Source organism: Salvelinus namaycush, chromosome 26 (genome assembly GCF_016432855.1).
Source record: "Salvelinus namaycush isolate Seneca chromosome 26, SaNama_1.0, whole genome shotgun sequence".
Classification (NCBI taxonomy): domain Eukaryota; kingdom Metazoa; phylum Chordata; class Actinopteri; order Salmoniformes; family Salmonidae; genus Salvelinus; species Salvelinus namaycush.
Genome location: NC_052332.1, coordinates 22,170,442 through 22,314,620, shown reverse-complemented (window position 1 = coordinate 22,314,620; position 144,179 = coordinate 22,170,442). Strand labels below are relative to the sequence as shown.

At 43.2% G+C, this 144,179-nt stretch overlaps 3 protein-coding genes across 3 annotated transcripts; 2 read left to right on the top strand and 1 right to left on the bottom strand.

Annotated features, from left to right (window-relative positions):
• Positions 1–4,680: 4,680 nt before the first annotated feature.
• LOC120021819 (LIM/homeobox protein Lhx3-like) lies at positions 4,681–16,641 on the bottom strand. The gene is made up of 6 exons (XM_038965669.1): positions 16,572–16,641; positions 8,759–8,930; positions 8,347–8,549; positions 6,865–7,016; positions 5,489–5,660; positions 4,681–5,111 (listed from the first exon to the last, which is right to left on the bottom strand). Exons 1-6 carry the CDS (start codon positions 16,639–16,641, stop codon positions 4,681–4,683), a joined length of 1,200 nt encoding a protein of 399 aa, XP_038821597.1.
• Positions 16,642–67,140: 50,499 nt separating this feature from the next.
• Positions 67,141–123,255, top strand: LOC120021255 (G-protein-signaling modulator 1-like). Its single transcript, XM_038964926.1, has 14 exons — positions 67,141–67,336; positions 86,283–86,504; positions 87,217–87,352; positions 87,578–87,720; positions 91,351–91,474; positions 93,357–93,472; positions 93,778–93,933; positions 94,253–94,361; positions 95,995–96,109; positions 107,548–107,618; positions 107,739–107,903; positions 121,785–121,947; positions 122,184–122,389; positions 122,612–123,255. Exons 1-14 carry the CDS (start codon positions 67,278–67,280, stop codon positions 122,798–122,800), a joined length of 1,974 nt encoding a protein of 657 aa, XP_038820854.1. The 5' UTR covers positions 67,141–67,277; the 3' UTR covers positions 122,801–123,255.
• A 4,364-nt stretch (positions 123,256–127,619) lies between these two features.
• LOC120021627 (adenylate kinase isoenzyme 1) lies at positions 127,620–141,275 on the top strand. The gene is made up of 7 exons (XM_038965433.1): positions 127,620–127,708; positions 134,222–134,256; positions 137,109–137,144; positions 137,408–137,571; positions 139,343–139,459; positions 139,749–139,940; positions 140,377–141,275. The coding sequence occupies exons 2-7, from the start codon at positions 134,250–134,252 to the stop codon at positions 140,443–140,445; spliced, it is 585 nt and encodes a 194-aa protein (XP_038821361.1). The 5' UTR covers positions 127,620–127,708; positions 134,222–134,249; the 3' UTR covers positions 140,446–141,275.
• The last annotated feature ends 2,904 nt before the right edge of the window (positions 141,276–144,179 follow it).

Below are 144,179 nucleotides of genomic sequence, written 5' to 3'. Positions count from 1 at the left end.
TAAACAAGTGTTAATGCTGTGTTTACAGTTTTCACGCATTTGTGTGTGTCACATGTGGCTGATGTATTTTTCTAAAACTATGATATGCCCTAACATTTAGATGCCTTTCAAATTGTTCAGAAGCAACATTCCTGTCAAACTGTCAAACCACTAACAAACCATTTCTAGAAACCAAAACCACAAGGTATCCTTGTAGCATGTTAGAACATCTCTACCACACACAACGCCACAACACATCTGAGCATTCTCCCCTTCCTCAACCAACCAATGCATATGTGCTGCTAGTGGGCCACAGAAACACCCCCAACACACCACACCACAGACTGCTATTCATTAACAGTTTGAGTTAATTGATTGTTTACTGAAATCAGCGCCTGGGGTAATCCTCTGAGCCCCTCCTCTCCTCCCACTCCCTCTTCCCCCTCACACTCTCCCATCTCCCTCCAAAACTCCTCCTCCCTACCCTCAGCAACATGACTGGTGGCTCTTCCCTCTAAGACTCCCAGGGCTGCTACATTAGGCCTGAATTGTTGCTGTGACGTGAGGGGCCCAGGGGAGGTGTTACTGTCAGGCCTGATTTACTCCCAGCCATCTGACACGAGGCGGACACTCGCTGGGGTCTTAGAGGGAAGGAGGGAGAAGAGAGAGGAGAGAGCCAGCAGCCAGGCTTCAAGCTGCCAAGGGCAGGGACAGCTCAATGCAACAGCCTAAAGCAACAGTACAATGCAACAGCCTATTATAGCAACAGAAAAATACAACAGCCTAAACCAACAGTACAATGCTACAGTGCAATAGTAAATAGCAACAACCTCATGCAAAATACCAATGTTACAGTCAACTAATCTAATAGCCTGTTAATAACAGCTGACATTAAAAGTCAAAATAACGTTATATCCTGAAATCACTGATTGTGACAGTTATATTTTTGTTACTGAATGTCTTGTGATGTGTTGTCTTGTCGATATGAACAATTATTTGTGAAGTGAAAAAGTGTGTGGATGTCAGTTGTATTTAATTAATTTTTTTAAATTGTCAATTTTAATTCATTTTTGCAAATCTGGCTTTGAATGACTTTTCTAAATGCTCCATTGGTGTCACAGTCGTCGTAAGGAGGAGACCAAGGCGCAGCGTAGTAAGCGAACATAACTCTTATAATAAAAGAGAGAACACTGAACAGAACTATACAAAACAACAAAATGAATAGGATCCCCAATCAGAGACAACGATAAACAGCTGCCTCTGATTGGGAACCAATTCAAGCCACCATAGACCTACATATACCTAGACATACTAAAACCCCATAGATATACAAAAACCCTAGACATGACAAAAACACCTAGACAATACAAAACTAAACCAACCACCCATGTCACACCCTGACCTAACCAAAATAATAAAGAAAACAAAGATAACTAAGGTCAGTGCGTGACAATTGGGGATTTATATATCTGGTTGAGTAGCTTTCAATCAAATACTCCTACTTCCAACAACAATGTAGACCTCCTGGGAAGTGGTCTACACACTACAGGATCCAGCTATTGTCTACAGAAGAATATGTGCCAGTCACCTGTCATGTCAAACATGTAACACACACACACACATACACACTGAGGCCTTTCACTAACATTGAACCCATACAATAAATGATTATACCCTAAATACTTACAACTTACACCTGATATCATCACAATGCATTCACACTCAACACATTCCCTGCCCCCATTTGTCTAACACATTTGTCTAATTCCTTTTCCTCCATCCACTGAAAATTACCCAGACACATCCAACCCCCAAAATGACTTACAAAGCCACAGAGGAAACATAAATAAAAACATCACTCTGAAAGAGTGAAGGGGATAATCTCACTTGATCACATTGTACACAGTTCATCCTCAGGTCATCCCCATCTCATGTTTTTTCTCACAGGGTTCCTCATACCTGTTGAGGGAGGGGAGGGAAGGGGTGGGGCAATGTCAAAACAGGAAGCTGGTAGGGCTTAGAAAGGCTGTTGTGGGAGCTTGAGACATCCTGATGTGTCGAGTTCCTCCGTCTCATTGACAAATCCGCCTGGCTCAGCCCAAATGGGAACTGCTCAGTAAACTGACCATGGCAGGGATCGGGGGAGATTAGGGCTGCCTTTGACACTTCACTCTCACCCAGTCTTTGCAGGGCACCCTGGGATATGGTTACTCACCTGTTGCCTTAGCATGGCAATAGTGACAGCCGCCACTCAGGTGGAAGGATTCGATTTTAAGTCGAAGTGTTGTGTTCTTGTTTTTGTAACCTGAGAACAAGAGCCAGCCGTCCAACCCTAAACTGAAGAAGTTACGGGGATGTGTCAAAAAATCTAAAATACCTGTGTCAAAAAGGCTATTATAAGGCCATTTTAATATTGGGAAATATGTGTCTATGTCAAAATAAACAATTCAGTCTGAGAAACTTTCTTCAGCCAGTGTTTCTAAAAGCATCAATCTTCCAACCCCTGGAAATAACATTTAGTTGGAGCAATTATGGTAAGTGCTTAGGTTAAATCTGACAATGCACAGTTATTCAAACACAGCGCCTATTGTTTATCAACATGCTTGGTATTCTATTCTCATATGAAGGTGAGGTGGGGTGAATCCTCATGTTACAGTGCTGCCATAGGCAGATCATTATTATTAGACCAAGGAGGTCGGTCTTTTGGACAAACATCAGTTTGTGCAGAGAGTTTGTGAGATGTTGTTGGTTGAACTTTCCCTCCTAAATCTAAAATGTTACTAATATTTAGGCCGTCTTAGGTTATGAAGCTATACCTAAGTAAAGTCCAGAGTTGTTCATGATCAGGTCTCCTGGAATACGTTGCAAATTGCTGGAAGATGGCGAAAGAGTCCATCTAAAAGATGGTACAGATTGATAGGCTTTGTCAGGGTGAGGATGGTTTTTAATGTGTTGTCTGTGATGCTATGCACAGATAAAACCGCAATGCAAGTCTTTGTCACTGGGAGAAAAAATGTAAGAAATTGACGTCACACAGACGCATGTACGCCGCTCACACACACACACCACACTGTTTAATCTATTTAATTGAACCCGACTTTGAATAAGTAAACAAATGAGGAAATTTACAAGGGCCATTCGATCCCTCCTAAGCTAATGGATTTAAGATTTTTATCCCGTAGGGGCATTTGGGCAAACAAGGCACGGTTATCTCTAAATCGACATGTTGCCTCTCAGTCTGCATCAAATTTCTGCACTAAAGAGCCGTTGAACTCTTGATACGGCTTTGGTAATTTGCCAGACGGCCAATCTGCAGACACAGCCAGATCTCCAGATCTCCTTTTCTCCTGCAGTATCTGTATTCTGATATAAGATCAATGTAATTAATACTCCAGGAAAATTAGGGATGAATATTGGAGATAAGCCACCACCCCAATTACCCTAGCTTCTGTTAGTGTTTTGCAGAATTAAGGTGTGCATAAAACACTTAAAAAAAAAAAAATCTAACATAGAAGAGAACCTAGGATACAGCCCATAGTCAATATAATACAATAAAATAAAGATGTGATACAAGATCCATTGGTCAGTTTGGATTTAGCTGACACATTTATTAAAGACCTGTATCACTTAATCATCATCATCATCATCATCAGAGAGAATAAATAAGACATAAAACATCTTCCACATAAACAAACACGTACACCAGCCTGGGTTTCAGCATGCCCAGGTAGCTCAGAACGAAAAGAACAAGATACATCTGAAAACACACAAATGCATAGAAGTAATTGCACCTCTAGTTATCGGTGGGAGGCGACATCTACAACCTGTCTAGATCCCTGGCTGTCAATGTACAAAGTACTAATATCAGTGTATTCATATTGTCGAAGGGGTTGTATAAAAATAAAATCTCCACAATGATAAACTGTAATATATATATATATAGACATTTGGCAACAACCAGACATGTAAAGACTCTGACTTTAACCAAAACCTGCATCGGTGCAGTACATATAAAAAAACAGAGAGAAGAATAAGGTGGAAAGGATTGGGGGTAGAGTCTATCACAATCCAATTGGGCAAAAGTTGAAATTTGTTATGTTGTCACAACGATAGCAGAGCTGGAAATAGTGTGTATCTGTGAGCTTCCTCTGGTTTAATATTGATGACACCATAGGGATCAAAAGCATGATGGTCCAAAGCCGCTGTACACATAGTTCAATGGTGGAGGACTGTTTGAGCAGTGCTGTTGAGACTTAAGACAGAGATTGAGTAGTCTGTCTGTCTGACAATTAAACGTTCTGATTGTAGAAGTGAGGTGCTTTCCTTTCAGACCCTGCTCTTGATGCTATCGGAGCAATATATCAACACTCCGTCAGTAGCGCTAAATGATCATTCATAACAGGCCAGCACGCCATGATTCTCAGTCTGGTTCTCTATGAGGAATGGAGTGTGTGAGTTCCAAGTGCTGCCATTCATACTTTTTGATGGCCCAATCCTTCCTTCCAGTCCACTCAGATGAGGAGAAATGAAAAAGATTGACAGTTAATTGATAGAGACAGATGGAGTGATCCAAGAAGGGTGGAAGACAGCAACCGTCCGACCCGGTCTCTCTGTTTCACAGGTCATGTGTGACTGTCTCTTTCCAGTTTGTGACACACACCTTTGAGTCCTTAGACCACGTTGACCAATTAACCCAGATAATCAAAACTGGCCGTGGTCCACTTCATCCAACCAGGAAGCCGGGCTCGCTGGGAAGTCTGGGTAGCCCCCACTGCTGCCAGTAGACAGATCCGAGCTGGGGCCGTTAGCGCCACCCAACACTCCTCTCATGCCTGGGTTCAGCCCGGGGGCCCCGCCTTGGGTCATGATGGACAGGCCGGAGTCAGGGTAGACCAGGCTGGAGATGGGGGGCTGGTGCCTGGGCAGGGCCTGAAGCGAGCCTGGAGACTGGGGTAGGCCGTAGGGGCTGCTGGAGCGGATGTTGTGGTACTGGTCCTGGGACTGGAGGACTCCATGCTCTAGGGGGAAGGGGCCGTGGCTGCTCTCCTGGCGGCCCCCCATGGCCAGGGACGACTCGCTCAGGCCACTGTAGATTCCGTTGGAGTGGCTGAGCTCCGACATGGGTGGCTCATCTGGAACATAAGGGAGGACACTTAGTCAGGGTGTGGCATTATGGAAGTGCTTATTCCATTTCCTGCTAATATTAGTTTGATTCTGGTCAACAATTTCCCTCAATGGAATTATTTGGGTAAATATAGGTTTCATTCAAATTTGAATGGGAATAAATCAAAATGTGTGGTTTAGAAATTGGCTATGTCCATTTCCCCCATGCACTTTAGGGGATAATAAATAATTTCAAGAAGACATTTGTAATATAATTGTGATAATAACATTTCTCATAATTCCTCAAATAGGAGCTTAAAGGCTGCCGTCTGTATCCCTTTCACTTTGGTTAGATTCCTGTGAATACATCATCTCAGATGTCTGTCTGTTTGTTTTCCCATCATACCTGTAAAGGAGACCTCAGCGTCACTGTCCATGCCCTCCTCCTGGATACTGTCCTTGTCTGATTTTGAACTGCCTCGCGACCTCTTCATGTTGCGGAAGTACTGTCCCCACCTCTGTCTGCCTGCATCCTTCTTCAGCCTCTTCTCTTTTGCTCGCCTGTTCTGAAACCAGACCTGGAGGACAAAGGAGGTGTTTGGTACATAGGTTTTGTTTTATTTATTTGAGGTATATAATTGGGAAGTTTCCTGTTGAAGGCAGATCCTCCAATAAGCCTTCTCCTACAATACACTTGTGAGTGAAGTGAAATAGATTTCTTAAAATTAGAAATATATAATTTAGTGTTACATTTACAGAAGAGTAGGCTATACACAAGTAGTCCGTTTTATAAAATAAATGTTGTTTCTTTTGAACTGCATTTTTCGTTCATAGACTATAGGACATATCAGTTCTGATGCCAAATTCCAATCTACTTACTGGACCGTTCCGGACATCATTTTTCTTGACTCTTTCTTCAGTGAAACTGCTATGCTTTTAAGTGGTCAGGTACAGCACATTAACATTAAAACAAAATTAATTTTCAAGGACTGTCTGGGAAGCAGGTCGCCTCTTTGTCGCAGAACACTAATGTTGGGACCAACATGCCCTGAGATTTATCACGCTAATTAACTTTGCGATAGCTACAAGTTGTCCTTAACCCTGGGAGCAGACAGGTCGCATGTTACCTTCTCACTGGGATCTACTAACCCGGAGGTGATTCTAATTATTCACATTTCACTATGGCCACGTTCTAAATTTTAGCTGTAAACTTGTGTGATACAATTTGAAAACATTTGTATTTTATTTTTAAGAGACACTTATGATTGATGAACCATTCAATGTTAGCACATATTTTGTTGTTTACAATCCACATCATGCAAAGCCTAATTTAATTCAACCAGGTAAAAATGTTCCTCCTTTCTCTCCTACATATAGGCAAGGCCTATATTCATTAGTGATATGCAGCCGAAGTGAACCCTCTTAACCCCCATTTCCCCTTCCGTGAATAATGAAGCGCGATAGTGGCTTCCGCGTACCTACTTTAAGTGTCCTTGCAAATAAACAATATATATGACTATAGTCAACCACAGTAGGGATCTTTCACGGACAGACAATATGCGAAGCTCTCTCTTAGCATTGTTAACGAGCTTGCGCTTACAGTTCTGACTTTCAAGTGTGTGGACTTCATTTTAATCCATCTTATCGTAAATTCTAACCATTCAAACCCGCTGGGAGGCCATTTCAAGCAGTATTTCAATGGAATCCCATGCATGTCCTGAAATAATAATAAAATAAGGACGCTAATGAAATGGTCTATAGTGGAGGGGAATGGATAGTTACCTGAACAACACGCATATCTAGGCCGGTTTCTGACGATAGCTGTTCTCGGACGTGGCGGGCAGGTTTTGGAGAGTTGTTGTAAGCGTTTTTCAGGGTCTCGAGCTGTTTGGCGGTGATAGTCGTTCGTGGCCTTTTCGCTGTTGAGTCTGCCTCTGAAAATAAAAGACACACATTGTAAGCCAGACCTTACACAAACATGTACCCCATTAGGCCTACTTTATGCTAAAAGACTTAACCTTAGATTCCAAGGGTAAATAGGCTGTTTATAGATATTCAGGTTCAGCCATTGAAAAGTGCAAGTGACATACCAGAACTGAAAAAAAAATATTGTAGAAAACAATGGGAAGACAAGTAAACTTCATAACTTCATTTTCTGACTTATTACTTTCAATAAGCCTAATTAAACCCAGATAAATACTAACTCTTAAACCAAAAGCCTACGAACAAAAACATATGCCAGACCATCCTACAAGTGGGCAAATACCGAAGTAATGAGGCCCTCTCATTAACCAAATAAACGTGTGTGGTTTTCCATGAAAACTCATCTTAACTCAATGGGTAAATCAGTGGTTGGTTTAGTCAGTAAATTCACACAAACAGATGAGGAAGAGAACTTGAGTAACACGAACTATTCACAAAGAAAATTTTGGCCTACCCTTGCTGGATTTCGTTGTGTTAAAACAGATTCTCTGAGGTCAGTTGTACTCAATTTAGCATGCAATAAATAAGTATTTTTATTAAAAAAGTATTAATTTCAAATTCAGTGGAAGAAAAAAAATCTAGTTGTAAACTTCATTTTGTTTTCCCAAAAATACGTTTGTGGTAGAAAACATGCCCATTTTGGTCATTGCATTTGACATTTCATTCCAATTTCAATTATTTTACTTGAAATATGAGGCCTTATTGTAGCCTATGAGATAGTTTAGCAAAACATGGTCACCAGCGCTTTAAACACCTTTGAAACAAACCTCCTAAATAGTCTGTTGTGCAGATGAGGCTGAATATAATCTTCTTAGTCACTGTCGGTCTGCTAATAAAATAAAACAGAAAGAACTACGTTTTCTCTATTTACTGCAATTGGATAGGCTGTATCCATATTGCTATCGATTGGGATGCGGGATACGACGCAATCAGCGCAGGTGGGTCAAGTGTTTATGGGTGACCTCATAGTCTTGTAGATCAAGTTCACAGCTCCAAGCAGTTGCTCAATAAAAGGTCAATGGATCAAATAAGTAAAACATTACATAACTTATTTGGTGATGCGTGCGTGATAGCCTATAATAGGTTAAATCCTTTTTCACGTTATTTAGCAGACATAAATGAAGATGTGGGCATTGTAGGATATACACATTCTTTGATATGGCTGAAATATCAACGACAGTGGATACATGCGTAATTCCGCGTTAGAGTCTAGGCACTCTGATCTTGGGGACCCTAATTAGGTGTGATAAAGGTATGTTCAGGTATACCGTGACCTCTCACCTCTCTGTTTGGCGGTTTCGTAGTCAGCCTTGCACACGAGTCTGCTGTCTTCCATCAAGTAATACTCGTCACCTGTCGCGAGCTGCCTTTTGCACACGATGCACGCGAAGCAGTGCAGGTGGTACACGAAATCCTGCGCTCTCCTCACCACTTGCGTCGGCGGAATACCTTGCTGACACGCGGCGCATTTGGTCCCAAATCTCCTTTTAGGAAATAAGAAGGTTATCATCAATACATTGACAATTGAGTGTTTCATCACATTCACAACCTCAAAATAAGATGCAGACCGTGTGATTCTATCGAATAATTAGGCTTGGTTTACATTAAATATTAGGCTACACACCTGACATATTTTCAATAATTTGTCTTTCATTAAAGAATATATATTTCATGGCGTATTTCTTGCACCCACTTAAAAAAGTCTTCTTTGCAGTAGACTCTATCTTCCCGGCTGAAGCACTTGTCCGCTAGTTGGGATTGGCAGTCGCTGCATTTCAGGCACTTGCTGTGCCAATGACGGTCCAGCACTTTGAGGATGAAGCGGTCCACGATGTGTTGATTACAGCCCGCGCATACAGGAATCTCTGAAGGGGAGAAGACAGGATGACCATGAAGCCATCTTGAATTAAAACACTGCTTAAGAGATCATTTAGCATTTGGTGGTCAAATAGTTTACGACTCAAAAATAGCTAAGCCTATTCATACTATTGTCAAATGTAGACATTTGTTAATGCATTTTATTTAGAATATACTTACTTATGATAATATCTAAATAAAGACACTAATTCGATACAAATAATTTAAATGTTTTGTTGTTGATAAATTATACTTAATATTCTGAGATCCGTGACAAATTACTCTAATTCAATTAATTACATCTGAGTAATGAATTACTAAACCTAATTGTAATAACGTAGTAGTCTAATGATATGCCATGCCCTCACAACGAAACACTCAATAGGCCTACATTATTTTAAATTGCTTAATTGAAAACAAATGTGTACTGGTAAAATAATACATGAAAGTGATCTTAGACCTATTCACATTGCTGCAAAATTGAAAACACATTCATATATTTTTTTAAATTGGCCTATTTTTTCCACGTTAAGCACACATTTACATGACTTGTTTTATAGTTTACACTACTGAAACTTCACATGTATACATTTGCATCAAAAGGGGTGAGTCAATAGAAACTAATGGGAAAATCCCAATGCAGTCTATTTCAGGGCAAATATGAGACCGTTTTGTCACTGATCTAGTATCTATGCTATTGTATATGTTTTATTTTCATCGGTAGCCTATATATTGTCACATAGTTGAGAATTGAAGAGTTTCATTACAAAACGCTCTATATCCATTTTCAGAAATGTTGGTAAATTAGCTTTTATTATTTAAAGAAATTATGAAAGAGATTGGTGTGTTTTTTCACTATCTAATCATGGCATGGAGGTTGTTCAATGACAGACATGTTTTTGTTTCAAATCTATTACTTGATGGTTTAACAATTTCAGAGACAAATAATCATGCTTTTTTTTGCAAAATGCTATATATCCGCCTCATGCTCAGAGAAATGAGTAGTAGTGTTAGATTTTACACAGTCAAATGTAACAAATACCTACATTTTTAATAAAGAAATGTACAAATGATACATTTGTGACATCAATATTGAATATATTTTTTAATTCAATACAGTAATATGTGATCTGTACGTTAAACATTTACATTTGACATTTTTGTCATTTAGCAGATGCTATTATCCAGAGCACGTAGATTCATCTTGAGATAGCTAGGTGAGACAACCGCATACCACAGTCAAATATGCAGGATACGAACATTCCATTCCAGCTAAACAATGGATATATATCGTTTTTCAAAAAATACATTTGCATACACATCTAAACTCTGAATAACACATCGTAGAACAGTATTATTATACATATACATGAAGATGAAGGGACCCATAAGCAATTATTTCTGATGAAAAAACACATATTTGATAAACTGGTGGATATAGCGTTTTGGAAATAAACTCTTCAACTGTTATCTATTCAATAAAAAATATGTAGGCCTAATACAATAATCCGGTTGAATGAAAAGCATAAATGCATTGCCAATGTCACATGTGCTAACTGAGAAACTATCACCAAAAGGCACATTTCGAAGTGGATTTAAGTTGACGAAGGTGTTGTGGACTCATTATTGATGTATAAATGTAGGGACACAATTATTTCAGCAGTATCAGATGTAAGTAAATACACTATGCTGTCTATAAATTACAGCCATTCATTTGTTTTTGTCATCATCGCCATCATCATCATTTTTTTCATAACCCAGAAATGACAGTAAACGCCAATGGTTATTTTGTTCCTCCCATGATTATTGAAACCTGGCAACATACGTTACCCTTTTCCACGTGTGGGTGACAGATGTACAGCAATACAAAAGGACACACACAGCTGAAATCCAACTAGTAAAGCCATCTCACTGAGCACTGACGTAAATTCAGTTGGTTCAACGTAATTTAATGGAAATTACGTGAAAACAACGTTAATTCAACCAGTGTGTGCCCAGTGGAAGAGCATCGAATACCTATTGGCTGATTGAGTTATTATGGGTTTGATCTGTTGAGTTAATGAAGAAGACATCAAAAAGTACCCTCTTACTATCACTCCTCAAAAAAAGCGCATGCCATGAAACAAACACTCTTACTTTGCATGGTAACCCACTGATCCAAGTCCAGACCAGAAACGACAGTGGATCCCGGAAAACTCTCTCTCTCTAATCCTTTCCCTCTCTATCTCTCCCTGTTTCCCTTCTTGCGATCATGGGCTATTCTATTCATATCCCTCTGTTTGAGGTTACAACAGGCGCATGGGTCCCTCTCTCTTTAAAACACTGGTCCATTTGTTCCCACTAAAGAATCACTAGGGATAATAAAAAGGAAAGAAAAAAAACAAGCCCTCTGTAGCGACACTGGTCAAATCCCCTTCTGTATGCTCAGCCGCCCAATCAACGCTGGCCCAAAGGCTGCTCATGAGGTTTTACTTTACATCCGGTTTCCAAATCACGTAGAAGCAGGCCCGCTTCACAGAGTGGGGAAGGATGGTTTCGTTAATGTAAACGAGACCACAGCTAAATTTGATCCACCGTTCGCACACTGAATATGTTGGCAATATTCCCGCATTCGATTAGCAAAACACCATCCAAGCCTTTCCCATCAAACATGTTTTACGCATGAAATTACGCTGAAAATGCACACTTGCAGACAGTGGATCAGGTGAAATGTGTTTTGATGTCAGATTTAGCATGAGTCACAAAGCTAAATGCTACACGTTGTGTGTTAAGTAGGCCTATTTACATGGTTTTATTGACCATTTAGGCATGCTGATGATACCATGCAAATGATCACATTGACACATAATTAATAGAAATTGTTTTAGGTAGGCCTATAAGCTGCAAGAAGCCTATTTGCTCTAGAATTAGCATAAGCAATAAGACACGGCAGGATATGTAGGAATGATGAACCCGGCCTTCCATATGGCCAAATGTGATTACAGCTCGTGTCTTCATCAAGTTCAGGATTAGCTCTAACTCATATAATTAACTGAACATCAATAGACATAATATGACAATTTACAGGCCATTGAACTTTTGGGAATAAGCATGGCCTTCGTCAAGACAACACAATGCACGAAATGAAAATGGCCCTCTTTCAGCAAAGAATGTCATTACAACTCACAACAAGCAACTTATTATTAAACTATCAACAAACGCTTGTCGAGTGAAATTGCATCACTGGCAACTTAAATACGTTTTGAGATGTTATCACTCGGCTTTATTATTTATTCAAAAGTTCAAGCACTTCGTGTTTCATCCGTCTAAGGAATCGCATTCCTATTGTTCGTTTGTGAGCAATTTATGAAAAATTAATGGACAATTTTTTTTCTGCCAAGAGCAAGCAATGCACAACAGCGAGGGAGCCACGTCATGAACAGGTGCATCAAATTCATTATTAATTCAATAGATTCTGTAAAACTAGAATACGCTGCCTTGTCTCACGCAACAATCAAAGGTGTCTTGCTTACCAATAATATAACCTGTAGCCTATATGTCTGCCCATGAAAGCCAATTCAATCCCTAGAAATTGCAGTAATATTTATAAAACTCTCGTTAACAGGTTAACCTCGTATACATATTTGTCACATAATGCACATATATGGGCCCTTTGTTACATAGACATAGTTGGTACAATCTAAACGCAAACATATCTTTAAGCATTTAAGACAATAATGTTCTGATATTTTGTAAAATATCAGACACGTTTTTAAAGTTCAGGTAGGCCTCCGCACTACAGCAAACAAAGAAAGTAGGAGGGATGCTTGACAACAAAAGGTCTTTAATATCTTTAACCCATATGCAATGAATAGAGAAATTGCAACCCGATTAAAACTGTGCGTCCAAATGTAAAAACTTGTTTTGTGGTGTTCAGGAGCAAAAAGATAAGACATATGCCTATGTCATTTCATAGATTCACCGTTTTTAGCCTTAATCCTTCGTCATACAGATTTAGCCCTAATCCATTGTAATACAGGCGACAGGAGCTAAAAGTAGAAAAAAATTAAAGGGATGTAACCACTGTTTCGGCTAACCACTGACTAGTCTAAAAGATATGTTGCATGGAGCGAATTGTGCATGCAAGAATAATGTTAATTTTGTACATATGCATGTAAGAAAAATAATAATTTAATTGCAGTTACTATACAAATATTCAGAAATGTAAAATAGGGAAGTATAACGATCGAAATATTCGAATAACTTTATATTTTGTATTCATCATACCGTACGCGTTATAGAAATAAGCTTGTGCGATACATGAAGGTGTTGGAACGAAATAAAACAACATCCCTTATTCTGAGTTGTATAAACAGCGACAACAAATGATTGATTAAATATCTAGGCCTAACCATTGTAATGTGCAAACCAAAGGCAGATTCGATTAAACACAAATCCCACTGGGCACAGACGTCAATTCAACGTCTATTCCACCCTGGTTCAACGTCATTTAATTGAAATGACGTGAAAACAACGTTGATTCAACCAGTATGTGTCCAATGGGATGGAATCATATGTGGTGCCCTGTTGAATACCTTTCCGTAGTTCTTCGCTCTGGGCTAGCATGGCAAACAGAATCTCCGTGTTATTCGGTGCTCCTTTTGGAGAATTCCGTTCATTATGTCTATCCATTGCTCATGATCTCCTCACACGATAACGAAAAACTAATGTATTTCGCTCACATTGGGATTTTATGCAGTATATCAGGAATGCATGCGCTCGAGTTTGCTTTATCATACAGTGTGTTGTCCGCTGTGGAGGATTACGCAACGCAGTTACCCTAGCGACTGGCCTGTTAAAGCAGGGAGATAGCTGATCATCACCTAGCAGCAACTTGGAAAGGTGTGCGGGTACCAAGTACCCGTCGGAAGAAAAAATTAACTTCATGGCGCAAGATGTCATTTGACTACGGTTTCGACCATGTTGCTGTGTTAAATTGGTGCATGTAGGCTATGCCATTTTAAATATCATTTTATTGCACGAAGCTCTTACTTGACCATTAGGCTATAGCTGGTTCACTTATATATTTTTTTTGCATGATCTTATGAACATATATTTTCACAGCACGAGTAGTAGGTCTAAGAGGCTTTAATTGGAACTTTGCAAAGGCCTTTACGCACGTTTCTCTAAGACCGTGTGTAGGCCTATTTCAAATCAAATCACGGCCATAAAATAGGGCAGGCTACACACATGATCAAATGCAAACGAAAATGGAGCCTGGCACATATTTTAATTTATTTAGCCATGAAACTGTTCTGTTCCAAGTGACATTAGGCCTACGTATGTACCATTACAAATATTTGTCTGTAATAGATACGCAAAACGAGGTCTGCTTTGAGACCAAAGATTAAAATAGGCCTATACATATTTTCAAAGTAGGTAGCCTATTAAAAAAATCATTTTGGCCGTGATTATTGAATTTCTGTAGTTGATGTGTAGTTGACAAGGCAGAATGCACCTCTAATATTTGTACAGCCTTCCATCCTAAACATAATGTAGGCCTAATTGTAGTATAGTTTTCAATATGTTTCATTCGTTTTTTCCCCTTTCTAAAATGCACATAAATAGAACGACATTTCAGGTTACTTGACCGCTATTTAGTAAAATATTGCCACACTGAAATCTGTTTTTACTAGCCTACAGCTGTAGCCTACAGTAATTGCATCATATTTAAGACAAAAGTTTTATATTGGATATAATTGCAATTTTCTATCAACGTAAATGTGTTTTCTAGGCTTATCCTCTCATTTAATCGAATATTTGGAGGCATATGTCTCATGAACCTATTATTAGCCACATTGGAGCATAATATGATACCCATTTCTTCATATAATAACGGGATTAAACGTACACTTTTCATTTGAAAAATCTGGATCAGACGAAAATATTCCTTTACCAAAGTTAATGTTATATTTCAATGGTTTAATTTAATTAGAAGTAATATTTGATATTTGGGATGTTTCTGATATTATATCAGCCATCCCACTCATGGTATCTTATCAACTCAAAAGCAAAAGAGAAAATCTTCCCAAAATGTTATCGTATTGATGGGGTCACGGTAGATAACAATACAATAACAATACAATTAGTTTAAAAATAATATAAACCTGGCTGGCGAATGACACACACACACACACACACACACACACACACACACACACACACACACACACACACACACACACACACACACACACACACACACAGAGCAACACAAACACCATATCTTAGGCCTATAGCCTATGCTGACTTCACAAAGACAGCTGTTTACTTAGGGAAGAGATTGGCCGTTCAATAACATGTTGATCGAAGCAACACTCGAATGCATTTTATTGACACTGATCTCAGCCGCAAAAGGGCGCCTTGGGAAATCACGACTAGTGCCATGGCCGCGTGGACCCCTGATGAATCTAAAATCAATGCCCCATTTGCCTGTATTTTCAGAGTATATGAAACACATTTGGTGAAAGGTGTGGGATGCTTCAGTGCTCCCTCTTACTTGTCAGCTTTATAATATTTTGTATCTCCTATTGATCGCTCACTTTTGAGGGGCTAGACGACAGTAATTGCGTAGCATGAGCGATGCTCTACATCAAAAAAATAGTCCGTGAGAAAGGGGCAGTCATGGCCAAGTGTTTTCGTAAACATATGATTGTTGCTTTTATTTCTAAAACCATTGCTAATCTATTGATTTTGATTTGTTAATGCAATAACCCACACATAAGCCTTATTCGTTTCCCCCTATTACGCACGGTAAAACAAGATATTTGGTGGCATACACCTCCTTTATTTTATTCCTAATTTACAAACAGGAAGTAGGTACCGCACATGTCGAAGGGAACCTGACACTTGTTGAGCATTTTGCCCAGGCTGATGACTAGGGAGGGCGGGGGGCGGCCTGTGTGCAGCCGGGCTGTTGCATTGTCGCGTTACACAGGCACTGCAAACGCGCTCTGGTGGTCTCGTGGTCTCCAGTGACAGCCATGAGCGATGGTGTACAATGACAGCACGCGCATAACATCTGTTGATATGATTCCCAACAATACAGCTCATTACGTATTCATGACGTCTCTCGCTGGCAGGGAAACAGAAACAAAATATTTAATATCCAACCTCGAAACAGTATGAATACTCAGTGAAATGTTGTTAAAATGGATAGTGGACACATTGCCATGCGCCAATATGATGAAATCCATTCGATGTGTGTAGCCGAGCAATTTATCTATTTTCACAACTTCTCGCGTCTCGAAAGGGAAAGCACTAGCCTACTGTACCACTTCTTTCAGCATATAGGTCTAATAATGATTTGTTAAACTCTTATTTGAGAAGTTTAACTGATGATGATAGGATGTGCTGTGAGATACAATGGGCTATTTCATGCCTGTTTGAATCCTGTCAATAAAACTTTGAGCTGCAGGCGGAGCCCCCGCTGTGCTGATTTGTTGTGTAGGCTAACTAGATATTTCGTAGCTAATTAAAACCCATTAACAGATCACAGGTGACTAAACCGCCTCAAATAGACACACCAGTAGCCTGCATTTCCACATTAAGTTGTATAAAAGCTCGATCATAAGTGCAAAAGACTCCAAACAAGAAAGCCGACTGCTTACCTTGACCTGCGCTGTGTCGGGAGAAATTCCCGGGATTTTGACAACTCGATCCAGGATGTTCTAGCAACATTCTGAGCAGTGATGCTTTTCAGCTCAGATGAACATAAAGTCAATGGGCGGTTGAGTGAGATATACAGAGGAAAGGAAAGCAAGAAGGGCGACTGCTGAGCTTAATGATAAGAGCTTATTAGGAAAAAACAAAAACGCAAGATCCTATTTGTTTATCCTTTGAGAGTCACAAAAATAACGCGATTGACGTTTATAAAAGTACATTTTTCTAAGAGGCTAAAGTAGTATATGCCTGTCGACCTTGTCTCTCTTCGTCGGTCCCCGTGCAAGGAAACTTAAAAATGCAGCAACTTGCTGTTTGAGTCCGTGTGTTGGTCGAGAGGAGGTAGAGAGAGGGGTGGGGTGGGTGGCCATTACCAGCGTCAGCTGACCTCACGATTGGACCAGTGTTCGTTTTTAGAACAACAAAAGTACAGCTCGAGTCGAGATGCCGAGCGTCGCGCGTGGAGAAATATGCACTGTCCACGGTGCTGAAAAGGGGAGTTTCTGTATGTGAGCGAGTCCGGAGGCGTGTGTAGTGTATGCCCCCCCTCCCACACACACACTCCGCTGTTCAACACACCTCCTTCTCCTCCCTTCGCTCCTTATACATCTAGAGGTACACGTGTCCTTCTTTCATCCTGCAAAATAGGGCAATTGGCGATTCTTCGATACATTGTTGTCATGAGTTTTCATTCTCGTGCCCCTCTTTAATTCGGCCAAGAATATACCGTAGCCTAACAACAGAGACAAGTGGACGGAGCGTCGTTGTTCCATTTTGCTGTTGTGTTTTTATTCAGAATGGCCATACTATCTGTGGCGAGCTACCAGCATGCATTTTCCTTATTTACTGTATGACCTAAAGAAGATGCCAATGGTATTCGAACACTTGTTAGCAAATGTAGATTTTTTGGCAAGGGCATTTCGTTGCAATCTGATTGTAATGTAGCCTACAGGTCTACATTTTTGTTTTTAGGAGTTCTACAAAATTTCTGAAACATTGTTGGCTACTATAACCAACATATCGGATATCCTGCAATTGTATTTATATTCGAACCTAATAGCAAATTTCAATAACAATTCTAACCAATTTCAATAATGACAAAAACATGTGGGATGTATATTTTGGAATATAGGCTACACGCCTAATAACAATGACTATTGCAACAACAAACAGTAAATACAAACATGCATTTACTTAATATATAGCCTTGATTAAAATACTTGATTAAAAATATTATTATTTTTTGAATAATTTGATGATTCTTTCTTTCTCAGACTCACTGTAACAGTTCATCTGACATAGTGATGACGTCGTCCTACAGCTTTGATTTGATTTCAGCTGCATAGCAGGCTTACTCGCCAGCAGATCTGAGCCAATTACGTCATTACTTCATTCATTATTTTTTCTACAGGGCAATTATAAACGTAAAAACATCACATAATATTCTAAGCCTCCCTTTCACCCAATGTCATAATGTCTATCTAACTATCCATCCATCCATCCATCCATCCATCCATCCATCCATCCTGTAAGCCTGGCTGTAAATATTTATATATATATTTTTACTGTATATCCATTTTTCTATAGGTTAATGGATGGATGGAACAGGTTTTTGTGTTCTACAGTAATCCCCAGTCAACAAATCAGCCTGACCTCTTTATGCAGATGAAAGAAAAACGGCAGTGAATCTGGAAGGAGCCATACACTAACTAGGATCCTATATATAACGTTGCCTCAAAGGAACTTATAGGAAAACAGCATATTAAAAGAAAGGAACCTTTATGCCATACAGACTGTTTTTCTTCTCTTTTTCTCTGCCTGCCTGTTAGATACTTGAATGTGTTTTTCCCTGGGTTTTTCCACTAGGCCTACTGTGGGGTCAAATGTGAAGTTCGAATGAAGCAATAATCGGCTGTATAAAACCAGGATAAAACCATACCCTATTTCTGACACTGCTCCTCCAAGGACCATATCCCGACCAAGGTCTTTGTAGCAATGCATCGCTGCTGGAGGGAAGTATGCATAAACAGAAGAGTACTATGTAGCCGGCTGAATGATGCTGCTGCTGATGAATATAACAATGTAATAATAAAAAAATAAAAAAGTAACAACAATAATAATAATAATAAAGGTTCTAGTTTTCATAATCATGAAATTATCTTTTAATCATAGTCTTTGTGCAGTGTGTACAGTATAACCACGATCTACTCTTTATTTCTGTAAGGTTGCATATAATGTTAGACCACTCTATAGTTTTCTGTTGTAAAAGTAGAAAAACACTGCCAGCAGTCTTGGTCATGGAGATCTTCCTTGGACATAAAGCCCCAGACGTGATTTCATTAAAGGGACCACCTTAAAAAGGCTGATGCTTTTATTCCACCACTCTCTGTGCACTGGGAAGCATCATTACAGGAGATTGGTAAAGTGTTAATGCACCTGGGGCCCACTTGAGAGAGTGTCCACAATCAGATTTGAAGGGTTCTCCACAAAAGGCTCCAGCGTTTACACCCCTATGTACACCTGCCCTCAAAGCCTAAAGGTCCGGCCTCGCTTTCTGTCGGAGAATACATGGAAGATATGGAGACATGACACATGCCCTTCTTCTGAAAGGTGAGAGTCTCTTAAAGCACTCTCTCATCTCCCATCTCAGTGTTTTTGTGATGTTTCTCAAACAGATAAATCCTCTGTATCACCCTTGAGTACAGTAGAGCCAATTGGTTTTGGAGAGTTCGCATTAATGTAGCTTATGTGTGTTGCTAAATATTGCTTGCGTGAATAACTTGAGCAGGGAGAAAAGTTGAATACATTCTGCCAATCTTCCTTTCTCACCCTGTCAGTACCAAGCAGTGAACTTCTTTGGATATGCAACTGGCATATTACGGCATGGTAATATTGAATTTTTGGCTCACTCAAACTTGATATATAACGCAATATACAGTATAGTAACAAAGTCTAAGTGATGGGGAAAATGTCACATTCAGCCAACTGGACTTGCAAAGGCACAAACATGTTAAAAGCATGTACAAATGTTAACATAACACAACATTTCTGCTCTTGACTTTGCAATGATTACTATTACCACAGGAGCTCCAAAGGTCAATCTTGTAGATGCAGCTAGAGAGTAAAAATAAAGTAAAAATAACCTTGCTGGTATCAGCAGAAAAAGTTTAGCTCTAAATAAGAGCACTATTTTTTCAGGTCCAGCAAGTGTATTTTGTGAGTCAGCTTAACAGAGCTATATTGGCAGTCGGGTCCACACACAGTGTCACTAAACGCCTGATGTCAGACTATAGAGTGAATCATCAGTGGAAAAGATAGTCCATTTCACAGCTGCAACACTTTCTAGGGAGACAGTATATTGTATTGCCATGCATCCTGCTTCCCATATGGGGGAATATTGGCCTCTCTCCATGTTGCCAGGTTGGCGTTTTTTAGCCAAGAAAGGGCTTTCTGTGATGTCACAGCATCCATTACCTACAGAGGCAAAGTTCTGTGAAGAAATGTTCCCATCTGAGCAGGTTGAAGTTGTAAAATCAGGAAGTCACATAAAACTCAGTGGAAACGTCAAGTCAGTGCATCTAAACTGGAAGCAAGGAATTTGTGTTTGTGTGTGTAAGTTTGTGTATGTGTAGGCCAGTATGTATCTATGCGTTCTCTGCCCATGTGTGTGTCCATCACCACATATTTACAAGTGTGTCCTCTCATGCATGTTAGTGTATTTGAATATGTGTGCACATGCTGCGCTTGTATAACTGCCCATGCACAGCTGAGTTTGGGGGAGCTCACCCCCGCCGCTTGGCTCGGCGCACCCATGCCACCCCTCTGACACCAGGTCTTCATTGTGTGCCTGTCGTGATCAATCATGTCCTCCAATGACTGACCTTGTGCGCGAGGGAGGGCACCAATCACACGCCTCATTACCCTGGCTTGGTTACTCCGAGCCCTAGTGGTCCCAGGACACTCAGCCTGTTGAGCCTGGTGTATGAGGCGTCAGGCCTTCACAGAAAGAGAGGGAATAGAAAGATGACTGGTGCTCATAGGCGTATACTGGGCTTTGGTCTCATAGACTGCTGAAAGGAAGGAAGAGAAACAACACTGACGTGATATATGATGGACTATAGTTTTTGTTGTAGTGTTGGAGGGAATATGTAAAAGAGTTGTTGGGATGACATGGGGAGGCTCACGAACAGCATCCAGATCTAGACTGGTCTGAAACTGCTGCTGTTGTCTGATAAGAGAGGTGACCCAGGGTAAGGCTGGGAAGGGGTTAATTTAGGCTGTGAAGGGGTTAACTTAGGACAGAGGATTTTAGGCTTAAGGACACTACCTTCCTAAATATCTGGACTTGCTAAACCAGTGTCAAGCCAAAAACGATCACTGCTCAAATCTTAATAGTGAAAATGTTACATCATGGTGTAACAGTCAGTCAGCATAACACTTAATAACTAGACAGAGAATTATCATAACAGATTCTATCACAATCTACAATAAGTTAGCATAGTAGCAAGTGGGTGCTAGAAACCCCTAGCTTTAACCAAAGCAAAAAGCTCTCATTGTTTTGAAATGCCTCCATCTGTCAGGTTTCACTGGCCGGCAACAGTCATGGCTCCCCCAGCAGCTGGCGAAACTGCCCAACCGCTTTTCCGCTTGGCCCTCTGAGTAAACGCCTCGCTCACTCCGGTCGGCCCACACCGCTACGCTAACTGTCCCCCAGCTACTGTCAGTCAGGGGGTCAGCCGGCCAGAGAGGGGGAGAGTGGAGGAGAGGGATTGGAGGGGACGAGTGACACCATTGAGCCCTTTGTTACTCATCCCTGGGTAGGGACAGGATGAAGGGGGGAGTGGAGGGACTAACTGCCTGGTTAATATTTTGGGATTAAGAGAAAAATTGCTGATATATTTTCATATAAGTGAAAAGTTGTAGAACCGTCATTACTACAGTAGAACCGTCAATACTACAGTAGAACCGTCAATACTACAGTACCTTAACAATGCCAACTACAGCTTCAACAACAATGAAAATATTGTATTATCACTGCTAATCATATCATAAATTGTTCTACAAAAAAATGTTTGTTTCCAGAATGAATAATGAACCTTTTCATAAACAAAAAGTTATTGAAGTAAATATGAAAATGGATACAAAATAAAATTATAAACACATATTGAACAAAGCTGAGCAAGTGATTCAGACTTCATCCCATCTTTATGAGTCTGCCATTGCATTTCTACCGTTGTGTCTTATCAATGATCTCCACAAGCGTTTAACTCAACAGCAGGTCCTCAGGGCCTTTGTGTGAGAGAGAGAACTCAGCTCGGGTCTAAAGAGGCTGCCACCTCTACCCGACATCAACCTCTGAAATGAATATTGATATGCTAATGACGTACAACACAGGGGACAAAGGCCCAACGCTACCACTGGACACCAATACAATGGCCCTTAACTCAAGTCCCTGACACTTTTACAACCCAACATGTGTCACTTGTGTCATACGCAGACAATGAAGGGACCAACAACTGTCCTTCCTTTTCGGAATCTCGCATGCTCACTTTCTTTTTGTCTTCTTTCTGTCGACTCTGCATGGCTGGTCAAGACTGACCTTCTGGGGACTCTTGGGTTTTGTGGGGCTTTGTTTCAGTGTGGAATATCTGTCTCTTTAGTGCGATGACAGGCAACCCTGCAGGGCAGACAATGTCATGAGGTTAGGGTTCAAACCTCTAAGGCAGAGTTAAGGCTCTTCCCAGCTGGGTTAGGGGATGCTGACCTGTCGAGGACATGCCTGTCTGGTTTGTAGGTGGTCGTTGTTGGGTCTTCTGAGGAGCAACTACACAGACGGATGGACAGACAGGCAGAAAGATGGACACACGGATGGGCAGACAGCCAGAGGGACGGAAAGACAAACAGACCGACAGAAACAGGGACAGTAAGCTTTAAGACAATTTACGTTTAGATCAATTCATAATGGACTTGGATCAGATTTGAAAATATATTACCCTTACCAAAACCCCCATATTTCCGAGGCTAACTGTACATAAGACTTCAGTTACAAAGGATTAATTGCTAACCTTCATCCTAACCTGAGCAAAGATAATTGCAGATCAGGGGTAGCCACTAATCTACAGCCAATTATATTCCACTTTGGCCTATATTACTCATGGCATTACTCAATGGTGACAGAATAAAGTAATAGGAGAGGCCGATAGAAGACGGGGATGTTGGTCCTTGGTACCAAGAAGATTGAAAAACACTCCAACCTTAAGCATTTTACCCCAAAAAACCCTGAATCCTTCCATATTAAGTAGATGTTATCTGAGGGTCAAGGGGTGTGCAATATTTAATTGTTGTATAAACAATTGTTGGTCAAAGTCATCACTTGTTTTTCCAGTTGATTATAACCCCCCATAACCTATAACTCCTAAACAAACACCTGGATAACTGAGAGTTATGACTTCCTATTGTAATTGAGGAGAGACAGGAGAGGAGAGACACTCAAGGTTGTGCCTCTGCTCAGGGACACTTCAGCAGGCCATCGGTGCCACTGGTGGCTCTTAATTGGATTCTAATTGAAATCTCTGTTCCGTCCTGCTCATCCCCCCCACAGTTAGAGAGGTGAGATGAGACTCCCTACTCCCTTCTGCTTGCCCAAAGATGAGATGAGGGCGATAAGTTATAGCTCTCGGTCTCCAGAATTACAGGGCTCCTATCCCCAAACACAAAGCCTCTTCATGTCCTCACACCTCTTGCTTGTTTTTTAGCTTCTCTCATTGATAAAAACTCTTTCTCCTTGTTTCGTCTCTTTCTTTTGGTCTTTTCCCCAATCTGCTTGACTTCTGTCACTTTTTAATTTCCCTTTCTCTCCTTCTGTTTTCCTTTTGTCGCTTCCATCTCTCTATCTTTCACCCTCGCTCTCTGACCATCAGCAGTCACATCGCAGAGCAGGGCAGGGCAAGGCTCCCCTAATGATGGATGTAATCATTTCACTACAAAATTAATGTATTTATTATTAGTAATTTATTTGCTGATTAATCATACTCGGTGTCAGAGCACGCTGGACAAATGGCCTGCCGCAAGAATCAGAGGGGTCAGGTGTTTAAAAGCTCACATTTATCATGGTGTCACTATTGCTGAGCTGGTCTTGATTCGGCAAATTAGAAAACAATTCATTGGAACACTCTGAAAAATCACACATCAGAGCCTGGGCTAAAAAAGCTAGTTGTCTTAGTGTGGTTGACATTTATATTTTTTCCTCTTTCCTTGAACCTCCTCTAAATTCTATTTTAGTGTTAATTGGACTATGTTTATCCACCTTCCTTGTTATGGTAAGCATCAAGAGGTCTGGAGAAGGAAGTCATCCTAACGGCACAAACAGACTAACCCAAACATGCTAAGCAAAATCAGGATGGTTGTGGAGGGAGGGAGGGGGGCAGTTGTGGTAGTCTGCGGCATGCAAGAGTGTGTGTGTGACAGAGAGGATGGGGATTTAAAAAACACGGATAAGAGACACCCGACAGGACGACACACTACTCCCGGACAGTAATCCCATAGTCTCAGACTCGTGACCCACTTTCTTGGAGGAGCGGGACAGAGCAGCCGCAGCCCCTTGCCCAGCCCAGCCTAGGAGCCTCCAGAAGGCAGGGTGGAGGGGTTGGGGTGGTGGAGGGACCCCCAGACAAAGGGATGGGCAGACTCCTGGTCCTTCGGGGGCATTGCTGCCACGGCTCTGTCCCAGTTCTTTGCCCAACCTCGACGTTTGATATATGTGCTATATTCTAACATCGATCGATAGACAGGCTTTTATGAAGGTGTCCGTCCCTACATGGGCTTTTGTCAACATGCTAAGGAAGAAAGAATATACATAATGCTGGATAGCATCTCTGAGCCCTGCTGATACTGCTATCTAGTTAGCGCTTACATAGCTAAGTGTCACCTTTCACCCATCAAGGAAACTGATATTTGCAGGTGTTTCAGATTTATGATGCATAATGGACAAAGTTTAGTGTTCTGTCATTCGTAAAGCAGACTGACAGGGCTAGCTACTCCAGAATAACCCTTAGAGGCTTGAGGCATCTGGTATGACCATCACCATCCTATCAGAGGCTTGACCCTCGTAGGACTATCCTATCAGACAGCTGAAGATGTCTCTTTGGATGTCCCTTGCACAGTTAGCACTGTACCCCCTACTGCGAGTACCATATAGTACCATACTCCCAGACCAAGGGGAAAGAAAATCGTGGCCGAAAGGGGAATCCAAGCCATTTCCTAATTAAACCAGTGAATAAATCACAGATTATCCACCCATACAAGACAAAAGAAAAGAACAGTTTATCCTTTATTTTATCTTACCTATTGTAAACACAGTGACTTAAGATGGGACGCGTGCCTGATGTAAAATAGGTCAACAATGCAGAGTTGAAATATTAGATCATGTTACCCTCTATATCTTTCTTTTTTTACTCCCTCTTTCTTTTAGAAAACATCTCCCCACTGGCACCACAACACACGCAGGTCTTACTTCTCTCTTTATCTTAATCTCTGGCAGACTTTAAGTGTCTGGCATCGGGGCAAAATCCCAAACTGGAGAGGAGCGCGTTTGGACTTAATCCCCTTACCCCTAGACTTGAGCCGCCCTCAATTCACCTCTTCCAAAGTAGGCCAAGAACCAAGAGCCTCCACAGGGGAGGCAAGCAGCATCCCCACCAACAAGCTCTTAGGCTCAGCATCAACACGATGCCAGCATGGACACATGCATGCACACTCACGCCTCCAGAGTGTACAGTATGACACACACACACCCCTGTGACCCCCTCCACCCACCCCTCTGTGGCAGGCCTTGGCCCACATGGCTGCATGTAGCTGGGCTGACTGACTGGCTCAGTAGGAGGGCATCCGGAAAAGCGCCGCTCCCGCGCCTTTTGCAGGCTCAAGGCCTGCTCCCCCAGATTAGAAAGGGCACTTTCTTCAAGTGTGGCGGGGCCCAACAGAGGGTTAAGACCCAGGGAGGTGGTGGTGAAGGAGTGAGAGGGAGTTATCTGAAGAATCAATGAATAACTGGCATTTGGCGCTTTAGTTATTGTAAAAAGAGTATCAAAGAACCCATACTAGTACTAGATTAATTTTACAGCACAAACCAGCATAAACTCTTGAGGATAAATTAATTGATTATTTATTTTCATGAGATGCCAACTTCACAGGGCTGTGAGTGGGGTACTATGGGCTTGTCTCCAGGGAAACCCGTGTTTGTGAATGGCCACCTTGACGACAGGTGAAACTAAAACCATGACAGGCCTGTGACAGTGTTCCCTCAGCATGTGGTCAATGGCCAGGTCTCCCCACTAAAAGGAAATGTAATGCAAAGTGTGGGGCTGGCTGAATGATGTACATCACCTGAAATAACCTACCTGATATATCCTCAATCAATTGGGAATTTTACATTTTTGTCATTTAGCAGACGCTCTTATCCAGAGTGCATAGTTTTTGTACTTTTTCGTACTGGTTCCCTGTGGGAATCGAACCCACAACCCTGGTTTTGCAAACGCCATGCGCTACCAACTGAATGACTATGAAGGACAATATGCACACACTCTCACACAAACAAACACTCATCATTATGCTTTCTCAGCTATCAAGAGTCTCACAATAATTACATTAAAACTAGAAAGACATGGTCAACAAATTAATAAATATAAACACTGCTGGACAAATATCTAGGAAAATATCAATGTAATGTAATCAATGATAAACTCTTAAATTCATTATCTCAGCCAAACATTTACACTATGAATACATATGCTCTATTCAATCTGTAAAGCTGAAGCGTTACAGATTCCACGATATGTAATGGTACTTTTCGATTAAACTGACAGCATTTACCATGAATGCAGTCTCTGCTAAATCAGGAACATTGCCTCTAAATTTCAATCACGCTGTAAAGTTGGATTTCTGCAATGTGGATTGAATAGAGCCCATAGTGTGCTTGCAATCCTTAGAAAATATATTAGATTCCAGCATCCAATGATTTAGGTTGTAACTATACATTTTTGGAAGCGATTCATGGGATAATGTAGCAGGAAAGGATGACTGAACAACACTTCCACCCCCTGGCAGCTAGGCCAAACTACACTAAGGTTCTGAGAAAATAATGGAATATATGCTACAAAACTGGATCCCATTATATGCACATTATAGTTGTGACGATAGTCGCGACTATAAATAGGGATTGGTTGATGCTCAATGTTTAATTTAAAGCTTTCTACCATCACATCTAAGCCAGTATGACACCAATGTCGATGAAATTTAGCAAATCAACTTGATCGGAGGTTCACAACACACTCCGCGTCTTTCATTATGATCTGTACAGGCTTTACCGAGAACCACATAACATATGTTTTACAGGGTCGTTAGTATTTGAGTTTCAGATCATTTTCTGCCACCACCTAGCTCAAATTCTAGACATCGGATTACAAGGAGAGTATAGCTTCAATAAAGTGACAATAAGACTTAAAATTTGTCGGATTGACTAAATTTGCAGGTGCAACAGTTTGTATTAAAATGATAATTTGTCATGTGCCCATTAAGAACCAACAATGTGCTACATTTTCCAGCCGAATTATCAAGAGTTCTAAAACCGGTCCCAAAGCACTTGGGTTGTCACGCAAAAGCACCAGTAGCAGGCTAACAGCTGGCTGTAGCTAGGTTACACAAGCCAGATGAGAGGCAAGCTAAAAGCAAAGGAAGCTATATTTTCTATGGAAGGTTTTTCAAATGGCTGAAGTCATCTGTGTAAACTGCTGACCTTGACACTTGCGTGTAATCGAGCACAAACACATAAGCACAAATAAACGAACGAACGTTTTTGCCTGCTATTATAGCCAGTTAGCTAGCCAACTAGCCAGCAGCTACAAGTCAACAAGACTAGCTGTATGGACAGATCGTGCACCACACCTCAATGTTGTCAATATATCCTACATTCTTCCACAAAGCATAGTTAGCTAGCTAGTCAACACCAAACTTTGGGAAACTGCCATGCTACTAATTTATAATACATGCAATGGGCATTGCTTATCTAGCTATTCCATACAGTTAAACTGGCCTGATAACTACATGTGCAGCCAGATTTCAGTTTCAGCAAGACATGCTAACTTCTTACCATTACCAATAACAGGAGAGGTTAGCATTTTGGGGGGGGGGGTATAATATTTATGCACCTGTAACTTTCTCATTCATAATTGTTCATGATTTAATCTAGGTCGGATAATTATCCATCATCATGATAGCATCCACAATAATGTAGAAGTGTTCAGAAACATATTATATTCTTATTAACAATAAAAGTGACTCCAAAATGACACAATACATTATTTACCATTCATTTCTACTGGGCACAACATAATCTGAAACACAACCAAAATAAACTGTAATGCATCCAATACGTTTGTAGAGTCACAAGCTTAATGTAGTCATTGCGTGCTTGGAATATGGGACAAAATACTTCACTTTTGGCTACTTTAAAACACATATAAGCAAATTTGTCCAAATATGTATGAAACTTTCAAATGGGGTGACTAGATACACGAAGTGCTGTCATTTCTAAACGGTTAAACAGATATGTATGAAAATACCCTCAAATAAAAGGTGACATTTTGTACTGTCGCCTCATATGAAACATTTGATCTCAAATCCAAAATGCTGGAGTATAGAGCCAAATTAAAAGTTTTAGCTTCACTGTCCAAATAAATATGTAGATGAGTGTGTCATTGAGAAAAATATATACTTCGTAATAACATATATTTTTTGGTCAGTAGGTGTGCAACATAACAAGGTAGTGGTGTGTTGGACACCGTCACTCATATTGATAGAGAGGTCTATAGAAACTGTCTGAATTCCTGATTTTTGTAACCATTGGCTAATCTGTGTAATATTGACATTAGCTCAGAACCACTTGTTTTGCAAACATGGTCCCGTTTTATCAATTGCTCGGCTAATCAATAGGCAGTTCATTAACTCTGTCAAAAGAATATGTAGCTTCAAGTTACAGGTAACTGCCAAAATAAAGGAAACACCAATGTAAAGTGTCTTAATAGAGCGTTGGGCCACCACGAGCCGACCAGAACAGCTCGAATGTGCCTTGGCAAGTGTTTGGAACTCTATTGGAGGGATGCGACACTATTCTTCCATGATAAATTCCGTAATTTGGTATTTTGTTGATGGTGATGGAAAACGCTGTCTCAGGTGCCACTCCAGAATCTCCCATAAGTGTTCAGTGTCGTTGAGATCTGGTGATTGAGACACTGTCACGTTCCTGACCGGTTTTCTGTTATTTTGTATGTGTTTGACGGTCAGGGCGTGAGTTTGGGTGGGTAGTCTATGTTATGTGTTTCTATGTTTGTTAATGGGTGACCTGATATGGTTCTCAATTAGAGGCAGGTGGTTTTCATTTCCTCTGATTGAGAGCCATATTAAGGTAGGTGGTTTCACATTGTTTGTCGTGGGTGGTTGTCTCCTGTGTCTGTGTTTATGTACGTTGCGCCACACGGGACTGTTTCGGTTTGTTTGTTCGTTCGGTTTATGTAGTCTGTTCCTGTTTCATGCGTTCTTCGTGTCATGTAAGTTCTTATGTTCAGGTTCGTCTACGTCGTTTGTTATTTTTGTTAGTTATTCAAGTATAGTTCGTTTTTGTCTTGTTCAATAAATATCATGTCATATCACGAAGCTGCATTTTGGTTCAATCCCTGCTCCTCCTCTTCGGATGAAGAGGAAGAGGAACGCCGTTACAGAACCACCCACCGAACCAGAACCAAGCAGCGTGAGTTCGAGCAGTGGCCTACGAAACAGGAATCCTGGACATGGGAAGAAGTATTGGAGGGAAAAGGACACTGGGCTCATATTGGGGAATATCGCCGCGCTCGTGAGGAGATGGAAGCAGCGAGAGCCCAGGAGCGGTGGTATGAGGAGGCAGCAAGGAGACGTGGCTGGAAGCCCGCGAAGAAACCCCAAACATTTCTTGGGGGGGGGGCTAAGAGGTAGTGGGCCAAGGGCAGGTAGGAGACCTGCGCCCACTTCCCAGGCTAACCGTGGAGAGCGGGAGTACGGGCAGACACCGTGTTACGCAGTAGAGCGCACGGTGTCTCCTGTATGTGTTCATAGCCCGGTGCGGGTTATTCCACCTCCCCGCACTGGTAGGGCTAGATTGAGCGTTGAGCCGGATGTCATGAAGCCGGCCCTACATATCTGGCCACCAGTACGTCTCCTCGGGCCGGCTTACATGGCACCAGCCTTACGCATGGTGTCCCCGGTTCGCCTACATAGCCCGGTGCGGGTTATTCCACCTCCCCGCACTGGGCGGGCGACGGGGAGCATTCAACCAGGTAAGGTTGGGCAGGCTCGGTGCTCAAGGGAGCCAGTACGCCTGCACGGTCCGGTATTTCCGGCGCCACCTCCCCGCCCCAGCCCAGTACCACCAGTGCCTACACCACGCACCAGGCTTCCAGTGCGTTGCCAGAGCCCTGTTCCTCCTCCACGCACTCTCCCTATGGTGCGTGTCTCCAGCCCAGTGCCTCCAGTTCCGGCACCACGCACTAAGCCACCTGTGCGTCTCCAGAGCCCTGTACACACTGTTCCTTCTCCCCGTACTCGTCCTGATGTGCGTGCCCTCAGCCCAGTGCCACCAGTGCCGGTACCACGCACCAGGTCCATAGTGCGTTTTGAGAGTCCAGTGTGCCCTGTCCCTGCTCCCCGCACTAGCCTGAAGGTGCGTGTCCTTAGCCCGGTGCCTCCAGTTCCGGCACCACGCACCAGGCCTACAGTGCGCCTCATCCGGCCAGAGCCATCCGTCTGCCCAGTGCCATCTGAGCCATCCGTCTCCCCAGCGCCATCTGAGCCATCCGTCTCCCCAGCGCCATCTGAGCCATCCGTCTCCCCAGCGCCATCTGAGCCATCCGTCTCCCCAGCGCCATCTGAGCCATCCGTCTGCCCAGTTCCGTCTGAGCCATCCGTCTGTCCCGAGCCATTAGAGCCGCCCGTCTGTCCCGAGCCGTCAGTCAGTCAGGAGCCGCTAGAGCCATTCGTCAGTCAGGATCTGCCAGAGCCGCCAACCAGACAGGATCTGCCAGAGCCGCCAACCAGACAGGATCTGCCAGAGCCGCCAACCAGACAGGATCTGCCAGAGCCGCCAACCAGACAGGATCTGCCAGAGCCGCCAACCAGACAGGATCTGCCAGAGCCGTCAGCGAGCCATGAGCGTCCAGAGCCGTCAGCGAGCCATGAGCGTCCAGAGCCGTCAGCGAGCCATGAGCGTCCAGAGCCGTCAGCCAGCCATGAGCGTCCAGAGCCGTCAGCCAGCCATGAGCGTCCAGAGCCGTCAGCCAGCCATGAGCGTCCAGAGCCGTCAGCCAGCCATGAGCGTCCAGAGCCGTCAGCCAGCCATGAGCGTCCAGAGCCGTCAGCTAGCCATGAGCGTCCAGAGCCGTCAGCTAGCCATGAGCGTCCAGAGCCGTCAGCCAGTCATGAGCTGCCCCTCATCCCAGAGCTGCTATTTATCCAGAACTGCCCCTCAGTCCAGAGCTGTCTCTCTGTCCGGAGCTGCCCTTCAGTCCGGAGTTGCCCCTCTATCCTGAGCTACCTCTCTATCCTGACCTACCTCTCTGTCCTGAGCTATCTCTCTGTCCTGAGCTACCTTATCCCGGTGCTGCCCCTTGTCCCGGTGCTGCCCCTTATCTTAAGGTTACCCTTTAAATTATGTGGGTATAATATGAGGGTGGTCATTCTAAGGGGGAGACGTAAGCTGGGATTGACTATGGTGGGGTGGGGACCTCGCCCAGAGCCTGAGCCACCACCGTGGTCAGACGCCCACCCAGACCCTCCCCTAGACTTTTGGTGGTGCGTTCGGAGTACGCACCTTGAGGGGGGGGTTATGTCACGTTCCTGACCGGTTTTCTGTTATTTTGTATGTGTTTGACGGTCAGGGCGTGAGTTTGGGTGGGTAGTCTATGTTATGTGTTTCTATGTTTGTTAATGGGTGACCTGATATGGTTCTCAATTAGAGGCAGGTGGTTTTCATTTCCTCTGATTGAGAGCCATATTAAGGTAGGTGGTTTCACATTGTTTGTCGTGGGTGGTTGTCTCCTGTGTCTGTGTCTATGTACGTTGCGCCACACGGGACTGTTTCGGTTTGTTTGTTCGTTCGTTCGGTTTATGTAGTCTGTTCCTGTTTCATGCGTTCTTCGTGTCATGTAAGTTCTTATGTTCAGGTTCGTCTACGTCGTTTGTTATTTTTGTTAGTTATTCAAGTATAGTTCGTTTTTGTCTTGTTCAATAAATATCATGTCATATCACGAAGCTGCATTTTGGTTCAATCCCTGCTCCTCCTCTTCGGATGAAGAGGAAGAGGAACGCCGTTACAGACACACAGGTTTCAAGTTTCAAGTTTTATTAGTTGTACAGTACAGAATACACCATCCAACGAAACACTTAGGTGCAAGTGTTTAAATTGTGCAGCATTTAGCAATAATAATACGAGTCTGGGAGCAGCAATTGAGATGTGCGTGTTGCATGAATGTATGTGTGCATGAGTGAGTGCATGTGTGCTAACGTGTGGAGTGTCAGTGCAGGTTGTCAGTCCAGTTCAAGTGTTCAGCAGTCTGATGGCTTGTAGATAGGGCTCCCGAGTGGCGCAGCAGTCTAAGGCACTGCATCTCAGTGCAAGAGGCGTCCCTACAGTCCCTGATTCGATTCCAGGCTGTATTACATCCGGCCGTGATTGAGAGTCCCATAGGGCAGCGCACAATTGACCCAGCGTTGTCCAGGTTTGGCTGGAGTAGGCCGTCATTGTAAATATGAATTTGTTCTTAACTGACTTGCCTAGATAAATAAAGGTTATATAAAAAAACAGTCTCTGAGCCTGTTGGTATAATGCCCCGATACTGTCTGCCAGAGTGAACAGCTCGTGGCTGGGTGTGGGGTCCCTGATGATGCTGTGGGCCTTCCACAGGCATCGTTTCGTGTAGATGTCCTGGATGTCCAACTAGGCCGTCTTCACCACCCGCTGGAGGGCCTTGCGGTCATGGACGGAGCAATACCTGTACCAGACTGTGATGCAACCGGCCAGGACACTCTCGATGATGCAGTGGTAGTATTTGGAGAGGACCCGGGATGGAATGGCATATTTCTTCAGCCATTTCAAGCCAGCCATTGGTCCATTTCAAGTTCTCGGTGATGTGGACGCGGAGGAACTTAAAATGGCTGACTCTGTCTACTGCAGTCCCATAGATGTGAATAGGGGCATGTTCCCTCCTCTGCTTCTTGAAGTCAACAATCAACTCCTTTGTTTTGCTGACGTTGAGGGAGAGGTTGTTGTTGTCATGGCACCACAACTCCAATTCACTTACCTCCCTCCCTATAGGCTGACTTGTCGTTGTTGGTTATCAGGCCTACAACCGTGGTGTTGTCAGCAAACTCGGCTTTGTGAGTATTCACTCTTTGATAGTTTTCCTCATGTCAGCTTCGGAGAACGAAAGCACCTGGTCGTCGGGAGCAACAAGACTCTTCCTGGATGGCTCGGTATTGTCTGCCTCAAAGTGAGCATAGAATGTGTTAAGCTCGTCTGGGAGGGAGGCTTCGGTGAGCACCACACAGCTGGGTTTGCCTTTGAAGTCCATGGTAGTCTGTAGTCCTTGCCACATGAGTCACAAGTCTGAGTTGTAGAACATCAATTCAAGTTTGAGTCTGTATTGTCTTTTTGCATCCCTAATGGATTCGCGGAGCTCGTATGCATCTCGCGCCACTGACTCAGGAGGCATGCACACCATCCACCGCTTCCGAGTATATTACTTACTAATGTCTCTGGATAATAAAGTAGATGAGCTCAGGGCAAGGATCTCCTTCCAGAGAGACATCAGGGATTGTACTGTACCCGTCCATACAGACATCTGGGTTCTCAGTACATTGCACAGACAGGAATAAAGAACTCTCCGGGAAGAAGAAAGGCGAGGGTGTATGTTTCATGATTAACTACTCATGGTGTGATTGTGATAACATACAGAAACTCAAGTCCTTTTGTTCACCCGACCTAGAATACCTCACAATCAAATGCCGACCGTATTACCTCCCAATAGAATTCTCTTCAGTTATAGTCACAGCCATGTATATTCCCCCTCAAGTCGATACCATGGCGGACTTCAAAGAACTACACTGGACTGTATGCAAACTGGAGACCACATATTCTGAGGATGCATTTATTGTAGCTGAGGATTTTAACAAAGCAAATTTGAGGAAAATGCTACCTAAGTTCTACGAACACATTGACTGCAGTACTCGCGCTGGTAAAACATTCGACAACTGCTAAGCAACTTTTCGAAATGCCTTCAAGGCACTCCCTTGCCCTACCTTCGGCAAATCTGATCACGACTCTATTTTGCTCCTCCCTTCCTATAGGCAGAAACTCAATCAGGAAGTACACATGCTAAGGTCGATTCAACGCTGGTCTGACCAATCGGAATCCATGCTTCAAGATTGTTTTGATCACGCGGACTGGGATATGTTCCGGGTAGCCTCTGAGAATAACATTGACAAATACACAGATACGGTGACTGAGTTCATCAGGAAGTGTATAGGAGATGCTGCACCCACTGTGACTATTAAAACCTACCCAAACCAGAAACCACGGATAGATGGCAGCATTTACACAAAACTGAAAGCGGTAACCACCGCATTTAACCATGGCAAGGTGACTGGGAATATGGCCAAATACAAACAGTGTAGTTATTCCCTCCGTAAGGAATCAAACAGGGAAAACATCAGTACAGAGACAAAGTGGAGTCGCAATTCAATGGCTCAGACACGAGACATATGTGTCAGGGTCTACAGACAATCACAGACTACAAAGGGAAAACCAGCCATGTCGCGGACACCGACGTCTTGCTTCCGTACAAGCTAAACACCTTCTTCGCCCGCTTTGAGGATAACACATTGCCACCGACGCGGTCCGCTACCAAGGACTGTGGGTTCTCCTTCTCCATGGCTGATGTGAGTAAGCCATTTAAGCGTGTTAACCCTCGCAAGGCTGCCGGCATCCCTAGCCAAGTCCTCAGAGCATGCGCAGACCAGCTGGCAGGAGTGTTTACGAATATACTCAATCTCTCCCTATCCCAGTCTGCTGTCCCCATTTGCTTCAAGATGTCCACCATTGTTCCTGTACCCAAGAAAGCAAAGGTAACTAAATTAAATCACTATCGCCCGTGGAACACTTCTGTCATCATGAATTGCTTTGAGAGGCTAATTAAGAATCATATCACCTCTACCTTACCTGACACCCTAGACCCTCTTCAATTTCCTTATCACCCCAATAGATCCACAGATGATACAATCGCCATTGCTCTGCACACTGCCCTATCCCATCTGAACAAGGGGAATACATATGTAAGAATGCTGTTTATTGACTATAGCTCAGCATTCAACACCAAAATACCCTCCAAGCTCATCATTAAGCTCAGGGCCCTTGGTCTGAACCCCGCCCTGGGCAACTGGGTCCTGGACTTCCTGACGGGCCGCCCCTAGGTGGTGAAGGTAGGAAACAACACCTCCACTTCGCTGATCCTCAACACAGGGGCCCCACAAGGGTACGTGCTCAGCCCCATCCTGTACTCCATGTTCACCCATGACTGCATGGCCACACACGCCTCCAACTTAATCATCAAATTTGCAGATGACACGTAGGGGGGAGTAGGAACAGAGAGACGTGATCTTATTGGCCGAAGTAGGGGGCGGGGGATGGCTTTGCACGCGTCACGGATGTTTGTATATACATGATCCAGCACGTTGTTTCCTCTCGTGGGGCAGGATACAAAACATGCTTGGTTAAAATCAATCAAGTTTATTTTATATAGCCCTTCGTACATCAGCTAATATCTCGAAGTGCTGTCACCTGCAAAATCACCTGCAACAATAAATACTGCTTCCGGGTGAGAGGATTCTTGTTGGCTAATATTCTTGTAGAGTTCGCTGAGTGCTGCCTTGGTGTTTGCTTGTGGCGGTATGTTCACAGCTGTGATAATAACACACGTGAATTCCCTTGGCATATAGTGGGGTCGGCGTTTTAGCATTAGGAATTCCAGGTTGGTAGAACAGGAGCTCGAGATGTTTTCAACTTCAGTACACCAGGAATTGTTGATGAGGAAGCATACACCTCCCCCTACTCTTACCAGAAGTCGCAGTTCGATCCATACAGAAAATGGACAAGCCGTCTGATTGAACAACAGAGCTGAGTGTATTTTCCGTAAGCCATGTCTCTGTAAAAACAAAGACATAGCATTCCCTGTTGTCTGCGATTTAAGTCTTGCTCTGAGTTCAGAATGTTTATTTTCCAGCGATTGGACATTAGCAATCAGGGTACTAGGAAGAGTCCGTTTAGCCAGTCTTTTCAGCCTTTTCCTCGTCGCCGGCATTGCCTTCTGTCATCTTGGTCAAAAGCAACAGGGAAGCCCGCTGTGCTTGGAACAAAGGAGTGAATGTAGTATTTCAGACCTGGGAGGCTGAGAGATAAGTATGTAGCTTCCGATTCATGATCCAGAAGTGTTTTGTCAGTTGTAGGAAATGACACCACGAACATTATGAGCAAACAAAGTAATAATTAATGCCAAAACAGCCATTTAAAAGTTAAGTCGAGCAGGAACCGTCAAGATTCTCGCCCTCCTCAGCGCCACCATCTTAAATATCTTATATCACACACTCACAAACACACACACACACACCTTATTCCACCTCAAATGGCACAAGAAAGAAGATTGACACTCACCATCTGAGATTGATATAAACAGATGAGATTTGTATTCCTGCAACATTATTTTGTTGAAATATAATCTCTTTAATTATCCCTTTATTCTTGTTAAAGGGATAATTGACCCAAATTATACATTGGTTTTCTTACACCTCAGTGTATGGACCAAAGGGGTATCCTACGATGCAGGTTTGAGGAGTTAGCGAGGTAACTTTGCCGACCGTATTACCTCACAATAGAATTCTCTTAACTCTGAGTTCAACTTGGGATAACCAGTCATACTAAAGTGGCTTACCTTTTAGCCAGGCCACGAATCCTTCAGAACTAACCTGCTCCAGGGCAGGCTAACTCACGGCTAACTCCACTAACCCTGAATGAAATAACTGAGCCATGAGTTGAGGACCAATGAAATCTGATTCCCTCCCTCTTGCAAAGATTGCGTCATCATCTCCTTCATTTCAGGGCATTTTTTTTGTTAATTTTTTTAAACGTTCAAATATATCACATTACACATTTAATGACAGAATGCATTTTAAACTTCACTCGCTTTAACACTTTTGTATTTACCTGGCCACTGTTTCAAATACTAACTTTTTAGCATTTGTGTCACAAATCTATGCAAGTCAATAATACCTATATTAGCATTTTCACGCTTCATGTCCAAATTATCCTAAAGTATCTAAAAATATATTGTGTAACTCAATGACATTACTTATATCAGCGGAGGCTGCTGAGGGGAAGACCACTCATAATAATGGCTGGAACGGCGCAAATGGAATGGCATCAAACACATGGCAACCATGTGTTTAATGTATTTGATACCATTCCACCATTACCACGAACCCGCCCTCCACAATGAAGGTGCCACCAACCTCCTGTGTTATAGATCATTTGGATATGAAGAGCGAAAATGCTAATATAGGTACCATTGACTTGCATTGGATTTGTGCCAAACGCTAAAAAGTTAGCATTTGAAAAAAGTGGCCCGGTAAACAAAACTAAAGCATGGGTTGCTGTCATACTTGGTCCATAGACTGCTTACTATATATGAAAACCAATATGTAATTGTGTAATTTGGATGAAATATCCCTTTAACAATGGGGGGGGGGGGATATTTAAAAAGCAGGAACAGTACCATATTGAGGTCAGAACCTGGTAATATCAGGATATAGGATGGGATATAAACCCAACAACTTCAATGACAAATTTCTCTGAACAGGGGAAAAAGAACATCACCAAATTCACTGAGAATACATTACATGGGATGAAGAAACAATGCTCCTATCCGCAGGGCCATACTACTGGTAAAACATACAGAACTGATACATTCATGTTTTCTTCATTTTTCTCTCAAAACATGACAATTGTCCAAATAACAACTTAAAAATCTGCTTTTCACTCCACAAACATTTTCTGAGAACATCAATTAAATTAATTTGAATTTTAAGTCACTAGGACAAAAGGATCATACTCTTATTAAGACTGCACTTCTTCAGATACAGAAAGCCCACTTATATGCCATTAGCGTGAAAAAAAAGAACATAAAAAGAGAAACAAACAATGACAATAACAAACAATGAACTAAAAACAATATGGATTTGAGGGGAATCATACTAAAAGAACATCCAGCCTAGCTATTTGAAATTTATCCCACTACGTTTGAGCTCCTATATTGCACGTGCCCTCCCTGTCCCACACACAAGCGGCCCAGCAGGCTATGTCGTTAAATCAAAACTCTAAGCTGCCAGTGCTCTAACCAGCTTACCGAAGTGGGGGAAAAAGGCATTATGGGAAAGCCAAAGTGGACACAAGTCAAAGGCAAAATGGCCATTAGAGTGAGGAGATTGGCCCGGGCTGGGCATTGTCTTGGGGATTGTGGTGGCCGATTGGGAGTTTTAAGAGCTTTTACAGGAGGGCTAAAAACTTCACCTCTGGTTGGATCCCTGATATACAGTGCAGAGCAACGACAGAAATGCTGTGGATTTAAAGGGCTCATCCTCTTCCCTCTCTCCCTTTCCGTCCCCTTTTCCCTTTCTCTTCTCCCAGCTTTGGGAAGATTTGTTCATAATTTTTCATTACACAAATTGGTTTTCCCCTCAAAACCCCTGGCATCATTTAGGTTCGCCAAAGAGATAGTTTTCATGTTAGGGCGATGGAGTACAGAACATGTAGCCTGACACTAAGCTAGTGTATTACACCCGCTCACACACTGCCCTGCTTTCAGCTCCTACCCATGAGCTGATGCAGAAGGCCAGGCATGTAGTGAGCTGTCCATCTGGGCTGATTCTGTAAATGATGTGCAGGCGATTGTCCATGTAATTGGACCATAACAATGACCACCAGGTATAGCAGGGGTTATGTATTTGTTAAACCTTATAGGAAGGTCATTGAGCAGGCATAAGGAACATATAGGGGAACATTAGTTCTAATGTCTGCACACCATCTATGTGAGTTTTTTTTAGGTGATATTGTACTTGAAAAATATGTACTTGGTAAAAATCATACTACAATTCAAGAATAGAGGTGTGAATAGCCTAATGATGAGTATTGGTGAACCTTACAGGATGCACCCCAGTGCACACATTGTTCTGAACACATTGCTCGGGAATATAATTCATATTCTTTCTGCTGTTGGTGTCAAGTGGGGTCAATTAATATCTGCATGTAAGAGCAGATGTAAAGAATTACACCAAGCCTGTGACATTTCTCTCATTATGAAGATTCCAAAAACACAATAGTTTGACAAAATGAATCTACATCTACTTTTTTTTTGTGCACACAATGTACTCGAGTGACAACAACAATAACAATGCATTAATGACAAGGTATTGGACACAGATGGTTTTGTTTTTGTCAAATAGACAGTTACCAAAAAACAACAAAAATAAAATACATTTGAGTTGCTCACTTTAAACCTAAAATCAGCTTACTCCCAATCTCATTTTGTCTTAGTTGTTTCTTGCAGCCCCATAATAAACTGTTCCCTTTAGGAGTGACGAAATGAAATCCCCTGGCGTACAGCTCAGGGATTAAAGTAGAAAACAAAAAAGCCAAGGGCCCTCCTGGGAAAAACAGCTTGTTTTTGGTATATCTGAGAAAACAATTTTAGGACTAATGAAGTAGGTGTCTTGAGGAGCTTACTGTACTCTGCTGTTTCACACAATGATACATTAATAATATACCCCATTAAGATAAGTGGTTTCTATGTACAAATATTGCAAAAAAACCACAACATATCTTGGCAAACATGTAAAATGATACAAAACAAATATGTTTACTGACAAATATTATACAATATCTAGATGTTAACGTATTCTGGCTTGAAGGACCAAATACAGAAAATGCTATGGAATTATAAAGGACTGTAGGCTAAGTGCGTATGCCTGGTTTTCATTTGAATACATTTAATAATAATTCTCCCAAGCTTGCAAAATGTGGAAGCCTACATTTCATATTGTAAATATTGGGAAAAGAGTACAGTATGTTACAACATAGATAACTATTTGATGACTTATTCCTTACACCAGGACGACCTCTATGATTGTTTGTGACTCTTTCCATTCAAATACTCATAGAAACATGCTGGAGCAATAACAATAACAGCATGCTAAGTCTCATGAGTCCATATCTCATTCATTTTTGTATAGTATCCTAAATCAAAGAGTCCATACAACTACTTAATCCAAATACAAACATACTGTTCCTCTTCTACATGCTCTATATTAAATTGCAGAATTCAAGGAAGACCTGCTATTGACAGGCTCAATAAGGGATGATCCTTAAGCCTATGCTCCAGACATATTTAATATTTGACCGGTTTATTTGGGGGGGGGGGGGGGGTTAATTTTCTTAAATGGGGGCATTATCAGAACAGGCCCCATTGGGATGCCTCCGTGCTATAGTATAAACAACTATTTGTTTATTACATTGACGTTATTCCTGAAGATTTGTGCTTCATTAAATAGAGTTGCTGAAGCCTACAACCTCATCCCTTGACTACTTTGACAGATAGACTGCTGGGAAGGGGGGGATTATGGAATAACACTATGTAATTATTTCCTTATATGATAAGAGCGTAGGGGTTAGAAAGAGGGAGGCTGGGGAAGAGGGGTGATCCGGGGTGTTACAGTGTCAAGACCTAAGACGCTGCGAACAAAACAATACGATAGATGTCAGCACGCTACGACAGCTTGAAGCCCAATTGTGGTCCGTGTTGATTTCTCAAAGTGACATCAAATACCCTTATTAAAAGTAGGCTCTGAATTAATGAATAAATTAGAGAAAATATAATCACTTTACCTGGACAAACACTATGTGTATTACAGTAAATATGTGATATGTGAACTGGGATCATTGAGTTAAGATCTTCACAGGCAGCACAATATTTTTGATTATAGTGTCACGGCCGTTAAAAGAAGAGGAACAAGGTGCAGCGTGGTGAGCGTACATTTTCTCTTTATTTAATAACGCCGAACAAAACAATAAACACTACAAACAATAAACACTACAAAAAACAAACCGTGAAGCTAAAGGCTATGTGCCCTAAACAAAGTCAACTTCCCACAAAGACAGGTGGAAAAAAGGGCTACCTAAGTATGGTTCTCAATCAGAGACAACGATAGACAGCTGCCTCTGATTGAGAACCACACCCGGCCAAACACAAAGAAATAGAAAACATAGAAATAAATTAACTAGAATGCCCACCCTAGTCACACCCTGGGCTAACCAAAATAGAGAATAAAAGCCTCTCTATGGCCAGGGCGTGACAGTACCCCCCCCAAAGGTGTGGACTCCGGCCGCAAAACCTGACTCTAAAGGGGAGGGTCCGGGTGGGCTTCCTTTACGGCGACGGATCTGGTGCAGGACGTAGACCCCCCTGCCTCTGGCTCCCCCTACTTTGGTGGCGCCTCTGGTGCGGGCACCCTCGTTGCGGGCCCCGGACTGGGCACCCTCATTGTGGGCCCACACCCTCATTGTGGGCCCTCGTTGCGTGCCCCGGACTGGGCACCCTCATTGCGGGCCCCAGACTGGGAACCCTCGCTGCGGGCCCCGGACTGGGCACCCTCGCTGCGGGCCCCGGACTGAGCACCCTCGCTGGGGGCTCCGGACTGGAGACTGTTGCTGGATGCTCCGGACTGGAGGCCGTCGCTGGATGCTCCGGACTGGAGCCTCATCACTGGAGGCTTCGTGCCATGGATCATCACTGGAGGCTTCTTGCCATGGATCATCACTGGAGGCTTCTTGCCATGGATCATCACTGGAGAGTTCGTGCCATGGATCATCACTGGAGGGAGGAGATGTATGGGCAGTCTGGTATGTTGAGCTGCCACAGGGCTCACCAGGCTGTGGAGACATACGAGAGGATTAGTTCTAGGTGCAGGCACAGGACTCACCAGGCTGGAGAGACATACAGGAGGCCCTGTCCTTCTGGGGCCAGGCACATGATACACTGGGCCGTGGAGGCGCACTGGAGGTCTTGAGCGTAGAGCCTGCACAACCCTTCCTGGCTGGATGGTTATTTTCACCCTGCAGATGTGGGACGCAGGCACAGGACGCACTGGGCTGTGCAGACGCACCGGAGACACAGTGCGCAGAGCCGGCGCAGGATATCCCGGGCCGTAGAGACGTACTGGCGGCCAGATGCGCTGAGCCGGCATCCTCCGATCTAGCTGGATGCCCACTCTAGCCCGGCTGCTTCGGGGAGCTGGAAGGTAGCGCACCGGGCTGTGCACGCGCACTGGAGACACTGTGCGCTCCACCGCATAACACGGTGCCTGACCAGTACGACGCTCGCCCCGGTAAGCACGGGGAGTTGGCTCAGGTCTCCAACCTGACTACCCCCCAAAATTGTTTTTTGGAGCTGCCTCTCGGGCTTCCTTGCTAGCTGAGTCCCTTCGTAACGCTGCCGCTCTGCTCTTGCTGCCTCCAGTTCCTTCCGTGGACGGCGATACTCCCCAGCCTGCCTCCAGAGTCCCTTACCGTCCAGGATCTCCTCCCAAGTCCAGGAATCCTGGACACGCTGCTCCTCCTTACCACGCTGCTTGGTCCGTTGTTGGTGGTGGGAAGTTCTGTCACGACCGTTAAAAGAAGAGGACCAAGGTGCAGCGTGGTGACTGTACATTTTCTCTTTATTTAATAAAAATGACGCCAAACAAAACAATAAACACTACAAAAAACAAACCGTGAAGCTAAAGGCTATGTTCCCTAAACAAAGTCAACTTCCCACAAAGACAGGTGGAAAAAAGGGCTACCTAAGTATGGTTCTCAATCAGAGACAACGATAGACAGCTGCCTCTGATTGAGACCCATACCCGGCCAAAGAAATAGAAAACATAGAAATATAGAAACTAGAATGCCCACCCTAGTCACACCCTGGCCTAACCAAAATAGAGAATAAAAGCCTCTCTATGGCCAGGGCGTGACATATAGAGAGATTACGTATTTCTATGGAGTGTCATGTATGGCTGTGGTAGGATTGGATGAGATGGGAAACACGCGCCACGCAACGCTTAACTCCTTACGCTCCCTGTCTCGCTGAGACCAGTCATGCAACAGCAAATTGGATATGATCATTATCCAGGGAGAGTGCTTGCATGTGCTTGCATGCAAGTGTGTGGTGTGTGTATTTGTGTGTTGGCAGGGGGGGTGCATTGCTTGTCCAGAGATTGAGATGAGGCACAATGGAGAGTTAGTACAAGAATACATGCGTTGTCTTGGAAATGAACCCACTCTATGCAGCAAATTCATAACTTCATGAGATCTGTATTTATTCTGCTCATCATCACGTGATCCACTGCTTTGTAGGATGGCCTGTAAAATGGGTCTTAAAACAAGAAGTAGTAGATTAGGTAGAGAAGAACAGGGCTTTTGATTCTAATGATTCTAATAATGTTAATTTATAATCATATACATGTAGGAGCTACTCAGGGTTAACTCAACAACATAAAAAAAATACACCGATTTAGTCACACTGTGTTTGATAGCTTTGGTGAGGATTTGACTCAGTTTTGACTTAGTTTTATAGTTACTACATGAGACTGTGTGGAAGGTTAAAAAACAGTGGGATACATTTCTAGAGCTTTATCATCATTCTACGATTGATATAACGCTGCTCTCCAATGGCAAGCCAGACTACTGCAGAAGCCCTGGATCTTGGTTTTCACTAGATAACACAGCCACAGTCAGATTCCACAGCCACAAAGTCAAAATTGGCACAAAAACAATAATTTGGGGTCTTAATTTAAGGTAAGGGTTGGGCATAAAGTCAGCAGTGTGGTTAAGGTTAGGGTAAGGTTTAAAATAAAATTTTAAGAAAGTTATGGGCGGGGTTTAGCCATAACTATGACTTTGTGGTTGTGTTAACTAGTGACGACTCTGAAGTGAATCAAGTGCATCCAACTAACTACATTCTCCACCAGCAAAATGACCCAACAAATTGTCCAGACTTCATGAACAAGCCCTTTTAACCTGGAAACTATGTTATGTCCACAGCATCTCCCCACAAAAGGCACTTCTGTGGAACAACAAAGATAATATTGTTAAAAACAAGTCCTTGTTCTTCCCTAAGTGGTTTGAAATAAATATTATATTTGTGCTTGATTTATTTGATAAAGAATGAAATATACCCTCTTATAGAAAGTTCTTAAAAACATATAACCTCCCAATATATTATAAATAATGTAATTATATATGCAAAGCAACACTTTCAGGATTCACTCAATTAATTAAATCTAATTTGTTTTGGCGAACATGTCAAGATAGGGGCGGCATGTAGCCTTGTGGTTAGAGCGTTGGGACAGTAACCGAAAGGCTGCTGGATTGAATCCCTGAGCTGACAAGGTAAAAATCTGTCGTTCTGCTCGTGAACAAGGCAGTTAACCCACTGTTCCCTGGTAGGCTGTCATTGTAAATAAGAATTTGTTTTTAACTGACTTGCCTAGTTAAATAAAGGTTACATAAATAAATAAATATAATAAAGATGCATGTTAGAAGGTTTCCCCCTGCTGGATAATACATGTAATAATACATTCATTAGATAACTTTTTAACTCCAAGAACAAGATCTCCCCTAGAGGGAAATTCTTCTGGAATGCATATATTACTGAAATTGAATGGAAGAAAGCTTGGTTGTGCCCTCACACATTTTGTTGATCAGAAATTCACTTTGAGGACATATGCCTTTTCTGTGATAAAGAAGGGGACACTATTATACCATTTTTTTATGAGTGTGACTGAAGTTATTTTGGAGCGAGTTAAGTATTTACATTTTTTATTTCATTAATAAGACCCATGTATTTACAATGAAAGATGTAATATTTTATTATTCAAATGAAAACCTACACCCAAACAAGGGCACTGCGTTCATCCACCTCTGGCCTGCTCGCCTCCCTACCTCTGAGGAAGTACAGTTCCCGCTCAGCCCAGTCAAAACTGTTCGCTGCTCTGGCACCCCAATGGTGGAACAAACTCCCTCACGACGCCAGGTCAGCGGAGTCAATCACCACCTTCCGGAGACACCTGAAACCCCACCTCTTTAAGGAATACCTAGGATAGGATAAAGTAATCCTTCTAACCCCCCCCTTAAAAGAGTTAGATGCACTATTGTAAAGTGGTTGTTCCACTGGATATCATAAGGTGAATGCACCAATTTGTAAGTCGCTCTGGATAAGAGCGTCTGCTAAATGACTTAAATGTAAATGTAAATGTAAAACAAAATTACTGAATTAGTCATTAATTTTTTCATTCTCTCTGATGTTATTAAACATTGGATTTCAAGTAAAAATATATTCGATTTGGGACAGATTTCAAATATTTGTTTTTGTGTATATACAATATATACACAAAAACTAATATTTGAAATCTGTCCCAAATCGAATATATTTTTACTTGAAATCCAATGTTTAATAACATCTCTAGAATTAGTCAATAACAAAAAAAACGGCATTCTTACAACTCTATCACAGGTTTTCTCTACACCCGCAATAACATCTGCTAATCACGTGTATGTGACCAATAAAATCATAGCCTTTCGCTACACCCGCAATAACATCTGCTAATCACGTGTACGTGACCAATAACGTTTGATTTGATTTTTACAACTGTAACCCCTGGCCTTTATTTTATTTGAGGTACTTCAACTTTTGAAAGAAAATTCTTGTGATTTTTTTATTTTAATGCTGTTTTATGTTTCTTCAGAGAAAACATGCGTGTAGAGATGTCCTATGTTTTTTTGTTATTGTATTGTAATTTGAAATATATCAACAAAAAAAAAAGGATGGGTTGGGACAAGACTACAGAACGTTCATATGCCCCCCTCATTTTAATAGGAAAATTTCCAAGTTTGCAGTTTAACACACAAGGGCTATGGATTAATCTTTCCATATGATGTCATGGGTCATAATTGGGTCAGCATAATAAAATAATCACTTTTTAAAAAATCTAATAATACTAACTACATTCGTATGAGGCAGTTTAGTTTTTTAACATTAACTTAAAGATAATTCTGACAATACATACCTCTGTAAATATATTTGTTGAAGAGTTGTGAATGAGTAGTTAACACTTGATCACAGACTTAAAATAGCCCTTGATTCTTCTCTTTCGTTCCTGACTTCCTGGTTCTACTTGTTTCTCTCCAATCAGGATATAGATCTTTAGTGCCTCCCTGTGGCGTTACATAGTAACACAGGTTTTATATATCCAGAAAGGAAGTGAATACCATTTCTGCCTGTTCTATTTGTGGGCAAGATTCTCAAGTATTTGTTCAGATTAGAATGGCAGAACATATAGATAGGCCATGTGAGTCATATTAGAGAGTTGCTTATATTGTTTGTTTATGTTGTTTCAGCTCACCAAAAAGAGGAATGGCCATACTCACTAAAATAAAAATGTATCATGTATTACACCTCTTACCACTTGATTGTTACACTGAATTATTACATGTTTACATATTGTAGTTTAATGTCTGTTTTAGTACAAATGACTTTAGGTTCTCACACCACTTGCTGGTATCCCATGAAATAATCATGACTCATGATGCCATGTCTTTGTAATTTCCTTATTGTATCCAGAGATCCATGGAAATAACTGAATGAAAAGTAGGATGAGGAGAAGAGAAGAGGGGGAGGAATGGGGAGACTGTTAGCATGAGTCACACTTGTCATGCCACGCAACATCTCGCCAAGAAAGCAAAAGTCCCTTGAATCTAATGCTGGCTTCACGTGCTTGTGAGAAATGGGAAACGGGGAAGTGGGAAGACATAAATCCGACATGATTGTGTTCAAGTGCTTTTGAAGTGGGAACAATTCTTCAACGATAAGAAGTTAGATAGTTTCCTTAACATTTACAATATGATCAAACTAGCTACATTATCCATATTGATAAGGTAGGTGGTAGTTGTCAAAAACGGATTTGTTGTCATCTTTTGTTTGAAAAGATGAAAGGTCAGTGGGGAAAAGTCACAAATTGGCAACAACAGTTTCTCAGAGTTCCCCACTTGTAACTCCATCTTGGAAGGTCATTCAAGTGAAACTACTCAGTCAACGTGACATAATCCATTCTCTGTAATGGTGACTTATTGACCGCTGAGCCCTGATCCTGGGACTGCCAAGAGACCAGAGGTGGCTGGTTGGGATGTATGGTTTGAGCATAGCCTGAAGGCAGGGAGGGGCAGTTCCCCTTGCTGCTATGTAGGCAAGCACCAAGGCAAGCACCAAGCACCAGGGTTATCTGCCAATAAGGCGCCCCCACCATTGTCCCAATTTACGCCCTTCCCCTCAACCCAATGAGGGGATTCGATTAATGCCACGGGCCTACTACCCCTGGTGAACAGGGTTAGCGTTGATTGCATTCGTTTTGGAATTGAGCTGCCTCCACGGCATGAGGCAGGTGCAGTGTTTTGGCCGAAGGCAACGTAGCTTTAGCTTGTGCAGTAATTAATAAGATTGTGTTTTCACATGCAAACGTGAACTCTTTATCCGCCTACCCAAATGAAAACTAGCTAGAAAATTAAAACATGTTTCTGAATCTATTTGAGAAGGGTGCTCCTCCCGCACTGCTTTTGCCTGTTTACGTCACGGAACGTAGCCCGCCGCTGTCACGTTCCTGACCTGTTTTCCTTTGTTATGTATTTGTTTTTATTTGGTCAGGGCGTGAGTTGGGTGGGTTGGTCTAGGTTTGTTTTTCTATGTTGGGATTTTTGTGTTTGGCCTGGTATGATTCTCAATCAGAGACAGGTGTGTATCGTTTGTCCCTGATTGAGAGTCATACTAAGGCAGCCAGGGTTTCACTGGTGTTTTGTGGGTGTTTGTTTCCTGTGTCAGTGTTTGGGCCACACAGGACTGTTTTCAGGTTAGTCACGTTTGTAGAGTTTCGTAATTTGTAGTGTTTGTTGTTTGTTCATTAAAGCATGAATACCTACTACTCCGCATCTTGGTCCGATCCATGCTCCTCCTCGTCTGAGGAGGAGAACGACTACGACAACCTTAACAGAAACACCCACCAAAACAGGATCAAGCGGAGTGGAGAAGGAAGGCAGGAACAACAGCAATGGGGAAAAGAGGAATGGACTTGGGAGGAAATCCTCGACGGGAAAGGACCCTGGGCAGAGCCAGAGGAGTGTCGCCGCCCCAAAGCGGAGCTGGAGGCAGCGAAAGCGGAGAGGAGGTTGTATGAGGCTAAAGCAAGGCAGAGCGGCTGGAAGCCCGAGAGGCTCACCCAAAAATTTCTTGGGGGGGGGCTAAAGGGGAGTGTGGCGAAGCCGGGTTGGTTACCTGAGCCAACTCCCCGGGCTTACCGTGGAGTGAGAGGGTGTCGTACTGGTCAGACACCGTGTTATGCGGTAAAGCGCACGGTGTTCCCAGTACGCGTGCTTAGCCCAGTGCGGGCTATTCCACCTTGCCGCACTGGGAGGGCTAGGTTGGGCATCGAGCCGGATGTCATGAAGCCGGCCCAACGTATCTGGCCTCCAGTACGTCTCCTCGGGCCGGCGTACATGGCACCAGCCTTACAGGTGGTGTCCCCGGTTCGCCTGCATAGCCCAGTGCGGGTTATTCCACCTCGCCGCACTGGCAGGGCTACGGGGACCATTCAACCTGGTAAGGTTGGGGAGGCTTGGTGCTCAAGAGCGCGTGTCCTCCTTCACGGTCCGGTATATCCGGCGCCACCTTCCCACCCCAGCTCAGTACCACCAGTGCCTACTCCACGCACCAGGCTTCCAGTGCGTTTCCAGAGCCCTGTTCCTCCTCCACGCACTCTCCCTGTGGTGCATGTCTCCAGCCCAGTGCCTCCAGTTCCGGCACCACGCACCAGGCCTACTGTGCGCCTCAGCAGGTCAGAGTCGGCCGTCTGCCCAACGCCGCCTGCGCTGCTTGCCTGCTCAGCGCTGCCCGAACTGTCTGCCTTCCCAGCGCTGTCTGAACTGCCTGCCTGCCCAGCGTGGTCTGAACTGTCTGCCTGCCCAGCGCTGCCCGTCTGTCCCGAGCCTTCAGAGCCGTCCAGCCAGGACCAGCCAGTGCCGTTCAGCCAGGACCAGCCAGAGCCGTCCAGCCAGGACCAGCCAGAGCCGTCCAGCCAGGACCAGCCAGAGCCGTCCAGCCAGGACCAGCCAGAGCCGTCCAGCCAGGACCAGCCAGAGCCGTCCAGCCAGGACCTGCCAGAGCCGTCCAGCCAGGACCTGCCAGAGCCGTCCAGCCAGGACCAGCCAGAGCCGTCCAGCCAGGACCAGCCAGAGCCGTCCAGCCAGGACCAGCCAGAGCCGTCCAGCCAGGATCAGCCAGAGCCGTCCAGCCAGGATCAGCCAGAGCCGTCCAGCCAGGACCAGCCAGAGCCGTCCAGCCAGGATCAGCCAGAGCCGTCCAGCCAGGATCAGCCAGAGCCGTCCAGCCAGGATCAGCCAGAGCCGTCCAGCCAGGACCTGCCAGAGTCCCTCGGCCAGGACCTGCCAGAGTCCCTCGGCCAGGACCTGCCAGAGTCCCTCGGCCAGGACCTGCCAGAGTCCCTCAGCCCGGAGCTGCCGTCCCTCAGCCCGGAGCTGCCGCCCCTTATCCCGGTGCTGCCCCTTATCCCGGTGCTGCCCCTTATCCCGATGCTGCCCCTTCATTTAGGTGGGTTTAGTTGGAGGGTGGTCATTGGGAGGGGGATACGGAAGCGGGGAGTGACTATGGTGGGGTGGGGACCTCGCCCAGCGCCAGAGCCGCCACCGTGGACAGACGCCCACCCAGACCCTCCCCTAAACTTTGTGCTGGTGCGCCCGGAGTTCGCACCTTAAGGGGGGGTTCTGTCACGTTCCTGACCTGTTTTCCTTTGTTATGTATTTGTTTTTATTTGGTCAGGGCGTGAGTTGGGTGGGTTGGTCTAGGTTTGTTTTTCTATGTTGGGATTTTTGTGTTTGGCCTGGTATGATTCTCAATCAGAGACAGGTGTGTATCGTTTGTCCCTGATTGAGAGTCATACTAAGGCAGCCAGGGTTTCACTGGTGTTTTGTGGGTGTTTGTTTCCTGTGTCAGTGTTTGGGCCACACAGGACTGTTTTCAGGTTAGTCACGTTTGTAGAGTTTCGTAATTTGTAGTGTTTGTTGTTTGTTCATTAAAGCATGAATACCTACTACTCCGCATCTTGGTCCGATCCATGCTCCTCCTCGTCTGAGGAGGAGAACGACTACGACAACCTTAACAGCCGCACTGTGGTTCAGCTTAATTGAACTCCCTCAGTGAATGCGTGATGAGCGAAATGAGAGTAAAAGTGGCATTGATGCTTAGGAAATATTTTGCTATATGGTGGTATCATTTAATTTAACTAATTTGATTCAGAATTTGTTATATAATTTCATAAAAGGAGGGGGGCAGCTTTTCCTACCACACAGGCCTAAGTCATCATACCATAATGAATGTTATTGTGTGGACCCCAGGAAGAGTAGCTGCTGCTTTCGCAACAGCTAATGGGGATCCTAATAAAATACCAAATACCAACATTATTTATGCATACACTAAATTCCTGCCCACTAAGTCTCAAGGGGTTGTTTTGTGTCACCACAGCATTTCAAACAATGGCCTCTATATCCTTCCCCAGTTATTCCAAAGCAATGTTACTAAGCGGGGCTCATAAGCGCAATCCCGATGAGAAACCATGCTGAGGCTGGAGACACAATTAGTGGCATAAAAAACAGCCCTGGCGCTCGTTGGCACTCTGCTAACCATGGAATAATCTGTCGCCAAATCTATTTAACTGGTTTTCTATGGACCATACGCCTGTTTTCCTGGGAGGAGCACATACTGTATCTCAGATGCGTCAACAAGACAACAACAACTATGAGAGAGCTAACCACAACTATAAGAGTGCTAACCACAGACATTCAATGTCAGATTATTTGTGCAGTGTAGCTACTAGCTAGCCTATGAGCCCTCTAAAATACTACCCACCTGAAGCCTTCTGCTCAAGCATTTACCTCCGTCATTCAGAATGGAAATGAGGCAGACTAGGCTCTAGGTTGATTGAACCAGAGGATTTTAAAGCTCACCTCAACCGTGTTACTTTTGTGTAGCAGGACAGTAATGAGCTTTGGATGACTTTTCCAGCAGACCTAATACTCATTCAGTGACAAAACCACTGGTGATGATTTAGTATTTGGGTGGGAACCTGTGGGTCATTCTTAATGGACAGCTTATTGCAATCCATTATTTTTTGAATCGCAAAACACATTCAAATATAAAAGCCTGTTCTCAAGCACAGTTAACCATATAAGCAAACACATCTCACATGCTCCTCTTGAGTCCAGTCCTATTGTTAGTTTATGTGTTTTCAGTTTATTCAGTTTTCCATATTCATTGAGAACAGATAGCAGTTAGTCACGAGAAAATAGAAACAATACTTGTGAAAAAGGTGCCGGGGGATAAACAAACACACATACAGTGTGTCAACATGCATGGCTGAGAAAAGAACACACATACCCATTATGTTTCAGATATAGTCTGTCAACATAGCAAATGGGACACATGCACACAATACTATTATTAGTGAGATCTACAGTGTCTCAAGACCCTAGGAAACTCTTTTCCACCATCTCCTCCCTCCTTAATCCCCCACCACCTCCCCCTTCTTCTCCCTCTCCACTGGTCCCACTCGCACAGAACTACCCTACGCCTTGACCTCTTTCTCCCCTCTCTCTCTAGAGGTCCGTCCGCCCGAAAACCTACCCGTTCGACCCCATCCCCTCCTCGCTTGTCCAGACCATCTCTGGAAACCTTCTCCCATTCCTCACTTCCCTCATCAATTCAGCCCTGACCAATGGCTGCATCCCCTCTGACTTCAAAATGGGCAGAGTCGCTCCCCTCCTCAAGAAACCAACACTCAATCTCCCCAACACCAAACGTTTAAAAAGTGTTGATAGGGGACAGAATGAGTTCGGACCATCACATAATTGGCATTTAAATTACAGAATTTCCACATGGGCGAGGATATTGGAAATTTAATCAAAGCTTATTGGATGATAACTTGTTTTTAACTAAGACAGAAGAATTTAGAATGTACTTTTTCGGACATAACATAGGTAAAGCAGATCCCCTTATTGTATGGGACAAGTCATCCGCATACATAGACACTCCGGCTTTACTCAAAGTCAGTGGCATGTCGTTAGTAAAATTTGAAAAAAAGCAAGGGGCCTAAACAGCTACTCTGGGGAATTCCTGATTCTAAATGGATTATATTTGAGAGGCTTCCATTAAAGGACACCCTCTGTGTTCTGTTAGACAAGTAACTCTTTATCCACATTATAGCAGGGGGTGTAAAGCCATAACACATACATTTTTCCAGCAGCAGATCGATAATGTCAAAAGTTGCACTGAAGTCTAACAAGACAGCCCCCACAATCATTTTATCATCAATTTCTCTCAGCCAATCGTCAGTCATTTGTGTAAGTGCTGTGCTTGTTGAATGTCCTTCACCTATAAGCATGCTGAAATTCTGTTGTCAATTTGTTTACTGTGAAATAGCAGAAGTTTTCTAAGGGTTGGTTACAGGCAGATTGGTCTTCTATTTGAGCCAGTAAAGGGGGCTTTACTATTCTTGGGTAGCGGAATGACTTCAGCTTCCCTCCAGGCCTGATGGCACACGCTCTCTAGTAGGCTTAAATTGAAGATGTTTCAAATAGGAGTGGCAATATCGTCTGCTATTTTCCTCAGTAATTTTCCATCCAGATTGTCAGACCCCGGTGGCTTGTCATTGTTGATAGACAACAATACTTTTTCACCTCTTCCACACTGAAATGTTCACCTAAAATGACATACCCAAATCTACAGCTGAAGTCGGAAGTTTACATACACCTTAGCCAAATACATTTAAACCCAGTTTTTCACAATTCCTGACATTTAATCCAAGTAAAAATTCCCTGTCTTAGGTCAGTTAGGATCACCACTTTATTTTAAGAATGTGAAATGTCAGAAAAATAGTAGAGAGAATTTCTTTCTTTCAGCTTTTATTTCTTTCATCACATTCCCAGTGGGTCAGAAGTTCACATACACTCAATTAGTATTTGGTACCATTGCCTTTAAATTGTTTAACTTGGGTCAAATGTTTCAGGTAGCCTTCCACAACCTTCCCACAATAAGTTGGGGGAATTTTGGCCCATTCCTCCTGACAAGAGCTGGTGTAACTGAGTCAGGTTTGTAGGCCTCCTTGCTCGCACACGCTTTTTCAGTTCTGCCCACTGTAACGGCATTCCTCCTCCTCTTCATACGAAGAGGAGGAGTAGTGATTTGACCAAAGTGCAGCGGGTTGTGAATACATAATGATTTATTAAATCAAACGATGAAACACGAAAACAAACACTTGGAAGGAGTTTACAAAATAACAAAACGGAGTAGACAGACCTGGACATGGAACTTACATAAAATACACGCAGAACTCACGAACAGGAACAGACTACATAAACCGAGACAGTCCCGTGTGGCGCGACAAACACTGACACGGACGACAACCACCCACCAACAAACAGTGAGAACAACCTACCTTAATATGACTCTCAATCAGAGGAAACGTCAAACACCTGCCTCTAATTGAGAGCCATACCAGGCAACCCAAAACCAACATAGAAACAGAAAACATAGACTGCCCACCCAAAACTCACGCCCTGACCAATAAACACATACCAAACAACAGAAAACAGGTCAGGAACGTGACAGAACCCCCCCCCCTCAAGGTGCGAACTCCGGGCGCACCCCTACAACTCAAGGGGAGGGTCTGGGTGGGCATCTGTCCGCGGTGGCGGCTCCGGCGGTGGACGAGGACACCACTCCACCACTGTCTTTGTCCCCCTCCTTAGCGTCCTTTGAGTGGCGACCCTCGCCCCCGACCATGGTCCAGGAACCTTCACTAAGGCCCCTCCTACATAGAGGAGACAGCTCAGGACAGAGAGGTAGCTCAGGACAGAGAGGTAGCTCAGGACAGAGAGGTAGCTCAGGACAGAGAGGTAGCTCCGGACAGAGAGGTAGCTCCGGACAGAGAGGTAGCTCCGGACAGAGAGGTAGCTCCGGACAGAGGGACAACTCTGTACTAATGGCAGCTCCAGACTGGGTGGCAGCTCCGGACTGGGTGGCAGCTCCGGACTGAGTGGCAGCTCCGGACTGAGTGGCAGCTCATGACTGGAGGGCAGCTCATGACTGGAGGGCAGCTCATGACTGGAGGGCAGCTCATGACTGGAGGGCAGCTCATGACTGGAGGGCAGCTCATGACTGTAGGGCAGCTCATGACTGAAGGGCAGCTCATGACTGTAGGGCAGCTCATGACTGTAGGGCAGCTCATGACTGTAGGGCAGCTCTGGCAGCTCCTGACTGGCTGGCGGTTCTGGCAGCTCCTGACTGGCTGGCGGATCTGGCAGCTCCTGACTGGCTGGCGGATCTGGCAGCTCCTGACTGGCTGGCGGCTCTGGCAGCTCCTGACTGGCTGGCGGCTCTGGCAGCTCCTGACTGGCTGGCGGCTCTGGCAGCTCCTGACTGGCTGGCGGCTCTGGCAGCTCCTGACTGGCTGGCGGCTCTGGCAGCTCATGACTGACGGACGGCTCTAGCGGCTCCTGACTGACGGACGGCTCTAATGGCTCGGGACAGACGGGCGGCTCTAATGGCTCGGGACAGACGGGCGGCTCTAATGGCTCGTGGCAGACGGATGGCTCAGAAGGCGCTGGGCAGACGGATGGCTCAGAAGGCGCTGGGCAGACGGATGGCTCAGAAGGCGCTGGGCAGACGGATGGCTCAGAAGGCGCTGGGCAGACGGATGGCTCAGAAGGCGCTGGGCAGACGGATGGCTCAGAAGGCGCTGGGCAGACGGATGGCTCAGACGGCACTGGGCAGACAGATGGCTCAGACGGCACTGGGCAGACGGATGGCTCAGACGGCACTGGGCAGACGGATGGCTCAGACGGAGCTGGGCAGACAGGCAGTGCAGAAGGCGTTGGGCAGACGGCCGACTCTGACCCGCTGAGGCGCACAGTAGGCCTGGTGCGTGGTGCCGGAACTGGTGGTACCGGACTGGAGACACGCACCTCAAGGCTAGTGCGGGGAGCAGGAACAGGGCACACTGGACTCTCGATGCGCACTATAGGCCTGGTGCGTGGTACCGGAACTGGAGGTACCGGGCTGAGGGCACGCACCTCAGGGCGAGTGCGGGGAGAAGGAACAGTGCGTACAGGGCTCTGGAGACGCACAGGAGGCTTGCTGCGTGGTGCCGAAACTGGAGGCACTGAGCTTGAGACACGCACCACAGGAAGAGTGCGTGGAGGAGGAACAGGACTCTGGAGACGCACTGGAAGCCTGGTGCGTGGTGTAGGCACTGGTGGTACTGAGCTGGGGCGGGAAGGTGGCGCCGGATATACCGGACCGTGTAGGCGTACTGGCTCCCTTGAACACTGAACCTGCCCAACCTTACCTGGTTGTATGCTCCCCGTCGCCTGACCAGTGCGGGGAGGTGGAATAACCCGCACCGGGCTATGTAGGCGAACCGGGGACACCATGCGTAAGGCTGGTGCCATGTAAGCCGGCCCAAGGAGACGTACTGGTGGCCAGATATGTAGAGCCGGCTTCATGGCACTTGGCTCGATGCTCAATCTAGCCCTACCAGTGCGGGGAGGTGGAATAACCCACACCGGGCTATGCACACGTACAGGAGACACCGTGCGCTCTACTGCGTAACACGGTGTCTGCCCGTACTCCCGCTCTCCACGGTTAGCCTGGGAAGTGGGCGCAGGTCTCCTACCTGCCCTAGACCCACTACCTCTTAGCCGCCCCCCAAGAAATTTTTGGGTTGTACTTGCGGGCTTTTCGGGCTTCCGTGCTAGACGCGTCCCCTCATAACGCCGGTTCCTCTCTCCGGTTTCCTCCGCTCTCCGAGCTGCCTCCAGCTGTTCCCATGGGCGGCGATTAACTTCAACTTTAGCCCATGGTCCTTTTCCTTCCATGATCTCCTCCCAAGACCAGAAATCCTGCTTCGTGCGCTGTCCGTTAACCCGCTGCTTGATCCGGGTTTGGTGGGTGATTCTGTAACGGCATTCCTCCTCCTCTTCATACGAAGAGGAGGAGTAGTGATTTGACCAAAGTGCAGCGGGTTGTGAATACATAATGATTTATTAAATCAAACGATGAAACACGAAAACAAACACTTGGAAGGAGTTTACAAAATAACAAAACGGAGTAGACAGACCTGGACATGGAACTTACATAAAATACACGCAGAACTCACGAACAGGAACAGACTACATAAACCGAGACAGTCCCGTGTGGCGCGACAAACACTGACACGGACGACAACCACCCACCAACAAACAGTGAGAACAACCTACCTTAATATGACTCTCAATCAGAGGAAACGTCAAACACCTGCCTCTAATTGAGAGCCATACCAGGCAACCCAAAACCAACATAGAAACAGAAAACATAGACTGCCCACCCAAAACTCACGCCCTGACCAATAAACACATACCAAACAACAGAAAACAGGTCAGGAACGTGACACCCACAAATTTTCTACAGGATTGAGGTCAGGGCTTTGTGATGGCCACTCCAATACCTTGACTTTTGTTGTCCTTGAGCCATTTTGCCACAACTTTGGAAGTATGCTTGGGTCATTGTCTTTTTGGAAGAACCATTTGCGACTAAGCTTTAACTTATTGACTGATGTCTTGAGATGTTGCTTCAATATATCCACATAATTTCACTTCCTGCCATCTATTTGCCATCTAAATGCCATCTATTTTGTGAAGTGCACCAGTCCCTCCTGCAGCAAAGCACCCCCACAACATGATGCTGCCACCCCCATGCTTCACGGTTGGGATGGTGTTCTTCGGCTTGCAAGCATCCCCCTTTCTCCTCCAAACATAATGATGGTCATTATGGCCAAACAGTTCTATTTTTGTTTCATCAGACCAGAGGACATTTCTCCAAAAATTATCTTTGTCCCCATGTGCAGTCGCAAACCGTAGTCTGGCTTTTTTATGGCGGTTTTGGAGCAGTGGCTTCTTCCTTGCTGAGCGGCCATTCAGGTTATGTCGATATAGGACTTGTTTTACTGTGGATATAGATAATTTTGTACCTGTTTCCTCCAGCATCTTCACAAGGTCCTTTGCTGTTGTTCTGAGATTTATTTTCACTTTTCGCACCAAAGCACGTTCATCTCTAGGAGACCGAACGCGTCTCCTTCCTGAGCGGTATGACGGCTGCGTGGTCCAATGGTGTTTATACTTGCGTACTATTGTTTGTACAGATGAACCTGGTACCTTCAGGCATTTGGAAATTGCTCCCAAAGATGAACCAGACTTGTGGAGGTCTACAATTGTTTTCTGAGGTCTTGGCTGATTTCTTTTGATTTTCCCATGATGTCAAGCAAAGAGGCACTGAGTTTGAAGGTAGGCCTTGAAATACATACAGTGGGGAGAACAAGTATTTTATACACTGCCGATTTTGCAGGTTTTCCTACTTACAAAGCATGTAGAGGTCTGTAATCTTTATCATAGGTACACTTCAACTGTGAGAGACGGAATCTAAAACAAAAATCCAGAAAATCACATTGTATGATTTTTAAGTAATTAATTTGCATTTTATTGCATGACATAAGTATTTGATCACCTACCAACCAGTAAGAATTCCAGCTCTCACAGACCTGTTAGTTTTTCTTTAAGAAGCCCTCCTGTTCTCCACTCATTACCTGTATTAACTGCACCTGTTTGAACTCGTTAACTGTATAAAAGACACCTGTCCACACACATTTAATCAAACAGACTCCAACCTCTCCACAATGGCCAAGACCAGAGAGCTGTGTAAGGACATCAGGGATAAAATTGTAGACCTGCACAAGGCTGGGATGGGCTACAGGACCATTCCCTACCCAATAGGCAAGCAGCTTGGTGAGAAGGCAACAACTGTTGGCGCAATTATTAGAAAATGGAAGAAGTTCAAGATGACGGTCAATCACCCTCGCTCTGGGGGTGGGGGTGTATCTTTTTGTCAATAACAGCTGGTACGCGATGTCTAATATTAAAGAAGTCTCGAGGTATTGCTCGCCTGAGGTAGAGTACCTTATGATAAGCTGTAGACCACACTATCTACCAAGAGAGTTCACTTCTATATTATTCGTAGCCGTCTATTTACCACCACAGACCGATGCTGGCACTAAGACCACACTCAACCAACTCTATAAGGCCATAAGCAAAGAAGAAAATGCTCACCCAGAAGCGGTGCTCCTCGTGGCCTGGGACTTTCATCTAGGCAAACTTAAATCAGTTTCACCAAATTTTTATCAGCATGTCACGTGCAAACAGAGGAAAAAAAACTCTAGAACACCTTTACTCCACACACAGAGATGCATACAATGCTCTCCCCTGCCCTCCATTTGGCAAATCTGACCATAATTCTATCCTCCTGATTCCTGCTTACAAGCAAAAACTAAAGCAGGAAGTACCAGTGACTCGCTCAATATGGAAGTGGTCAGAGAGTTTCACGTTCCTTGGTGTCCACCAACGAACTATCATGGTCCAAACACACCAAGACAGTTGTGAAGAGGGCACTACAACACCTTTTCTCCCTCGGGAGACTAAACATTTTTGCATGGGTTCCCAGACCCTCAAAAAGTTCTACAGCAGCACCATCGAGAGCATCCTGACCGGTTGTATCACCGCCTGGTATGGTAACTGTGCGTACGGCCCAGTACATCACTGGGGCCAAGCTTCCTGCAATCCAGGACCTATATAATAGGTGGTGTCAGAGGAAAGCCCATAAAATTGTCAGAGACTCCAGTCACCCAAGTCCTAGACTGTTTTCTCTGCTACCGCACAGCAAGCAGTACCGGAGCGCCAAATCTAGTACCAAAAGGCTCCTTTACAGCTTCTACCCCCAAGCCATAGGACTGCTGAACAATGAATCAAATGGCTACCGGAATATTACATTGACCCCCCCCCCATTTGTTTTGTACACTGCTGCTATTCACTGTTTATTGTCTATGCATAGTCACTTTACCCTTACCTACATGTACAAATTGCCTCAACTAACCTGTAAAATGTAAACACTCTGACTCTGTACCGGTACCCCCTGTATATAGCCTTGTTATTGTTGTGTTATTGTGTTACTATTTACAATTTTTTATTTTTTACTTTAGTTTATTTGGTAAATATTTTCTTAACTCTTCTTGAACTGCACTGTTGGTTAAGGGCTTGTAAGTAAGCATTTCATGGAAAGGTCAACAGTTGTTGTATTCGGCGCATGTGACAAATAAAGTTTGATTTGATACATTTTCAAGTACATAACTATAGAGAACATACAAAAACGCTATGGTCATAGAACATTTAAGTTTACACACTCCCAGGATTGTCATACGTGATAGATGATACACTAACTTTCTCACATCTAGAGGCGGGGTGGGTGTGGAGCCAGAGACAGCAGTGGGTTCAAACTGTAGACCCCAGTTCCTACATTTGAACATAAAAATTTATTTTATCAAACAAAATTATACTACATTTAATTTCTGGGACCTTCAGGAGGACAAATCAGAGCAAGATTACTGAATGTAAGTACACTATTTACCTTCAGAGGTGAATGTATTAAACCAGTTGCCGTGATAAAAGTTCTTTGGTCTTGTGCACTCTCCTCAAACAATAGCACTGTGTTTTTTTTTACTGTAATAGCTGCTGTTCATTGGACACTGCAGTTAGATTAACAGTAATTTAAGCTTTCTGCCCATTTAAGACATGTCTCTGTCCCGGAAAGTTAGCTGCTGTATACAACGTCATTCGAGTCACGTTAACGCATGTTAGCAACAACCATCCCGGTTTAGGGACACTGACACCGTAGAGGTTAAAGAAAATTGTGATAAACAAAAATATACACCCGTTTCATTTAAGAACCCCAAAAATTGACATCTTTGCCATATAGATGACAAAATAGTTGGGATGAGATTTTCGATGTAACGATTCCATGGCACATGGTTTATAATGTGACATGCAAAGTAACGCCAGATTCCAAACTCAATTCAAATGATTATACAAAATTCTTGCAACCAATAGAATGTTAAATATATGGGGGATACAACCTTCCCAGCTCTGCAGATTTTGCTGCGAAGAGGCAGAGTCATTAGATCATTTGTAGCTCATTAGATCATACGTAGCTCGTTTTTGGTCACAGGTCCAGGAATGGCTGAAGAATTGCAACATTTACCTGCAGCTAACGCTGCAGATATCAATACTGGGTCATTTGAAAAGTCATAGTCAATCAATCAATAATATAATAATACTTTAAGCAAACATGTTTATCTTTAATTTACAATCTGTAGAAACTATGAGAATAGAAATGTTCAGAACTTTTGTGAAGCATCACAGCACAGTTGAAAAATATATGGCAAATAGAAATCCAATATGGATGGTGTTAAGAGATAGATGGGAGGGGTTTAATGGAGCTGAAGGGTGGGACTAATAACAAGATAACAAATGTAAAATATCCTGTGCCTGTAAAATGTATGTAGGTTCAGAACTTTTCTGAAATAGCACAGTTAAAAATATATGGCAAATAGAAATCAAACTGGATGGACATCAGAAATAAAGAGAAGAGAGATGTGGAGGTTAGAAGAAAGCCAGGAATAAAAACAAACAAAATATATAACTTTTGTAAAATAGATTGTGTCCATAAAATATATGTATTATGTATGAGCTGAAAGTAGAAGCCAAAGTGTTGTTGTTTATTAGTTTGCTCCAATTAGGGGAGGGGTGATAGGGTTTGCGGGAAATAAGAAAGAAAAACATATTTTAAAAAGATATCTAAACTCAGTAAAAAAAGAAATATCCTCTCACTGTCAACTGCGTTTATTTTCAGCAAACTTAACATGTGTAAATATTTGTATGAATATAACAAGATTCAACAACTGAGACATAAACTGAACAAGTTCCACAGACATGTGACTAACAGAAATTGAATAATGTGTCCCTGCACAAAGGGGGGTCAAAATCAAAAGTAACAGTCAGTATCTGGTGTGGCCTCCAGCTGCATTAAGTACTGCAGTGCATCTCCTCCTCATGGACTGCACCAGATTTGCCTGTTCTTGCTGTGAGATGTTACCCCACTCTTCCACCAAGGCACCTGCAAGTTCCCGGACATTTCTGGGGGTAATGGCCCTAGCCCTCACCCTCCGATCCAACAGGTACCTGACGTGCTCAATGGGATTGAGATCCGGGCTCTTCGCTGACCATGGCAGAATACTGACCTTCCTGTCTTACATGATGCTGTGACACAATGCCTCAGACCATGATGGACCCTCCACCTCCAAATCGATCCTACTTCAGAGTACAGGCCTCGGTGTAACGCTCATTCCTTTGTGATAAACGCGAATCCGACCATCACCCATGGTGAGACAAAACCGCGACTCGTCAGTGAAGAGCACTTTTTGCCAGTCTTGTCTGGTCCAGCGACGGTGGGTTTGTGCCCATATGCGACGTTGTTGCCGATGATGTCTGGTGAGGACCTGCCTTACAACAGGCCTACAAGCCCTCAGTCCAGCCTCTCTCAGCCTATTGCGGACAGTCTGAGCACTGATGGAGGGATTGTGCGTTCCTGGTGTAACTCGGGAAGTTTTTGTTGCCATCCTGTACCTGTCCCGCAGGTGTGATGTTCGGATGTACCGATCCTGTGCAGGTGTTGTTACACGTGGTCTGCCACTGCGAGGACGATCAGCTGTCTGTCCTGTCTCCCTGTAGTGCTGTCTTAGGTGTCTCACAGTACGGACATTCCAATGTATTGCCCTGGTCACATCTGCAGTCCTCATGCCTCCTTGCAGCATGTCTAAGGCAATTTCACGCAGATGAGCAGGGACCCTGGGCATCTTTCTTTTTTGTGTTTTCAGAGTCAGTAGAAAGGCCTCTTTAGTGTCCTAAGTTTTCATAACTGTGACCTTAATTGCCTACGGTCTGTAAGCTGTTAGTGACTTAACGACCGTTCCACAGATGCATGTTCATTAATTGTTTATGGTTCATTGAACAAGCATGGGAAACAGGGTTTAAAGATCTTTTACGAATTTTTATGAATTATCTTATCTTTCAGGGTCCTGAAAGAGGGATGTTTCTTTTTTTGCTGAGTTTATATATGTACAGTTGAAGTTGGAAGTTTACATACACTTAAGTTGGAGTCATTAAAACTAGTTCTTCAACCACTCCACAAATTTCTTGTTAACAAACTATAGTTTTGGCAAGTCGGTTAGGACATCTACTTTGTGCATGACACAAGTCATTTTTCCAACAATTGTTTACAGACAGACTATTTCACTTATAATTCACTGTATCACAATTCCAGTGGGTCAAAAGTTTACATACACTAAGTTGACTGTGCCTTTAAACAGCTTGGAAAATTCCAGAAAATGATGTCATGGCTTTAGAAGCTTCTGAAAGGCTAATTTAAATAATTTGAGTCAATTGGAGGTGTACCTGTGGATGTAATTCAAGACCTACCTTCAAACTCAGTGCCTCTTTGCTTGACATCATGGGAAAATCAAAAGAAATCAGCCAAGACATCAGAAAAACAATTGTAGACCTCCACAAGTCTGGTTCATCCTTTGGAGCAATTTCCAAATGCCTGAAGGTACCATATTCATCTGTACAAACAATAGTACGCAAGTTTAAACACCATTGAACCACGCAGCCGTCATACCGCTCAGGAAGGAGACGTGTTCGGTCTCCTAGAGATGAACGTACTTTGGTGCGAAAAGTGAAAATAAATCTCAGAACAACAGCAAAGGACCTTGTGAAGATGCTGGAGGAAACAGGTACAAAAGTATCTATATCCACAGTAAAACGAGTCCTATATCGACATAACCTCAATGGCTGCTCAGCAAAGAAGAAGCCACTGCTCCAAAACCGCCATAAAAAAGACAGACTACGGTTTGCGACTGCACATGGGGACAAAAATACTTTTTGGAGAAATGTCCTCTGGTCTGATGAAACAAAAATAGAACTGTTTGGCCAGAATGACCATCGTTATGTTTGGAGGAAAAAGGGGAGGCTGGCAAGCCGAAGAACACCACCCCAACCGTGAAGCACGTGGGTGGCAGCATCATGTTGTGGGGGTGCTTTGCTGCAGGAGGGACTGGTGCACTTCACAAAATAGATGGCATCATGAGGTAGGAAAATTATGTGGATATATTGAAGCAACATCTCAAGACATCAGTCAGGAAGTTAATGCTTGGTAGCAAATGGGTCTTCCAAATGGACAATGACCCAAGCATACTTCCAAAGTTGTGGCAACATAGCTTAAGGACAACAAAGTCAAGGTATTGGAGTGGCCATCACAAAGCCCTGACCTCAATCTTATAGAAAATTTGTGGGCAGAACTGAGAAAGCGTGTGTGAGCAAGGAGGCCTACAAACCTGACTCAGTTACACCAGCTCTTGTCAGGAGGATTGGGCCAAAATTCCCCCAACTTATTGTGGGAAGCATGTGGAAGGCTACCTGAAACATTTGACCCAAGTTAAACAATTTAAAGGCAATGATACCAAATACTAATTGAGTGTATGTAAACTTCTGACCCACTGGGAATGTGATGAAAGAAATAAAAGCTGAAATAAATCCTTCTCTCTACTATTATTCTGACATTTCACATTCTTAAAATAATGTGGAGATCGTAATTGACCTAAGACAGGGAATTTTTACTTGGATTAAATGCCAGGAGTTGTGAAAAACTGAGTTGAAATGTATTTGGCTAGGGTGTATGTAAACTTTCGACTTCAACTGTGTATATATATTTACCACAAAAATATATGGGGGATTGGAAATGATGCAGACATTTACATTGATGAAAGCTACAACCTATCCGCAAAATTAAAGCTGATCTACCCCAAGATTTAAAAAAAGAAAATAGAAATAAACACTCAACCCCTCTGAAATAAAAAAACTTTAGACCAATATCCCTTCTTTCTTTTATTTTCAAAATACTTGAGTATTCTATCTCTGACCAACTCCCTTGCTATCTCTCTCAGAACTATCCTCTTGACCGTAACCAGTCAGGTTTCAAGATGGGTCACTCAACTGAGTCTGGTCTTCTCTGTTTCATGGAGGCTATCCACACTGCCAAAGCTGACTCTCTCTCCCCTGTTATCATCCTCCTAGATCTATCCACTGACTGCAACGCCGTGAACCATCAGAACCTCCTGTCCACCCTACCAAGCCTGGGTGTCTCAGGCTCTGCACACTCTTAGAATGCATCTTACCTGGCCGGCTGCTCCTACCAGGTGACGTGGAGAGGATCTGTGTCTGTACCACATACTCTCACTACTGGTGTCCCCCAGGGCTTTGTTCTTGGTCCTCTCCTCTTCTCTCTATACACCAGGTCACTCAGCTCCTTCATATCCTCACATGTTCTCTCCTATAATTACTATGTGGATAACACTTAACTACTTTTCTTCTCCCCCTTCTGACACCCAGGTGGCAACACGCATCTCTGCATGCCTGGAAGATAGCTTAGCTTGGATGTCGGTCCACCACCTTAAGCTCAACCTTGACAAGACGTAGCTGCTCTTCCTCCCGGGGATGGCCAGCTCGCTCCAAGACCTCTCCATCACGGTTGACAACACTTCGGTGTCCCCCTCCCAGAGTGCAAAGATCCTTGGCTTGACCCTGGACAACACCCTGTTGTTCTCTGCAAACCTCAAAGCAGCGACTTGCTCCTCAGTCAAATATATTTACAAGGCTCTTTTTACATCAGCAGATGTCACAAAGTGCTTATACAGAAAACCAGCCTCAACCCCCAAAGAGCAAGCAATGCAAATATAGAAGCACAATGGCTAGGGAAAACTCCCAAGAAAGGCAGGAACCTAGGAAGAAACCTAGAGAGGAACCAGGCTCTGAGGTTTGGCCAGTCCTTTCCTGGCAGTGCCGGGTGGAGATTATAAGAGTACATGGCCATTAAGGCCAGATCTTTCTTCAAGATGTTCAAACATTCATAGATGACCAGCAGTGTCAAATAATAATCACAGTGGTTGTAGAGGGTGCAACAGGTCAGCACCTCAGGAGAAAATGTCAGTTGGCTTTTCATAGTCGAGAATTCAGAGGTTACGACAGCAGGTGCGGTAGAGAAGGAGAGAGAGAGAGGGAGAGAGAGGGTTGATAACAGCATGTAGCAAGTCCGGTGAACAGGTCAGTTATGTAGCCGCATCAGACCAGTTGAAACTGGAGCAGCAGCACAACAAGGTAGCACGTCCGGTGAACAAGTCAGGGTTCCATCGCCACAGGCAAAACAGCAGAAACTGGATCAGCAGCACGACCAGGTGGACTGGGGACGGGGACAGCCAGGTACTCCTGAGGCATGGTCCTAGGGCTCAGGTCCTGCATGAGCAGAGAAAGAGAGATGGGATAATTAGAGGGAGCATACTTAAGTTCACACAGGACACTAGATAAGACAAGAGAAATACACCAGATAGGACAGACTGACCCTTGCCCCCTGGCACATAGACTATTGCAGCATAGACTGAGACGGGGGTCGGGGGCACTGTGGCCCCGTCCGATGATACCCCTAGACAGGACCAAACAGGCAGGATATAATCCCACCCACTTTTACAAAGCACAACCCCCACACCACTAGAGGAATACCAACAGACCACCAGCGTACTACCCTGAGACAAGGCTGAGTATAGCCCACAAAGATCTCCCTCACTGCACGAGCCCGAGGGGGCGCAAAACCGGACAGGAAGATCATGTCAGTGACTCAACCCACTCAAGTCGAGTATTGTGAAAAAGCCTGGTACGATGTGACACACCCCTCTTAGGGATGTCATGGGAGAGCACTACTAAGCCAGTGACTCAGCCTCCGTAATAGGGTCAGCAACAGAGAATCTCAGGGGAGAGAGGGGAGCCAGACAGGCAGAGACAGCAATGGCCGTTCTTCACTCCAGTGCCTTGCTCTTCACCTTCACACCCCTGGGCCAGACTACACTCAATCATAGGATCTACTGAAGAGATGAGTCTTCAGTAAAGACTTAAAGGTTGAGACCGAGGCTGCATCTCTCACATGGATCGGCAGACCATTCCATAAAACTTGAGCTCTATAGCAGAAAGCTCTGCCTCCAGCTGTTTGCTAAGAAATTCTAGGGACAATTAGGAGGCCTGCGTCTTGTGACTGCAGTGTAGCGTGCGTGTAGCTATGTACGGCAGGACCAAATCAGAGAGATAGGTAGGAGCAAGTCCATGTAATGCTTTGTAGGTTAGCAATAAAACCTTGGAATCAGCCTTAGTCTTATCAGCAAGCCAGTGTAGAGAGGCTAGCACTGGAGTAATATGATCAAATATTTTAGCTCTAGTCAAGATTCTGGCAGCCGTATTTAGCACTAACTGAAGTTAATTTGGTGCTTTATCCAGTTAGCCGGAGAGTAGAGCATTGCAGGAGTCAAATCTAGAAGTGACAAAGCATGGATTAGCTTTTCTGCATCTTTTTTGCTGTTAGGGGGCTGCCATAATGCGGCAGGTAGCCTAGTGGTTAGAGCATTGGGCCAGTAACCGCAAAGTTGTGAGATTGAATCCCTGAGCTGACAAGGTAAGATTCTGGCAGTTAACCCACTGTTTCCCGGTATGCAGTTATTGTAAATAAGAATTTGTTCTTAACTCACTGGCCTAGTTAAATAAAAAATACAAATAAATGCATACATACTTGTCACTACCCTGCCATAAACACAGACTGACAACTCAGTAAGCAGTGATTACTTTAGTGTAACTTGTCTATTGACATGTTTCTCAAGAGATAATGACAGTTAAAAGGAAAATAACCTGAAATTATTTTATATGATGTGGGGAAACTAAATTTAACATGTGAAAAGATAGCGAGAAAAGGAAGCTGGAAAAGGATAGATGCAAGCCAAATTGGGGAAGGGACCCTGTGGGAAAAACCCAGGTGGAGCTATGTGCTTTGAAAAGAGACCAGAAAAACGCTATCGCTCAGCATACAGTAAGACAGAGAAAGAGAACAAAGAGAAAAGTGAGAAAAAGAGCCTCTGTGTGTGTGTGTGTGTGTGTGCGTGCGTGCGTGCATTCATGTGAGTGTGTGTGCCCATAAGTGTGTATGTGTGTGACCTATGTATCAGACAGAGACATTGGGATTTCCCCTTCTGCAGTCAGCAGCAGAGCTTGTTCCCTCCCTCCCTCATACTCACACCAAACATGCATCACTCTCTGCTCTGTGATGTCAGCAACAGGGGAGGGGCTTGCCTTATATGGATTTATTTGCACAATACCTCACTTCCTCAGCAGCTGCCATTTCTGTGCTGAGAGAGAGGGAAGGAGAGAGAGAGAGAGGTAGAGAGGTCTGCTGGGAAGGACGCAGTTGCAGCACTGGGAAGTATTGAGCAGCTGGAGGAAATATTTGTTAAGGGTTAGCTACTGGAGGAGGCTGCCCATGGCTCAGTCTGCTAACACTGTTGACCAGGATCTGGCCAGCAAGAGGCTACACTCGAGGTAGGAACCGACCCAAGGGGGAAGGGAGAGGGTTAGTGTGGTGTGGATTCCTGGACGGTCAGCACAGCCTGTTCTTAGTGGGGGGAGGAGAGAGGAAAGACCGGGAAAGAGGAGCGACTCGGCTGAGAGACAAGGGCTACCGGCTCTCTGCCTGGCTGCCTAAGGAGGCGTTAGACAGGGGGAGCTAACCTAGACACAGCTCCCTGTGAGTAGGCTACAACTCTAGTCAAAGCTTCAGTCCCAAGCCTCATTCCTGGCCTCAGTCCTGGATATCTTAGCCTCTCCTTTCCCAGACTAACATTGCTGCTGCTGTGGGCTCTAAGTGAATGTGCAGACTGGAAGGAGCCACATATGACCAGGACAAGAGTGGAGCTGGCTGGCTGAGATTGGGTTCACACACACACACACACACACACACACACACACACACACACACACACACACACACACACACACACACACACACACACACACACGGTCAACAGAGCACACAGCTGCTCAGTAAAGTCTGTATTTGTGGTAGGTGGATTTGTATATGTAACAGTATGGCTGTCTAGGGAGGCATTACTTTTCCTTTGTCTTTGCATGCATTTCGAGACAGCTAAGCCCTTCTCTGTTCCTTCCCTGTGCTCTCTCTACTGCTGACTGTACTATATCAATTGTTTCCACACAGCTTTGAGGGTAAACATGATGTGCAGCTGAATTATAGACAGCACTGAGAGTATGACAGTGGAAAGAATTATGTGTAGGTTTTATTGTAGACTTGAATGTCCTGAGTTAATAATGGTTACACAAAGTGTGTGTGGAGATCAAAATCCCCTCTAGCAGTAACACCATGTTGGGTTGATTAGCTTAAAAAACGACACTGAGGACAAATCTGGATATACAGTACAAAGGATGACCACCGGACTTCAAATATGACCGGTGGGCCGTGTCAAATCAAATTTTATTTGTCACATGTGCCAAATACAACCTGTGTAGACCTTATAGTGAAATGCTTACTTTACAAGCCTTTAACCAACAATGCAGTTTTAAGAAAATCCCTAAAGTAAGCGATTTAAAAATAAAAATAAAAAAATAAATAAAAAAACTGCTGCTCTTTAATTATTTGTTTTATTTTATTTTAATTTAACCTTTATTTAACCAGGTAGGCCAGTTGAGAACAAGTTCTCATTTACAACTGCGACCTGGCCAAGATAAAGCAAAGCAGTGCAACAAAAACAACAACAGAGTTGCACATAAACAAACGTACAGTCAATAACACAAAAGAAAATAAAAATTTAAAAATCTATGTACAGTTTGTGCAAATGTAGGGAGGTAGGCAATAAATAGACCATAGAGGTGAAAATAATTACATTTCAGCATTAATACTGGAGTGATATATGTGCAGATGATGATGTGCAAGTAGAGATACTGGGGTGCAAAAGAACAAGAGGGTAAGTAATAATATGGGGATGAGGTAGTTGGGTGTGCTATTTACAGATTGGTTGTGTACAGGTACAGTGATCGGTAAGCTGCTCTGACAGCTGATGCTTAAAGTTGGAGAGGGAGATATAAGACTCCAGCTTCAGAGATTTTTGCAATTCGTTCCACTCATTGGCAGCAGAGAACTGTAAGGAAAGGCGGCCAAAGGAAGTGTTGGCTTTGGGGATGACCAGTGCAATATACCTGCTGGAGCGCGTGCTACGGGTGGGTGTTGCTATGGTGACCAGTGACCTGAGATAAGGCGGAGCTTTACCTAGCAAAGACTTATAGATAACCTGGAGCCAGTGGGTTTGGCAACGGATATGTAGTGAGGGCCAGCCAACGAGAGCATACAGGTCGCAGTGGTGGTTAGTATATGGGGCTTTGGTGCTAAAACGGATGGCACTGTGATAGACTACATCCAGTTTGCTGAGTAGAGTGTTGGGGGCTATTTTGTAAATGACATCGGCGAAGTCGAGGATCGGTAGGATAGTCAGTTTTACGAGGGTATGTTTGGCAGCATGAGTGAAGGAGGCTTTGTTGCGAAATGGGAAGCCGTTTCTAGATTTCATTTTGGATTGGAGATGCTTAATGTGAGTCTGGAAGGAGAGTTTACAGTCTAACCAGACACCCTAGGTATTTGTAGTTGTCCACATATTCTAGGTCAGAACTGTCCAGAGCAGTAAATAACAATAGTTGGGCTATATACAGGGGGTACCGGTACAGAGTCATTTGATTAGCTGTTCAGGAGTCTTATAGCTTGGGGGTAGAAGCTGTTTAGGAGCCTCTTGGACCTAGACTTGGCGCTCCGGTACCGCTTGCCGTGCGGTAACAGAGAGAACAGTCTATGACTAGGGTTGCTGGAGTCTTTGACAATTTTTAGGGCCTTCCTCTGACACCACCTGGTATAGAGGTCCTGGATGGCAGGAAGCTTGGCCCCTGTGATGTACTGGGCCATACACACTACCCTCTAGTGCCTTGCGGTCGGAGGCCGAGCAGTTGCCATACCAGGCAGTGATGCAACGCGTCAGGATGCTCTCGATGGTGCAGCTGTAGAACCTTTTGAGGATCTGAGGACCCATGCCAAGTATTTTCAGTCTCCTGAGGGGGAATAGGTTTTGTCGTGCCCTCTTCATGACTGTCTTGGTGTGCTTGGACCATGTTAGTTTTTTGGTGAAGTGGATGCCAAGGAACTTGAAGCTCTCAACAGCCCTGTCGATGAGAATGAGGGCGTCCTCGGTCCTCCTTTTCCTGTCGTCCACAATCCTCTCCTTTGTCTTGATCACATTTAGGGAGAGGTTGTTGTCTTTGCACCACACGGTCAGGTCTCTGACCTCCTCCCTATAGGCTGTCTCATCGTTGTCGGTGATCAGGCCTACCACTGTTGTGTCATCAGCAAACTTAATGATGGTGTTGGAGTTGTGCCTGACCGTGCAGTCAATTTTTGCTTGTAAGCAGGAATCAGGAGGATAGAGTTATGGTCAGATTTGCCAAATGGAGGGAGAACTTTGTACGTGTCTCTGTGTGTGGAGTTAGTGGTCCAATTTTTTTTTTTCTCTGGTTGCACATTTAGCTGATAGAAATGAGGTAAAACCGATTTAAGTTTCCCTGTATTAAAGTCCCCGGCCACTAGGAGCGCCACCTCTGGATGAGCATTTTCCTGTTTGCTTATGGCGGAATATAGCTCAATGAGTGTGGATTTAGTGCCAGCCTCTGTCTGTGGTGGTATGTAGACGGCTACGAAAAATACAGATGAACTCTCTATGTAGATAGTGTGGTCTACAGCTTATCATGAGATACTCTACCTCAGGCGATTAAAACCCTGAGACTTCCTTAGATATTGTGCACCAGCTATTGCTTACAAATATGCGTAGGCACTCGCCCCGTGTCTTACCAAAGGCTGGTGTTCTGTCCTGTCGATAGAGTGTATAACCCATCAGATGTATCTTCTTAATGTTGTTGTTCAGCCACGACTCGGTGAAACATAAAATATTACAGTTTTTAATGTCCCGTTGGTAGGATATACAGTTGAAGTCGAAGTTTACATACACTTAGGTTGTAGTCCATTAAAACTTGTTTTTCAACCACTCCACAAATGTCTTGTTAACAAACTATGATTTTGGCAAGTTTTGCATCTACTTTGTGCATGACACAAGTCATTTCTCCAACAATTGTTTACAGACAGATTATTTTACTTATAATTCACTGTATCACAAGTCCAGTGGGTCAGAGGTTTACATACACAAAGTTGACTGTGCCTTTAAACAGCTTGGAAAATTCCAGAAAATGATGTTATGGCTTTAGAAGCTTCTGATAGGATAATTGACATCATTTGAGTCAATTGGAGGTGTACCTGTCGATGTATTTCAAGGCCTACCCTCAAACTCAGTGCCTCTTTGCTTGACATCATGGGAAAATCAAAATATATCAGCCAAGACCTCAGAACCAAAAAAATTGTAGACCTCCACAAGTCTGGTTCATCCTTGGGAGCAATTTCCAAACGCCTGAAGGTACTACGTTCATCTGTACAAACAATAGTACTTTAGTATAAACACCATGGGACCACGCAGCCGTCATACCGTTCAGGAAGGAGATGCGTTCTGTGTCCTACAAATTAACATACTTTGGTGCGAAAAGTGCAAATCAATGCCAGAACGACAGCAAAGGACCTTGTGAAGATGCTGGAGGAAACAGGTACAAAAGTATCTATATCCACAGTAAAACGAGTCCTTTATCGACATAACCTGAATGGCAGCTCAGCAAGAAAGAAGCCACTGCTCCAAAACCGCCATAAAAAAGCCAGACTACGGTTTGCAACTGCACATGGGGACAAAGATCGTACTTTTTGGAGTAATGTCCTCTGGTCTGATGAAACAAAAATAGAACTGTTTGGCCATAATGACTATTGTTATGTTTGGAGGAGAAAGGGGGAGGCTTGCAAGCCGAAGAACACCACCCCAACCGTGAAGCACGTGGGTGGCAGCATCATGTTGTGGGGGTGCTTTGCTGCAGGAGGGACTGGTGCACTTCACAAAATAGATGGCATCATGAGGAAAGAAAATGATGTGGATATATTGAAGCAACATCTCAAGACATCAGTCAGGAAGTTAAAGCTTGGTCGCAAATGGGTCTTCCAAATGGACAATGACCCCAAGCATACTTCCAAAGTTGGCTTAAGGACAACAAAGTCAAGGTATTTGAGTGGCCATCACAAAGCCCTGACCTCAATCCTATAGAAAATGTGTGGGCAGAACTGAAAAAGCATGTGTGATTAAGGAGGCCTACAAACCTGACTCAGTTACACCAGCTCTGTCAGGAGGATTTGGCCAAAATTCCCCCAACTTATTGTGGGAAGCTTGTGGAAGGCTACCCGAAACATTTGACCCAAGTTAAACAATTTATTGGCAATGCTACCTAATACTAAACAACTTTACTAAATAAAATGCATTTTTATTCCCATACCATTATTACAGAGGATTTGACAAATTATGCCACCCTCTGCCTATTTGCTTCAGTCAATAATCGACTCAGTTTACCTCCATCAAAATGCATACAAAATTAATCCCAAACGTTACTAATAAACTTTTCCAAACAAGTCAAACAACGTTTTTAATCAAACCTTAGGTATCCTAATACGCAAATAAACTATACAATTTAAGACGGAGAATAGTATGTTCATTACCAGAGATAAATAAGAAAGAACACGCTTTCCTCCACACGCTTAGAAACACTACAGCCAAAATGGGAGCCACCTAGAAAAACTACAATTTCTGGGTCATTTTTCCAAAAACCAGCCTGAAACTCTTTCTAAAGCCTGTTGACATCTAGTGGAAGCCCTAGGAACTGCAATTTGGGAGGACTTGGGCTTATAATTATAGTACTAGCCATTGAAAACAGGGGTAAGGTGATTTTTTTTGTTTTTGGAGGGGGGGGGGTTGTTTGTCCTCGGGGTTTTGCCTGCCATATCAGTTCTGTTATACTCACAGACATAATTGTAACAGTTTTAGAAACTTCAGAGTGTTTTCTATATAAATCTACCAATTATATGCATATCCTAGCTTCTGGGCCTGAGTGACAGGCAGTTTACTTTGGGCACGCTTTTCATCCGGACGTGAAAATACCGCCCCCTATCCCAAAGAAGTTAAGACAAAAAAAAGCTCTTTAACTGACTAGTTTTTCAAAGAATTGTACACAATTTGTTGTCTTGTAGGAAGCAATCACTCCCCTATTACTGATGACAAAAAGATCTATAACTGGGCTAATAACTCACTAACTATTTTAGGATATGAACAAAATGTGCACGCGTGGCTACATGCAGCTCTTGCTTTGATACCAGAACAAGCGCATCTACTCAGGACCACAGCTGTAAGCACAGTCCAGTTCAAGGTAAATGGCATAGATCCATATATGGCAATGGTCTATTTGCATATAGGCCTACTGCAGCTCTGATTGGTTATTCCGCACCGGTCTGTGTAGAGTACGGGCTGAGTTGTGTGCAATAGAATCCAACTCCAAATCATTCTGCCTATAGCAAAATCTCTTGCATATTTTGTTTTGTTTCGGTATGTTGCATTGAAAGTGGCTTATATTGTGTTGATCCGATCACAATTGCACAGTAAAGGGAAACATTTGTAGTGTTAACTAACAGGGGGAACTCTTAAAAAGTTGAGTAAAATTCAATCTCGTGCTTCTCTCAGTGGGCTGATATTTCGGCAGGGCAGTCTTGGAGCCATTGCTCGCCTGCGCGCAGCTTAGATGGAACATTGATTACAATGAGCAAAGTGATCATGCTGTTTGTATGTGGCTGCTGTGAAAGATAATTGTTTTTGTGTGGTCAGGAGTGTATTCAATCCGCCAATTCTGTTGAAGAACGTTTCTTAAATGGAATCAAATGGATCCAATAGATACTCATGTTTGGAACAGTTGGACTAATGATTACACCCTAGATCAGCTAGATGCAGGCAAGAGGGTGCAAAGCGTTATTGAATGTGTCACTGTCTGCCACCTTGATTACTATATCTTTTCTCTCGACCTGTGCACCTACGTTGTAAACATTCGTTCATAGGCAAGGTTGTAGCATCGTCATGATGGGTAGATGGGAAAATTACAGTATCATGTAGTAGACTAAACCTAATGATCTTACATTGAGCTGGGTTGAGTCAATCAATATGCTGTAATAGAAATAAGACCATGCTCATAATTATTTTTTAAATATAATCATCCTCATCTTAGACGGCACGACTGCCACTGGTGGGTGTATGTGTGTGTTTGTGAGTAACGGGACAAACACAGATGGGTCAATAGCAGGGTATTGTCTAGGGTGACTTTTTCATCACAAGCCAAACAAACCCTACCTCTCTTTCATCTGTCCATGTTGTCTATGTGGGTCTGATTGACAGGGCTCCATTCATATGCATTCAAGGCTTTGTGGGCAGTGTAGACACAACAATGCTGGAGTATGGAGAGGTACAACTCTAAAGAGGTGCTTCAGACCCTCTCGGTTTCCTAATAATAGAGTAGATGACTATTCATTAGTCCCAGAGTTAATGTTTGTGTTCCTACACAGAGCTGAAAAACTGTCTGGCACTCCATCTGTCCGTGATCAAGAGGTTTTCCTCTGTTAAAATATGAATGACAATTCTTTTTCCATTATCTATTGCATTCAATTGATGTAGATAGACTACAAGAGGATTCAGTTGACCTCTATATGGCCCTGTAATATCCTCAATCAAAGTGCGCCATAGCTTTTAGATAAGTCTGTTTTGAGAGGCATTGAAAATATGGCAAATTACTATTGCTTTAATGTGATGTGGTATTGTTTTTTTGGTTACATTCCTTTAATCTTTATCCCTTTTCCATGCACAGTAATATCTGTTGACACCATGTAATAATATGTAGTGAGAGAAAGAGTGAGAAGGAGAAAACAGGGATCAGCCAAAACTGAGACGTAATGAGGAGAAAAAACATTGAAGAGTTTCACTTTGGTCACCCTGACAACCAGCCTTGCCTCTGTAATTATGGGTTGATTAATACTCGGAGCACAGAGCTCCTGAGCCAAGCAAGGATCCAGCAAAGAGAACCGTACATTATCATAACACCCAGAATCATCTTAAAACCCATACATGCTAATAATGTAAGATATATTTCAGTGCATTTCTCTTGTTTCCTTACCACCTTTGTTTCTATTTGTCTTGTCTGTCTATGTTGCTCTCCCTCTCTCTCTGTCTCTCTCTGTTGGAAGATCAATGTTAGTCACACACATTTTTTTGTTAGGATTTGGCATGGCTTTCTCTCTCTCACTAGTTCAACTCAACTGTCACCTATGACTCTCTTGCCTCCTTTCCAGGGGAAAGGTCATGTAAAAATAACTCTGATTATGCAAACAAAACAAAGACTTATTCCATTTTTATTGGCACTATAATGCTCGACTACTGCTGGGGTGTGGAGATGGAGCACATAGATGAAGCATCTACCTGTTTAATTAGAAACAGTGTATATACATTATATATTCAAAAGTATGTGGATACCCCTTCAAATGAGTGAATTTGGCTATTTCAGCCACACCCGTTGCTGACAGGTGTATACAATTGAGAACACAGCCATGCAATCTCCATAGACTAACATTGGCAGTAGAATGACCTTACTGAAGAGCCCAGTGACTTTCAACGTGGCATCGTCATAGGATGCCTTTCCAACAAGTCAGTGTGTCAAATTTCTGCCCTGGTCAATAATGGTCTGGGGCTGTTTTTTCCTGGTTCGAGCCAGTTCCAGTGAAGGGAAATCTTAACGCTACAGCATACAATGACATTCTAGACGATTCTGTGATTCCAACTTTGTGGCAACAGTTTGGGGAAGGCACTTTCCTGTTTCAGCATGACAATGCCCCCGTGCACACAACGAGGTCCATACGGAAATGGTTTGTCGAGATCAGTGAAGAAGAACTTGACTGGCCTGCACAGAGCCCTGACGTCAACCCTATCAAACACCTTTGGGATGAATTGGAACACAGACTGCGAGCCAGGTCTAATCGCCCAACATCAGTGCCCACCCTCACTAATGCTCTTGTGGCTGAATGGAAGCAATTCCCGGCAGCAATGTTCCAAGTGGAAAGGCTTTTATTTATTTTACCTTTATTTAACTAGGCAAGTCAATTAAGAAGAAATTCTTATTTACAATGATGGCCTACCCCGGCCAAACCCTAACCGGACGACGCTGGGCCAATTGTGTGCCGCCCAATGGGACTCCCAATCACGGCCAGTTGTGATACAGCCTGGAATCGAACCAGGGTCTGTAGTGACGCCTCTAGGACTGAGATGCAGTGCCTTAGACCACTGTGCCACTCGGGAGCACTGTGGAAAGCCTTCCCAGAAGAGTGGAGGCTGTTATAGCAGCAAAGGGGGGACCAACTCCATATTAATGACCATGATTTCAGAATGAGATTTTAGACGAGCTGTTGTCCACATACTTTTGGTCATATAACTTGTCTTGAGCATACTGTAGATAGGACTTGTAAGATTCACAGCCAACATCTGGGAAGTTTATGCAAGGCAAGAGACATCCAAGTAACCATATTGTTTCTGGGAAAGAGGAGATCATTTGACCTCTGAATTTATAAATGTATTTTTAAGACCCCCCCCCCCCCCCACACACACACACACAAATGTTTACACTACTGGGTCATTCCACGAAAATAGTGCCTTTTGCATCCTTTTGACATTGTAAGTAGAAATTGTGCAGCAATATTAAAAGCCTGTCATATTAAATGAAGTGCCCTTTAATATAGACCACATGGAGATTTCAATAAATCTGATTTTCTATATGAATAATGACTTGCTAAAATTTTCACCATAATTGTAAAGCCCTAGTTATTGTATTGCTTTGACAAAGTAATTCCTGAAGATGAAATAAATAATAATCTGATTTGGGATTAATTTACATCTGAGTGTCATTTTAAGGTCAACCCTGTTACTTGAACTGAACTCTTGTTTTAATATAGGGAAAGTATTCCTTTTTAAAATGTCTTTCGAAAGGAACATTGAACATCTAATAGTCAAATAATAGTGTGAAAGCAGGTGAGCTGGTACTACTCTTTTTGGCCATTTTCTGATGTTTTGTGGTGGGAAACTGAGCGGCTCGAGCATAACATGTCAACCCTGTTACCCATAAATAGACAGGCTAGAAATGTTTTAACAATTGCATTTTTTTTGTGACGCTTACATTCAATTGCCACTTCCTGTTGTACACAACAAGCTTCCATTCCCCCTGTCACAAGTGGATTCATGGCTGATTCAAGATGAAATCGTCAAACCTGTTAGTCAACCCTGTTACGGTCAACCCTGTTACTTTATTTGGTAATTAATAGGCCCTTTTTTAAATTGAATTTTACCTCTTGAGATGGGAACTTGTTTTTTATGACGTTGAATTTGTGCTCTTTATGACAATGTAAAACTTTTGTAAAATCGACTTATCAAAAGGCACCGACTTGATGGAACAACCCTACTGCTTTGTGGCTCAGAGGCATGATGGTGTTTTATGACACATGCTGTGTGATTATTGTTTGTCTGGAAGGTTTCTAAATTCAGTGGTTTAAGCTAACATCTCCCTCTATGTGTGTGTGTGTGTTGTAATTTCCTTTTCCTCAACTATAATATAAAGTAATTCATGAAGACAGCCAATGTAAACATTTTTTTTTTTTAATGACAAGAAACATGCTAAAATAACAAATTCCCTCCCTTTCCAGACTAAACCATAATTCCACTACCCATTTTAGCACACCGAATCACAATATCTGCAATAAGACCACATGACAGATTTTCTACTGGGATATTATGGCGACTCAGTATTGACTTAGTATTACTATGCAGAGACCAACCGTCACTGAGGGAAAATATTATTATTCCTTTTAAAATACTATCTTTGGCCCTGAGTAACCATGGCACCCACTTTGATCCCACCAGAAACTAAATGTCCTTCTCTCTGGTGTACGTCTGGCATTTCTTTGGACCTCACTCCTGGAGAGGACTTTATACTATTGGACTGTTTCAGAGTTTATCCTGGCTCAGATTGGGTCTGTGTTCAGTAACCAAACAGTGTGGAACGTTGCAGATAGAAATCCTATGAATAGAGCTGATGTGATTCCTTGTTCTAACAGAGAGGCGTGTTTATTCTACATAACATACTGTATCTCTGTCTGAACGTAACAAAATGTTGCGTCCTGCTGAATGCACCCTTGGCTGCTTCAGTAACCTTACAGTGCAAATGACAATTCGGATATCAAATGCCTGGGTAAATATTAAACTAAACCTTGCCTGTGCTCATTTATAATATTTTTGTTAGCTCCCTCGGAACCCTCATAGTCCTAACTCATTTTATGATCTGTTCTTCTCTGGAAAACATAATTCACATTTTTCCCCCTGTGCTGAATAAATGTTCAGGCCACACAGCAAAGCGCAAAGACCAATATATACAGTAACTACTGATATATATGCTTTAATGAGTGTCCTCCTAGGTTTGTTTATAACATCATTTGGCCTGAATGGTGACTGTCTGACTGATCTACAAATAATAATAATAAGTAGATATTTAGGATGCAAGGTGATTTGTAGATCAGTTAGTCTTCAGTCACTACCTGGTAAGTTTACTTCCTGGTAGGCCTACTTGGTCGTAAGTCTCCAGGCTGTGTTTTCAGGGCTCTGACCTGTCTCTGACCATACGGTCAGTCAGTAGCACAATCGTCTCAGCACTCTCAGCTAATTGCCCTTCTCTCTTTAATCCCACTGGACTCCAATGCTAATGTGGCATCATTTGAGATTAGGCTAACTACAAGCATGAAAGGCTGTGGTAATGCAGTGTAGGTTGCAGTTTACGATTTTTAAAGAACGCAAACAAGACAAAACGAAACTCTTGCCTTTTCACTGGCTACATTTTTAAACCGTGTTCCAGTAAGGTGGTGGTTAAGGGATGTTCAGAATTCTACCATTTTACTATCCAAGACAAAATAAGAAATTTAGCGCTACAACAGTAGCTAGCCTATGAAAAAGCTGGATTAAAAACATTGAGAGGAATCTGAGTGGTGTACTACGAATCTAGCTAGATGTACTCTGGCCTTTCTGAAGTTACCTATCTATAGCTTCACATTCCAGCTCAGGCTTCATCCATATTAGGAAGGTGGATATTGCTCGTCCGCCTGTCGCTAACTCTAGCAGGCTTGTAACTGCGTGTACATGTTAAACATGGCTAGTCGAACGCCAAACTCTTTCATTGAGACAATACTGAACCATCAATCTACGGCCGAGTCAGTGCCACATTGTTATTTTAGCTGAAATCAACATGAAAGAAAAGTTATCTCGCAAATTCAGGAAGCTATGGTGTGAAATAGGCTATTAGAAGTGCCGTCTGTCTTTTCTTTTATTAACTTATGTATCGTTAAAGCCGTCTTTGGTGTGCATATCAATGCAGGAGCACCTTTTTCCCCCATTCCTATAGAGGAAATACTTGTATAAAGTCATACAAAAGTTTTACTGTGCGTGAAGTCCTGTCATTACTAAATGTGTACTGTGATAGGTATTTTAATGTTACTATTTTTTTTACACAAACATTTGATGAATGAAATATTTAAAGCTGCATTACGTAACTTTTTGGGGGACCCTACCAAATTCACATAGGAAATGTTAGTTATAGATCTGTCATTCTCATTGAAAGCAAGTCTAAGAAGCGGTATGCTTCCCAGTCTTAAGTTTTGTTTCAGCTTCAAACAGCTGAAAATACAATATTTTGTGTTATTGAAAAGATACTGCATAAATTCACAGCGGTTTAGATGGTACAATGATTCTCTATACTAAACATTGCTTATTTTGTCACAAACTGAAAATAGGCAAAACGTTTGAATTTTAGCAACCATGAAATGCGCGAGCGATTTCTGCATATTGCACCTTTTAATCAGTTGTCTTCCTCAAATGAAGGGGATGATGACGCAATATTTGCAATAGGGAGGGAATCTTATTTCATTGGTCATCAACTTGCGGCTCAGACACTTCATTCTGGCTAAGTGGAGTTAGCCTGCCCTGAAGGAGGTTAGTTCTGAAAGATTCATTGCCATAGAAATGTACCTGGCTAAAAGCTAACTACTATTGTGTCACTGGCTATCCTGAGTTGAACTCAGTTGACCAAAGTTAGCTTGCTAACTCCTTAAACCAGATTTGTAGTACACCACTCAGACCTTTTGAGAGGGAGCCCATCCTCCTATGGCTGGCTAGGCATAGCCATCAAGGTCAAACAATTGTCAGGTCAGTTTTAAGTGCACAGGGTTTCCCTCTCCCTCTGATCTTGACCACCAGCCATGAGAGCCCAAAGATCAAAGACAAGGCTCTGGGGTGTGGACATGGAGCTAATAGAGAGACACTGGCCTGGTAGAAACCATAACCTAGCCTACCCAGAAGCCAGTGCTGTGATCAGACACTCAGGTCACTGCCCCTTTGTGATCACAAGACAGCAGGAGTGCTCAACCCCAAAGGCCCAGCTGTCTGTGATGATTTGGTAATTCATTGATCTATTTCCATCATTTGTTGGCTTAGGGCCTGAGACTGTGGACCCCTATGTCACAGTATACCAGAAGTTTTAAACCCGTTTTTGCGTTTTCACTTATGTTTCTTCTTCTAAAAGGAACAAAAGGATATATGAAAGTTGAATGTAGATTTCTCTCTAATCCTCTTCAGACTATAGGGGCTAAAGGATCCATCTAAGCTAAGACTTCTTAGCCCTCTTACCGAATTCTAACCCAGTAACCCTGGGAGACCAACAGCCAGTGTGTCCTGTTTTCCCTTCGAGGCCTGTACTTCTCTCTCTGTTTCTCTTTGCCAATCAAATGAGAACTGGTAATATAACTCAGGCTCTTAACTCATCAAAAGCACCCTAATGCAAGAAATAGAGCAGCCAAAAATATAATGCCAAATATTCCAGATTTAATGGGATCAAAACCAATTGTGTACTGACTGCAATTTGTTTCGGATTTGTAAACCTGTGTTTATCTTTAGTAAAGATATCAAGGTTATGGGTGTGTGTTGGGGGAATGCAATCAAACTTTCTCCAAATATATTATTCCCCATGTCACCTCCCTGCTTTTCACCTTCTACCTCTGGGGCTGGTCAGTGTGCCAGACCTTGTGCTGTGGGCCTGTTAGAATATATGTCAGGGTCAGCAGATAGCTGGATTAGACCAGACTGCCTGGATCGCTGTGCCTCCTCCACAGAGGAGCTGCAGGTCATTGGATTAAGGTTCGGATTAGATTCTCTCACTCACTCACTCACTCACTCACTCACTGGGGGAATTGGTTCTGCTGAGACGCTGGTGTCACACTGTCGTCACACACTGTCACCCAGGATCCTCGCTCCACGACACTTCCTCTTCTCTCAGTGTGGCTCAGCAGAAATAGATTACAGCACTCAGTCACTCAGTGCTGGTTGAGAGATGGACCATAAAATACTACCTAGGCAGGACAACACTATACAGTCATTTACTGACTCACCTGTTAACCTGCCTCTAACAGTGCTTCTGTAAGATTTGTGGGATTTTACTTTTGTGGATATCCATATACATCTGCGGCATTGAAAGGAGGAACTTTGTGCTTTGTTAGGAGTTTATGGCTTCAAATTTGAAGGTATTTTTGGGATCCTTGTCATTGTTCGGATCGCTTCAGAGGTTCATCATTAGTTATTGGGCAGCATTTGGGGACACCTGAAGAACAGATGTTATCCTTGGCTTTAAAGCGTGCATAGTATCTCCAATGGTTTTCTGTACAAGTGGTCTGGCTGCACTGTTGCTGACATTGGCGTATTCGACTACTGGAATAATCAATTAAATCTGACGTGGCTGTTGGACATCTGCTTGTATATTGACTTATCGGGAACACAGAAAGCCATCTCAAACCATTTTTTTTGTGTGTGTGTCCCCTGGTTGGAGCAGAGTATTGCTATGTTTTTCTCCTGGATTCTCTAGCAGAACTCTAGGGTAGTGCATTTGTGACATTTTGCATTCACGTTCACCTCCACCCTAAAGTTTCATCTCACAACACATACCCCTTAGGCTAAGGAGGGCCTTTCAGTGCCTTAAGTTGACCTGGTACCCCATGTCGTCTGACTCTTGCCATCTCACCGGGGCCCAGAGAGCTGTGTGCAGGCTGGTCCACCGGGGCCCCAGACCGCGGGCCCTGCTGAGGCCCATAAGGCTGGAGCTGGGGGTGTATGTGGAGAAGACCCGCACTAAACAGAAACACAGGTATTGGTGTCCTGCCGACAGCAGGCTCAGACGTAGCACTTTATTTCACTGTACTATTATGCTATTTCCTCAAGATATAGCGTAGATGCTGACTGCTACTGTATAGGTTGGCTACTTATTTTTTAGTAATTCCATTTCTAACCTATTTGGGACAAATCAGTGTCAGGTGGTGCATAAGTCATACATCTTACAGAACTTAATTAACAAGTTGTTTATGCCAATCAATCCCTTGGAAATTGATGCAAAGGAGTAGTGTTTTGGTAATAATACCACGTTATTTATAAGTAAATAGCAGCGAAGTGGTGTACTGTCAAATAAAAATAACCTAATCATATTTACATCTAGATTAAACTGTGGGGCTAATCTACACTCAACTCTACAGTGAGCTGGCTGAAGAAGCAGTGTCATGTCTTTTGCGTTTTTAACGATAACATAACAGAATCCACATTGGCTGGTATTTTAATTTCAGTTGCTTTCATCGTACTGTAGCAATGATTTTCAGATGACTGTGGGGGAAGGTCTTGGAATGGACTCAGGAATGAGGCTTGCTGAGCGATTATGCCAGATTTCTGTGGAATGGACTTCAGACCACGGGTGCTAAAAGAATGAAGTAGAATTCGTTTTCCTTGAAAACAAATGTCTGTCACTGCGCTGTATAATCATATTAGGCTTTAGGCATTGTTGAAAAGGCAGTGGAAGTAAGATATATTGAACTTTACAAATATTTTGGACAGTTTTGTATGGCAAAAACTGTTATGAAATCCAGAACGAGGCATATTATGTAACAATTGTAACTAAACTAAAGCATTCTGGAGGGTGAGAGGGAGTGGAGTGATTGTGTACATCAGAGCCTTGTGACCTGGCTCTACAGCAGTTATGTCTGGCGTATACTGTAATTCTAAAGAGAATAGATGTATTATATTGACTAAACCCAGAATCTTCATAATTGTACTCTTGGGCTTCATGTTGCTGAGTGATATTTAGCTTGGACAAAAAGACAGTGTTTGATTGGGCAAGGAAATCCTCTGTAAACTTCTCCAAGGAGCATGTTCATTGGGCATGAGGTTTTGTGTGTAGTGACATGAATGCACTCTCCTTCCTTATTGTCAGTGTGGAGATGAGGTGTTTCCTATTGTTTCACTCTAATCACTCCCACTGAAGCATTTAAGACCTGCATCATTATGTGTAACCTTTATTTAACTAGGCAAGTCAGTTAAGAACAAATTCTTATTTACAATGACGGCCTACCGGGGAGCAGTGGGTTAACTGCCTTGTTCAGGGGCAGAACGACAGCTCGGGGATTCGATCCAGCAACCTTTCGGTTACTGGACCAACGCTCTAACCACTAGGCTACCTGCCGCCCACAGCCTGACTGAAATAGAGTGTGTGGGCCAAACAGCTCTGGGAGGATGAGACACTCCTTCTCAATGCAGGGAAGGAAAGATGTCAGTTATCTTTACCATATAAACTGGACTTTAAACAGTAGCGTTATGGAAAGATAGACATGCGATAAAGGAGCTGAAAGGACAATGTCTCCAAGGTGCTCATGTCAGAGTGACAGTGATTCTTCTGACACTCTTGCTGTGGTAACTGCACAGTGACATGCATTCAGACACTGTTGCCATGGAGACATTTCGGGAATAAACTTTTCATTGTCATAAACCAAGTTTCCATCCACAGTTTTTATGCGAGTAAAGTCATACTGTTAAAAAAAAAAATCATGACATCTGTGATGGAAACAGGTCGTATTGCTACAATTTTATAAATGCAGACAGATCAGTTGTTTGACATGGTGATATCTTTTTGTGTCGTTTAAATTTTATTTATTTCACCTTTATGTAAACCAGGTAGGCTAGTTGAGAACAAGTTCTCATTTGCAACTGCGACCTGGCCAAGATAAAGCATAGCAATTCGACACATACAACAACACAGAGTTACACATGGAATATACAAAACATACAGTCAATATTACAGTAGAACAAAAGAAAACAAAAAGTCTATATACAGTGAGTGCAAATGAGGTAAGATAAGGGAGGTAAGGCAATAAAATAGGCCATGGTGGCGAAGTAATTACAATATAGCAATTAAACACTGGAATGGTAGATGTGCAGAAGATGAATGTGCAAGTAGAGATACTGGGGTGCAAAGGAGCAAGATAAATAAATAAATACAGAATGGGGTTGAGGTAGGTAGATAGATGGGCTGTTTACAGATGGGCTATGTACAGGTGCAGTGATCTGTGAGCTGCTCTGACAGCTGGTGCTTAAAGCTAGTGAGGGAGATATGAGTCTCCAGCTTCAGAGATTTTTGCAGTTCGTTTCAGTCATTGGCAGCAGAGAACTGGAAGGAAAGTCGACCAAAGGAGGAATTGGCTTTGGGGGTGACCAGTGAGATATACCTGCTGGAGCGCGTGCTGCTATGGTGACCAGTGAGCTGAGATAAGGCGGGGATTTACCTAGCAGAGACTTGTAGATAACCTGTAGCCAGTGGGTTTGGCGACGAGTATGAAGCGAGGGCCAACCAACGAGAGCGTACAGGTCGCAATGGTGGGTAGTGTATGGGGCTTTGGTGACAAAACGGATGGCACTGTGATAGACTGCATCCAATTTGTTGAGTAGAGTGTTGGAGGCTATTTTATAGATGACATCACCGAAGTCGAGGATCGGTAGGATGGTCAGTTTTACGAGGGTATGTTTGGCAGCATGAGTGAAGGATGCTTTGTTGCGATATAGGAAGCCGATTCTAGATTTAATTTTGGATTGGAGTTGCTTAATGTGAGTCTGGAAGGAGAGTTTATAGTCTAACCAGACACTTAGGTAGTTGTCCACGTATTCTGACGTAAGTCAGAGCTGTCCAGAGTAGTGATGCTGGACGGGCGAGCAGGTGCGGGCAATGATCGGTTGAATAGCATGCATTTAGTTTTACTTGCGTTTAAGAGCAGTTGGAGGCCACGGAAGGAGAGTTGTATGGCATTGAAGCTCATCTGGAGGTTAGTTAACAGTGTCCAAAGAGGGGCCAGAAGTATACAGAATGGTGTCGTCTGCGTAGAGGTGTATCAGAGAATCACCAGCAGCAAGAGCAACATCATTGATGTATACAGAGAAGAGAGTCGGCCCGAGGATTGAACTCTGTGGCACCCCCATAGAGACTGCCAGAGGTCCGGACAACAGGACCTCCGATTTGACGCACTGAACTCTATCAGAGAAGTAGTTGGTAAACCAGGCGAGGCAATCATTTGAGAAACCAAGGCTGTCGAGTCTGCCAATAAGAATGTGGTGATTGACAGAGTCGAAAGCCTTGGCCAGGTCGATGAATATGGCTGCACAGTAATGTCTCTTATTGATGGCGGTTATGATGTTGTTTAGGATCTTGAGCGTGGCTGAGGTGCACCCATGACCAGCTCTGAAACCAGATTGCATAGCGGAGAAGGTACGGTGGGATTCGAAGTGGTCGGTAATCTCTTTGTTAACTGGTAAAATATATTATGTGGGAAATGGTGGTGGAAACACCTATGTGCAAGTATTGATATAATAACCATCATATTGAAGTAAATTTGGAGCCACGTGATGGTGTAATGTGTGGTCCTTCCACTATGACTCAGGAAACCATGCAGTTTATTAGGCTACAAATTAAATAAGTTATGATGAACTTCGCGGGTTGGTGAAAGTTCACGGTGATATTGATGTTCCTTTCGAATAAATATTGAGGGTCTTATTCTGGTAACATGATGATTGATGCTTGACTGCCTTATCCATTATCCTACCCGCACTGTATCTATTAGCTGTTGGCCAGAGCACAAGCGCCAAGACCAGAGTGGGCACATTTGCTATTTAACACAAGTTTGTGACAAAAGTATTAGTGGAGTTGAAAATGCAATAGAAACACATTGATCTTTAGGTTTTTATTTGCTACATGAAAAGGTAAGTGAAAAAGTTAATTTTGTGTGCACTACGTCATCACGCACGGACTTCTATCCGTTTGGTGGAAACAACATGGGCCATTTTCTTTATATGGAATTTAGAATATTCATGAGACATTTTCTTCATATGGATTTTAGAATATTCACATACATTTTTCGCCAATTGGATGGAAACCTAGCTATTGTGACAGAGTTTTCGGACACCATTGCCATGGTAACGCCAGAGGCACACTGTTTCGGACTTGCTATAATACGGATGTTATTTCTCACTTTCTCTCTGTGTGTATTCAGGATGGAGGCTTCGTGTCTGGAGTTGGCGCTGGATGGAGAGCGGCTGTGTAAGGCGGGGGACTTTAAAGGTGGGACAGCGTTTTTCGAGGCGTCTGTGCAGGTGGGAACAGAAGACCTGAAGACCCTCAGTGCCATCTACAGCCAGCTGGGCAATGCCTACTTCTACCTGAAGGAATACGGCAAGGCCCTGGAGTACCATAGACACGACCTCACTCTGGCCAGGTGAGGCCACGGAATACCAGGAAACATCATGTCTGATCATGGATTCAAATTGTAGTTGAAGGATTTCAACCAATGGTATTAACATGTTTAAAAGATAAATTGTATAGACTGCAATGAATGTATATTTATACTGAAGTCATTCATAAAGCATAAGAGAGTAAACAGTTATCATTCATTGCACACTGTGCAGAGTGTACTCCTGTCGCCCTGCTAGAAAAATATAAGGGTTTGATACTGTTAATGTTGATGAGAGACCCCCTTGGTATTTAACTCAGATGGCTAAGCCTGTCCTGTGGAGAGGGGTGCAGTTGGTAGCCTGGCAGGGGGGTGATTACAAAGCCAGGGGGCTGCTGCCTTGATAAATTACAATAACAGCAGGACAACTGGAACCCTGTCCTAGGAAGGAAGCTACCTCTCAAACAGTTAGATCATCAAATCAATAAAGCTAATATTATAACATTATTGTAATAATTATATATGCCATTTAGCAGATGCCTTTGTCCAAAGCAATTTACAGTCATGCGTGCATAAATGTTTCATATGGGTGGTCCCAGCGGGAATCAAACCCACAATATTGGCATTGCAAGCGCCATGCACCTCTAGCTGTGTTATTGTACTGACAATGACCGCAATGGATTTGGCAAGACAGCATAAGCAGATCTGGATCTCAGGCTATGTATGACTGATAATGAGATACGGTCTCTATTCTCAGGACAATAGGGGACAGGATAGGGGAAGGGAAAGCCAGCGGTAACCTTGGAAACACGCTGAAGGTTTTGGGGCGCTTCGACGAGGCGGCAGTGTGCTGTCAGAGACACCTGGACATCTCTCAAGAGCAAGGGGACAAGGTTGCGTACACACACACGCACACACCGACATCCCATGGATTGGAGGATTGCACCTGTTTAGTACCTTTCACCAGATTTTTGAGGAACAGCCTGTTGTTTGGAAAATAACTATTGAGTGTGGTCCATGCTATTTTAGTTGAAACATTTCTTAATGCCTTCCAATGTCTCTATTTGTATTCTAAAGTCGCTCATTTCTTTCTCCCTTTTCCCTTTGTTTCTGACCAGGTGGGAGAGGCCAGGGCTCTGTATAATATAGGGAACGTGTTCCATGCCAAGGGAAAGCAGCAGTTATGGGGCTGCACCCAGGACCCTGGGGACCTCCCACCAGATGTCAGAGATACACTGCAAAGGGCTACTGGCTTCTACGAGTGAGTGTTATGCTGTATACAAGTGTAAATGTGACAGACCGCCTCGAATTGGTCTTTTGTAGCAAAACTTGAAATTGTGTTTTTTACATTGGATAAAAGTAGAGACTCCGAGATAAAAAATTGTATATCATACACGGCAGTTGAAGAACAAATGGAAAAGTAATTCTGCTTTGAAAGTTGATAAACTTGTAACCCCACTTTTGAGAAAATGTCCCTTTAATGTTTGGAACACCTACTGTAGAACTCTTCTTTGTCTACACCCATTCAACATAGTTCACACTCTCTTAAGCCTTAGCCCCACCCATCTCTTCAAGGATTCACATGTGAGGACCTGTGCTGAATAGTGAGTATGGTAGTGTACAACCAAAGATTTCAAGACTAAAGGCTGGTTTATACTACTTCTATTGACATGTCTGTGTACAGTTGAGGCAGTGACATCATGAACATTCTATAGTCATTCGATATCAAACTCGTCATTGTCGTTATGAAATAATCATTTTTTGTATAAACACAAAAAAGACAGGCTGAATGACATCAGCAGCATCGGAGTCCAAAATAGCACAACTGGTGCATAATAACACCAATAAACCAATCCTTTTAAAAATGAATTGAGTATTTGTCAATCTAGCAAACCAGGCAACTAAAAGCAACTTTCTAAACAATGTTTTTGGTTTGTTTCTAGTAAATGGTACAGTGAAATGGTTACTTGCATAGTAGAGTATTTCCAACTCATAATGTTAACACCCTGCATGAATCTACAGATAGATAAAGCTAACCAACTAGCTAGGTTCAATGTTAGCTAGCTAGCTAACATTAGGCTATAACTAGAAATGCAAATAGCTGTGAGAAATGAATAACATTTATACACAGATCATACACGTAATGTTAGCAAGTGAGCCAGACAGCCAGCTAGCCATGCCAGCTAACGTTAGCTAGCTAGCTAACAGTACGCTGTAACTTGGAATAAAAATAACTTTCTGACAAAATTAGAAACTTATAATACCTGAAAATGTAGCTAGCTAGACTCTTACCCGTATCAATAGATGAACGCTTCTCCCTCTCTCTCACGGATGTCATGGTTGCCCTTTAAGATGTATAAAAAACCTGTCGGGATTACAACAGCCTTCTGTGTTCTCTTTTCGACTCCCTCCGCATTTGCAATCAGAAGCCATCATTTTCTCCATCTTGTTAGCTATCATACTCTGATTCCACCGGGCATTCCACTGATTTCAAAACTCGGTCCTCCAGGAAGTGAAGAGCCTTAACAACACTAGTGCAGTTCTTCGTGATCTCTTTTTAAAAAAATGCTACTTTAGAAAGGATTACCTACACATACTAAGCAGCTCATGTTATAGACAGACGTGTGCTACATGGCAGACCAATCCGTACTCATCTCTCACATGTCCAGCCCATCCATTATCTCAGCCAATCATGGCTAGTGGGAAGGTTCCTGCCCTTTTCCGTGGATAAACCAACTAGGCTCGTAATTTAACAAGTTTATTTGTATTTATAGATGGCATACACATTTGTTTTCTAGGCACATGAATGTTCACATCTTCCAGAAGGCATTTGTGCTAAATGTTTTTAAAAAGTATGTTCAAATGCCTCTCCTGTGAAGTAGGGATGAGCGACATATGCCTAGTTTCCTGAAATTAGTCACAAATGAACACATACATACTCTCTCTCTCTCTCTCTCTATATATATATATATATATATACACACACACACAATACCTATATCCCACTGGGCTATTAGCACATTCAAAATCCTTCTCTGTGGGCAATTAACACTACTTTAATCCGTCTGTGAAGGAGAGGGATAAAAGTGAATTGCCTTTACAGTTTAAAAGCAATTACTGTAGTACACAATCCCTTGTGGACACACACTGAGATGCTTCCTCGGGCCTTTTGTTTGGTATGGCAACATGGTGACAGGCCAGTTGTCTATGTCAAAGCTTTCATAACTACTGATGTACTGTAGGCTGCTGTAAACATTGTGTAACCAGGAGGTACAAAATATACAGTGCCTTCAGAAAGTATTCATACCCCTTGATTTATTCCACGTTTTGTTGTGTTAAAGCCTGAATTCAAAATTGATTAAATATTATTATTTTCTCTCCCATCTACACTACATTTTTTTGAAAATAAAATGCAAAAATATGTAATTTACATAAGTATTCACACCCCTGACTCAATACTTTGTAGAAACAGTTTGGGCAGCAACTACAGCTGAGTCTTTCTGGGTAAGTCTCTAAGAGTTTTCCACACATGGATTGTGCAACATTTGCCTATTATTGTTTTCACAATACTTCAAGCTTTGTCAAATTGGTTGTTGATCATTGCTAGAGAACCATTTTCAGATCTTGCGTTAGATTTTCAAGTAGATTTAAGTCAAAACTGTAACTCTGCCACTCAGGAACATTCACTGTCTTCTTGGTAAGTAACTCAATTGTAGATTTGGCTTTGTGTTTTAGGCTATTGTCCTGCTGAAAGGTAAATTCATCTCCCAGTGTCTGGTGGAAAGCAGACAGGATTTTGACTGTGATAAGCTAAATTGCGTTTCCTTTTTATGCTGAAAAACTCCCCAGTCCTTAATGGTTACATGCATACCCATAACATGATGCTGCCACACTATGCTTGAAAATATGGAGAATGGTACTCAGTAATGTATTGTATTTGCCCCAAAAATAACACTTTGTATTCAGGACAAAAAGTGAATTGCTTTGCTACATGTTTTTGCAGTATTACTTTAATGCCTTGATGCAACCAGGATGCATGTTTTAGAATATTTTTTTATTCTGTACAAGCTTACTTTTCACTCTGTCAATTAGGTTAGTATTGTGGAGTAACTACAACGTTGTTGATCCATCCTTTGTGTTCTCCTATCACAGCCATTCAAATCTGTAACTGTTTTAAAGTCACCATTGGCTTCATGGTGAAATCCCTGAGCTGTTTCTTTCCTCACCGGCAACGGAGTTAGGAAGGACGCCTGTATCTTTGTAGAATGGGTGTATTGATACACCATCCAAAGCGTAATTAATAACTTCCCCATGTTCAAAGTGATATTCAATGTCTGTGTTTTTTTACCCATCTACCAATAGGTGCCCTTCTTTGCGAGGCATTAGAAAATATTCCTGGTCTTTGTGGTTGAATCTGTGATTTGAAATTCACTGCTCGAGTGAGGGACGGTACAGATAATTGTATGTGTGGGGTACAGAGATCATGTTAAACACTATTATTGCACACAGAGTGAGTCCATGCGACTTAATATGTGACTTGTTAAGCAAATTATTACTCCTGAACGTATCTACTTAGGCTTGCCATAACAAAGGGATTGAATACTTATTGACTCAGGACAGTTGAGGTTTTCATTTTTTATTAATTTGTAAAAATGTCAAAACACATAATTCCACTTTGACATTATGAGGTATTGTGTGTAGGCCAGTGACAATTGTTTTTTCAATTTAATCCATTGTAAATTTAGGCTGTGCTACAACAAAGTGTGGATAAAGTTGAGGGGTGTGAATACTTTCTGAAGGCACTGTAGAATGTTCACTCCAAGACAACAAAAATGTGACTTTGTGTAAAACACAATTTTGTAACAAACTCAAGTCCTCCTCTCTACTAAAGGATGAACCTGTGTCTGGTCAAAGAGCTGGGGGACAGAGCTGCTCAGGGGAGGGCCTTCGGTAACCTAGGCAACACCCACTACCTGTTGGGAAATTTTGTGGAGGCCATCAAATTCCACAGACAGGTGAGATACATATCCCTGGGATTTTAGTAAACGTCATATGATGTACGAGTAAAGAGATATACACACACACACACAATAGTGTGCGATAACAATTAATGGAAGGTGTTTTCACACTAGATCATTTTGCCCCTGGGTGAAAACACATAAGAGACACTTGCCTTTGTCTTTGTGAATGAGCTCAATGTAAGTGTATGATGTACTTACAAGACAAACAAGTATCAGTTTCGCAACACAATATTTTTTCCATCTAAAGGGTAAAGACTAGTCAAGGCCAACAATATAGTCACATAGTCGTGGCCAAAAGTTTTGAGAATGACACAAATATTAATTTTCACAAAGTCTGCTGCCTCAGTTTGTGTGATGGCAATTTGCATATACTCCAGAATGTTATGAAGCGTGATCAGATGAATTGCAATTAATTGCAAAATCCCTCTTTGCCATGCAAATTAACTGAATCCCCCCAAAACATTTCCACTGCATTTCAGCCCTGCCACAAAAGGACCAGCTGACATCATGTCAGTGATTCTCTCGTTAACACAGGTGTGATTGTTGACAATGACAAGGCTGGAGATCACTCTGTCATGCTGATTGAGTTCGAATAACAGACTGGAAGCTTCAAAAGGAGGGTGGTGCTTGGAATCATTGTTCTTCCTCTGTTAATCATGGTTACCTGCAAGGAAACACGTGCCATCATCATTGCTTTGCACAAAAAAAGCTTCACAGGCAAGGATATTGCTGCCAGGAAGATTGCACCTAAATCAACCATTTATCGGATCATCAAGAACTTCAAGGAGAGCGGTTAAATTGTTGTGAAGAAGGCTTCAGGGCGCCCAAGAAAGTCCAGCAAGCACCAGGACCGTCTCCTAAAGTTGATTCAGCTGCGGGATCGGGGCACCACCAGTACAGAGCTTGCTCAGGAATGGCAGCAGGTAGGTGTGAGTGCATCTGCACGCACAGTGAGGCAAAGACTTTTGGAGGATGGCCTGGTGTCAAGAAGGGCAGCAAAGAAGCCACTTCTCTCCAGGAAAAACATCAGGGACAGACTGATATTCTGCAAAAGGTACAGGGATTGGACTGCTGAGGACTGGGGTAAAGTCATTTTCTCTGATGAATCCCCTTTCCGATTGTTTGGGGCATCTGGAAAAAAGCTTGTCCGGTGAAGACAAGGTGAGCACTATCATCAGTCCTGTGTCATGCCAACAGTAAAGCATCCTGAGACCATTCATGTGTGGGGTTGGGCTCACTCACAATTTTGCCTAAGAACACAGCCATGAATAAAGAATGGTACCAACACATCCTCCGAGAGCAACTTCTCCCAACCATCCAGGAACAGTTTGGTGACAAACAATGCCTTTTCCAGCATGATGGAGCACCTTGCCATAAGGCAAAAGTGATAACTAAGTGGCTCGGGGAACAAAACATCGATATTTTGGGTCCATGGCCAGGAAACTCCCCAGATCTTAATCCCATTGAGAACTTGTGGTCAATCCTCAAGAGGCGGGTGGACAAACAAAAACCCACAAATTCTTTCAAACTCCAAGCATTGATTATGCAAGAATGGGCTGCCATCAGTCAGGATGTGGCCCAGAAGTTAATTGACAGCATGCCAGGGCGGATTGCAGAGGTCTTGAAAAAGAAGGGTCAACACTGAAAATATTGACTCTTTGCATCAACTTCATGTAATTGTCAATAAAAGCCTTTGACACTTATGAAATGCTTGTAATTATACTTCAGTATTCCATAGTAACATCTGACAAAAATATCTAAAGACACTGAAGCAGCAAACTTTGTGGAAATTAATATTTGTGTCATTCTCAAAACTTTTGGCCACGACTGTACAGTACATATCCAAGAAAATATATCAACTTTATTTTGTTCACAGAGACTTTCCATTGCCAAGGAGTTCGGTGACAAAGCAGCAGAACGTAGAGCCTATAGTAACCTTGGCAATGCTCTGATTTTCCTGGGACAGTTCAACACTGCCACTGAGTACTACAGGTTAGAAGAGCCTACCACACTGACACCTAGTGGACATAATGTATATCAACCAATGACGCTCAGAGCGTTGAATTACCTGCATGCATTCAAATTTAATAATGTTTTAGATCAATATAATGTATGAAAAAAAACTACATTTTAAAATAAATTGTTGGAATTGTGTGTGGGATAGTAAAAAACACATTATCAAACTTTAAATATCACTGTTCTCCTTTTTTTCCATTCATCACCCTCTCCCCCTCTGCATACATCTCATTTCCTCTTCCTCTCGCTCTCCTTCTCCCCCCTCTCCCTGTTCCATCCAGGAAAACTCTGCAGCTGTCTCGCCAGTTAAAGGACCAGGTGATGGAGGCCCAGGCGTGTTACAGCCTGGGGAACACCTACACTTTGCTGCAGCAGTACGAGAGAGCCATAGACTACCACCTCAAACACCTCCTCATAGCCCAGGAGCTCACTGACAGGTACACACACACCTATATGCACACTCGCATGCAGACACACACACACACACATACACACTTCCACACAAGCACCACAGGAGGTTGGTGGCACCTTAATTTGGGAGGACTCACTCGTGGTAATGAATGGTGCAGAATCAATAGAATGGTATCGGATGCATCAAGCACATTGTTTGATGCCATTCAATTTGCTCCGTTCCAGCCATTATTATGAGCCGTCCTCCCCTCAGCAGGCTCCACTGACATGCACACAAACCTTAAAACCTTACCATGCTTATTTTATGCTGTTTGATTTGTTCCTTCTCTAACTATGTTTTGATAGGGTTGGAGAGGGCCGTGCCTGCTGGAGTCTGGGAAATGCCTATGTGTCTTTAGGGAATCATCGCCAGGCCCTGCACTATGCCCGCAAACACCTGGATATCTCCAGAGAGGTAACCACTGCATTTTAAGGAGTTATATTACTCTGAAGTTCATTTTCAGACCAATATAAACTCAGCAAAAAAAGAAACGTCCTCTAACTGTCAACTGCGTTTATTTTCAGCAAACTTAACATGTGTAAATATTTGTATGAACATAACAAGATTCAACAACTGAGACAAACTGAACAAGTTCCACAGACACATGACTAACAGAAATTGAATAATGTGTCCCTGAACAAAGGGCGGGGTCAAAATGAAAAGTAACAGGCAGTATCTGGTGTGGCCACCAGCTGCATTAAGTACTGAAGTGCATCTCCTCCTCATGGACTGCACCAGATTTGCCAGTTCTTGCTGTGAGATGTTACCCCACTCTTCCACCAAGGCACCTGCAAGTTCCCAGACATTTCTGGGGGTAATGGCCCTAGCCCTCACCCTCCGATCCAACAGGTCCCAGACGTGCTCAATGGGATTGAGATCCGGGCCATTCGCTGGCCATGGCAGAACACTGACATTCCTGTCTTGCAGGAAATCACGCACAGAACGAGCAGTATGGCTGGTGGCATTGTCATGCTGGAGGGTCATGTCAGGATGAGCCTGCAGGAAGGGTACCACATGAGGGAGGAGGACGTCCTTCTTGTAACGCACAGCGTTGAGATTGCCTGCAATGACAACAAGCTCAGTCCGATGATGCTGTGACACACCGCCCCAGACCATGACGGACCCTCCACCTCCAAATCGATTCCGCTCCAGAGTACAGGCCTCGGTGTAATGCCCATTCCTTCGACGATATATGCAAATCCGACCATCACCCCTGGTGAGACAAAACCGCAACTCATCAGTGAAGAGCACTTTTTGCCAGTCCTGTCTGGTCCAGCGACGGTGGGTTTGTGCCCATAGGTGACTTTGTTGCCGGTGATGTCTGGTGAGAACCTGCCTTTACAACAGGCCTACAAGCCCTCAGTCCAGCTTCTCTCAGCCTATTGCGGACAGTCTGAGCACTGATGGAGGGATTGCGCATTCCTGGTGTAACTCGGGCAGTTGTTGTTGCCATCCTGTACCTGTCCCGCAGCTGTGATGTTCGGATGTACCGATCCTGTGCAGGTGTTGTTACACGTGGTCTGCCACTGCGAGGACGATCAGCTGTCCGTCCTGTCTCCCTGTAGCACTGTTTTAGGCATCTCACAGTACGGACATGGCAATTTATTGCCCTGGCCACATCTGCAGTCCTCATGCCTCCTTGCGGCATGCCTAAGGCACGTTCACGCAGATGAGCAGGGACCCTGGGCATCTTTCTTTTGGTGTTTCTCAGTCAGTAGAAAGGCCTCTTTAGTGTCCTAAATTTTCATATCTGTGACCTTAATTGCCTATCGTCTGTAAACTGTTAGTGTCTTAACAACATTGTTTATGGTTCATTGAACAGGCATGGGAAACGGTCTTTAAACCATTTACAATGAAGATCTGTGAAGTTATTTGGATTTTTACGAATTATCTTTGAAAGACCGTGTCCTGAAAAAGGCCAGTTTCTTTTTTTGCTGAGTTCATTTGCCGTTGATATTATCAGACTAACAATAATCAGACAGAAAGTGAAATCCCATACACCTACAGTCAACAAGGTATTTTTCTCTTTCCCTTCTCCCTCTCTCAGATTGGGGACAGGAATGGCGAGTTGACTGCCAGGATGAATGTGGAGCAGCTGATGGAGGCTCTGGGGGTCAACGAGAGTGACCTTTCACCCTGCGGGTCAGAGTTTGAGGTGCAAGGTATGAGGGAGATTTCCTTCTATGGTTCTACCCTGAACTTGTATTTTCAGTGTGAGAGGGAGACTTAAGGCTTTCGCATACATAGGTTCGGTTTGCTCCTAGGCTAGGCGAAGTAATCGTTTGTGCTCGCATACTCCCTTAAAATAACTTTGCTTTAAAAACGAGAAGAAAGCGGCAATATTACTGTTTATCCCTCTTGAGATGCCGTATAAACAACATAGCCAGTACACTTCCTCAAAATAGTCAGAATTAATCTAAGATAACTCAAGAAATCTGTTATGAATTTGGATGTTTTTGCCGAGGAGGTCTTAGTCGTGCAATTTTACGTCGAACTAAGATGTTTGGTGCAGTGTTTCTCAAGTGATTTTTTTTTTACATGAAAACTAGTCTGTCGTTGAATGACAACAAACACTTCATTGGGGAATCCCTACTGTTGACCAATCCCAGACAAAGAGTCTGAGACTTTCGCACACCCGAACTTCAGCTTGCCATTTGTGTTTGAACAGCCCAAAAAAATAACTACCAAACACCAAAACAAACCAATAAATGTGCAAACTGTTTCAACTTGGAAGCCTATGTTAAGCTTAACAGTATAGAAATTATGACCACGTGCCAGAGTCTGGTGTAGTGGTGAATGCTCCCAACTTTGGACCACATATGCCCCCTGGAACCTAAAAACAAAGGAGAACAAATTTATACATAAATGATGACCATTGGAGTCTTTTTTGGAAAAGGATAAGGTTAACCCATAGATATTGGTTTGATTCTAGATGTGTGTTTGTTCCCTTGATGGTTCAGTGTAGGATTTGAGGGTAGATACGAGCCTTATAGGGTTAATTCTACCTGGAGCTCTAAAATCAAAACATGCTGAACTAACAGTCCAAATTAATCTATTTTTGTTGTTTATTTGAGTAGATTTAAAATTTGACCCATGTCTGCACTTTTTTAAACATGAGTTAATCCCTATGTGGATAAGAAATACAAAAACAAACTAAAGGGGATGGTTATATTTCTTTTGATAACCGACCCAGACATACTTTTTCTGGGTGATACTAATGACCATAGTAATAATAATTATCAACATGGAAAGCCCTATATAGTATTTTCTGTTTTTGACATGCAGAGGCACTGCCCAGCTCGCTCTCCATCTCCATACCACATCCCGCCCTCACACAATCCCGGGCACACTCTCGCTCTCTCTCTCTCTCTCACACACACACACACGCTCAGAAGGAAAACATCCCACCACTCCTCCAGCCAAACTCTTGAGTTGAGAGAGATGCTGGACCTGTGATGGGTTCTCACAGGATACTTATTGGACGCTGCAAATGGAATTAAACTATAGACTAATAACAATTATAGCAACAGTTTATTTTCAATTTATGTGACTGACAACAATTACTTTACCATAGCTCTTCAGAGTATGAGGTAAGCCTTTGAATTATTTGAATGTACCGTAAATGGTATTGGACGCTTTGCCCTTCTAGTTGCTATGGATCTGTAAAGAATAGTCAAGCGGTTTGAATGCATACTTGAGAAGGCTTATGTGAAATTCTATAACCTATTCTCTATTCAATTGGTTGAGGGAGATGTATGTATATGTCAGAGGTGGATTGAGTTTTGCAAAGCTCAGAATAAGCTTTAGAGAATGCATACATTTGTCCTTCGCAGAGCCACGGGCTTAGATAAATTATGTATGCAGAGTAATGTCTCATTGTGCTTCTGTCAACAGAATCCTTCTCTGCTGATAATGCATCTTAGTGAATGCATTATGTATGCCCCTCTAAAAGGACTTCTGTAGAAGGATAGAGTCATCATTTCAGCTCGATCGTTCTGAGATTGGATTCAATCCATCGCGGATCAGAGGATGGAGTCATTTAGCAGATGCTCTTATCCAGAGCGACATAGTTAGTGCATTCATCTTAAGTTAGCTATGTGGGACAACCACATATCACAGGCATAAAAAGGACATTTTTCCCCAATAAAGTAGCTGTCAGTAGAGTCAGAGCTAGAAAGGGGCCTGGGGGGTCAAGATACTTTTTGAAGAGGTAGGTTTTCAGATGTTTTCCTAAGATGGGCAGGGACTCTGCTGTCCCAGCTTCAAGGGGAAGCTGGTTCCACCATTAGGGTGCCAGGACAGAGGAGAGCATGGACTGGACTGAGCGGGAGTTGCCCTCCTGTAGGGGTTGGAGGGCCAAGAGACCGGAGGTGGCAGAATGGAGTGCTCGGGTTGGGGTGTAGGGTTTGAGCATAGCCTGAAGGTAGGGTGGGGCAGTTCCTTTTGCTGTTCCGTAGGTAAGCACCATGGTCTTGTAGTGAAGGCAAGCTTCGACTGGAAACCAGTGGTGTGGGGAGGAGCGTGGTGACATGAGAATTTCGGAAGGTTGAAAACCAGGCAGGCTGCAGCATTCTGGATAAGTTGCAAGGATTTGCTGGCACAAGCGGGGAGCCCAGCCAACAACGAGTTGCAGTAGTCCAGACAGGAGAGGACAAGTGCCTGGATTAGGACCTGCGCCGCTTCCGGTGTGAGGTAGGGTTGTACTCTATGGATGTTGTAGAGCATGACCCTGCAGGAGCGAGTCACTGCTTTGATGTTTGCAGAGAACGACGGTGTTGTCCAGGGTCACGCCAAGATTCTTTGTACTCTGGGAGTGTGACACTGGAGTTGTCAACCATGATGGAGAGGTCTTGGATCGGGCAGGCCTTCCCCGGGGGAAAGAGCAGCTCTGTCTTGGTGGTGGGCCGACATCCAAGTTGAAATTTCTGCCAGGCACGCAGAGATGCATGTCGCCACCTATGTGTCAGAAGGGGGAAAGAGAAAAGTAGTTGTGTCATTCGCAATTGAAATGATGGGAGAGACGGTGTGAGGATATGATGGAGCCGAGTGAGTTGGTTTATAGAGAGAAGAGGGCCTAGAACCGAGCCCTGTTGGACACCAGTAGCGAGAGTATTTGGTGCAGACACAGATTCTCTCCACGTCACTTAGTAGGAGCAGCCTGGCAGGTAGGATGCAATCCAAGAGTGTGCAGAGCCTGAGACGCCTAGCCCTGAGAGGGTGGAAAGGAGGATCTGATGGTTTACGATGTCGAAGTCATCGGGCAGGTTGTCGGGCGGCCAGGCCTCACTAGTCACAGGATGTCATCTGGAGAGAGCGGGGAGAAAGAGGTCAAGGCGTAGGGTAGTACTGTGTGAGTGAGACCAGTGGACTCAATAGGTGATTGAGTAGCGGATGTTGTCAACCTTCTTTTCGAAGTGATTGACAAAGTCGACTGCAGAGAGGGAGGGTTGGAGGGTTAAGGAGGGAGGATAAGATAGAAAATAGTTTCCTAGGTTTAGAGGCAGAAGCTTGACATTTAGAGTGGTAGAAAGTGGCTTTAGTAGTGGATACAGAAGAAGAGAAGGTAGAGAGGAGGGAGTGAAAGGATAATAGGTCCTCCGGAAGTTTTGTTTTGCTCCATTTCTGCTCAGCTGCCAGCAGCCTTGTTCTGTAAGCTCGCAATGGGTCACTCAGCCACTGAGCAGGAGGGGAGGGCCGAGCCGGCCGGGAGGAAAGGGGACAGTGTGAGTCATAGGATGCGGAAAGGGAGGAGAGTAGGGTCAAAGAGGCAGATTCAGGAGGGAGAAGGATTTAGCAGAACGGAGAGATGATAGAATAGAAAAGGAGAGAGTGCTGGGAGAGAGAAAGTGAAGATTGCAACAGCGCATCCATCTGAGTAGGAGCTGAGTGGTTAAGGTTGGAGGAAAGGGTGACAGAAAAGGAAACAAATGAGTGATCAGAGAACTGCAGGGGTGTTGCAATGAGATTAGTAGGCTAGAAGCCTCTAGTAAAGATAATGTCAAGCGTATTGCCTGCCTTGTGAGTTGGAGGGGATTGGGAAAGGGTGAGGTCAAAAGAGGCAAGGAGGGGAAATAAAATAAATAAATCAAAGGCAAACATCGGGAGGTTGAAGTTGCCAAGTGTAAAGGAAATAAGTTAACCCATTCATGTCCATAACGGAAATGTATCATTTCCTTTAGTACACAGGTTCTCTGAACTTAATGATGGACAAATCTGAAGAAATGTTCTAAATCGGCCAAAGCGTTTGTCTGCAATGTGAGTTTTTGATATTGTAATGAATTTAGTCTTTGGAGACATGAGGTTACTGTTTTTGGCACATTTCATGAATTAAGTCCTGTGAATACATCTTCAAATGATCAAATCGTAATTTTTGGTATGTAGATAGTCGGGACCATTTTTATATATAATTTTTAAATATATATACATACACATATATAAATATCAAAAGAAATCCTCTCTCCCGCTCCATTGATTTACATTGGATTTGCATATGCTGTGAATACATGTTCAATACATGTTCAAATGGTCAGATCTTAATTTTTGATGTATAGCTTGTCCGCATTCAGAAAGTATTCAGACCCTGTGACTTTTTCCACATTTTGTTACATTACAGCCTTATTCTAAAATGTATTAAATAGTTTCAATCAATCTACACACAATACCCCATAATGACAAAGCAAACACAGGTTTTTATACATTTGAGCAAATTTACAATAAACCCCCCCCACAAAAATATCACATTTACATAAGTATTCAGACCCTTTACTCAGTACTTTGTTGAAGCACCTTTGGCAGCGATTACAGCCTCGAGTCTTCTTTGGTATGAAGCTACAAGCTTGGAGTTTATCCCATTCTTCTCTGCAGATCCTCTCAAGCTCTATCAGGTTGGATGGGGAGCGTCGCTGCACAGCTATTTTTAGGTCTATCCAGAGATTTTAGATCGTGTTCAATTCCGGGCTCTTGCTGGGCCACTTAAGGACATTCAGAGACTTGTCTCGAAGCCCCTCCTGCGTTGTCTTGGCTGTGTGCTTAGTGAACCTTCGCCCCCAGTCTGAAGTCCAGAGCATTCTGGAGCAAGTTTTCATCAAGGATCTCTCTGTACTTTGCTCCGTTCATCTTTCGCTCGACTAGTCTCCCAGTCCCTGTTGCTGAAAAACATGCCCACAGCATGATGCTGCCACCACCATGCTTCACCGTCGGGATGATGCCAGGTTTCCTCCAGACGTGACGCTTGGCATTCAAGCCAAAGAGTTCAATATTGGTTTTATCAGACCATAGAATCTTGTTTCTCATGGTCTGAGAGTCCTTTAGGTGCCTTTTGGCAAACTCCAAGCGTGCTGTCATGTGCCTTTTTTATTGAGTGGCTTCCGTCTGGCCACTCTATCATAAAGGCCTGATTGGTGGAGTGCTGCTGAGTTGGGAAATCCTTCCAGAAGGACAACCATCTCCACAGAGAAACTTTGGAGTTCTGTCATAGTGACCATCGGGTTCTTGGTCACCAGCCTGACCAAGGCCCTTCTCCCCCGAAAAGCTCAGTTTGGCCGGGCATCCAGCTCTAGGAAGAGTGTTGGTGGTTGCAAACTTATTTCATTTAAGTATAATGGAGGCCACTGTGTTCTTGGGGACCTTCAAAGCTGAATAACTTTTTTAGTTCTCTACCCCAGATCTGTGCCTCGACACAATCCTGTCTCGGAGCTCCACGGGCAATTCCTTCGACCTCAGAGCATGTCAGAGCAAAAACCAAGCTATGTCAACTGTGGGACCTTATATAGACTGGTATTTGCCTTTCCAAATCATGTCCAATCAATTGAATTTCCCACAGGTGGACTCCAATCAAGTTATAGAAACATCTCAAGGATGATCAATGGAAACAGGATGCACCTGAGCTCAATTTTGAGTCTCATAGCAAAGGCTATGAATACTTATGTAAATAAGGTATTTCTGTTTGTTATTTTTAATACATTTGCAAAAATGTATAAAACCTGTTTTGGCTTCGTCATTATGGGGTATTGTGTGTAGATTGAAGAGTAAAATGTGTTATTTCCTCCATTTTAGAATAAGGCTGTAACGTAACAAAATGTGCAAAAAGGGAAGAGGTTGAACACTTTCCAAATGTGCTGTATATTTCGAAAGTATATATATATTTATATATTGGTCCGGACAATCTATACACCAAAAATTATTCATTAATATATGACCATTGGAACATGTAATCACATGACTTAATTTGTGACGTGTAAAAAAAAATTGTAACCGCACTTATACAAAGACTAAATATAGTTCAATACAGAAACGTCTGTAGTTTACAAATGACAATGAGTTGAATCATACTGTATATTTAGCATATTTGGGCTTGGAATAGGTCAATTAACAATAATATATGCTTTTAAACAATTTAATTTGGAAAAGTCATTTGAATGATTCTTTATATTTTCTCAATTTTGATACTGGAAATTAGATAATGACAATCAATCTTAACATTTCAATGTGGCCTGCCTAGACACTTGTACTAACTATGTTGACACCAAATTTCATGGATTTACATAAATTGTTCAGTGGCGCATTTTGATATTGTACTAAATATAGTAAAAGGATGTGAATGGGTTTTAATGTTTCTCCCAGACAGACATGCACTGTTACTCATTCACGTACGGTTATACAAATGACACACCCTGCAATTCTACATGTAGTAAGAGTTGAGAGGAAATCCATGTATTGTCTTTTTCTTACCCATTTATGTCATTGTGATATATTGTTTAAAAAATATTCAGGCAATATACTCTGTATATTCCTAGAGAACGGCAATGTTCTAAGGCTATGACAGGAGAAAGATGAAGGGACCATGTGAGAAATAATCTAATGAAGATAGACTGATAGATGGAATGTTGAGTGGTCATTGTTTGAGGTCACTTGAGGTAATTCCGGTCAATTGCATCTTCTATTGAGTCCGGGTTGGGAGGAAAGGGTTAGTCAGGTGGACACAGCCCTGCTCTGTGTATGGAGAGGACGTGTTGGATGTTTATTTGAGACAGAGACGGTCTGTTTGGATCAGCAGGCCCATGCTGTACAGACTGTGGTTAGGTGGGACCCAGCCCTGGCACTGCCACCTCGCAAAATGGAAATACAATGAGAAGACAGACATTCAGGTTGTTATAATGGTGATGACGTTTGGAGTATTGTAGTTTGCGATTCATTGGTGCTTAGTGTTTTCTATACAAGAATAACTTTATGCCTTACTATTTGCAAATTGTCAAACTAGTATGTAATTTCGGACTGTGTTGTGTCTATTCATTTGGGGGAATTCCAATCTGAGTTAAGCCACCGTAAATAATTCCCTTTTAATGCACTTTTCTCTCTACGCATTTTCTGACCTTGCTTTGCTATTAACCTGCTATTAATTTAGGGTGGAGATTAAAAAAAATAAGGTGTGGCAGTGTGTCTTCAGATATTCTGTCCTTGATTTAATTCCCTCATAATTTCACCACATTTACACATGATGGAAGATGAATAAGGTGGAGCAACCTGTCGGTTCCAAGTGGAACAACATCTACTTTCTTTTTCCCATAGAAATAACAGCATTCTCCATAAACTGTCATTTATAAATTCATAAGAACTATTGATAAGCGCTAGGTAAATGAGTAAGCCTTTTGGATAAGGGGATTGTAAATATAAATGACAATTGTTTTATATATATTTTACCTTATGATTGCTGGAGACAAATGTGAAACAAGTCATATGGCAGCAAACTGAAGCATATCAACATACTGTATCACCTTTTCCACAGTGAAGTTTATGATTATGCTGGCCTTACAACTTGATGAAATTGGGGCACCCAAGCTATCAGCTTCTGTAGCCATGAGCAAATGACAGTATAGCACCAAACCTACACGTTTGATTTATGATTTCTATAATGTTTTAATTATATGCCCAGACTTTTTTCACTTTTTTCAAAACAATTTGTATCATGTTAAATATTAGCCACTATCGGTAGCCACCGTCAGTTATACCCACATTTATAACTGTCAGTGACTTTAGTGTTAGTTCCCTTACATATTACATCATTCAATTACGTTGTTATTTTACTGTTCATTCCTCTGTCATGTTTGTGTGGTTTTTCATGAGGATCTCTAGCAATAGTGGATCATATTAGGCTAACGTATTATAAGTTGTGCAGTAATTTGGGACATGTAGTCTATTTGAATCATGATGGAACGCAAAACATACATAACAGTTCAAAACTAGAGCTTGTCGCACGGTTCACCACGACTGGACTGTTGTCGTCACAGTTCCATGATTATTGAGGATTATTATGGTAGATTTATAGGACTACTGTTCAACCCCTATTGTACACTTTTCTCACCTTCCAATATTTTATGGATTGAACAATTGAATATGGCAACTTTCAGGGGGAATCAAACCACTATTTCTGATTCACCAAACATTTTTTGTGTAAATTTTTGTGAGTCTGTTGAGCTATGTTTTATTAAAAGGTACACCAAATTTAAAGGGATGTCTTTATTTAGATAAATGTACTGAAAAACCTATTGAATGAAAACTCCATGAGAAAATCTGTTGGCCAGCAAGTGGGAGGGTTTTCAGCAATTTAATTAAATGTATTCAACGTGCGCAAGGGAACCACTCCTGCAAAGTCTGTTACGCACCTGTATACTGTAAATCTGAATCTCAACTACTGAAGTGCATAGGAAAGGTGTACATTTCCTAATTCTGAATCGGGCCCTTGATGTGCATGTCTGAGATAACTAGGCCTTCAGTGAGTCCATACACTGGACACGTGAGAGCCGAAGGAAACCAGTGTAGATAGATTTGGGATGGCCAAATCCAGCAAGAAACCAACATATATGTTTTTAGATAAATAAAGTTAGGTGATTATGTCCCAGTCCAGACAGACATAACACAGACCATGTATGACAACAAAATATTTGGTTGTGTATACTGGGTACGGTGTAGAGTGAGTGATGGTAATCATCAAGCATTACATTTTCCCCTCTAAACAAATACACAGATGGGTTCTGTGATGCACATAACAGAAACACAATGAAAATAGAGATGTCAAGTTTTGAAGAATTAGGCCCCAGACACATGGTTCAAATCTATTGGTCAATTCATGAAGCAAAAATAAAAACGTTCAGAATAATGATAATAACATAACTTTCTAAATGTAATTGCTAATCCAATCCAAATAATTCTATAGCTAACGATACAACCAAATACATAGAGTTTTATTTTTTTACTTTCCAAGTGTCACATGACTGATAGATCTACGTAGATAGAACAAGCATGAGAAGTGGACTGCAGAAGTGGACGTAAAGGGTACGTCGGTAGGGCTGTGACGTTTGTGTATTTTTGGGTAACGATTGTCATGCAAATGGTACGGTAATTGTCAATTTTCAATTTTGTTGAAAAATGTTGTGAGCTTGTAATAAATACAACACAGCCTTGATGACACCCCTATCTCAAAAACGAATGGTTTTAACCGCTTGGAACTTTTGGAAATTATGCTTCTCTTCCAGACTATGCTGTTCTGCTCGTAAAATGATTACCAACTCTAACCACTTCAAATGACAAACTCATATTACGTAAACTATATCTACTTCAATATAAAGTTGAATCCCCCTTCCCCTAAAATAAATATATTAAGATGATTATGAAGATACTTTTTTAAAGTTCACAGTTATTGTCGGTTACACAATAATTGTGCCAGCCCTACACATTCTCCATATCTCAGTGCAGGCTGTCCAGCTCACACCCTGGCCCAACATTCCCTATGGGTTCATGGCTCGTAAAGGGCCCCTTATCCACAGTCTTTTTACTTGGCTGTCTGACTAAACCTCGTCCTCACCACACATCACAAGACCATCTGTTTGAGCTGTATGGGAAACAGTCTAGATATGTGTTTTGGTTTTATGTTTATAAAGGTTTATCGGTTGAACAATGTAGTTTTTGAATGGTCACCCTACAGAACCTTTTGTAATACATCAATGTTAGAGACATTGGTAAGATAACGTTATTGCACCCTTTATAAGGGGTTTGTAAACTATTTTTAAACTGTTTAAACCTTTTAGATGTATAGTCCCTTGTTTAGGGGTCTCACGTGGTTCTGGTACCGGTTCCGACTGACATTTTTGCTTATAAATGGATCTATGGACACCGTAGATCAGAATTGGGGTAGCCCTGGTAGCATTAGTCCTGGTTCCCACGGACGCAGTAGTATATTTAGACCGCCTGTGAGAGGTAGGATGTGAAATCTAAGTAGCACATTCAGAGATAAAATAATTCATAGATTAAACAAAAAACACTTTGTTTAATATGAGATGAAAGGCAAGTTCTTAACGAGTTCAGGAAGCCAAGCTAGAGCTATGTGTGACGTTCACAGTTGTGGGAGCAGATGTTTTGATCAAGAGAGCACATTTTCTCTAACACTAAACATACAAATATGTATTTTAGAGTTATAAGGAATCTTATAGTGGTTTAATAATTTTATTATGCTATATTTAGAAAACACATGTCAATTCAAGCCGTATCCATACAGTTTTGTTGAATAGGAAATACGTCATAAAATATTTCGTAGTTTCATATTTGTACTGTGTACTTGAGCTTGTGTTCTCAAAAGTGACTACACCTCGGCAATGTATAACTATTTTTACCAGAAAGGTGAGATTTTGACCTTTCTTGGAGTATGCAGCATTACTAGTTATTGTTTGTTTATGGTCCTCTCATAATAAATATTTACTTTCAGGGATTACGTAGATGACATTTTAGATTACATGTATTAATAGATTGTGATGATCATCCAGATTCGATCAGAAATGAAAACATATTGTATTAAGATCAAGGGTGTGGGGTTTCCACATCACTAAGGTCATTAACAAAACAGGCACCAGTAGCACAAATAGAATGCAAAGGGGAAGTTTATTAGGGATTTTCGTACACGGGGAAAGAAGGGGGAATTCACCAATCACCTAACAGTCCACAAGCCGTTCCCTTTGTCAGTTCCGTTTTCCAGGGGTAATCCGCACACTCGGGTCATCAGCCAATCCGGTCCGGTACACAAGGGGGTTAGTCCGACAGTCCAGGTCACAACGTGTAATCTCACAGATAGTAATCTGTCTTCATAACGCTCTTGGTTCTCTCCTACTCTGCCTCGTTGTGAATGTTGCTTCCCCCTTTTATCCCCAAACACTCCCTGGCTTAACGAGTTCGTCTTTCTTCGTTGGGGCAGGAAGTCCAAATAAGGCCCAGGGGTGGAGCCAACGGACTACCCAGATATCTCCCCTCAATCACCACTCCTCTCACCTCTCCCTGCCCGCTGCCACAATATTTATGAAATATCTGTACCTACTTTAACGACCCTAGCCTTGATGAGTGTGTTACTATGTCTCTGAAGTGGGATTGTGGATAGGGTGTTTGTCTTGGGTCAGGTGACTCGGGTTAAAGCTCCCCTCAGGGCAATACTGCCCCCCATTCATTACAGTACTAAACGGCACACTAAACCATCCATACACACTAAACCGTCCATTGACAACTTTACAAAGGGTATCTTATGCTTTGATGTTCTCTTTTGCTCTCCTCTTTGTTCTAGGAGCCAGACCCAAAATTACCAAGAGAAACAGTATGGACAGTGTCGAACTGTGGAAGTACTCGTCAGATAAGGTAAAAACAGTCATTTTGTTGATTCCATTGAGATTTCGTTTTCTCACCTAATTTCTGACATTTTATAAAATGACAACATACACATGTAAAATCAATGAAAATCCAATGGTATCCCTGCAGAATGGAGACAGCCAGGAATTGGACAGTATATCCCGGAGATCCAAGAGTAAGCAGTCTCAGCCAAGTAGAGGGAAGGGCTACCCCGACAGCCAGTCCTCAGATGAGAGGCAGTGGTTTGACTCCCCTGTGGACGCCGATGAAGTCACAGTCCAAGTCCCGCCTCCGGTGAGTAGCCATATCTTAATTTTCAATATTTATTTAACCATTATTTAACTAGGCAAGTCAGTTAAGAACAAATTCTTATTTACCAAACCCGGACGACGCTAGGCCAATTGTGCGCCGCCCTATGGGACTCCCAATCACGGCCAAATGTGATGCAGCCTGGATTCCAACCAGGGACTGCAGTGATGCCTGTTGCAACTAAGTTCTGAAAAACGTAGTTAACCAGAAAATATAATTTTCCATCCACGCAACCAATGTTTATCCGAGTAGATTTAAATTTCCTAGTTTGCCCACTCGTTGACATACAGTACTTCAGAAAGTATTCAGCCCCCTTGACTTTTTCCACATTTTGCTACGTTACAGCCTTATTCTAAAATGTATTAAATAAAAAAAGAATTAGCAAATGTATTTAAAAAAACAACAGAAATACCTTGTTTACATAGGGATTCAGACCTTTTGCTATGAGATTCGAAATTAAGCTCAGGTGCATCATTTTTCCATTGATCATCCTTGAGATGTTTCTACAACTTGATTGGAGTCCAACTGTAGTAAATTCAATTGATTGGACATAATTTGGAAAGGCAAATACCAGTCTATATAAGGTCCCACAGTTGACAGAGCATGTCAGAGCAAAAACCAAGCTATGAGGTCGAAGGAATTGCTCGTAGAGCTCCAAGACAGGATTGTTTTGTGGCACAGATCTGAGAAGGGTAGCACAACAATTCTGCAGCATTGAAGGAACAAGAACAAGAACATAGTGGCCTCCATCATTCTTAAATGGAATACGTTTGGAACCACCAAGTCTCTTCCTAGAGCTGGTCGCCTGGCCACACTGAGCAATCGGGGGAGTTCCTCTGTGGCGATGGGAGAACCTTCCAGAAGGACAACCATCTCTGCAGCATTCTACCAATCAGGCCTTTATGGTAGAGTGGCCAGACGGAAGCCACTCCTCAGTATAAGGCACATGACAGCCTGCTTGGAGTTTTCCAAAAGGCACCTAAAGACTCTCAGACCATGTGAAACAAGATTCTCTGGTCTGATGAAACCAAGATTGAACTCTTTGGCCTGAATGCCAAGCATCACGTCTGGAGGAAACCTGGCACCATCCATACGGTGAAGCATGGTGGTGGCATCATCATGCTGTGGTGATGTTTTTCAGTGGCAGGGACTGGGAGACTAGTCAGGATCGAGGGGAAAGATGAACGGAGCAAAGTACAGAGACTTCCTTGCTGAATACCTGCTCCAGAGCGCTCAGGACCTCAGACTGGGGAGAACGTATACCTTCCAACAGGACAACAACCCTAAGTACACAGCCAAGACAACACAGGAGTGGCTTCGGGACAAGTCTCTGAATGTCCTTGAGTGGCCCAGCCCGAGCCCGGACTTGAACCCGACCAAACATCTCTACAGAGACCTGAAAATAGCTGGGGCGCAACGCTCCCCATCCAACCTGAAAGATCTTGAAAGGATCTGCAGAGAAGAATGGGAGAAACTCCCCAAATACAGGTGTGCCAAGCTTGTAGCGTCATACCAAAGAAGACTCAGGGCTGTAATTGCTGCCAAAGGTGCTACAACAAAGTACTGAGTAAAGGGTCTGAATGCTTATGTAAATTTGATATTTCCTTTTATTATTTTTAATATATATGCAAAATATTATACAAACCTGTTTTTGCCTTGTCATTATGTGTAAATGAGGGGGAAAAACTACTTAATCCATTTTAGAAAAAGGTTGTAACGTAACAAAATGTGGAAAAAGTTAAGGGGTCTGAATACTTTCTGAATGCACTGTATAACTTCACTTCCTCATTATATCCCTGCATAACAATAACATGCACCTGGTGTTTACTAGTCATGTTCATTTAATTGATCTTCATTTATTTAATTGATCTCTTCACGTGGAGAATATACCAGAGGAAATTAGAATTGTCAAACTCATCCCTATGTCAGCTCCACTAAAAGGCATCAGTTACAAAGACTATTGTTTTCAATGTGTAGCCTAGCTCTATAATGGGTTTAGAGACACAATGGCTTGAAGTGTGTTAGCTTTAGGAGACGGTAGCGATAGCACCTCTGAGTAGCTTGTATCTCCTTAAAGCCCTAATTAAATCTGACACTTTCCTCCTAGTATCAAAGTGTTTTACTGAAAGGCATTATCTGCCGATTATAGCTTCAGTTTCCTCTCTGCATTTTAGGAATGGCAGCCTTTAAAAAAATCAATGGTAGCTAACCTGACGGATAAAATGAAATAAATGTGATTAGCGCACTAAAGCTGGTGGTCAGCAAGACGCTTCTGAAGCCTGTAGGGTCCTTGCATCTTTGCACCTTTAGTCTGAGACTTACATCATGATTATAGGGGCAAGGGAAAGTGCCATAGGTGAGACATGATGTGATTTAATGAGGGTTAATGGACAATCTAGATCTCCAGGTTAATTCCTGGTAGAGACAGGAGTGCTGTGTCTGATGGCGTCAGAAGAAATCAGCATCCAGGAATAACACAAAGTAAACCTGCAGGCCTTTCTGACTGCTCTAGATTGTTCACAACAATATTCCTTTGTGCTTCCGTTATCCTTAGGACATCCTCGGCCAGCGTCAGCCAAAGCGGTTGTGCTTTGCTGTCACTTGGCATCTGAGGCGGCCAACCATGCGTCCCGGTTCTGTGATGCTGTTAATTGTTGCAATCAGTGGCTTGCCATGGAAAAGAGCGAGGAAGCCATTGTATGAAGGAAGCCTGTTATTTAATGACTGACTAAAATAGCGGTTGTGCAATTGGGGGTTGATATGGAGACAAAGTGGACTTCCTCTGGCTAATCTTTCTCTTGTTTCCAGAAATAAGGTCAATAAAAATGGTATTTGAACTTTGGTCTATTTTTTTCACACCAGGTCACACGAGTTGAAAGGGTCTGTGTTACAGTCTTTGGTTTTTCTCTGGATTTTGTTTTTGGTTGGTTCTGTTTGGGTGTGGCGCACACAGATTAGAATACTTTTCTTTGGTGGAGTTTAACGGTGGTTGGCATCCAATATGTTGCATTACCACCCCCAACTGAACTATAGTATAAATTCATTTGTGGAGTGGTTGAAAAATGAGTTTTAATGACTCCAATCGAATTTCATGTAAACTTCCGACTTCAACTGTGTGTATATATATATTTATGTGTGTGTGTGTACAGTCGTGGCCAAAAGTTTTGAATGACACAAATATTAATTTCCACAAAGTTTGCTGCTTCAGTGTCTTTAGATATTTTTGTCAGATGTTACTATGGAATACTGAAGTATAATTACAAGCATTTCATAAGTGTCAAAGGCTTTTATTGACAATTACATGAAGTTGATGCAAAGAGTCAATATTTGCAGTGTTGACCCTTCTTTTTCAAGACCTCTGCAATCGGCCTTGCATGCTGTCAGTTAACTTCTGGGCCACATCCTGACTGTTGGCAGCCCATTCTTGCATAATCAATGCTTGGAGTTTGTAAGAATTTGTGGGTTTTTGTTTGTCCACCCGCCTCTTGAGGATTGACCACAAGTTCTCAATGGGATTAAGGTCTGGGGAGTTTCCTGGCCATGGACCCAAAATATCGATGTTTTGTTCCCCGAGCCACTAGTTATCACTTTTGCCTTATGGCAGGGTGCTCCATCATGCTGGAAAAGGCATTGTTTGTCACCAAACTGTTACTGGATGGTTGGGAGAAGTTGCTCTCTGAGGATGTGTTGGTACCATTCTTTATTCATGGCTGTGCTCTTAGGTAAAATTGTGAGTGAGCCTTGGCTGAGAAGCAACCCCACACATGAATGGTCTCAGGATGCTTTACTGAAGGCATGACACAAGACTGATGGTAGTGCTCACCTTGTCTTCTCCGGACAAGCTGGACACTACCACTAACACACCCTGTAACTCTTCTGAAGTGAAATCTCATATCCCCAAGTACTTTTCTGCAGCTACCACCACAACATCTATTTTCTGTGACTTATGTTCCATCTCTGCGGTACAGTTGATAGCCATTGCTATGAACACTAAGAAGCCAACCTTACTGAAACATATATCACTCATTGGCCTACCCCTCTGTTCTGGAACAGATCTACTATTCACAGGGATCCACTCAGAATCCCTCACCCTTGATCCACCCTCCTACTTTCTTCACTGCCTCAGAATATGACATCTTCTGCACTACTTTGACCCTGGCCACCTCAACCTGCCTCTCTGACCCTGGCCACCTCAACCTGCCTCTCTGACCCTGGCCACCTCAACCTGCCTCTCTGACCCTGGCCACCTCAACCTGCCTCTCTGATCCTGGCCACCTCAACCTGCCTCTCTGACCCTGGCCACCTCAACCTGCCTCTCTGACCCTGGCCACCTCAACCTGCCTCTCTCGTACCGGACAACTCCGATCCCCAGCAACATGGGCACCCATACAGTTCACAACGTTTTCCACTAAAACAACACATTCCTCTGTTCTATGTCTTCCTGCACACTTCCCACATCTTGGGATCTCCCTCCTACACACTGCTGCAACATGCCCATAAACGTGACACCTGTAACACTGCAGTGGATTCGGCACAAAACCTCTAACAGAATAACTAGTTTATCTTAACATTACTTTGTCAGTTAAAGACCCTGGATCAAAGATCAAAAGAACAGACTGCGTCACCTCTGTTTCACCACACTCACCACCGGATCTGCATCGCACCAAACAGCGAGCGTCACAAACACCAGGAATCAAGGGTTGCTACCTACATTAATGAGCACAAGGTTATCATGCTTTAGAAAGCTGCAGTCCTTGCAGATGAGTATGAGTTTGTGTTGACATAAAAATACCTTCAAACAGGGCACAAAGTACTAATATCCTTACACAAAAAAACTATCCAGAGAAGTCATCTCTCACTACAAGGTTTGTCTTTTCCACCAGTACCCAGAGACAAGGATGGACAGAACTGGTTATCCGTATTTGCCAGTTTGGCATTACTGCCATTAGAAAAGCCATATTTGTCTCTGTGTCCTAAGTTGAAATAGAACATTTTGAGAGAAAAAGCTTTCTTCTTGTGGGAGCCCTCCAGCGCATTAAGTCTCTGGTTAGGACTGGTTTATCTCCTAAACAAGATCAGATTTGAATGAACCCTTTGTTTCAGAAGGGTTTGTATCTCTGCAGAGTGGTGTTGCTGTTAAACAGCCAATGAAGATACTGGGAGACACTGGGGCCGCCCAGTCCTTCATTTTGTTTGACACTTCAAGGCGTGGAGATGGGTTGCTTGTAAAATGTGGAACTCAAGTCTAATCTTGTTTCTGGTCGCGTGGTCATTGCAGTGAAGCCTACCCTACCTGTGAAGGGAGTCTTGTTGATTTTAGGCAATGATTTGGCTGGAGGGAAAGTTGTGCTGAATTCTGTTGTTTTGTTAGGTGCCAGAGTAGAGGAACCTGATGGGTTATCAGAGAAATACCCTAGAGTGTTCCTAGCTGGTGCTTTTACACGTGCTATGTCTAAGAAGATTGCTGAGAGCAAGTCTAGTTTTGAGGAGGATGTCAGTAGTCTCACCATGTTTGATCTGTCTGAAACATTTCTGTGTGGTCCTGACTTTTCAGCCTGGTCTCAGTGACTAGACGTAACATAGTAAATGTTATCCGGGACACACAAATATTATATGCTCTGTTTGGTATGTTTACTTAAGGCAAAAAGGAAAGTAGGGTAGTTGGTCGGGGTGCATGGGTGGGAGTATAACGAGAACATCTAGCAACCATGGGGTTGCAAGTTCGAATCTCATCACGGACAACTTTCGCATTTTAGCTAATAAGCAACTTTTCAACTACTTAGCATGTTAGCTGACCCTAACCTTAAACTTAGTAACATATTGTATGTTTTACAAATTGGTAACATTTTGGACATTTTTCAAATTCGTAACATATAATACTAACTGTAATTCATAACATCAAATGTGAATTGGCTAATGGTCATCCACAAATTAATACACACCACACGAAATGTAACATATCATACTAAATTGAGTGTTCAGATTTAAGTACAGAATAATACGAAATGCTCTGAGACCAGGTTGGATTTTGGTAGAACTCCTGAGTTGACCTCTCCTTTGAAAACCCCAAAGGTGAGCGAGTTGGTAGGACCTCTGAAAAGAGCGAGGGTCCTTACAGTTGACACTTCGATGTTTAGTTAGTCATTTTTCATTGGCTAGGGAGGGCGAGGGGGGGAAGAGAGAGGTGGCGAGGGAGCGGAAGAGAGAGATGGCGAGGGAGGGGAAGAGAGAGGTGGCGGAAGAGAGAGGTGGCGGAAGAGAGAGGTGGCGGAAGAGAGAGGTGGCGGAAGAGGGAGGGGAAGGAAGAGGGAGGGGAAGAGGGAGGGGAAGAGAGGTGGCGGAAGGGGGAGGGGAAGAGAGGTGGCGGAAGAGGGAGGGGAAGAGAGAGGTGGCGGAAGAGGGAGGGGAAGAGAGAGGTGGCGGAAGAGGGAGGGGAAGAGAGAGGTGGCGGAAGAGAGAGGTGGCGGAAGAGAGAGGTGGCGGAAGAGGGAGGGGAAGGAAGAGGGAGGGGAAGAGGGAGGGGAAGAGAGGTGGCGGAAGGGGGAGGGGAAGAGAGGTGGCGGAAGAGGGAGGGGAAGAGAGAGGTGGCGGAAGAGAGAGGTGGCGGAAGAGAGAGGTGGCGGAAGAGGGAGGGGAAGAGAGAGGTGGCGGAAGAGGGAGGGGAAGAGAGAGGTGGCGGAAGAGGGAGGGGAAGAGAGAGGTGGCGGAAGAGAGAGGTGGCGGAAGAGAGAGGTGGCGGAAGAGAGAGGTGGCGGAAGAGAGAGGTGGCGGAAGAGGGAGGGGAAGAGAGGTGGCGGAAGGGGGAGGGGAAGAGAGGTGGCGGAAGAGGGAGGGGAAGAGAGAGGTGGCGGAAGAGAGAGGTGGCGGAAGAGAGAGGTGGCGGAAGAGGGAGGGGAAGGAAGAGGAAGAGAGGTGGCGGAAGGGGGAGGGGAAGAGAGGTGGCGGAAGAGGGAGGGGAAGAGAGAGGTGGCGGAAGAGGGAGGGGAAGAGAGAGGTGGCGGAAGAGGGAGGGGAAGAGAGAGGTGGCGGAAGAGAGAGGTGGCGGAAGAGAGAGGTGGCGGAAGAGGGAGGGGAAGGAAGAGGGAGGGGAAGAGGGAGGGGAAGAGAGGGGGCGGAAGGGGGAGGGGAAGAGAGGTGGCGGAAGAGGGAGGGGAAGAGAGAGGTGGCGGAAGAGAGAGGTGGCGGAAGAGGGAGGGGAAGAGAGAGGTGGCGGAAGAGGGAGGGGAAGAGAGGTGGCGGAAGAGGGAGGGGAAGAGAGGTGGCGGAAGAGGGAGGGGAAGAGAGAGGGAGAGCGGGACAGCGTGAGGTGGCGAGGAGAAGAGGGAGGGAGGTGGCGAGGGGGAGCGGGAGGTTGAGAGAGGGACAGCGTGAGGTGGCGAGGAGAAGAGGGAGGGAGGTGGCGAGGGGGAGCGGGAGGTTGAGAGAGGGAGAGCGTGAGGTGGCGAGGGAGAGCAGGAGGAGGTGGCAAGGGAGGGAGGTGGCGAGGGTAAGAGGGAGGGAGGTGGCGAGGGTAAGAGGGAGGGAGGTGGCGAGGGTAAGAGGGAGGGAGGTGGCGAGGGTAAGAGGGAGGGAGGTGGCGAGGGAGAGAGAGAGAGAGAGGGAGGGAGGTGGCGAGGGGGAGCGGGAGGTTGAGAGAGGGAGAGCGTGAGGTGGCGAGGGAGAGCAGGAGGAGGTGGCAAGGGAGGGAGGTGGCGAGGGTAAGAGGGAGGGAGGTGGCGAGGGTAAGAGGGAGGGAGGTGGCGAGGGTAAGAGGGAGAGAGAGAGAGGGAGGGAGGTGGCAAGGGAGAGAAAGGGGAGGTAGAGAGGGAGATGGCGAGGGAGGGAGGTGGAGAGAGAGAGGAAACTGGCGAGGGAGGGAGTTGGCGAGGGAGAGAGAGGGAGATGGGGAGGTTGAGCGAGAGAGAGGTTGAGCGAGAGGGAGGGAGGTGGCGAGGGAGAGCGTGAGGTGGCAAGGGAGAGGGGAGAGAGAGGGAGGGAGGTGGCGAGAGAGAGGGAGGGAGGTGGCGAGAGAGAGAGAGAGAGGGAGGGAGGTGGCGAGGGAGAGAGGTGGCGAGGGAGAGAAAGGGTCGGAGGGAGATGGCGAGAGATGGAGGGAGGTGGGAAAGGAGAGAAAGGGTGGGAGGGAGGTGGCGAGAGGGAGGGAGTTGGTGAGGGGAAGAGAGAGCGAGAGAGATGGAGGTGGCAAGGGAAAGAGAGGGAAGGGTGGAAAGGAGGAGAGTGGTGGTGGAAAGGAGGAGAGTGGTGGGGGAAGAGAGGGGAGTGAGTCAGGCGTGTGGAGAGTGAGGGAGGGGGAGAGCACTCAGAGAGAGAGAGAAAGGGAAAGATCGGAAAGAGACGTGCTTGTGTGGTAAGTCACTTCATACTCTTTATCTAAATGATTGTTTGATGGATGATAGTGTTGCTATCTAACTAGTCTCTACGTTTTGGCTTGTGTTAGCCTAAATGTCTGTTTTTCTTGCTTTGCCAGAGAGTCAGACACAATCTGTGGCAATTAAATGCGTTTATAATGCCCAGTAAAGCAACGTTTGAAGTGTAGTCTAATTTTGGTATGAAGTTTTCACAAAAGTTGCTGCTGAAAATGTGACCGCCTATAGCAACATCACGGTTGTATCGTACTACTGAACATTCTAGTCTCTGACCTGATTCTGGATATCTTGTTCACTGTGAGTTGCCCTTTATCTATATCACGCTGTACCAAGTTGAGTTTTAAAGGTTTTCAATTATCAATGCAAATGTTTAGTCAATCTAATTTGCTACCAGAACGTAATGGGATTGTATGTTATGTGTATCCAGTTCTATTTGTTAGGCGATAATGCTTGGTGTTGATTGTGCCATTATGGTATGACATCCAGGGGGATAATGACACCATCAGCCATTACTGATCCATGATGTGTCCTATGGTTTACTGCCTTTGATGTCTACCGTTAACCTGCCAAGGCATTTATCATCAACATGGAGGCAGGATCACACACTTCTTCAATGCAGAGAATCATGTTAATTTATCCTGAGGGTGGAAATTGGAGATGGCTTTAATGTAGTACTGGGATGTTGGTGCTGGATAATTTATGTGTACTGTATAAAGAGGTTGTGTTATGTTTGACCGAAATAAACAAAAGTGATGTAAATAGTGATGAATAATCATATTTACATTGGAATTAGCTCGTTATAACAGTATACATTATTTGTAACATATTCATCAACATATTAACACTGAGGTGTTGATAGCTTTGAAAGGTCTAGTTTCGTTATTCATGTTAAATTTTAAGTGGGCAAGAAAGGAGGTTTATTTTTACATTATGTCAGGTGACGGATTGAGCAACCTTGAAGATCTAGGCCAAGGTATATACCCTAGGTAGGGCATTCTCAGCACTGAGGGACATAATTGGTCAGATTGTGAGAACACTGTTATGCTGTTAGGGGTGCGTACTGGTGGCAGAAAAGTCAGACACAGGAGAGCAAAAACTGTGTTTCCAAACGGTGCAGTTTAATAACAAAAACCCACTGGAAAACAGAACAATCAAATAATGGGTACATAACCCGACGCACACCAGGACAGACGTGCACAAGCACTTACAATAAACAATCACCGACAAGGACATGAGGGGGAACAGAGGGTCAAATACACAACCCGTAATTGATGGGATTGGAACCAGGTGTGATGGAAGACAAGACAAAACCAAAGGAAAATGAAAAGAGGATCAGCGATGGCTAGAAGGTCGGTGACTTCGACCGCCGAACGTCGCCCGAACAAGGATAGGGACCAACTTCGGCGGAAGTCGTGACATATGTGCTATTCCAGGCAGTATCAAAGGCATTCTGTGTCCAAAGTGCTATGAAAAGGTTAAGAACAACTCAAACAACAACAACTTGATTTTTAATGCTACACACAGATCACCAAAATGATGTAGAGGCAGTGCTGGAACAAGTACTCAATTGTCATAGTTGAGTAAAAGCAAAGATACCTTTAATAGAAAATGGCTCAAGTAAAAGTCAAAGTCACGCTACTTGAGTAAAAGTCTAAATGTTTTTGGTTAAGTATCAAAAGTAAATGGAACTGCTAAAATATACTTAAGTATTAAAAGTAAAAAACATTTAACATTCCTTATATTAAGCAAACCAGACAGCAGAATTTTCCAGGGGGCACACTCTAACACTCAGACATAATTTACAAATGAAGCATTTGTGTTTAATGAGTCCAAGTACAGATGCAGTAGGGATGACCAGCAGTGTTTTCTTGATAAGTGTGTGAATTGGACCATTTTCCTGTCAGAATGTAACGAGTACTTTTGGGTGTCAGGGAATAGGAGTATAGGAATAGGAGTAAAAAGTACATTATTTTTTTTAGGAATGTAGTAAAGTAAAAGTTGTCAAAAAAACATAAACTCGGCAAAAAAAGAAACGTCCTTCACTGTCAACTGGATTTATTTTCAGCAAACTTAAAATGAGTAATTTTTTGTATAAACATAAGATTCAACAACTGAGACATAAACTGAACAAGTTCCACAGACATGTGACTAACAGAAATTAAATTATGTGTCCCTGAACAAAGGGGGGGGTCAAAATCAATAGTAACAGTCAGTATCTGGTGTGGCCACCAGCTGCATTAAGTACTGCAGTGCATCTCCTTCTCATGGACTGTACCAGATTTGCCAGTTCTTGCTGTGAGATGTTACCCCACACTTCCACCAAGGCACCTGCAAGTTCCTGGACATTTCTGGGGGGGGAATGGCCCTCACCCTCCGATCCAACAGGTCCCAGACGTGCTCAATGGGATTGAGATCCGGGCTCTTCGGTGGCCATGGCAGAACACTGACATTCCTGTCTTGCAGGAAATCACGGACAGAACGAGCAGTATGGCTGATGGCATTGTCATGCTGGAGGGTCATGTCAGGATGAGCCTGCAGGAAGGCTACCACATGAGGGAGGAGGATGTCTTCCCTGTAATGCATAGCGTTGAGATTGCCTGCAATGACAACAAGCTCAGTCCGATGATGCTGTGACACACCACCCCAAACCATGACGGACCCTCCACCTCCAAATCGATTCCGCTCCAGAGTACAGGCCTCGGTGTAACGCTCATTCCTTCGATGATAAACGCAAATCCGACCATCACCCCTGGTGAGACAAAACCGTGACTCGTCAGTGAAGTGCACTTTTTACCAGTCCTGTCTGGCCCATCGACGGTGGGTTTGTGCCCATAGGCGACGTTGTTGCCGGTGATGTCTGGTGAGGACATGCCTTACAACAGGCCTACAAGCCCTCAGTCCAGCCTCTCTCAGCCTATTGCGGACAGTTTGAGCACTGATGGAGGGATTGTGCGTTCCTGGTGTAACTCGGGCAGTTGTTGTTGCCATCCTGTACCTGTCCCGCAGGTGTGATGTTTGGATGTACCGATCCTGTGCAGGTGTTGTTACACGTGGTCTGCCACTGCGAGGACGATCAGCTGTCCGTCCTGTCTCCCTGTAGCGCTGTCTTAGGCATTTCACAGTACGGACATTGCAATTTATTGCCCTGGCCACATCTGCAGTCCTTATGCCTCCTTGCAGCATGCCTAAGGCACACTCACACAGATGAGCAGGGACCCTGGGCATCTTTCTTTTGGTGTTTTTCAGAGTCAGTGTTTTTCAGAGTCAGATCTGTAAAGTTATTTGGATTTTTACAAATGATCTTTGAAAGACAGGGTCCTGAAAAAGGGACGTTTCTTTTTTTGCTGAGTTTAGTAAAGTACAGTACAGATACACCAAAAAACTACTTAAGTAGTATTTTAAAGTATTTTTACTTAAGTACTTTACACTACTGTGTAGAGCCAATAATTGTACTGCCATTGATTGCATTGGGCTAAAACTGGAGAATCACACATAGCCATTCCACAAACACCTTCCTCATATTGAGTTGCACCCCCCCAGAACAGCCTCAATTCGTCAGGGTATATGGACTCTACAAGGTGTCAAGTGTTCCACAGGGATGCTGGGCAATGCTTCCCCACAGTTGTGTCAAGTTGGCTGGATGTCCTTTGGGTGGTGGACCATTCTTGATACACACAGGAAACTGTTGAGCGTGAAAAACCCAGCAGAGTTGCAGTTCTTGACACAAACCGGTGCGCCTGGCACCACTACTATACCCCGTTCAAAGGCACTTCAACCTTTTGTCTTGCTCATTCATCTACTGAATGGCACACAATCCATGTCTCAATTGTCTAAAGGCTAAAAAATGTAATTCTGCAAAAAATGTGTCAAAGAAATCCACTTCATGTCCTGAATACAAAGCATTATGTAAAGGGAAAATGTAACACAACACATCACTGAGTACCACTCTTCATATATAAAAATAAACTGAATAGAGCTAAGATCAGGCAAAATCCTAGAGGAAAATCTGGTTGTCTACTTTCCAACAGACACTAGGAGACAAATTCAACCTAAAACACAAGGCCAAATATACACTTCAGTTGCTTACCAAGAAGGCAGTGAATGTTCCGGAGTGGCCGAGTTACAGTTTTGATTTAATCTACTTGAAAATCTATTGCAAGACCTGTAAGGGGTTGTATAGAAATGATCAACAACCAATTTGACAGAGCTTGAAGGTATTTTGAAAATAATAATGGGAAAATGTTGTGCAATCCAGGTGTGGGAAAGCTCTTAGAGACTTACCCAGAAAGAATCACAGCTGTAATCGCTGCAAAAGGTGCTTCTTAGATTAGATAGATAGATATCTAAATTGCTACACTACATTACCAAAAGTATGTGGACACCTGCTCGTCAAACATCTCATTCAAAAATCATGGGCATTAATATGGGAGTTGGCTTATTAACAGCCTCCACTCTTCTGTGAAGGATTTCCACTATACGTTGGAAGAGTTTTGCAAGGACTTGCTTCCATTCAGCCACTGATGTTGGGCGATTAGGCCGGCGATGTGGTTGCGGTCAGGGCTCTGTGCAGTCCAGTCAAGTTCTTCTACACCGATCTCAATAAACCATTTCTGTATGGACCTCACTTTGTGCAGGGGGACATAGATTGTCATGCTGAAACAGGAGAGGGCCTTCCCTAAACTGTTGCCACAAAGTTGGAACCACAGAATCGTCTAGAATGTCAATTTATGCTGTAGCGTTAAGATTTCCCTTCACTGGAACTAAAGGGCCCGAACCATGAAAAACAGTCCCAGACTATTCCTCCTCCACAGAACTTTACAGTTGTCACTATGTATTGTGTCAGGTAGCATTCTCCTGTCTCCACCAAACCCATATTCGTCCCTCGGACTGCCAGATGGTGAAGCGTGATTCATCACTGCAGAGAACGCGTTTCCACTGCTACAGAATCATTGCACATGGTGATCTTAGGCTTGTGTGCGGCTGCTCGGCCATGGAAACCCATTGTTTCCCAACAACATTGTTTCCCAACAAATAGTGCTTGTGCTGACGTTGCTTCCAGAGGCAGTTTGGAACTTGGTAGTGAGTGTTGTAACCGAGGACAGACAATTTATATGCGCTAAGTGCTTCAGCACTCGGTGGTACCGTTCTGTGAGCTTGTGTGGCCTACCACTTCGAGGCTGAGCCGTTGTTGCTCCTACACGTTTCCACTTCACAATAACTGCACCTAGCAAATTCTTATATACAATTACGGCCTAAGAGCAGTGGGTTAACTGCCTTGTTCAGGGGCAGAACGACAGATTTTTACCTTGTCAGCTCGGGGATTCGATCTAGCAACCTTTAAGTAACTGACCCAATGCTCTAACCACAAGGCTACCTGCCGCCCCACGAGCCACACATGAACCACATAAAAAGGATATAAGAGACAATTGGGTCAGTGTGTGTGGGATGAGGGGTTGTGCTGCCTCTTCTATCACTTAGCGTCCATGTCTCTCTGTTTCAGAAGCTAAGTCGTGACCCCTCTGATGAGGACTGCTTCTTCGACCTCCTCAGCAAGTTTCAGAGCAGCCGCATGGACGACCAGCGCTGCCACCTTGACGACCCGAACATGGAGAACGGAGAAAACGGCGAGAATGAAGGGGCTGTCTCTCTTAATGAAATGCTAGGTAGGTTAGCAAATTAGTGCTGTTACGACAGTCTAAAGCTAGAGGATCCCTGATACTACTTGGGAATTCCATTACTTCCATGAACTTCCTTTCACGTCAATGCATGACTCAATGCATCACTCAATGCATCACTCAAAGCACACATTGCTGGACATCTCTAGTCAGAAATGTGTGGCATTGATTTTTTTGGGGTCAATTACAGTAAATATATATAATCCAACTCCCTTTTCTCTCAGATCCAGCGCTCATCACCTCGCCCCAGACAGAGGAGCTGTTTGACCTGATCGTCAGCTCCCAGAGCCGTCGCCTGGATGACCAGCGGGTCAGCGTCAGCAACCTGCCCGGCCTCAGGATCACCCATAACAACCTGGGCCACCTGTGTGTTGACACAGACCCCCAGGAGCCCAGCGATGACTTCTTCAACATGCTCATCAAGTGCCAGGTAAGGCCATGTCTCACTGCCTCAGCATCTCTATGGGTTGAATCTTAACCTTAGTCTCCAATTGACATCCATCGATGCGTAATTTAGGTAAAAGACCCAAATATTTGTGCTTATCTCAGGTTATGCAGGATTCATAAATTGCAGCACTCATGAATTGCATTTTTAGATGTCTGTCTCTCCTTCTCTCTCACTGTCCATCTCACTCTCATGGTCTAAACCAAGTCCTCCAGGATTGATGACCAGCGGTGCTCCCCACCAGAAGGGGGCCCCCGGGCTCCCACGGTGCCTGACGAGGACTTCTTCAGTCTGATTCAGAGAGCACAGGCCAAGCGCATGGACGAGCAGCGGGTCCACCTCCCCTCAGAAGAACAGGACGGGCCCGACTCCGACCCATCCGGGGACTCCAGCTAGGGGCCCAAGCAATCAGCCCTGGGGGCAGGGTTTGAGACTGCGACCGTTTGACTTGGCAATGCAAAACACATTTTTAATTGGTCGCTAGGGTGTCAGTGAAAATGTTTTGCTTGTCATCTTAGTTTTTGGTTCACAATTAACTTTTTTTCTATTATCAAGATTTATTCTAACAGCAGTGGGCAGCAGCAATGGGTATGCAAACCAGGTATTCAAAAGTTTAGTCCGGAGTCTTGGTTGAATCTGTGCGATGTGCAATTCAGGCATCATGCACTGTTTGAATGAATGTGTCTAAAGGCTTTCCTAAAAAACCTTCCCAATTAAATGTTGACTGGAAAGTAGGACTACCTGACAGAATTTGGGGTGGCAGGTAGCCTAGTGGTTAGAGCGTTGGACTAGTAACCGAAAGGTTGCAAGATCAAATCCCCGAGCTGACAAGGTAAAAATCTGTCGTTCTGCCCCTGAATAAGGCAGTTAACCCACTGTTTGTAGGCCATCATTGAAAATAAGAATTTGTTCTTAACTGACTTGCCTAGTTAAATAAAGGTAAAACATTTTTTTATATCATAATGATTTGTTTCATTCGCAGAGCATTTTTCTGCTAACTCTGTCAGTGTAGCCTACACTGTACATTGCACAGTACAAGAACACTGCTAGGCAATTGAATTAAATGCAACTTAATTCTACAAATATACTTTTTTTTTTATTGTTCCCAGACCTTAAATGTGGTCTCCTGATGTGGTTTAAGCATTGTTGTGGACTTAAAACATCCAAGTTGTTGTAGTTTTCCTATAAAAAAGTGTGATTTTGACAGTGAAAACCTGGAAAAAACAAGGAAAACTATGACATTAAACCGGGAAAACTGAATTTACCAAAACTGATTTTATAGGGCTCTACACATGTAGACTGACTGTTCAAAATCGCTAACACTAACCAGATTTCCATCCAACCTTTTTATGTGAGTAAAGTACATGTCGGATGAGACATTTCACGACAGGCCAGAGGTAAACAGCTAATATATCGGTAAGCTTTCCAAATATTGACAAAACAAAATACGCCACACAAGGTGTGATCTTTTTGTGTCTGTTATATTAATTATGTGAGAAATGGCGGTGGAAACGCCTTTATGCACAAATATTGATCATCATATGAAAGTACATTTGGAGTCGTAGTGGGTTCCTCCCACTACGACTTGGGAAACCATGCAGTTTATTAGGCTACAGATGAAATAGCTTATGGGCTGGTGAAAGTTCACGGTAATGAGCTTGATGCTCCTATACAATACATATCGAGGGTGTTATTCTGTTGACATGATGCTTGGCTGCCATTTGACTAATAATCTGCCATTTGTCTATAATAATCTCATGTAGGCTATACCCGCACTGTATCTGCAAGCTGTTGGCTAGAGGGCACGAGCCAAGACCAGAGTGGGCACATTCGCTATATAACTAAAAACAGTCACAGAACCATCAGTAGACTTTAAAATGCGATGGAAACCCATTTAACATGTTTTTATTTGGTAACCTCAAAAATAATTTGTATGTGCCCACACAGCCTTTTATCCACATCAAGTCAATTTGATGGAAACTCATCTCTGGTGGGAAAAGTATTGAGTATTCACATGGAAATCTGTCGCTAATTGGATGGAAACCTAGCTATTAACACAATTTTTGACATTGTGCAAAGGTTTTATTTTTTCCCTCCAAACAATCAATGTAAATATGATATTGTCAAGTTAAAATTGAATTATTTATGTATGGAGGGTAGGATATTATAAGCTACTTGCTCAGCGTGCATCATCCGCTTTACCAGGACAGTATTCTTTTCTTTGGAGCCAGTAGCTCCCAGTTGGCACTGGCCCGGTGTGCCACTGGTGTGCCACTGGCAAATTTACCTGAATGTCAAGCCCTGCAAAGGCATGCTAATTTACCAGATGGCTTTTCATTACTTGCCTGGTTCTGTATGGAATGCAGCTACATTATAAGTCACAGGTGAGGTCATTATCATGGGGTGTGACCAAATCATGTACTGGTGCCATCAACTGGTCTGCAAGTGCAACCCTGCCTGGGCCACCACTCGAGGAGATCCTTGAAGGGATCGAAGTAAATTAGGTTGATGTGTGACGCAAGATCCGAACACCATGTGCAATAGGTGGCACCCTTTCAGCTGTTGTGAATCTGTTCAGATTTGAAAGGTGTACAAATCCAAATTCTAGGAGAAATCTATGTGAATGAAGTGTTTCGCTAGGGTTTGAGATGCCAACAAGATATTTACTGTACCCCATCTACTGCCTTAAATCCTTTTTTTTTCAAACTCGAATTGTATTCCTAAGTATCAGGGGTCTGTGATTTCAAAGCGTATAATGGAGAACTATTTGGTTTGAAGGATGACGATGATTGCTGCTGGTATTTTTGGTGACAAACAGTATTAGCTACAGTTTTCAGTGTCAAAATTTCATTCAGTGTTAGACAACAGCTCAAGAGACTCCAGGAATAATTATAAAACAGCATGGTTAGTCAAGGTCTAGTCATTATAGAGTTCATGTCTTCTGGAGTACAAACAGGTTTAAAACAAAAAACTATTCATTTATCAAAATACATTTTTTTGTATAATAGTATACAAAATGTCAAGAAAATATTGTTTTAGAGTTGAATCAAGCTCGAATCAAAGTGCATCTCTTCAGTTAGGTCATGGAAGTGCCAATAGTGCAGTATATAGGCAGTATACTGATTGCAATCAACAAATGTCTAATGGTTAAACACCCACAATGCCGTCAACTTGATCAACCTGTCTCTGACCAATGACCTTAGAGCTGACAGTCCAATGGATCGGGGACTTTTTTAGGACAGCACAGGAGTAGACGTATTGCCTATGCACACACAATCCTGTGTTGCAGGGATTTCCTTCTACATTGCCACAGCTGTTAGTCTTCCGTTTCCAATTGTCTAGGAGGGGTTAGTTTTATATTCTGCTTGTATACTGTCCCTTTGTGGTGAAACATGTGTACTACAGCTGTCCTGTGTGTCCTATTGGAAATGACAGATTTTCGTAATTCCTGAGGTTGAGGATGTAATCTTGTGAGCAAGTATAATGCTTTTAAGCACTTTTTATTATTTCAGTGACAAGCTATACTTAACTGTACAGTATATACTTTGCATATTTTTTGCAGATCATTTTGTAAAGGTTAGAGTATATTTGCAAAAAATGTTAGTGCCTTTTGTATTTCTGTTCTCTTGTGGTTATCAGAATTATCCTGTAGCAGACCCAGCGGACCAAAGACAGGTGTATACTGAAGAAATGAAACAAAAACGGCTTGTAGTAAGATCTAAACGTACAGTAACGTGTTGCCTAACTGATGATCCATAATGGACATTTTTGTTGCTCTTCCTCTTTGGGACTCCATTTGTAAATGTTAGTTTTACCGTGTAGTTCTACTTTGTACCTCAAGAGTCATGAACCTATCCCAGAGTGGGCCATAAACCTAACTCAGGATGGGTCGTGATCTATATGATTCATCTCGATCTCTGTAATAAGAGGCTTACAAGGTCCCCACTGTTTTCCAAACAGAGCTAATTTCCTCTATTTGTCCATCTCTTATAAGGGTAAACTTGGTCCAGATCTATCCGGTACGCTTCTATTTGTCACTACCATATGTACATATATTTTTTGTATTTATGTTCCATTTGAGGACATGAAGATGTCCCGTCTGCTTTTAATAAAATATTGATTCCAATGTTTTATGTGCCTCTGTCGTCATGTCTCATCAACAGTGTTCTACACATTACCATAAAGTCTGCTTTCAAACAACTGGCTTTGCTTCAACTTCAACACATTGCATGTAGGTGGTGTTGTGGCTACCTTTTTTTGATTACACCCCATACTATATTGCAGAACCATTCTTACGTCCACACCCAATTGGTGCAGTGTATGATTCAATTTCCCCCCACCCAAAAACCTGGATAGTCTTTAGATATCCGATATGTCATGTTTTACATCATCATTATCAAATGAGTCTCCTCGCTCAGACAAGAACGACTCCTTATATCAGCAACTAAAATCAAGGTCATTAAAAAGGATGGGGAGTGTCATTGACTTGCCCTTAGTTGGGCGAGGCACAGTGAACCTGACCAAACATGTTGGTTTGCTTTTCTCTGTTTTCCAAAGGAGATTATAACAGTGACTAGAATGCAAAGAAAGGCAGTGCTCTTTATACAGCTTGAGTTGTGGTTCACCTTAGCACAATGGCTCTTTTCCTGTTTATTGCAAAGAAACAGATGCATCATTGTTATTTTATTGTTTGAGAGTCCTTTGATAATTCCCGGCATTTCCTGCACAAACAACCTCTCCTCTATGATGTTACAGCGGAGGCTCGCGATAGGATTTTTATTTTTTATTTTTAGCAAAGGCAAAGTATTTCCCATGCATCTCAAGTCTTCTGCTGGAACAGACCACAATCCTCCTACGTAACCCCCCCCCCAGCAGTTGGTTCATTCCATATTAAAAGGAACATATCAATCTGCAGTTAGCTGATAATCCCCCTCTGACTTCCTCATTAGCTTGGTCTCTCCCTAGCTTCCTAGCTCACTCTCTCTCTTCCCCTCGATTAAACAACCTCTCCTCAAGGATGTAAACTGTAAATGCAAAGGGAGCTTCCGTGGATCGAACACACAACACATGATGACAATAATACATTCTTACAGCAGTTGAAGGCACACTGCCCACAAACCCCAAACTCCCCTCTCCTCCTCTCTCTCCCTCTTTTCCCAGAATGCACTGGTGTCTGAGCAGGCTGAGCTGTGCTATAAAAAGTGGAGGAGGGGGAGAGAGAGCTGCCGTGCAGCAGGGACACTGCTCAGACACACACAGGATCCAGACACACACACTTGTGGACAGAGCCGCAACGTTACAGAGGTCAGTACAGAGGACAGACAGCCACACAATGGCAGTGGTGCAGAGGAATAAAAAGCGCAGGAAGCGGGGCTTGGGGGATAATTGTGCCGCAGGAACACAGAGAGGGGCTTGTGAGGGAATAGTGGGCAGGGCTGCTTGACTGGCGGGAGAGAGCGTGGCACTGTGAAGTGCCGCCTGACCCTAGCTGCCACTGCTTCTTTGATGCAATGCATTTAAAGGTTATGGAAGGCTGAGGAAAAGGGTAGCTCAGGCACTTGCGTACTGTATGTAGCATTGTCCTCATTCTGCTATGGTGTAAGAATGTCATAGCCAAATGAAGTGTGTGTCATACTATGTGTGAGTGGACTAGACCATGCCTGGACTGCATGCACAGTAGGAGATCAAAAGAACAGGCTTGGCTGTTTTTACAAAAAAAAATCATCCTTCATTGTCCATGGCAGAACCAACGTGCTGCTATGCCTGTCCGGTTGCTCATTTCCACCAACCCGCTGTAATGTTATTTGCAATATGCCTGTGTTTACAGCATGCTGCATTGATGCGGGGTGATGTATGTCTTTTTATGCTATTGGTTCTTCTTAGTTAATGGTGAAGATCCAAACCAGAAAAGCCCTACCGCCTGGAAGTCACACACCACACAGCTGTAGTACACATCCTTCTCTCCCCAACCATATCTCTGTAAAAACCATAGAATATCTTAACTCAGACTGGGCTGATGATGTCAAAAGTTCTCCTGCTTTCCCTTAAAGGGATATCACCACTATTAAAGGAGCAGTACCACAAGAGGACCACATACAATACAGTACTGCTTTGCATAAGAGAGCTGTGGACACTGCAGTTGTAATGACAGATTATGTGCTTATTGTTAAATACTCTATGCTACACTTACATTGGCTTTACCAGCTAAGCAAGTGCAATCCAGCCTTCCATGTGCTTTCTGCTAATGGTTGACATGGTATCTGGGAACAGCTGCAGAGAGGACAGACAGGGTCTTTTAATAGCTAAACTGAATGACTGGGGACACCAATAACACACGCTGGGGAAAGAGAGAGGTGCATTGGATATACACAGACTTGAGATAGGGGCGAGTGGGTTAGCAGATGCTTCTTGGTACAGGTTTTACGCACGTGGCTTACATGAGGAAACTGAATGGGTTGATTCTGGAGCATTCAGATGACGCTGCCCTTGGTGCTGAAACGTTATTGTCTGTGGAATAATGTTGTATTCATTGAAAGAAGTCTTTCTTTCGTGCATTCTTGATGTCCTTTATCCTGGAGTAAGGAAAGTGTTTCGGGATGTGGGCGAACAGACATTGAAAGCCAGTATGATGGTTTTGCGACCAGGCTAGAATGGATGGCGGACAGCGCGTCAGAGAAAAAATGTCTAAGTTTCCAAAGGGACTCACATTTAAACCATAAAAAGGAATACTCTAAGGTACCTTTGGAACTCTACAGCTAACAGACATTGGCACACGCAACCCTGCCTCAATAAAGACAGTGGATAGGCCATAGAAATGGCATGGGCACTGGAATAGTCCTATTTTACACAGCTAACACCCAGTAAGCAAAATTACGTTGAAAATACAGTCTTTTCCAGACTTTACCATCAGGTGCCTAGTGGTTAGAGTACTGGGCATTGGGCCAGTAACCGAAAGGTTGCTAGATCGAATCCCCGAGCTGACAAGGTAAAAATCAGTTGTTCTGCCCCTGAACAAGGCAGTTGACCCACCCTTCCTAGGCCGTCATTGTGAAAAAATAATGTGTTCTTAACTGACTTGCCTAGTAAAATTTAAAAAAAAAGAAGAAAAAAAAAAGTGATGAATGAAAGGTGAAAAGATGTCATTTCCAGACGTCGAAAAATACATTTTTGGGGGATGTTGAAAATACATATTTTCCAGCTGTTGAAATCAGGTGCATTTTAGGTGCTGAATGAAAGGTGAAAATACGTATCTTCCCAATGTTGAAAATACATATTTTTCAGTCATTGATTCTATGGCCAAATTTCAACTGCACATACACTCTCAATGAAGTAAGCATTATATCAAAATAACAATTTCAAAGCATTTGCTGAATTATAAGGGCATCTGTCAATGGAAATAAATACATTAGGCCCTAATCTATGGATTTCACATGACTGGGCAGGGCACAGCCATGGGTGGGCCTGGGAGGGCATAGGCCAATCAGAATGAGTTTTTCCCCACAAAGGGGCTTTATTACAGACAGAAATATACTGCTCAGCACCCCCTTCTCTCCCCCTTTGACGGTCCCGCAGGTGAAGAAGCCGGATGTTGAGGTTCTGGGCTGGTGTGGTTACACTTGCTCTTTGGTTGTGAGGGTGGTTGGACATACTGCCAAATTCTCTAAAATGACGTTGGAGGTGGTTTTTGGTAGAGAAATTAACATTCAATTCTCTGGCAACAGCTCTGATGGACATTCCTGCAGTCAGCATGCCAATTGCACGCTCCCTCAAAACTTGAGACGTCTGTGGCATTGTGTTGTGACAAAACTGCACATTTTTGAGTGGCCTTTTGTCTTCAGCACAAGGTGCACCTGTGTAATGATCATGCTGTTTAATCAGTTTCTTGATATGCCACACCTGTCAGGTAGATGGATTATCTTGCCTTATCTATATTTGTCCCAAATACAATGCCTTTAGTTTTAGAAATATTTAGGACTAATTTATTCCTTGCCTCCCACTCTGAAACTAATTGCAACTCTTTGTTATCTGTTGCAGTCATTTCAGTCGCTGTAGTAGCTGACAAGTATAGTGTTGAGTCATCCACATACATAGACACACTGGCTTTACTCAAAGCCAGTGGCATGTCATTAGTGAAGATTGAAAAAGGAATGGGCCTAGACAGTTGCCCTGGGGATTTCATGATTCTACCTGGATTATGTTGGAGAGGCTTCCATTAAAGAATACCATCTGTGTTCTGTCAGACAGGTAACTCTTTATCCACAATATAGCAGGGGATGTAAAGCCATAACACATTTCTCCAGCTGCAGATTATGATCGATAATGCCAAAAGCCGTACTGAAGTCTAACAAAACAGTCCCCACAATCTTTTTATCATCAATCTATTTCAGCCAATTATCAGTCATTTGTGTAGGTGCTGTGCTTGTTGAATGTCCTTCCCTATTTAATGAACGATGGAGCCGAGTTAGCCTTTTTTCCCAAAATTTTATTTAAGGTGCTCCAAGGCTTTTTACTATCATTCTTTATGTCATTTATCTTTGTTTCATAGTGTAGTTTATTTTTATTTTTATTCAGTTTAGTCACATAATTTCTCAACTTGCAATACGTTGGCCAATCGGTTGTGCAGCCAGACTTATTTGCCATTCTTTTTGCGTCATCCATCTCAACCATACATTTTTTAAATTCCTCATCAACCCGCAGGGATTGAACCGTTTTTACAGTCATTTTCTTAGTGGGTGCATGCTTATTAGTAACTGGAATGAGCAATTTCATAAATGTGTCAAGTGCAACGTCTGTTTGCTACTCATTACACACCACGGACCAACAAATATTTTTAACATCAAAACCATAGGAATCACTACAAAACGTATTGTATGCCCTCTTATACACTATATTAGGCCCAGCCTTTGGAACTTTGGTTTCCCTAGATATGGCTACTATATTGTGATCACTACATCCGGGGGATCTGGGAGTACAGTGAGTACAGTGTAGTTTAATTCAGTAGAGTACATTAGAGTAAAGTAGGGTGCAATACAGTACACTATACTTTACTGTACTGTAATATAGTGTACTCTGCTGTAATGTACTGTGAGGCACTGCCCAAACGTGCAAAACATAGATATCTATGATTGCTTCAGATTTGGTCCGGTCTGGATTGTACCAAATCTGAACCATGTCTATGTTTGGGCCAAATACAGTCAGGACCGGACCAGAAATCAACATCCTTGGACATTGAAATCAAAGCTGGCCTGGACTGCACCAAAGAAAGACTAAAAAAAGACGGCCGGTCTGGACAGGACAAAAAAGACATACAAAAGAGTGGCCATTGGGAAATGGTTAGTGTAAAAAACATAACAGTCAACGTAATGGTCAATGTAAGGGTCAACATAGTGCTCTGTACCACAATATAGCACACGTTACACCTCATGTCAAGATAACCATACTTCATGATGTAATAATAATTTGGTGGGTGCTTGTATTTGTCCTATTTCACACATGAATTATACGCATGTGTGAATTGGAAATGTGTTTTTTTGCATATCCAAACTCCACTTGAGACATCCTCGGAGAGTGGGGTCATGGCCAGGGTCTGCCATGATTAACGGGCGGTAACCCCAGCTGCTTGGGCAGTGCCCGGTCCTCTCCTGATTGGAGGAGGTGTGTGTTTGGCATGCCAAGGAGGCTGCACAGCCTAGTGAAGGCACCATAATAGGCCAGGGTGGGTGTCCCAAAGGGGCACAGCGCTGACTCAGATGCCTGGGTGACATTTACAATGGGTGACAACACGGAGTCAAGAGCTCTACATAAAACCTGCCGACCTGGACCTGGACTAGTGAGTCTTCAGAAAAACCAAGGTAGAGTAGGGCAGCAGGATGGTGAAGAGGTTCAGTGAAACTCTACCACTTCTTTCTTTCTCCAAGGGTGAAATGTACAGTATACTTGAGCCTGTCTGTGGAACATGTCTGAGCTGTGGCTTTTTTTATGGTGGATTATAAACAAATCACAAAGAAAATTAAAGAACATCTACGCTTAGCAACTTAAGATGCTACTAGTCACCTGCCTACCCGTGTCTTTGGCAGTGTCACTGCAACATGAATCATAGGATATTTAAAACCAGAAATGCCCTTAGTGTGTTGTTGGTAACCTGTGAGTTTATGCACTGAAAATGATTACCATGACACGAGCAAACATTCTACTCAGTCCCTAATGAACCTAATATTCTGAGAGATTTCCCCTTAGATAAGCCAGCTGCAGTCAAAATTGTCTATATTGTAAAAATTCATTTTAATTTAAGGTTAAGAGTTAGCAGTGTGGTTAAGGTTAGGGTTAAGGTCAGGTTTAAAATAAGATTGTATGACTTTGTGGCTGTGCCAGCTAGTGACCACTCTGCAGAGTTTCCTCCAGAACAGCTACTCTTCCTGGGGTCCAAAAAGACTATGGTAACCTAATCTTTTTACATTTACATTTGAGTCACTTAGCAGACGGTCTCTTATCCAGAGCGATTTACAGGAGCAATTAGGGTTAAGTGCTTTGCTCAAGGGCACAGACAGATTTTTTACCTAGTTGGCTCCGATTCAAACTAGTGACCTTTCAGTTACTGGCCTAACAATCTTAACCTAACGAATGCAGACTTCTTACTTTCTCGCTGGCTTATTGTAGGGTCAGCTTATTGTAGGGTCAGACACATTGAGTTTTTCACTTATCCCTCAACAACTGATTGAAAAGCACCCTCCCTACCGCCGCCTTTGTTTCAGCCAGCAATGACTGATTCATGGTCAGCTCATGTCAGACCTTTTCATTTATTCCACAACAATTTATACAGGATCAGCTTTCTCTCCAACTTTTTATCCAGTTGTTTCAGGCATCATTCAAAATAACCACAAGGCTAGGCTTCACCCTCATCACATGACCCAGGCGGGCAGCCACTTGAGCTGGGAGATCTGTTTACACATGCCATCCTGACGCACCCAGAAATTATTCTCCCTCTTCCTCCCTCCCTCTGGCACTTAGGAAGGCCGGAAGAAAATGCACAGGGAACAGTAAGGCTGTTATTTTATTTGGTAATATTAACTCATATTTACTGCAATCAGAAATATTCAGATTCCATTCCGTCATCCAGTTTTTGCACAGGGATGGTACTATGCTCTGGTCATGATTTTTTTGGGGGTGTGAAGGAACATCAGGTTCTGCTATAATTTCTGGTTGAGTGTTGTAACCGGCTGCTGAGTGATCAGATACTGTACTGTTACTCTCATTGATTCTGTCCATTTTGAGATATGTGGAAGTAATGCTTTTGACTTTACTTGATGCTGCATTCTAATGATTCCCTTCTGTGGACTGGGTTTATTGTTCCTAAGTTAAGTTGCATTCAAGTTACATAATATACAAATGGTATTGTGTTTGTTCTGAGGAAACTTTATTCTCACAAATTATAAGAAGGTAACAGTTTCAGGCGGTAGTGGTTTAGACATTTCCTCTTTTGCTTGGACATCAACTGTCTTAATGTCAAAACTGATTAAGAGTATAGGCTTTACTGCATTACTATGAGAATTTATTCAGATTGCGAAATGTAATTTGCTGTAATTCTTTTGACATGGATAAGTAAGTATACTAACACAGCATTCACCCAAAATCAATTGCTTTGGAGGACACAACAATATTTAAAAAACTAAAGCTACTGACTGATATTACTGTCTTTGGTTCTCTTTGAAATATGAAAATGAGACTGCATCTATTTGCATGGAGTCAAATGCAGGCTAAGAAGTGGTACTAGCTCTGAATGTACAAGTTAACTTCTGTTTTTTCTGTCTTCTATTTCAGTTAAAAGGAATAACCCTTGTAGATCAAGATGGCAGGTAATTATGACAAATGAAAAATATGTTGGTCTCCTTTAACATAAAACTTTTCTCATGGGGGAAGTACTTGTGTTCTAAGCAATGATTTATATATACACTAGATGACTCGATTGGGGTGCTGTGTGGAAGCAAATGCGTCTCCATCTTGACACTCCCCCACATTGTAGAAAATATTTGGAAAACTATAGAAATGCATTTATTAATGTCTTCATTCCTCCTTGTAATGGTTTTTCTATTAGACAGCTTAATACATACATTTTAATTATATTGTGAGCTAAACATAATAAAATGAAAAAAATAAAAAAACATTCTTAAAGTATCATTTTCTGAAATTACTAATGTTACTGTCCCCAGTACAATAACAAATACTTAAATTTACGTAATTTTGTCCATTCATTCCTATGAAGGAAATCACCTACTGGGGAGTGCCAATATGGCCGACCGGTGGCTTCAAAGCCTCTCAATGGCCAATACATAGCAAAGCAATCCTGTGTATTTACATCATTGGTCCTAAGTGTGTGCTTAGGCTATGGTGACCTCTTCTGGTTATTTACAATATTGCCACAGCTGAAAGGAACATACTGTACTGTACCTTCATAGTCAGCACAACACTCAAATGGGAAAATACATTATATGAGTTTGTAGCTATACATTATATTGTTGTTTATTATTAGATGAAGGAACATTCAAAAAGAAAGGGATTTCTTATCTACTTCTTATATCTACTACTTATCAGTGAATGATTCAGTGCCTTCAGAAAGTATTCAAACCCCTTGACTTATTCCACATTTTGTTGTGTTAGAGCCTGAATTCAAAATGGATTAAACAGATTTTTGTTCTCACCCATCTACACACAATATTCCATAATGACAAAGTGAAAACCTGTTTTAAGAAAATATTGAAAATTTATTGAAAATGAAATACAGAAATATTTCATTTACACAAGTATTCACACCTTTTTGCTATGACTCTCCAAATTGAGCTCAGGTGCATCCAATTTCCTTTGATTGTCCTTAAGAAGTCACTACAACTTGATTTGAGTCCACCTGTGGCCAATTTGATTGTTTGGATACGATTTAGAAAGAAACACACATCTGTCTCTATAAGGCCCCATAGTTGACAGTGCATGTCAGAGTAGAAACTATACCATGAAGTTCAAGGAATTGTCTGTAGATCTCTGAGAATTGAGATGAAGCATAAGTATAAAACAATTTCTAGAGTCTTGAAAGTTTCAATTTCCCATCATTGGGAATATGGAACTTCCCAGACTCTGCCTAGAGGTGGCCGTCCGACCAAACTGAGCAACCGGGCAAGAAGGACCTTGGTCAGGGATGTGACCAAGAACCCAATGACAGTACAGAGTTTATTGGCTGAGATGGGAGAACCTGCCAGAAGGACAACAGTCTCTACAGCACTTAACCACAGCACTCGGGTTTACAGCACTTGGGTTTATGGGAGAGTGGCTAGACGGAAGCCACTCCTGAGAAAAGGCACATGACAGCATGCCTGGAGTTTGCAAAAAGGCACGTGAAAGACTGAGCTCTTAAGGCAATAGATTCTGTTGTCTGATGAGACAAAAATGGAACTCTTTGGCCTGAATGCAAAGCGCTATGTCTGGAGAAAACCAGGCACAGCTCATCACCCTTCTAACACCATCCCTACCGTGAAGCATGATGGTGGCAGCATCATGCTATGGGGATGCTTTTCAGCAGTAGGGAATGGGAGACTGGTATGTACAGAGGGAGCAATGAATGGAGCCAAATACAGGCAAATCCTTAATGAGAACCTGCTCCAGAGTGCAAACAACTTTAGACTGGGGTGAAGATTTACAGTCCAACAGGACAATGACCCCGAGTATACAGCCAAAGCAACGCTGGAATGGCTTCAGAACAAGAATGTGAAAGTATTTTAGTGGCCAAGCCGAAGCCCAGACTTAAATCCCATTGAAAATCTGTGGCAAGACTTGAAGAGTGCTGTTCACTGCCGCACCCCATCTTATTTAATAACAGAGGTTGAAAAAATCTGCTAGGAAGAATGGCAGAAAATCCCCAAATCCAGATGTGCAAAGCTAATACAGATTTACCCAAGACGACTCAAAGCTGTAATCGCCGCCAAAGGTGCTTGTACAAAGTGTTGACTCAGGGGTGTAAATACTTACGTAAATGAGATCTGTTTTTCATTTTCAAACTTTGCCATTATGGGGTATTGTGTGTAGATAGGTGAGATTTTTATTTATTTAATCCATTTTGAATTCAGGCTGTAACAACAAAAGGTGGAATAGGTCAAGGGGGTGAATACTTTCTGAAGGCACTTGAGAGATCGATAGGTTTACAGTGTTTTTGCTTGACTCTTATCCAATTCAGATGTACAAATCTCAAAAGCCTTTAATAAAAAGGTACAGTACTTTTGGATTCCCTAGTGACTCAAACACTGCATATTCTCATGTGGAATAACTCAGACCATTATGCATAAACACCCCAAATTGCTACAAAATGTGTGACTACAGTGACTTTGGCTAATCTTAGCCCAGTGCTACTGTAGCTAGGGGACATTTTCTATGTGGTCACAAAGCATTGTGAAGTGGTTGGCGAAGGTTGCCAAGGTAACTCCATTGTATATAAGTCCAAGAAGGCAGAGAGGTTCCATGTCAAGATGGGTTGCTCATTCAGCTGCTCCAACTCAGCAAGCTGCTCCAGACAAATTGTCCGTTCTGATGATGGTTTGTTACACTCCCACAAAAACTTTTAGTCAACTTGGTTTACTGTCAGCAACCTGCAGGTTTAACCAGTAATCATCTGAAGTTGTTTCTAGAACTACCAGCTATGTTTCTCTGTTGCCTCTGTTCCTTTTAGACAAAATCAAGGATGCCAAGATCATCTTCGTTGTAGGTGAGTGAAATATAATATATCATCTTATTTTCTTATTTTAAAATCAACACTATCAGGCAACAAAGCACAAAATGTAGGCATATGCACATTCTACATCTGATATAAGGTGAAGTCAACACTTCTCTTGAAAGAATACACTAAAGTATAAAGTAAATATACACAACAGCCCTGTGTCATAAACCAACCACCACTAAGGTTATGGCTAGATGGGATTCACCAACCAACCAACACTAACCCCTTTCCTCCTTGTATGTGTCCCCTAGGTGGGCCTGGCTCTGGTAAGGGCACCCAGTGTGAGAAGGTGGTGGCCAAGTATGGCTACACCCACCTGTCTTCTGGGGACCTGCTGCGTGCTGAGGTAGCATCCGGCTCCGAGAGGGGCAAGACCCTCCAGGCCATCATGCAGAAGGGAGAGCTTGTACCCCTGGTGAGTGGCTGGGACAGTGCACACAGTCATCCCTAAAGCAGTTACTATGTAATAACATGCTAACAATGTTGTTACTACAGTAAATATAGTCTAACTACACAGGTTTAAGGTATACTGTACCGTTTGTGCTGAATTCCTTGCAATAAGTATGAATAAATCAGGTTAATACTCATTTTAAATCAGATATTGTGTTCACCAAGAGTTGGAACCGGTTCAGGGAACAGAACCAAAAACAGGAAAATAATTACATTATTTGAGGAACAGAACCAATACCGAAAACAAAAGTGATCTATACTGTTCCGGAACAGATTGTTATTTTAAAAGCATGGGTACCGGTTAATAATGTTCCTTTATGTTCCGGGCATTTTTTCCCAGTCACAACGAAGTGCTTATGCAAAGCCCTCACTCTGTCACACAGACTTATTCCAGCGTCTGCCTGTCAGCTGGAAATCTTTGCCAGTCGGTGTGCGTGTGTGTAGGTTAACTTCCCCTCCTGTCACGTTCCTGACCTTATTTCCTTTGTTCAGTCTTGTTTAGTTGGTCAGGACGTGAGCTGGGTGGGCATTCTATGTTGTGTGTTTCTATGTTTGGTTTAGGGTTGTCAACTAGCCTGATATGGTTCTCAATCAGGGGCAGGTGTTTTACGTTTCCTCTGATTGGGAACCATATTTAGGTAGGCTGTTCTCACTGTTTGTTTGTGGGTGATGTTCCTGTTCATTGCGTTCTTCGTTGTCTGTATGTTCACATGTTCAGGTCTGTAGCGTCGTTAGTTTCATTTTCTGTTTATTGTTTTTGTTCGTGTTGTTAAGTGTTTCCAATAAATATGGAAACATACCACGCTGCGCTTTGGTCCTCCTCTCTTACACCTAACGACGAGCGTTACACCTCCTCTCTGAAGCATAAGTTACTGTAGCCTACTGATGACGTTAGAAGCGTAATTCAAACATTTGGGAGCGATGCTTAATTAGTGAGAATGGATTAACTTTTTCAATGCTAGTTAAGAATACTATAGTTTTCACCTTTCACATTGGATTTATTAACCACAAAAAGGTAAGACGTGTTTTAAATTCTTGTGTAAGATTGTTAGCTAGCTAACGTTTGCTCTGGTCCAACGTTAAACCAACTGGGAAGTGAAAGACATTCAAAGTTCTTCCATAGAAGCCACTCCTCCGTAGGTATAATTCTGTGTGCCTAATTCAATATAATGCATGTCATAACAAGATGCCCAGCACTTCAAGGCAAGCTTCCTCCATCCTCTCTCGCTCTCTTCTCACCCTCAAAATTTCAGTTGCATCTCGTGCTCTACACTGTGACTAGCAGCATAGTGTGTGTGTTTATCTTTCATTATGATATTATGAAACCATGCTGTCACGGCAAAATACAATTTGCTCTTAACAACTTTCCTATATAGATTAAATCGCTTACCCGCTCAACAGCAAGCTGCTCCATCCGCACTGATTGGTGAAGTAATTTAATGTCGAGCTAAATGTAAAAACAATATATATTTCAGAGGTTAAAAAGGAACAGAAAGGAATGATATAAACTGGTACTTTTTTTGGGTTAGAACCATAACTTTATTTTGCAGGTCTGAACAGTGGAACGGAACAAAAAAAAAAGATGGTTCTGTTTGGAAAATAATTTCGGTTCCAACACCTGGTGATCACAAGTTACTTTATGTCACTTTTCGACACAGAAGTGAAATTGTTCCAACATCTTTCTATGAAGGTGCGTGTGTTTCATGTCAATAAATAGTACATGTGCCCCCCCCCAGGACACAGTCTTGGATATGATCAAGGACGCCATGATTGCTAAGGCCGACGTGTCCAAGGGCTTCCTCATCGACGGCTATCCCCGTGAGGTCAAGCAGGGCGAGGAGTTCGAGAAGAAAGTAAGACGAGAAAGGAACATGGATTCACATTCAGAAAATCCATACTTTAACATTGCTGGGCAATTAGGTTGCAGCAGTGCAAAAAAACACAGAATGAAAGTAGGGAAACCTATGCATTGTTAAGGTGTCCCGTCCTTTCAAAAATCACCAAAAGCTCAACATCTCTCAATTTCCAACAGTTCTCTCAAAATATATTTTTCTTTAGCACATCACCTCCCAGTTAAAATGACTATATCATTTCAACAACCTTTTTAAAGTTGTCCTGACCATTATGTTTGTCTTCTCACAGATCGGAGCCCCCTGCCTGCTGCTGTACATTGACGCCAAGGGTGAGACCATGGTCAAGAGGCTGATGAAGCGCGGTGAGACCAGCGGTCGCGCTGATGACAACGAGGAGACCATCAAGAAGCGCTTGGACCTGTACTACAAAGCCACTGAGCCAGTCATCACCTTCTACACCAGTCGCGGCATTGTCAGGAAGGTAAGACTGGTGCCACTAGTTATAGGCTACGGTCAATGCTTGAATCCACAGGAGGTTGATGGCACCTTAATTGGGGAAAGCGGGCTTGTGGTAATGGCTAGAGCGGAAGGAGTGTTTAATGCCATTCGTTCCGTTCCAGCCATTATTATGAGCCGTCCTCCCCTCAGCAGCCTCCACTGGTTGAATCCCAACATCAGATGAGAGAGAGACAGAGAGCGAGAGAGTGTCATAGAACAGTGTAAGATAAACAGTTCTGCTCTTTTAAAAATAAATAAGTGCATTGTGACAATACACCCAAGTGTCTCACCTCGCAGCTCTTGTAAACTCTGAAACTTCGACTCTCTCTCTCTCTCTCTCAAAATCCTTATCATTTTACAATGATGATGCCACCGACATTACAATCTCATTTCATGCCTTTCTCTCTCATTCTCCTCAGATTGACTCTGAGCTGCCAGTGGATGAAGTCTTCGGACACGTTGCCAAAGCTATCGATGAACTGAAGTAAAAACGCAAACATGACTGGATATGAATTTGTTTTGGTCATATTTTTCTAAATGTCAATTTTATGCCGAAAGAAGCTCAAATCTGCTCAGTCACCTCCCACTGGGCACACACTGGTTGAAATAATGTTGTTTCAACGTCATTTCAATTAAATTAAGTTGAACCAGCGTGGAATAGACATTGATTGGATGTCTGTGCCTAGTTGGCTTGGTAATAATGAAAGGCCAATAAGGAACAGCGCTTCCTTAATTCAACACTGTAGTCTCCTGTTTCAGTCCACAAACCACAACAGACACACATATATGGCAATTCTCTCTCTCTCTCTCTCTCTCTCTCTCTCTCTCTCGCTGTCTCTGTCTCTGTCTCTGTCTCTGTCTCTGTCTCTGTCTCTGTCTCTGTCTCTCTCTCTCTCTCTCTGTCGGTGTTATGGTTAGTGCTGATTTCAGCTCTAGGTTATTACAGGAGGGATCTCTCAACACTTTCCCAGACTATACATGTACAATGCTTGCCTGGGGTGGCTCTGGGCTGCACTCTCTGTGCATGGCGACATGACTCCTTTATGGCTGGTGCTAAACGCCATGCAGTGACAGACATGGCAGCCGGCCATTACATCATGCAGGATATAGTATAGTTTTCCCACAGCAGGAATAGAGTAGAATAGTAACCAACCATTGTAAAAGAAAATGCAGTATGCCTATGTTCATATTAATTTCACTGTCTAACACTTCATGATATGTTTCATTACATCACATAACAGATAAACTGTGTCATATGTGAACAGCTACAGAATAGTATGCATAACATAAAAGCTATCCTTAAGATTTAAAGAAATAAGCACTACGATTGTAATTTTTACATGGTACTATTTGCAGGTGCCTATTTGAAAATGTCACAATGTCTATCATCATGTGATGTTACTGTAGTAGGAGAGTGCACACCAGAAGCGCACCGCCCTTTGATCTGCTGCCGGCATTCATGTGCTTTTAGCCCAACAAGCCGCCAGATGGTGCTATTATTCCTTATGTCGTTTGTCATCTGACGGCCTGTTGGGCTAATGTGTTTAGTACAGGAGATTTGTTTTCCTTCCTGAAGTAAGTAAATATTACTTAGCAGTTGTAATCTGTTGCTGGAAAACTATACCATAGAATATGGATGAACTAATCCAATCTCCTCGAGAGGTAAATTCTTACTTTTGCAGTGGCTAACTTAACCCAATAATATACTCCTTATAGTCCAAGGACCTTACATGTTCTGTTTAGAGGCGAATTGGCTCTGGCAGCCAAAACAGCCAAACACTCCATGTGAAACGATTCTCTTACATATTATATCAAAATTATTTCACAAATGCAAAATATACACTTACTATACACTGTTTTAACACAGTTGCAGGCGACAGTATTTTTCAGTGACAACACATTTGTGGCTTCCGTTTTCCATTTACATACAGGTGTTGGGAGACGCAAATAGCTAATTAGCACAGGTACGCCTCTGTCTTCCGTAAACAAGTGCTGTATCATATGTTTCCAAAACTACCGCAAGCGATGCGTTTTAACGATCAGAACGAGCGTCGTGGTCTTAACAAAAATTCCCAGGCCAGAAGATACTATCGTCAATAGGCACTAAAGGTAAGTTGGTTATCATCTAATGGGTTATGGATTACCTAGTTAAACATTCCTGCTAGACACTTTAGCTCAGGTGAGATTGCAATTGTTCATAAATGTGTGCAAAACAACCTGCTTTCCAAACGTGGATATTTGGTCGTGGCTTTTGACCATTTATTAGCAGCATAGATAAAAACGTAACAAGATTCCATACTGGCAGATGTAATTACCGATAGGTCCATATCATAGATCCCAGTGACCCAGCATATAGTACTTTAGTGTAAAATTTGTGAAATTTAGTCAGACAAACTATAGACAACACAACACACATAAGTAGGCCAATTGCTTATACAGTCTGTCTGATTTACAAACGATTTGAAGACAATACTGCACTCTAGTGGGCAAAAACTTGATGAGCAAAGCTATTGTCGCATATCCCAGTGTGAATGCAGTGTAGCTTAGTTGGTAGAGCATGGCGCTTGTAACGCCAGAGTTGTGGGTTTGATTCCCACGGGGGACCAGTATGAGAAAATGTATGCACTCACTACCCTAAGTTGCTTTGGATAAGAGTGTCTGCTAAATGACTAAAATGTCAAATGTGTTGCAGGTGCTTCATGTTTTTGGTTTAACTGACCTGGAAGACCAGATGTGTTGAATTTAAGCAATTACAGGGCCTCCCGAGTGGCGTAGCGGTCTAAGGCGTCACTACAGACCCGGGTTCAATCCCAGGCTTTATCACAACCGGCCATGATCGGGAGTCCCATAGGGCGGTGCACAATTGTCCCTATGTCATCCGGGTTCGGGGAAAGTTTTACTTGGCTCATCGCGCTCTAGCGACTCCTTGTGGCGGGTGGGGGGCATGCAGGCTGACAGTTGTCATTTGAACGGCGTTTCCTCAAACACATTGGTGCGGCTGGCTTCCGGGTTAATCGGGCGGGTGTTTGAAGTGCGGTTTGGAGGGTCATGTTTCGGGGGATGCATGACTCGACCTTCGACCCTGTTGGGGAGTTTCAGCGATGAGACAAGATCGAAAAAGGGGGTAATTTTTTAAAATTATTTAGGCAATCACTGAACTGATCAATTAGCTCAGTTGGTCAGGTGTGGTCCCTAGTTGTAACAAAATCCGGCAGTACCTGCAGCTCTCCAGGAACAGGGTTGTCTACCCCTGGCATATAGACTTAAAAAAACATGCTGTCATAAAATAAAGCAGCTCTTTCAGAAACCATGAAGCATAGTTTCAAGATAGAGTCATACATAAAAACTATCCCTGAAACATCCCAACTTTACCCGGTCAATAACAACCTTTTCAAAATCCATGCATGGCCTCACTTTACTAAAAGTGCTGAAGGTGGTTCTTTTACAACAAAAACAGGGTCAAGGTGAGTGAGCATGTAGACACAACAGGATGTAGAGACATTGCTACACCAGTACATCCAGTGTGTTATTGGAACTCCCCACCTTGTGTACCTCACATCTCACACACAGCCCTCAGTAGGCTCACAAACACTTTCTAGCAGGTATCCGGGCTATCCTCCAAGGAGCGCTCTGCTCACGACTCCACGGCTACACTGGAAGGGGGATGAGAAAGAGGAAAGGAGCTTCTTAGGGACAGGATGTGTCCATTGGAAAGCCAATTAGAAAAGGCGTCAGTAAGCACTTTTATGCAGTCACCAGGAATGTTAAGAATGTCACGACTGTACCTAGTTTGAAGGTAGGGGTAACAATAAGAGAGAACAAGGGAGGGGGTGATGGCATGTGTGTGTGTGCCATCACATGTTAAGATACCAAAATGGGCCAGTTCAATCAGCCTTTCACATAGTAGCCTATATTACAGAAAACATATACGACAGAAAAAGTGTCAGATTGATGTGAGCCGTAATTAACACGTAATTCCTTTCACCAGCCATCATACAAATCAGCGGAGGCTGGTGGAGTGAGAAATGGGGAGGATAGACAAACGCTTGATAGGCCTACGTCACAGGAGGTTGGTGGCACCTTAATTGGGGAGGACGGGTTTGTGGTAATGACTGGAGCGGAATAGGTGGAATGGTATCAAATACATCGAACACATGGTATGGTGCCATTCCATTCGCCCCGTTCAAGCCATTATTATGAGCCGTCCTCCCCTCAGCAACCT

What these genes read in the sequence shown, in the direction of transcription:
- LOC120021819 (XM_038965669.1), bottom strand. Translation starts at nt 16,641, where the DNA reads ATGTTGCTAGAACATCCTGGATCGAGTTGTCAAAATCCCGGGAATTTC. An exon ending in CCGACACAGCGCAGGTCAAG is followed by an intron (nt 8,931 to 16,571) that starts GTAAGCAGTCGG and finishes TCTCCCCTTCAG; the next exon opens with AGATTCCTGTATGCGCGGGC. An exon ending in CGAAACCGCCAAACAGAGAG is followed by an intron (nt 7,017 to 8,346) that starts GTGAGAGGTCAC and finishes TTTTATTTTCAG; the next exon opens with AGGCAGACTCAACAGCGAAA.
- LOC120021627 (XM_038965433.1), top strand. An exon ending in CAAGATCATCTTCGTTGTAG is followed by an intron (nt 137,145 to 137,407) that starts GTGAGTGAAATA and finishes TGTGTCCCCTAG; the next exon opens with GTGGGCCTGGCTCTGGTAAG. An exon ending in AGGGAGAGCTTGTACCCCTG is followed by an intron (nt 137,572 to 139,342) that starts GTGAGTGGCTGG and finishes GCCCCCCCCCAG; the next exon opens with GACACAGTCTTGGATATGAT.
- LOC120021255 (XM_038964926.1), top strand. Translation starts at nt 67,278, where the DNA reads ATGGCTCAGTCTGCTAACACTGTTGACCAGGATCTGGCCAGCAAGAGG. An exon ending in AGCAAGAGGCTACACTCGAG is followed by an intron (nt 67,337 to 86,282) that starts GTAGGAACCGAC and finishes GTGTGTATTCAG; the next exon opens with GATGGAGGCTTCGTGTCTGG. An exon ending in ACTGCCACTGAGTACTACAG is followed by an intron (nt 93,473 to 93,777) that starts GTTAGAAGAGCC and finishes TGTTCCATCCAG; the next exon opens with GAAAACTCTGCAGCTGTCTC.